Source organism: Lontra canadensis, unplaced genomic scaffold (genome assembly GCF_010015895.1).
Source record: "Lontra canadensis isolate GAN:19392208 unplaced genomic scaffold, GSC_riverotter_1.0 scaffold44, whole genome shotgun sequence".
NCBI lineage: Eukaryota > Metazoa > Chordata > Mammalia > Carnivora > Mustelidae > Lontra > Lontra canadensis.
Window position 1 is genome coordinate 15366450 of NW_022631038.1, and position 144179 is coordinate 15510628.

Below are 144179 nucleotides of genomic sequence, written 5' to 3' on the forward strand. Positions count from 1 at the left end.
GAATGTATATTTTCTTCTCTGCCCTGTGGAAGATCATGGGAATTTGTGAAAATCAGGTTCACATGGACATCAGACAGACATAACCAAGAGAAGCTGTGATAAACCAGCAGAAAACAGGGAAAAAAACAAACAGGAAAAAACAAAAAATATTAGTTTCAAGGCCACAGAAAACAGGGAACACCAAAACAGGACAAAAACAGGGAAGAACGAAAAAATATTAGTTTCAAGGTCACAGAATGAAGTACAGTATTGAGACAAAACAAAAGGCTAAATCAAAAAGTCTGAGGTCAGGCTGGTATGAATACAAAGGTCTAGTCAGGACAAGGATAACTCTTGAGAGTTTATGAGGTGTGGTATCTCTGCTTTCTAGATCAGAACTCCTCTGAACATGGAATTATTTCAGAATAATTAATAAAATTATTATTTGTTAAGAAATAGGAAATAGACTGTATCAACCCATAAGCTCTTAGGTCTTTAAATGTTGAATTTTACACCTAATCACAGGCTCATTACTGCCTATATTGTCATTACTTCAGTGTTGACTATAGAAATCCAGAAAGTCTCTTATAATCTAATGCTCTTAGTGTCTTGGAAATTTTCTTATGAATTCCAGATAATTCCATGATAATATTTCAGATACCATAGCTTTTGCTATGTACACTTTGCAAGGCACACACGTATCTAAGTATAATTTCCCTCCATAGCCCCTGGAAATCTATCAGAAAATAACCAGCAAGGACACATGGTCTACAAGCCACTTCTAATATACCCATCCACCATATCTTTTTGCATGCTTTTTGATGGGTATGCAGAAAGTGCAATATTATGAATGTCTGTTCAATAAGTCATGTATTGACTATAAGTCAAAGCAAGCAAGTGCTAAATCCATCCCAATATTTTTTCTGCTCAAATCAATGTGCATTGGCCATTTAAAACAGGAATCAATAATAGTGACAGATTTCAATGCTATTGCTAAGAATTTATATTAATACAAACAGCATCCACATTATACTTGACCCTGTGACACAGAAGACAGAAAATCAATACCCTTATATCCCTGCTTGGATTAAATTCTCTTCTTGGAATATGCTAATTAAAAGTCAACCACGGTGCTAACGTTTTCTGCATAATTAAGATAACTTCATAGAAGGTAAAATAAATTATAACATAGCAAGCACTTTTGTTGGAAAATTAGTACCAAATTAAATAACACTCAAAAAACCCAGTGGCAATAACATCCCCGGTCACAAGCATTACTTATTATAACCCAAGATGCTGAAACTATAAGTCAAGTTGTTCTCTACTTTGTGTTGCTATTATCTATTAATAATGAAGTGGTATCAGTGTGTGTGTGTGTGTGTGTATTTAAAGCACGCAAGCTCAAATAGTGGAAGACTGTGAGGTGTTTTTGTACCTGGATAATGTGTAGATAGGAAAGCAATTTAAAGCAATAGAATGCATTATTTAATGTCAGTACAACTTTCAGTGTGACTCAAACGTAATGATTTTTGGAGCTCCATCAGATGTCTACTCAATTTCACACTGCAGATAGTGTTTTAAAAGAAAATTTACTATGAAAGTTGGAAAAGTAATTACTCTTCAACTACAGAGATATTGTCTTTTAAAAGATGCATGTATAATTTGGCCTTGGCCTCAGAAAAGAGCAGTCACAATGTTCAGAGAAAGATCCACTAGTACAAAAATATCTAGAAGAAATGGAGAAAGCAGACATTTAAGATATACTGAATGAAGTACAAAATACTGTCATAGGTGATTTAAGAAATCCATGGTTAGGGGGCTGGTCCCTGGGTATCTCAGTAGGTTAAACACCCAACTCTTGGTTTAGGCTCAGGTTATGATCTCAAGGTCATGAGATGGAGCTTCACTTTGGGCTCCATGCCCAGCACAGAGTCTACATAAGTTTCTCTCTCCCTCTCCTTTTCCCCTTCCCCCTGCTCTCTCTCAAATAAATAAACAAATCAAATAGAAAGAAAGAAAGAAAGAAAGAAAGAAAGAAAGAAAGAAAGAGAAAAAGAAAGAAAGAAAAGGAAGGAAAGTAGGAAGGTAGGAAGGCAGGAAGGGAGGGAGGGAGGAAGGAAGGAACCCAAGGAAGTTAAATTAGAAATACAAACATTCCATCCCATTCTTTCTTAACTGATTTCCTTGATGGAAAATCAGGAAAAACCAATTAACTGATTTCCTTGATGGGCCCTTTATGATTTAAAAAATGTGCTCACAGACAAACCAAACCTCCTCCTCCCCCTTTCATTTCTTCTCTTGCCACTTAGCCAGTGACTTTCAAACTATGGAGTCAATCATTTGTTTGGGGGATAGAGTCTTCCATTACTCTTCAGTATAAGATTTGTAAGATAAGGGCCATCTACTTGCAATATATGTGCAACCTCTCAAGCATTCACCTTTGACCTCCTTTTAAACTCATTATTGTTGTGTATGTCTCACATACTGTGCACACTGTTCCAGGCACTGGGGAAACAAAAATAAACCAGACATTCAAGTGCTTTTAAAGAAACTTAATGTTCAACTGTTATAGCAGATCTGGATCTAATCTAAGTTCTAATCTTTTATCAAATTTTGCACCAGCTCAACCATCTTTATTAGAGCTGACCATATCTGAGAATCACTCTTCTCTTATACTTCAGCTTCCAATGTCTATAGTTTTCACTCTCTACACACTATTTTTTAAAAGATTTATTTATTTATTTGAAAGAGAGAGAGAGAATGGGGGTTGTGCTGAGGGAGAGAATTCTCCCACAGGCTCTCTGCTGAGGGAAGGGCCCCCCATGGGCCTGGATCTTAGGACCCATAAGATCACAACCTGAGCTGAAACCAAGAGTCAGATTCTTAACCAACTGAGCCACCCAGGCGCCCCTCCATGTACTACTTTTTTATGTAATTTGAAGCTATATACATTTTCCTCTTGAGAATTTCCTGTGATCGACTTTTTTTTTTTTCTGCCTTCAAAACAGCAATCTATAGACAAATGAACTTGGTCTAATGCACTCAATGAAATAAATGTATTGATGATCTAACAGGGCCATTCACAATTCTGAACAGTGCAGATAAGAAATGAACAAAATAAACAAACATCCTTGCCTCAAAAAGCTTACATAGTGTTCATTAGGTATACAGGATTCTCTTTGTCATTTGAGTAACTACAACTGCAGCAAGATGGTGTGTCTCTGTGTAGAAACTCTACCACGCTCATTACGAATTAAGAAAGGACCAGGTAACTAAACATAAAAGGCAAAATAAAGATCTTAACCAGAACCAACATCGATAAATACAATCATGGTGAACTATTTTAAATGACTTTAAAATTTCACTATTTAACTGCAAATTGTGAGACGTGATTAAAAAGTGAAGGTGGGGAAATATAGAAATAAAGTAGAAGCCTATGCTTAAAATTAAATATGCAAAAAGATGATGTCATTGCATTCTTTTCTACATATCCTTTACATTTTTTCTTCTTCCTGGAGTTCTGGGCACTCCAATACGGTTTCTCCTATGCTTATCTCATACAAGACAATTATTTATACTTTATTCTTGGTGCAATGCTTTTACTAGTCTCAAAATTAAATAGATAGAACTTCTACTTTGTTTCATATTTGTATCTATCTATTCTCAGTTTTTCTTCCCCAGAGATCATTCTATTCCCAACTAAAAATTGGCTGTGAAACTCTAGGACATGACAATGATCAGGGTCCTTTTCTTTTTTCAGTGATCATTCAATGTTGGTATTTTACCCACTTCCTATTTCTTTACCTAAAAAATCAAAATCCATATGTTATTTTATTCCTTCAACCTATGTTAATGACCCATTTTATGCCATGTAATATCCCAGGTCTTGGGAAATATGAAATAATGAACATTTTCGTTTTAGGAGTTGGTAGCCTGGTGGAGATCATTGTTATAAAGACACATATTTACAATAAAATGTAATAACTTTTAATAGAGGTAAATAAGGAGGTAGAGAGTTGTGGACGAATGGGTTTTAGAGTCTAAATGAAGAACAGGAGAGGTACTAACAGAATGAGGGCTGCAGAAACTATTTTGTTTACCTCTGTCTGAAAGCTCGAGGGGCTCACACAAATCTGTGTGATTTATCCCCAAATCAGTTATTCTACTTATAAAACATGAGATGTTTAATTTAGAGAAACATGAATTCTGATTTCACCTCTGTCCCAAACTCATTAAAAAGGAAGGAATCTGAATGTTATTGTAACACTAAAAAGCTGGGCATTTTGTATATTTTAAGACGCTTCCACTTGTTTCTAGTTACCTTCTCTCCTGAAATGGGCCATCCAGTCGTTCTACTTGGGGCTGTTTTCCTGCTTCCAGATGGACTGCCTTCTCTTTTGTAAGCTGCAGTAGTGCCAACTTTGTCTCCTCCTTTCTCCCAGAACAATACTGTCTTAAAATGCACTTGACTCTTGAACAACGCAGGTGTGGACTGCACAGGTCCAATTGTACATGGATTTTTTTTTTAATAAAGTGAGTACAGTACTCTAAATGTATTTTCTTTTCTCTATGATTTTCTTGGTATCATTTTCTTCTTCTTAACTTACTTTATGGTAAGAATACAGTATATAATACACTTAACATATAAAATACGTGTGTTCATTGACTGTTCGTGTTATCGGTGGGGCTTCTGGTCAGCAGTCGGCTATTAGTAGCTCAGTTTTGGGGAAGTCAAAAGTTATACTTGGATTTTCAAATGCATGGGCGTCCGGGACCCCAACCCTCACATTGTTCAGAAGTCAACCTTATGCTGTTTCTTGTCTTTCTTTTTATCTCATATTAAATGGGCTGTTCTGTCTACTCATAGGCTTCAGGCAAATCCCTGAGCAGTATTCCTGTGAGCTGCTGTAGGAAGGGCTTGTCTGGTCAGAATCTCTGAGAGACCTTGCTTGGCCTGATTCTCAGATGGGTATAAATTTGAACGCTCCCCCTCAACCCCTCTTCACCATGACAGTGACAGTTGGAGTGGAGGGCCTTTGGAAGGGGCCTTCTTGACAGGAGATTATTTACTTTTGCGTGAGGAAGGGCTGGGGGTTGTTAAAAACTTGAGCATCTACCTCTCGGTTTTCGATGTTTATATTTTAATATCTATGCCCCCTTTGCCTGAAATTACACTTTCCATATGAATTGTGTGCCGCCCCCCACACTTTTTAATCATTTTGCTACTGGGATCAATAATTTTGCTTTTTATTATGTAAAGTGGTTATTTTATTGACTTCCACTAACCATAAAGTGTGTGGTTTTCCCCACCATTGTTTCAGGCCCTTCTTTAAAGTCCTGTGTATCAAACTAACTAAATGCCTTTGCTATTCAATTCAACTTTTTAAATTTTAGACACAAGGAATATAAGACATAAGCAAATAGAGACATAAGTAAATGTAAGACATAAGTAAATACTCACATTAAATGGGTCCAAAGGCAATCAGTCCCAAGCAGTGGAAACTCCCAGGCTTACTTCTCCTAGTCCCACTCTGCCGCTGAACAGAGGGGCTACCCAGAATTCCTCAGGAATTTAGGAATAAATCAAGAGTCTCGAGTTTTAACAAGATAGAAAGTTCTGAATGACTATCAACTATATGAAGTATTAACAGACTTGCCACAAAAATTTAAAGGATACTTCTATTGTGTGTATTTGTGTGTGTGTGGCCTTGACCCCGGTTTGAGAGCAGCTAACAGGTCGGTCAGTACTCCTTCTGGACCATTAGATTCTGTCATACCCCCAATGACCTCTCCTATGACCCCAGGTCCAGGTGCCAGGCAACCAGGGACAACCCCAAGCCCCAGAACTACTGATATTATTCAAATGAGCCAATCCCAAGCATGTTTACCCAGCCTCCCCTTTCTTTTCCACAGAAACTACAATCAAATTGCTTGTTCATGGCTCACTTCCCACCCTCTGTCTGCTGACCCACCCCGAGCTTGGTGCTTCCCCTGAGTGGCCCTGTCCTGGGGCTCTGTGTCCGCCCCGGGATGCTGGGAGTAACCAAACTGTACAACTCTTTCCGGTCTCATCATACGACCATCACAAAGTAACTAAAACAGCTTTAATTTAACATGTTGGATTTCTCGGGCACCTGAGTGGCTCAGTCGGTGAAGTGGCCGCCTTTGGCTCAGATCATGAACCTGGGGTCCTGGGACTGAGTTCTCGCTCTCCTCCCCACTCCCATACTCGTGCTCTCTGTCGCTATCTCTGTCTCTGTCTCTTTCTCAAATAAACAAGCAAACATGTTGGATTTCTCGGCGATGTTTCATTTGAGAATGGTAAACAGAATCCCAGCACGTGTGGGAACAAACACAGTCAAAGCACCGGTTTGCTTAACACGAACAAGTAAAGGATGTAGGTTTTACAAGTACTTTTACAGGCCTCTGACTGCCTGTGGACTGATAATGCCACCTGGTGGACAAATGAAATAAATGCAAAGAAGCGTTCTAGGTAGGCGTGTGTGTGTGTGTGTGTGTGTGTGTGTGTGAGAGAGAGAGAGAGAGAGAGAGAGAGAGAGACAGAGAGAGAGAGAGAATTAGGGTAAGGGATTTTAGTAAATGTTCTTGTGTGAAGTCACAGTAAATCATATTCGATTGAACCTATAAAAAGACCAGTTCCTGCGAGCTGTGATACTCAGTTTCTTCCCATATATATTTAACAAGGTTTACTAGTGATTAGTACCAGATCCCTCATCTGTCATTTATGCAGAGTAAACTTAAGCAAATTGTTTAATTTCTCTGAGTCTCAGATAATTTACATCCATAATATCGGTTAATTCTCACAAGAGAACACCGCGTGGAGGATATTAATATTCTCATTTCTTTAAATGAGAAATCAAATTCTGCAGCTTGGAACAAATTAGGCCTTCTACCCAGGTAATCCTCCCAGCTGATCAACCCTTTGAATATTATTTCATTTATTAGAACTTTGATTAAACGGCACACAAAACCCCGCAGTCTTCTGTTTCCTTAGAAGTTTTTGCAAATAGAAAACGATTTCTGTTTCATTTGATTTGACATATACAAAACTTGTGCCAACAAAGATAGCACATCAGCTGTGACTTCCAGTGGACAGAGATTAGACTATGAAGGGGTATGGCAGTATCTAGAGAGAAGATGGCATCTTGTTAAAAAAGAAGAAGGGAGGGGCGCCTGGGTGGCTCAGTGGGTTAAGCCTCTGCCTTCGTCTCAGGTCATGATCTCAGGGTCTTCGGATCGAGCCCAGCATCGGGCTCTCTGCTCAGCAGGGAGTCTGCTTCCCCACTCCCCTCTCTGCCTGCCTCTCTGCCTACTTGTGATCTCTGTCTGTCAAATAAATAAATAAAATCTTTAGAAGGAGGAGAAGGAGGAGAAGGAGGAGGAGGAGAAGGAGGAGGAGGAGGAGGAGGAGGAGGAGAAGAAGAAAGAAGAGAAGGAGAAGACGAAGAAGGGAGAGTGGGAAATTGCTATTTGCTCTGGCTTGCCCAAGCTGTTGAGAGCCTTGAAGGCATTGGAACCTGCACTGTGGACTCTCCCCTGGTGCCTCAGAGCGGGGATCTCACTGTGAGAACAGCAAAGGCGCGGCCCAGCCTCGCTGCCAGGTGCCACCTTCCAACCGGACATGAAGTCTCAGCGCTGGGGGAGGGCTGCGCCCTACTCTGCCTTAGCATTTTTATTGTTTCCTTAAATCAGGTTTTTGGAGCACAACTTACATATTTAGGTATATATTTCTAACAACTTACATTTTTAGGTATATATTTCTATCAGTTGTGTTTTTTTGTTAAAGATTTTAATTTTTTTTTTTTTTTTTTTTTTTTTTTGAGAGAGAGAAAGGGAGCAAGTGGGGAGCAGCAAAGGGAGAGGGAGAGGGAGTCTCAAGGAGATTCTGGGCTGAGCTGGGGCTTGATCTCCTGACTCTGAGATCTTGACCTGAGCTGAAACCAAGAGTCTGCACACTGAACCAACGGAGCCACCCCGGTGCCCGTATTTCTATCCGTTCTAACAAATATATGCAACCACGTAGCCACCATCACAACTGAGAATAGCGGAGGATTTCCATTACCGCAGACTTTCCTCATCCCACTGGGAGTTAGTGTCCTCTGCACAGCCCCCAGCCCTAGCCCCTCCTGCTGTACCTTTCCTTCGTTCCTTTTGTCTTTTCTAAAATATCACACAAATAGAATCAAACAGCATGTAGCCTTTTGTGTCTGGCTTCTTTCACTTTCGATAATGCTCAGGAGGCTCGTTCAGATTGCCACGTGTGTCAGGGGTTTTGTGTTTATTGGCGGATAGCGTTCCACTGTACGGATGCATATTCCCATTTATTTATGGAGCCATCACTTGGTGAGTCGCTCATTGGGGCTATTAGGAATAAAGCTGCTATCAACATTTGCAAAGATGCTTTCTGTGGACATACATTTTTGTTTGATTTGGGTAGAAATCTAGCCGTGGAATTGCTTTGTCATATTAAATGTATAAAAATATAAAAATCTGGGATGTCCGGGTGGCTCAGTCGGTTAAGTGTTCTGTCTTGGGCAGGGTCATGGTCTCAGGGTCCTGGGATCGAGTCCTGCATTGGGGGGGGCGGGGATCCCCACTCAGTATGGAGTCTGCTTCTCCCTCGCCCTCTGCCCCTCCCCCTGCTCATGCTCTCTCACTCTCTCTCTCTCAAAGAAATGAATAAAATCTTTAAAATATATACATAAATCTGCCAGACTGCTTGCCACAGTGATCATTCAACTTTGCATGCTCACTAGCAATTTTGAGAGTTCCTATTCCTTGACATTTTTATGTGCACTTGGCATTATTGTCAATTTCTGTGTGTGTTATTCTAATTTGTAGTTGTTTTCCCGCTATGGTTTGATTTGCATTTTCCTAAGGACTAAAGATGGTGATAAGCTTTTCATGTGTATATTTGCCATTCCTCTATCTTCTTTTGTCGCGAAGGGCTCCTTTAATGTCAATTAGATCAAATTGGTTATATTGTTTTTAGGCTTTCTTTACTTTGATCATCTATTTGTGGTATAAATAGATAGGAAATTACTGAGAGAAAATTAAAGTCTTTAAACTCTAATTGTACACAGGTTTAATTCTTCCTTAAATTTTATCATTTTTATTATATTTTGAGGCTCCAAATATTAGGTTTATATACATAGAGGAAAGTATTTTCTTGGGAAACTGACACCTTTTATCATTTCTTTACTCCTTCCCCCTCACTTAAAAGCTTTCAACCCGTGTCTTTATACTTAACTGGCACACGTCTTTAAGCCAGTATCAAAGCTCTGTCTTGTAGCTGAGGCATTGAGCATGCTGACATTTACTGTAATTATTTATGTGGTTGGGTTTAAAACTGCCATCTTGCTAGTTATTTTTCTATTTTCTCCATTTGCTGCCTCTTTCTTTTGAGCTAAGAATTGTGGATTGTTTTAAAAATTCCATTTATCTCCACCAATAGTTAATTAGTTCTATGTCTTTTATTTTTTTAGTAGTTGCATCGAGGTTTGCAACATAAATCTTTTATTCTAGTGACTATCCTCCCACATTGTACTTCTTCAGTAATGTGTTGACCCCTCTGTGGCTATTGTCTTTCCATGTATGTGTTAGAATCAGTTTTCTTGATATCTGCAAGGTAAATTCCTGCAATTTGGGTTGGACTTGCACTTAATACGTAGATCGCATTAGAGAGAGCGGCCATCTGTGTCACGTGGTGGCAGTCATACAGAATGTAGCCTTTTGGATTGACGTCTTTCACCTATTAGCATGTATTTAAGGTTCCTTCCTATCTTTTCATGGATTGTTAGCTCATTTCCTGTTAGCACTGAATGATTTCTGTTCTTTGGATGGACCATGGTTTATTTATCATTCACCTACTGAACAACATCTTGATTGCTTCCAAATTTGGGCAATCATAAAGCCGCTGTAAATATCTGTGTGCAGGACCTGGGGTGGACGTAAGTCTTCAACTCATCTGAGTATCAGTGAGTATGACTGCTGGATCATAGGACAAGAATATGTTTACTTTCGTAAGAAACCAACAAACTATCTATCTTCCGCAGTAGCTGGGCCGTTTTGCGTTCCCACTGGCAGTGAATGAGGACCCCTGCTGATCCACATCTTCACCAGCATTTGGTATTACCAGGATTTTTTTTTTTTATTTCTGGATTTTGTCCATTCTGATAGATGTGTGCTCATTGTTGTCTTAATTTGCATTTCCCTAACGACATAGGATGTCAAGAATCTTTTCATATGCTTAATTGCCATTTGTGTCTCTTTCTTCATGAGATGTCTGTTCCACTCTTTTGGTCATTTTTTTTTTTTTAAAGATTTTATTTATTTGTTTGACAGACAGAGATCACAAGTAGGCAGAGAGGCAGGCAGAGAGAGAGGAAGGAGGCTCCCGGCTGAGCAGAGAGCCTGAATGCGGGGCTCGATCCCAGGACCCTGAGACCATGACCTGAGCTGAAGGCAGAGGCTTTAGCCCACTGAGCCACCCAGGCGCCCCTCTTTTGGTCGTTTTTAAATTGGATTGTTCATTTTCCTGTTGTTGAGATTAAAGCGTTCTTTGTATATCTTAGATAATAGTCCTTTATCAAATACGTTTTCTTTAAACATTGATTTCCCAGTCTGTGGCTTGTCTACTCCTTCTGTTAAGCTATTGGTTTTTGTAAAAGTTCTTATCAAGTTGTGAAATTTCCCCTCTATTCATAGTTTGCTAAATGTTTCTATGCTGAAAAAATGTTGGCTTTTATTGAATGTTCTTTCTATATCTATTGATATGGTCATATGATTTTTCTTCTCTAGTCTGCTGATATGACGGATTACATTAATTGGTTTTCAGATGTTGAATCAGCCAAATGATCTAGAGCTTTAAAAATAAATATATTTTGTGTTTTTGTAGATTAAAGAACAAATTTAAGCAGTAAGATGGGAAGATTAAATTTTAAAAAATAAGCCTTCCTGGGGTACTAAAGTACATTGTGGATATTGCTAATTAGATTGTATATGGTCAGAGAATAAACCCAAGGTTAAAAGAATTTTAAGAAGAAACACCATAAATACATAAATTTAAATATTGCTGATTTTAACTTGACTTGACACTCCCACTTTGCCACTTACTTATACTTGAAAGTTAAATTATAAGTAATTTAATTAACAGAAAATTGCCTGCCTTAAAAAAAATATTGCCTTTACCCAGACATTTTCTTTTATGTTTAAAGTGTTTTCTTTTTGTATTTTTTACAAGTAGAAATATACTCCATATTTTCAATATGCCAATTCATACTTTTCCCAATCCACACTAGAAAATAAGTTAGTATAAATTAGATAATAAATTGAATATAAATTATCTCTTTCCTCAAAACAAAATATTCTGTTTGTAATTAGGAATCAACCCCAGGAAAATTTTATTGGAATTATAACCTGTTTCAAAATGTCTATAAAACTTCTAAGATGTTTATGTGCACACATACTACTCCTTAAAATGCTTCTTAATGATATATGATATGATATCTAATAGCTACAGTATGTACATAGAGAGGAATAGAGAAACACTGAGTTTTAAAATGCAGTCAAAACTACAGTACATTTAATGAGAGTTATGAAAATTGCGTATTTAGATAGGCAAGAATTAGATAAATATTTTTCAGTCAATCCAAACATATCCTTTGTATTTCATGTTTTTCCATGCCCCCCCCCCAAATTTCTAGTTGTATTTATAAATTCCTAAAAAATACAGTACCCTTGTCACATAATTCACTTCCAACGGGACCGCTTTCTCGGATAGCCCTTGGGTGTGACTCCTAGAGCCACAATCACAGAAGTGCCTCAGGTTTGGAGGCACTTGGGTTGCTCAGTCGGTTAAGCCTCTGACTCTTGGTTTCAGTTCAGGTCATAATCTCCTGGGTCATGGGATAGAACGCAGAGTCGGGCTTCACGCTCAGTGGGGAATCTGCTTGGGATTCTCTCCCTCTGCCTCTCTTCCCACTCATGCACTCTCTCTCTCTTTCTCTCAAATAAATAAATCTTTAGAAAAGAAGAAGAAAGGCCTCAATTTTGAAATTCTTTTGTTCATAAAATTTCATACCTATTCTGCACTTCTTCCTTTTTCTGTTATCATGGAATATCATTTCACCTTCAAAATCACTAATTCAAGAAACAGCACTTGGACGTAAACTTCTTCCTATCCATCCGGTCCCTGGATACCTCTCTTTCATCATATCCTTCAGACAACTCCTCTGTACACTGCACTGCCCCATTGTCTGAGATTTAATGCCCCTGATCTAAGAAACTCTTGTTGACAATAGCCTTCTTTGCTCTTCTGTCTTCTTTTGTATTCATGGCACAACTTTAACCAAGGATGAGAACAACTACCCATTTTTAATTTGAATGGAACTAGGAAGTTGCTGATAAAGTAATCCTATGTGTCAGCAGAATTTGTAGGGTCTCCATCTCTGGGCTTTTTCAATTCTGTACTTCTCTGTGGGGACACCAGTTTCCCTGGTCTTCAGTTACCTTTGTGTCTGTTCCACACTTCCATCTTGACGTTATTCCCATTCTTTAAAACTAAATTCACTGTGAGTATCTCACTTTTTTCTTTCAAACTAGAAATTCAGTTTTGAGCTGGATGTTATGAGCAGTGACCACCATATTACTTAATCCAAGGCCTGTTCCTCTCCGCAGGTCTTTTATGATCTCTTCGGAGCTTTGAACTCTTGTACTGCTTCCTTATTCTAGATAGTCTTCTCTCTTAGCAACGATGGCACCATATTCTTCGGCTTTCCTCTCTACCTTCCAAGCTATTTCTCGTTTTCTGCTGGATCAGGCTTGATCTGGTCTTTGATGTTGGAGGTCACCAGCAAATAGTCCAAGATTCTTTTCTCCCCACTCATTTTTATTTTGAAAAATTTCAAACCTATAGTCAAGAAGAAAGTATAGTATTATGAACACAGAACACTCTTACCTAGAATGACCAACTGTTATCATTATGCCATATTTCCTTTATCTGTCTATCTATCTATACACACACACACACACACACACACACACACACACACACACAGTTTTTATGGAAAAGTCATTAAACATTTAGTCCCAAATATTTTAGCATGTACATCTCTTAATGATAAAACATTTTCTTACATAACTACAATACTCTTACTACACCTAATAAAATTGATCTTAGTTCAGTGATACCATGTAATCACGAGGCCATATTTAAAATGCCCTAATTGCCCCCAAAATGTCTTTTTTAGTTGGTTTCATTTCTTTAAAGATCCAATTAAGATCTGCACAATGCATTTAGTTATTATGTTTGTAAATCTAGGACACAGCCATTTACAGCACTTCATTTATTTAGTTGGTCTTTCATGCCGTTGAAACATGGTATATCCCTGCATTATCCTGAGTCATCCTAACCTAATAGAATTTTACCTTGATACCTTAGCTGGGAAATTGTACTTGGTCCTCACTTAATGCCAGTCACTGAGAAATGACCACTCATTTTTTTCAGGGAAATGACAGGAAACGTTTTTTCTTGCGCATGTCAAACAGGTATCCTATTTTGAAAATGGACATGTCACAGTGTTCGGAAATTTGCTCAGGGTATTGTTCTCAATGTCTCAGTCACTTGCTCTCATAATTGCTCCGTCCCACAGACCTTGTAAAATCCTTTGCCAGCATAACTGCCTCAAAGCAGTGCTTCTGGTGTTTGCCTCCTGAGCAAGAATGGTAAAGAGATGTCCTCCATTCCTTCTAACCGCCTTTCTTATTTTAGCAATGCTGACGTTTTAAAATACTCTAGGCCAGTTGTTTTATAAAATATTTGACATTCTGTTATGAAGTCGTATTTTCCTAGGAGTCTGCAAACCCCAAAAAGTGGGATGTCCCTTCAGCAGAATCTCTTACTGAAAGGAAGTTTATTGGTCTCCTGTCCACTCCTGAGAGGACGCATGGCGTAAACACACTGGCTACTAAATATTGCCTGCTGCACTGCTGCTCTTTGGTAAAGCTCTGTGATGATTGTCTCTTCATGTCCCAGACTCCACCAGCCAAAGCTTTTGTTTCTACCAAGTTTTTACTGAAAGTGTGTGGAGTCTGAGAGAATAATTACATCACAAATTAGGAAAAATTTTAATTGCATGTAAAATATCGCTAGTAGTGATATTTTGGTTAGTATCTCCCATAAGGAACTTCTAGACTATGGTTAGTGTCCACCTTAAGGAACTTCTGGACTATGGTTAGTGTCCACCATAAGGAACTTCTGGACTATGGCTAGTGTCCACCATAAGGAACTTGTGGACTATGGCTAGTGTCCACCATAAGGAACTTCTGGACTATGGTTAGTGTCCACCATAAGAACTTGTGGACTATGGCTAGTGTCCACCATAAGGAACTTCTGGACTATGGTTAGTGTCCACCATAAGGAACTTCTGGACTATGGTTAGTGTCCACCATAAGGAACTTCTGGGTGGAATATGCACTTCATGAGGCTCCAGGCTGCTGTTAAGTTACTGGTCCCCCCATCCCCTTGGATCCTTCTCTCTTCTCTCTTTGCTCTTCTGTCCTCCCTTCTCCTCTCTTGTCTTCTAGAGGCATGAAAACAACACAGCTCCAAATCCTCTTTTGCTTTATTTCAGGGGAAAACTTATTCTTTACCTAAAACTCTCTTATCTAAGTTAAATATCATAGAGCCCTACCTTCAGTAGTCAAACAGGGCTACTAAGTTCTTTTCTTTTCTTTTTTTTAAAGGTGTGTTGATTTTGGTGAGAGAGAGAGCATGCGGTGGGAGGGACAGAGGGAGAGAAAGGGAGAATCCCAAGCAGACTCCACACCGAGCATGGAACCCAATGTGGGGTTCAATCTCATGACCCTGAGATCATGACCTGAGCTGAAATCAAGAGTCAGATGCTTAACAGTCTGAGCCACCCAAGTGCCCCTATTAAGTTGTCTTCTAAACCAAAGAAGGAATTCTCCATTCTACTATCCTTCTAGGTCTATGGTCCAAACTGAGTTAGCCTTTACTGTGTTTTCCTCCTGGTATACTCACAGGTTGAATACGGTGAAGAAATAAACTGGACTCAGACAGCGACAGCATCAAAACAAACTGTGCTCTACCAAGTCACTAACAACAACAGACACTGATGAGCTCCAGCGGGCAGGATGTGTACATTCAGGCAGACCCCAGCTTGGTGACTGTGCTGCCGGAGATCACAGCTACCAGCTCTCAGATCTCTATAAGAAGTGATCTCTGCAGGACAGCTCTGAAGGAACCCTCAGCATTTTGCTACCCTAAATGCATTGCCTCCTACTTAACTTGGGCCATCCTTCCCAGCAAAAAAGTACTTTCCCATCCAAGGAAAGATATAATGAAGCTTTGGAGATGAGCTGTTAGAAGTGAAGCAACATCATGTCCATTGGAACATGTGTCTCTTTGCTGCGATGTGATCAACTCTTTCAATAATTAATTACATGAACTAAAAAGAAGAAGAAGGGGAGTGGACAGAAGAGGAGAAAGCAGGGGAGGAGGAGGAGGGAGAGGAAGAGGGAGAAGAAATAAAAATATTCTATTAGGGACGCCCGGGTGGCTCAGTGGGTTAAGCCTCTGCCTTCGGCTCAGGTCATGATCAAAGGGTCTTGGGATCGAGCCCCGCATCGGGCTCTCTGCTCGGCGGGGAGCCTGCTTCCCCATTCTCTCTGTCTACATCTCTGCCTACTTGTGCTCTCTGTCAAATAAATAAATAAAATCTTTATAAAAAATATTTTATTAAACAAACTGCTCTTTGCCCTGCCCAAAAGAGCAAAAGAGTAGGAAAAACAACACCGAAAATTTCCTAAGCATCAAAGGCTGACACAGGCTCATCAGTTAAATAGACTACAGTAGATGTTGTCAGTGTCCAACTCAGCCTCCCTCAAATGCTCGCATGAGCAAGCCCTCGGCCCGTCTCCTTGCTGCCAGCACCTGCATCTCTTTGCCTGTGGGCTTTATCCTGCTGTTGGAGCCTGGCTTATTGTACCGACAGCAAGCCACAGTGCTGGGGGATTACCATGCCTCAAAGCAAACCCCAACCAATAATGTTCACTTGCATAGCATCCCAGTGGGATTAGAATCCGTTCCCTCGGTGGTGGCCGGGCCTGGGGAGGCCAATTACTGGCTCGCATTCCTTCAGGTGCTTCTCTTCATCTCCCTTATCAATTCAGTACACCTCGGGATCTGTTTCCGGACCTGGATAAATCATATGCTGTATGGTACTGCCTGACGGCTTTAAAAATATCTGTGCTTGTATAGTTACAACACGGGTCTTCTCAGATCTTTATATCTTGCTTCAAAACTGTTAAAATATAAATTAAATATCCTTATTATAGTACCCTTAGAGGCTCTAAAGAAATCCTCTTCTGTAAATAATTGATACATTTTTATTCTCATTTTCTTGGAAGGAAAAGCAACATAAACTAAATTAATGTTTTTGTTATTATAATATTAAAATGTAATAAAATGTGTCATACTTTATACTTTTCCAAGGGTAAACAAGCATAATCCAATTTATGTCTCATACTATAATTTAATTGACTACGAAAGAACATAAGGGATTACAATATTCGGCACTTATAATTTAAAAAAGGTAAATAGGGTATAAAGTAGCATAATATAAAGTAGGAAACTGATGGGAAAGAATAGAGAATTCATTATTTAAGTACATTAAAGTACATATCAAATTTCTCATGTTACATTTAAAATCAGTAATCACAGCACTCTATTATTAATGAGTGTCCTTGGGTTTAGGAGAAGAAATGTTCATACCACATTGAGATAACTCTGATAAACTATTAATCAAATGACATATCCTGATCTTAGTCAAGAAAAGAGGTTTGTTGACTATGACCCCTGGACCAAATCCAGATTACTACCTGTTTTTATAAATAAGGATTGACGGGAACATAGCTATGCCCATTTGTTTATGACTATTTTCTTTTTCTTTTTTTAAAAGATTTTATTTATTTATTTGACAGAGAAAGTGCACACAAGCATAGGGAGAAGCAGGCAAAGGGAGAGGGAGAAATTGGCTCCCCACGGAGTGGGGAGACTGATGCAGGGCTCGATCCCAGCACCCCAGGAGCCGAAGGCAGACACTTAACTGACTGAGCCACCCAGGCGCCCCATGACTATTTCACATTACAACACCACATTACAACAAAGTGGAGTTTTGGGGACAGAGACCACATGGTCTTCAAAGCCTGAGATATTCGCCAGGGAGCCCTTTACAAAAAAGGTCGACTGACCTCTGGTTTAGAGCACTAGAACATAAGATGTTTCTAAACATAAGCATCAAAAATCTCATTCATTAATTACTTGAGGATATATCTGTGACATCATGTTTTTTAATTTTTATCTAGAAAAAGTTTTATACTTACAGAAAGTTTGCAAAAATGGGACAGCGTTCTCCTGTTTCCCCAAGCTTTTCCAATGTTAATATCTTACACAGACATAGTATAATTATCAAAACCACAAAATTAACTTTGGTGGAGAACTATTAACTAACCTACAGATCTTAGTAGAACTTTTTCCACTTTTTCAGTAATGTCCAGGATCCCTCATTGCCTTTGGGTGTCACGCTTCCTTGGTTTCCTTCAATATCAGGCATGCAGTGCTTCATCGTTTTTCATCTCCTGGGGGCATCTGAAGAATGTGTGATGTGCCTTTTCAGGGCATCGATGTTACTGGTATATCTGATGACTGGCTGATGTTCTCTCTGATCACATGATTAAGGTGGTATCTGCCGGGTTACTTCACACGTTTTTCTCTGTAGTTAATATGTATATGGGGAAAATATTTCAAGACTATGGAAATGCTCTGTTTTTTCATCGTCATTTTGTCCACTCATTTCAGCATCCTTTGACGTCTGCAAGAACGATTATTGGGGCGTTTGTGTACTCATGATGGTCTATTTTCTCCATTTTGTTCTAATGAAAGGAAAGTCATTTCTTTCCCCCTTCAATTTCCATTCAGTTATCCATTGGTATCAGAAGAGGTTCATGCAGATCAATTTTATTTGATAGGCTAAAATTTAATACTATCATTGTTTATTTTGTTGTTCAGATTCCCTCAGCTTTGGCCTTTCAAGCGAGTTACTGTGTTTCTGTGCCCTTTCTACAGAATCCCTGCTTCCTTTTATTGGAGAATGATAATTAGACATCAAGATCTGGTTACTAGGTGTATCTGGTGCTACTGGGTTATTATTTTTCTAGACCTCAGCAGACAGAGCTAAGAATACAAGTATGTATCCTGCTGACTCCCCACTGTCTGCTTGGTTTTTTAACCTGTTGTCTGAGGAACAGCTGCCCCAGGGAAAAACCTCCAAGTGTCTGGGGCACATCTTTGTGCCTCCTTCTTCTCTGGAAGCTTGACTCCTCTGATAGGGACATTAAGCCATGACAGTCCTGAACTCCAGCTTCTGCGTGTTAGCTCAGCGTGATCGCTCCAAACTCCTCTGATGACTCCTTAGCTTCCCCAACCTGTTCAAGAGTCATGGAATGCCACTCGGACAGAAATGGAATCCTAATTTTACTCTCACATCAGGGAGATTCCTCAAGCCTTGGTGGCTCTGGAATGCCTCCAAAGAGATGTTTGGTTGTATTTTACCCACGGTTTTTAATTTTTTTTTTTTTTTGGTAGGTGCACGGGAGTGTAAGTCTGGTATAAACTACCACATAGTAGCTTAAAGTGGTGGTATTTTTCTTTAACCTTTTAAAAATAGAGGTAAACAGTCATACAAAAAAATACACACAGTGTAAGCATGTAGTTCAAGGAATTACTACAAATGGAACACAAGTTTCTATCTGTCCTCCATATCAAGAAATAGATCTTGTGACATTTTAACAGTTTGTTCTTGGATACTTTAAATGAAATGCCTAAGCAACATACACCATTTGTGTAGGAAAAGCAAAAATAAAAAATTAAAAAAGCAAATCATAGGGGCGCCTGGGTGGCTCAGTCAGTTAAAACTCGGCCTCCGGCTCAGGTCATGAGCCCAGGGTCCTGGGATGGAGCCCATGTCAGTCTCCCTGCTTCTACCTCTCCCTCTGCCGCTTCCCCTGCTTGTGTTCTCTCTCTCTCTCAAATAAATAAATAAAATCTTTAAAAGTAAGTAATTAATTAATAACTAACAAGTCATAGCCCTTTGTGGGGGGAGGTCAGCTAAGGCTGAAATGTCAAATGTTGTTGCTTAAGGTCATTATCCTTGGCTTTACTAGAGACGTCAGAGAAATTTAGGCGACATGACATACAGTGAACATGTTTAGTATGAATTAAACTGGATCCTTTGTTGAGTGGGTGTCCATCTCCATGCCACCAATGAATTTCACAAAGTTTCTTTAAACATCACAGGCATTGTGAGGATTCTCATCAATGATGACCTTTTCATTAACTGAGAGGCAGAAAAATACTCTGAGAACAGTTCAGTTTGTTTTCTTTGTGGGACCTAACCCTAACCCTAACCTATCTAACATACACAAAAGTTTGCCAAAAACAAACAAACAAACAAACAAAAACCAAAATCAGTAATGGAGTCAGAGGTTGCCATTTTTCTCATTGAGAAATTTGGAAAGCAAATTGTACCTCATTTAAAGCTTTGTCCTAGGGGCAAAGCCTGGGTGGCTCAGGTGGTTAAGTGTCTGTCTTTGGTTCAGATCACGATCTCTGGGTCTTGGGATTGACTCTCCCCCTCCCTCCACCATGCTTGCTCTCTTTTTCTCAAATAAATGAATAAAAATCTTTAAATAAACAAAGCAAGCTTTGCCCTATGTGTGTTCATATAATGAATGGAAGTGTTGATGTTGATGCTGGTGAATGCCAGAGAAGAAAATGTGTTTCAGATGGAAGAACGGTGAGAGCTTTGAGGGTCTGATCATCCAAAAATCCAAGAAACAAAATCGAAGGCTCCCCACACTGATCAATGAAAATGAATGAGCAAATGAAGAATAACCAAAGAATAAAATAATATATGGGCTCTTCAAACAAACCAGTGATACTACCAAAGGCAGAGTCCGTGGTCGCCAGGAATCTCCAGATGCTGATTGGCTTTGATCAAAACTGGATGTTAGCATGTGGTAAAAGATAAACTGAGGCACGGTAAAAATTTTTAAGAGTTTATTTCAGCAAAATTCCATTAAAATTGGGCACAGTGCCAAGCCGGAAGTGGCTAGGGGTGCTCCGTGCACAGGACAATGGCCTCTTCACCCTACACCCCTACACCCCTGCTCGAAGAAAATTAGCCACAGGTGGAGTGGATAGATGTAGGCAATGGACATGTTTGACTCAGCCGTGACTTTGATGCTTAAATATTGGACCTTCCGATACAAAGTCCATGCATCCCCGCCTCGCCTTTAGCCGGTGTCTGCGAGCCCTTCCATAAAAATATACTGATTTTGGCTGTTTTTTAAGGTCACCCCAGAAAAAAGGCGGGCATCTATTGTCAGGCCTGACTGGGTAACTGGTACCGAGCTGGCCCTAAGGTCATATTTAACTATAAAACGGGACAGCGCCACTCGGGGCAGTTCCCTGGCCCCGAAACGAGAAAGGCAGAGCCGGACTGGTTCCCCTGGAGGAAAGAACCGGGAACCTTCCCGTGCGGAGCACGTGGCTGCCGCCGTGGCACAGGCGGAGGCCACAGGGTCTCGGTGACCTGAGGCGGACAGCTGAAGTTCCGGAGGTGCCCGGAGTCCTCGGGCAGGGTGTCCGGGAAGAGGCTGCCCTGCAGAAAGGTCTGGAAGGCTGCGTGTGGATTCGCCTGCGCTCTGGCCTGCTCCAGGCAGAGGGAAGGGCCTTGCTGAGGCCCGCGGGCGTGAGAAAGGCCAGAGGGGGTTAAAAACGGACAGTTACCGTGATACAGAGGAAAACCAAGCCTGACAAGACCAAGCCAACCCAACTCCAGTAACTCCAGCGTCTGCCGGAACAGAACGCTTTCAAGGAGGACGACCTAATCCCATCCCCTCACTCCTCCAAGGCCGGGAGGAATTCGCAGTCACGGATGCGCACCCACGTTGGAACGCGACATGGGACTGCGGCCGAGGTCACCCTCTCGGTGCGAGCGCAGCATCGGCTCGCCGAGCCCCAGGCCGGGAACGCAGGCCTCGGGGAGCACCGGCGGCCAAGCTGGCGCGGGATCCCTGCCTTGTGGGGTGCGCGGCTCAAGGTAGAGTCCTTTGTGGGACAGAGACGCCGAGCGCCGGCGCGGCTGTGGACATTGCACGGTGCGGAGGATGTTAGGGTGTGGGGCGGAAAGTGTGTCTGGAAAGATTATTCCGAGGTCCCAAGGCCTTTTCCCCGAATGCCTCAGTGCGAAGGCTCTAGAAGAGAATGGTCACGTGGTCCTTTTCCTTTCCGTGGAGATCGTGTCCGCATGTACTCGGCGCCCGGTGTTTCCGGGCCCTGCTAAGGGACGGCTCTTAGAACTGCCTGGAGAGGTCGCAGAGGGTCGCTACTCGGATTAAGAAAGTCACTGCGGGTATAGTTTTGCTTCGGACCAAAGGCCCCCCTAGCCGTCCTGCCTTGGAGTAAGTGGAGCGAACCCTCCGGAGGGGATTTCGGACCGCGGTCGGGGGCTGCGTCTTCCGAATAAGGAACCAGCGGTCCACGCGGTGGGGCCGATCCGCAGGAGCCCCGTGCGGCCTGGGAAACCTCACTCGGGTCTTTTCAGCTCAAAACCGGGGTGTGTCCAGGCCCAGCGTGCCTTCTGTCGGATGGAAGCCTGGGTACACGGACTGCGCTCGCACAGGGGCTTTGAATGTATGGGCATTTACCGTAAGCGAGTGAGGTCGGATTGGAAAGGACGGACGTGAAGAGCCAGTTCGCACGGTACAGCGGGTGACACCGTCGTGACTGCCTCCTCCTGGGGACGCAGGAGGGGAAGAGCCGTAGTCGCCTAGGTGACCAAGGCTGGCTGGCGGATAAATGCAGCCACAATGTAAAGCACATTGAAATTTGCTGGGAATTACCCGGGTTGGAGCAGCCAGGGCATTTCCCCTCGGGCCAGGGAAGGGCACGGACTCGGGATCTGCAACCGCATATCTATCCTGGAGGCTTTATAAATGAGAAGCCTGATATTTAGACAGTAAAAGTTGTTAGTAACAGACCATTAGAGGCCGAGGAGCTTCCTGAGCCAGGTTTTGTCAGCTTAATGTTGTCAGCTACACCAAAGTGAATTTTTAATTCATGAAATATTTCAGTCGTAGAGATAATTTAACAAATACCCTTTCACCGATCATGGAGATAAACTTAACTTTTTGTCCTTATTTGGTTAAGAATACTTAAAGAAATTTAAGTGTCTGTATCTTGTTGAACTGCTGTTTGAACTCTTTTCCCTCTCGAGAAGGAAATTATTGTGAAATTGGTGCACATTCCCCTTGCCCACATTTTTTCCTTTTTTTTTTTATTACATTATGTATGAACTCTCACTTTCAGTTCTAGTCCCCTAGTGATTTATTGATCTATGCCTGTGCCAGACCCCCAGTGTCTGAATTCCTCCGGTTTTGCACAAAGTTTTGTAGGGCAAGTTCTTCCTTGTACTTCAAACTGACTTCGATTATTCTTGGCTCTTTATTTCTGTAAGAAATTTGATATCAGGCTGTGATGTTTTGAGAAGTACACAAAAACACCTGTCGAGAAGTTGATCAAAATGGCTTTGAATTTACAGATTAAGAGCATTCTATTTTAAGATATGGAGTATTCTCTTAGATGTACATACTTGACTAAGTGTGATTTAACGGCATTTTGTTTGAGATACCCACGTCAGTGTTCACAAAGAAGTTTGGTATAAAATGTGACTTTATTATACTGCTTCTTTCTGGTTTTATTAAAATAATTAAAATATACGTGTAGATTAGATCGAGGATAGCCCTCTTTCTTATTCTATGATAAAGTAGTCTTATAAAGTCAGAATTCTCTGTTCCTTGAAGGTGTAAAACCCATCCATGAAACCAGCAGGGCCTGATGTATCTCTGTTCATAGTGCAGCACAATTATTAAATCAAGTCCTTAATATTTTCATTTCTTCTATTATTCTATTTCTTCTTGAGAAAATTATGGTAATATATCTTTCAAAATTGCTAGCACAGGTTTTTTTCTTTGAATTTTATTATTTTTTTAAAATCTCTGTAGAATCTATATTTGAGGCTCTGTTTCATGCCCAGTGTTAACTTGTTATTTGATGTTTATATTGAACATTTGGCTAGAGATTTGTTTTACTTATTTAGTCTGGAGGATACATTTGACAAGAGAATTTCATTTTTTAAAATAAGTATTAAATGTGTCAGCAACATAGAAGTTGAGTAGTTTTAGAGGTCAAAATTGTCACATAAATATTCTATCAAAGTCTGATACTAGAGTTTTGACCTTTCGATAGAGACAGATGACACACATTTCAGATTTCTCCAATTTAGACTCATTTTTTTTATGCCTTGAAAACAGAAGGATGTTCTTCTAACAGGATCCTCTAACTGTATTTAGTTGAAATCAAAGAGTGGATTAAAGTAGTTTCTGGTCAATTCTTTCAACTGGTCAAAATGGTTCAGGAGAAAGAGATTAAAGGGACAGCTGTCCCATGGAACACTGAACAGCTCTCAGGGACCCACAACTAAGCCAAAAGAGAGACAGAGACCCCTATTGGGGGGATGGGGAAAGAGGAGGTACTGAGGTGAGAACTTGGAGAAATATATCAATTCTAAGCTACAAGTCTGGAGAAGATCTGCGGATGAAGCTATTCACATAGTGGACTGTTGGAATCAAATATATAAGGAGCCGACTAAGTTTCTGAGAGAAAGAGATCCTAACAAAGGAAGAGCCAACTTGGAGTGTAGACAAAGTATGACTACCTGGCAATTAAACTAGCCTTGGATCCTCCAGCATCTATACGAAGGAGGTGGGCTGAGAAGACTGCTCTTCTGCAAGGAGGTCAGATTCTGCAATTTGCAGTTCAGCTGTGGCAAAAAATGGAAAAATAAAAGCCTCCAAATGGCAGAGCTGGGGGTTCTTGAGAAGAGTGGGTTGGAGTTGGAGTGATGAATCGAATGGAGCTACTCCAAGGCTATTCCCTGTCCTCGTGGTAGAAGGTGCTCCTGACATTCTCACAGTGATATTTTAGAATTGCTATGTACTAATAACAGCTCAGGGTCTCCTTGTCCTCTTTCTGAAAGAGAAGATCCCAGTGGTAATTCTGTCTAGTCGTCATTGTGCATTGGGTTTGTACAGGACACTTGTCTGGTCTTTCAATTGTATTGGTCTTTGAATTAAGACATGCCACATCTGGTTCTTGGTTACAGACTACGGCTTACCACTCCTTCGAGGAGAAATTACCACACTTTACCCAACAATCCTGAACTTTGATCTTGATCCGGGAATGAAACTGGATTTTGTGGTGGTGGTGGTTGTTTGAGTTAACTTCTTGGAGATAGGCTGAGCATATCTTGTTCAAAGAAATGAGATAGAGTCCAATGGGCTGAGTGGTCAGTTGTGGTAATAATCAGTGCCATTGACCAAATACTTCCATGTCTTTGCTTTCAGGACACATGTTAGTTTTGTATTTAGCTGTCCTTTTTGAGATGTGGCATGGCCTCATAACTTGTTATGGCCCACACATATGATCGGAAGTGATGTAGGACTCCTCCAGGGAACTTTAAGAACCCATGCGTGATTTAGCTCTTTTCTGCTACCACTGACGTTAGAGACAATTGTTCTGTCAGCCTAGGGCCGAGAATAAGACACTGGAAATGAGGCACCCTGATAATCTGCAATGGACATGGGGCAGGAACAAGAAATAAAGCTTTGTTTTTAAAAGCCACTAAGGTTTTATGGTTGTTTGCTACCTATCCCCAACGAATATAATGGAGAATTTGGCAAGATATAGAGCTCTAAGAATTGAAGATATAAAACTCCAAGGATCAGCACTTTCTGAGAAGAAAGTTAAGAGAAGGACACACTGACATTCTTAATAACCATGTTAAAATGTTACATATTCTTTAATACACATCCAAAATTTGAGTTTACAGAAATTAAATTACTTGCTTATTAACATATGTATTGGGACACTGCAAAGCCTCCTGCCATGGAAGATGGAAGGACAGCTCTTTAGCATCCATGAAGGAAACTTCCAGATTAAGGGTAAAGGCAAGTAGTTCAAAATGAGTAAGATAGAAATATTTACATTAAGATATTAAGTATATTTTTATTCACTTAGACACATTAATTTATGTTGGCAGAATGAAAAACCCACAAAAATTGTGTTCTTTTAAGTTACACTGTTATTTTTCTAAATGCAATGAAGCTCTTGATCCCAAAGTAATCCAGGCACCGCCCCCCCCCCCCCCCCCCCCCGCCCCGGCAGTCACTCCCACCAGGCCACAGGTAACCAGCGCCATCTAATGGATAAGATGAATTCAGGGGTAACAAGCGGCTGCTGTTGTTTCTAAGAGGAGCAATGAATGGTTTTTAAACCATTTTTTAAATGTTTTCAGTTGCAGCCAGCACCAAGTGCTATGAGCAATGATGCCATATTTTCAGCTGGATCCTCCCAGGAGACCCCACACCATTCCTTCAGCTCTCCCCAGCCTAGAAAGTTCATCCCCCTTGTAGCTGAGCTGTAGACTAGCGGGAGTCATTAGCTCCTCCTCTGTAGCTTGCTCTCCTCTGAAGGGAGAGAGAAAACAACCCTGAGGAAACCTTACCCGTTGAGCAGAGTCACAGAGAGGACCAGGAGTGTTGCCACTTTCTCATTCTATTCCTGCACTTAAATAAATCAATCTCTTTTTATTCCTTGTAAGTAACTGGCTTTAAGTCTTCTCCGTTTAGCTGATACACATGAGGAGGTTATGAAAGAAACAAAATAGGCTCTTTGTAATCCCTCTTATGGACCTAGAAGTCATTAACATGAGACCTTTAAGTATCCTTAAAATAAGTCTTGCTTTAATTCTATAGTTTTACAAAAGACATGCTTCTTTTTGACTTAGGGAGAGACAAGATCGAAATAGATTCAGCTACTTGCATTCCAGAATGAATAACTGCTTCTCTCAGTATCATAAGACCTCCTTGACCAATCAGGTATTTTTCTACTTAGAACCTATATCCAAATGCCATAGATCATAGTATTAACATATTAAATGCTTAGATGAATGAGCTCTTTTGGTTAATTGGATACTTTATTTAGGCTCAAAGTAAATATTTGATCTTTCATCAAATGTTGTAGTACAGCAAGATACTGGGTACGAAAAATGTGTAAATTCATTCTCTTAAACAACTAGTCAATTTCTTGGTGGCTATTCTGGGGATAGAACCCACTGAGGTCACACTTTTCTATTGAACTTTATTGGCTTATAAACCAGTGATTCAACTTTAACTGCATTTTAGAATCACTAGGAATGCTTTAAAACAACATCAGCAACCACCACCAATATTCTGATCACAACTTCAGAAATTCTGATTTATTTATCTGGGGTAAATCCATGCATTTTTATTATTTTAAAAAGCTCCCCTGGAGAATCGCATGGATTGGACCAACATGCAGGGTTCATGATGTGGAGTAAAAGAACTATAAAAACAATACAAGGTTCAAACACCCGAAACACTGAATTCCAGCCTAGTAATCCTTCTCTAATAGTGCACTGTAGAAACCTGCTTAAGGATTGGGAGAATGCCATAACAATCATGGCATGATAATGTGTGGCAAATAATAAAATCATTATATTTACAAATTCTGATTCTGCTTCCCTGTGATACACACACTGGAAGCCTTGGAATTCGAGATATTACATGACTTATTTAGTGCCACCTCCGTTAATGAAAGAATTAACTCCTGATTTTATGTAGTTTTATATATCCATAGTTGATGTCATATATGCCTTATGCATTAAATTATTCTACACACCTCTATCATTTCTCTACTGTGAACAGGGAATGAGAAATGATACATGTTGTAGAAAAAAATATAGAAAATAATTCCAAATTCCACCATCCTCTAGTATTATCAAAATCCTGAAGCACTTCCTATGTCCATCTGAGTGCATGACACCCATTGATACACTAGGCATCAGTGTATTCCCATTATTTCCCAGGACTAGAATAGGACATCATCCCTGACCTAGAAGACATTGCTGTCCAGTGAGAGAGCTGGTTTGCCAAGCATATCATTTCAATGTAACATACTCAGTGTTAGTAGTCGGTTACCATATATTAATTGTGTTCTTCCATTTATGTCATTAGCACTGGTTACAAAATAGGATTCAAGAGACAGTCCCTGTCCTTGTAGAGCTAATCATCTAACTGAATAGAAGATGTATCTATTATTAAATGAGATATTATTGGGGGAAAATTTCCTGTGAGTCACCAACACCTGCAGTGGGGAGATATCTGTAAAGCCGGAGTTAGAAGTCATACATAACTCTGTAGATTGTCTCCACAGGTCAGTTGAGCAGCGACTTTCTCTTCTGCTGCCAGTGAGCGAGCTTCAGGAAAATTATCAAGCTAGTAAACATTGTGCACTGGGCACAAGAGTACCTTCTTCAGCTGAGGAGACTGTGGGAATCGATGTGGTCTGATGACACCACAGCCTGTGGGGATCATTGGGTCAAGGGCAAATTCACCAGGCTTTGTGATCATAAAAATTGATGGGATGGTTAGAAAGACAACTTGCACCAGAAGAGAACCAGACTGAGCCTTCGGAGTGGTATGTTGAGCTATCATTTTTTATGAGTTACATCATCTTATCAGGCATATAATTTCTGAAGAGCCATAGTTAGTGGCTCTTTTACCATAGCTCATTGTCATGGCAACAAATGTAAAAGACCCACTGAGGGTTCAGGGATCAGTCATTTGAAATTAAGGAGAGAAACTTGAACAAACTTCTCTGTTTTCCTTTGGGCAAGCAGAATCACTCAGAAGCCCAGTATTCGGGATCCTGTTCAGCTCCGACCTCTCCCAAATTCTTGTGACTCACGGTTATTTTCATACTTCAGATCATCTGTCGAAGTAGATGTTCAGATCTTCTGCCAAAGTAGGAGTTTGTCATATGGCTCGAGTTGTGAAATATAGGCTTTTTCAAAGTCTACTTTTTGTGGTCCACAGTTCTTTGGGTTGTGACAAAGGCACGGAGTAATGTGTCCACCGCCATCATCATGACACAGAAGAGTTTCGTCGCCAAATTCCCTCATGCTGCCCCTTTAGAGACAACCTCTCCCCCAGCCTTCAGCTTCTGGGAACCACTCATCTGATCTCTCATCTCCATAATTCTGCCTTTTTTTTTTTTTAAAACAATTCATATATATCTTCTTTCACTTGGCAAAATGGATTTGAGAGTCATCTGTGTTGTTAACGGATTCAAGAGTTTGTTCCTCTTTCTTGCTGAGAGAGTACAAATGGGGTATGTTCCACAGTTTGTCCATCTACTGGTGGAAGGGAATTTGGGTGGTTTCTAGCTTTTTTGGTGAAATAAATAAAGCTGTTATAAATAAACATTTGCAGGATTTATAAGAATGTGTTTGTTTTTTTTTAAATCTTAATTTTATTTTTTTTCAGTGTTCCAAGATTCATTGTTTATGCACTACACTCAGTGCTCCCTGCAATACATGCCCTCCTTAATACCCACCACCAGGCTCACCCTTATCCCCACCCTACTCCCCTCCAAAACCCTCAGTTTGTTTCTGAGTCCACAGTCTCTCATGCTTCATCTCCCCCTCCGATTTCCCTGAATTCACTCTTCCTTTCCTTCTCCTAATGTCCTCCATGTTATTCTTTATGCTCCACAACTAAGTGAAACCATATAATTGACCTTTCTGCTTGACTTATTTCACTCAGCATAATCTCCTCAGTCCCGCCCATGTTGATAACAAAAGTTGGGTATTCATCCTTTCTGATGGCTGCGTGATGTTCCATTGTATATATGGATCACATCTTCTTTATCCATTTGTCTGTTGAAGGGCATCTTGGCTCTTTCCACAGTTTGATGACTGTGGATATTGCCGCTATGAACATTGGGGTACAGGTGGCCTTTCTTCTCACTATGTCTGTATCTTTGGGATAAATACCCAGTAGTACAATTGCAGGGTCACAGGGTAGCTCTATTTTTAATTTCTTAAGGAATCTCCACACAGTTTTCCAAAGTGGCTGCACCAACTTGCATTCCCACCAACACTGTAAGAAAGTTCCCCTTTCTCCACATCCTCTCCAACACTTGTTGTTTCCCATCCTGTTGATTTTGGACATTCTGACTGGTGTAAGGTGGTATCTCAATGTGGTTTTGATTTGAATCTCCCTGATGGCTAGTGATGGTGAACATTTTTTCATGTGTCTGTTAGCCACTTGTATGTCTTCTTTGTAGAAGTGTCTGTTCATGTCATGTCTTCTGCCCATTTTTTGACAGATTACCTTTTTTTTGGGTGTTGAGTTTGAGTTCTTTATAGATCTTGGATGTCAGACCTTTGTCTGTAGTGTCATTTGCGAATATCTTCTCCCATTCCTTGGGTTTCCTCTGTTTTGTTGACTGTTTCCTTTGCTGTACAGAAGCTTTTATAAATGGTGCTGGGAAAATTGAACAGCTATGTATAGAAGAATGAAACTCAACCATTCTCTCACACCATATGCAAAGATAAACTTGAAATGGATGAAAGTCCTCAACATGAGGCAGGAATCTATCAAAATCCTAGAGGAGAACATGGACAGTAACCTCTTCGATGTCGGCCACAACAACTTCTTTCAAGACACATCTCTAAAGGCAAAGGAAACAGAAACAAAAATGAACTTTTGGAGCATCATCAAGAATGTAAGTTTTTAGCTAGTAAGATAAATACTTAGGAGTGAAATTTGCTGGGTCTTTTGCTGAGTCTGTGTTTCTCTTTATACAAAAAAAAGTCCATGTTTTCCAACATGACTGCTCTATTTTGCATTCCCAGAACAAACTCTGAGAGTTATAGTCTGTCTACATTCTTGTCTTGCACAAGTAGGATGGCAATGTAGAGAGCAGAAAAATCCCAAACAGGTTTAGGGAAAGGGCCCAAAAAAAAGTTGTGACATATCTTGTTATGTTTCAATTCTCCTAGAGAGTCCAACATCCCTAATGTGGTGTGGGAAAAGCAGTGGATTTTTCCAAGTCCCAAGAGATCTGTGTGTGCTGAATGGATACAAAAGTACAGAATTATGGAGCTACCAATAGCCGAAGTCATGTCATGGTGAGGGCATTAACCTAACTTGCCAATGCAAGACAGAGGAAGCCAGATGGAATGGAATGAGCAGTAGAGTACAGCATATCAATCATTCCCCAGAGTAGCATAATACAGTATTTCTACCTCTAACTAAGACCACCCCCAGAACAAATTAAAGCAGAAGGAAAATTTGTCCTAGCCTGAGCCCTGTCTCACAATATTCAACCAGGAAGTCTCCATGTTTCATGGTCTTGGAGTTAGGAGGTGAGCGGTAAGCATAAAATGAAAAGAAAAATGATACAAAATTATACTTCTCACCTAAGAGAAAAACAAAACCATAGAAATGTTCTTCACTTTGGAAATCAAGGAAGAAGTAGAGACCAAATTTGATGAAGCTATAAAATAATTCTATATAGTTGGCATTTTCACATTTTTGTCATCCTACTTCCTGGGGGCATTTAACTTTTCAATACAGTTATTGTAGCAAAAATCTGGAACTGTTGAATTATCATAATAAGTCATCTGTTCCAAGGAAATTTTAATTTATCACACAGCTACTGAAAGCTTTTGCTCTAATTCTACAAAAATCAATCCATAGGATTTGAGAGGGCTGAGTAATGTTGATTTTCAAAATTAACCATAAATCACTGAAATAGAGTGCACATTCTAAAGTTAACATGGTGAATGTGGTTGTTGCACTTTTAATTATGCCAATTATTTCCTGAGATATGTGGTCTGGGAAAAGGGAATTAACATAAACTATGAATTGTGTCATACCTCTAGCTCTTGACTAAGCCAAGGATAATTTGGGTATGGCTTCATTCCTATTTCTATTTACTTTTAAATGATTTGATGAATGGGAATAAGGGTGCTGAGACTTGAAAATACTGTGTTTACTATCTGTGAAAAATTAGCCGTGGCATGAAATATTCCCAAAGGACTGCAGAGGTAAAATGCTCCCAGACAGGACAGCAGGGTTGCCAAGAGAAAATCTGAAATCATGGGTCAGTTCCAAGTACAAGCTCCAAATACATTTGAGGTCTCTGTAGCCAAGATTATATGGTCTGCCTGGGAATACAAGACCAACCTCCACAAATGTAACATTGATTGTTTTGATCCTAGTGTGTTTCTTGCTGTCTCAAAAATCCCTGGGGCTCACGTGAAAAGATGCTCAACATCACTCATCATTGGGGAAATAAAAATCAAAACTATGATGAGATACCACCTTACACGTGTCAGAATGGCTAAAATTAACAACACAAAAAACAACAGGTGTTGGCAAGGATTCAGAGAAAGGGGAACACTTGCACACTGTTGGTGGGAATGCAAACTGGTGCAGCCACTCTGGAAAAGAGTATGGCATTTTTCTCAGAAACTTAAAAATAAAACTATCTTATGATCCAGCAATTACACCCTAGATATTTACCCAAAGAATACAAAAATTCATATTTGAAAGTGTATGTGCATGCCGATGTTTATAGCAACAATGTCCACAATAGCCAGACTATGGAAAGAGCCCAAATATCAATTGACTGATAAATGGATAAAGAAGATGAGTTATATTTAAGAAACAAAATAGATAAACATATGGGAAGGGGAAAAAGAAAAGAGGGAAAGGGAAGCAAACCATAAGAGACTCTCAGTGATAGAGAACAACTGAGGGTTAATGGAGGGGGATAAATGGGGGATGGGCTAGATGGGTGATTGGGATTAAGGAGGGCATCTGCTGTGATGAGCACTGGGTGTTGTTGGAAGTGATGAACCACTGAGTTCTACTCCTGAAAGCAATATTGCACTGTATGTTAACTAACTAGAATTTAAACAGAAATTTTTAAAAAGAAATAAAATTTTTTAAATTGGTAAGTAAGGAAAAAAAAAATCCCTGAGTCTCTCATAAATATCTCATATATCTCTTTATATTGGTAACATTGGGAGTAGGATTCTCAAAAATAGCCTTTATTCTTGCTGTTGTCTCAGACAGGTGGACACTAAGCTCACAGATCATCCGAAAGTAATCGGCAAACTCACCATGGATCAAGAATAACTTGGGGAAAGAAATTTTACCAGAATTTCAACCCTCATACTTATTCTTTCTAGAGGAAGGTTACATCTTCTGATAAAGCCTGGTCATTTTATCAGAAAAGTGGTATTCTTGGCACCTAGGAAATAAAATCATAGAATCAGAGTACAGTTGAAAAGTGTTTCCATTTTGGGGATGTTGTTGAATTATTTGAGATACCTCTCACTTAACTAACAGATTCCTAATCTTTATGTCTTTCCATCTTCCCTCTTTCAGATCATACCTTTCCTGACACTGCAATTTGCCAAATTCCTACTGAGGCTTCCAGGCCCAAGTACAGACTGTTCCATATCATGCCTTTCACCCAAGTTTTTGCACATGGAATGGCAGCACAGCAAACTAGAAAGAATTTGAATTTTGAAAGAGAATAGTGAGTTTGAAACCTACCTGAAAGAAAAAACAAATAAACAAGAACACTTATAAAGCATGTGTTTCTTGTATTAACATGTATTGAAGGCTAATTACATACCAGGCTGTTTAAAGTATATAACATATGGAAAGTAATTCATGTAATTCTTATACAACCTGTGAGGAAGTACTACTATACTTAGTAGAGAGATGGGGAAAGTGAATACAGACAGAGCAGGGAACTAGCCTGATTTGCCTTGCTCGTAAGGGACGGAGCTAGGATTTGATCCCAGGAAGCCTGGTTCCAGCATCCATGCTCTTAACCTCTTTGTTATACTCTTTATTTTCACAGAGTTTGTGACCATGCCTTCCTCAGAAAACACACTCAGCTAAAATAAAATATGTAATGCCAATGTGATTTTAAACTGGAAAATGGCTATCAAAGATTAGGTATTATTTTGCCACCTATCATCACATTTTCAACAAACGTTCACATTTGTTGCTTTTTATTTGTATAGAGTTGAATCGCAATGCTACATTAATGTCAGATGTACAGCTTAGTGATTACATACATTCATGTTATGCTCTGTTCACAAGTGTAGCTACCATCTGTCCCCACATGTCCTATCTCGCTATTATATTACTGACTGTATTCCTTATGCTGTGCTTTTTATTCCCATGACTTACTCATTACCTAACTAGAAGCCTGTATCTCTGACTCCCCTTCATGAATTTTGCCCAACCCTTAGCCCCATTCTCTCTGACAACTACCAGTTTATCCTCTCTATTTACAGGTCTGATTCTGCTTTTTGTTTTATCTATTTAGTGTTTTGTGCTGTTTAGATTCCACATATTAATGAAATCACATGGTATTTGCCTTTCTGAATTTGACTTATTTCACTTAGCATAGTACCCTCCGGGTCCATCCATGTTGTCTCAAATGGCACAATTTCATCTTTTTTATGGCTACATACTATTCTACTGTGATTACAGACCACCTCTTCCTTATCCATTCACCCATTGGTGGACCCTTACATTGCTTTCAGATCTTGGCTCTTGTAAATATGCTGCAGTAAATATAGGGGTGCATATATCTTTTTGAAATTCATGTTTTCTTTGAGTTTCTTTGGGTAAATACCCAATAATGGAATTACTAGATCATATGATATTTCTATTTTTACTTTTTTAAGGTAACCTCCATACTGCTTTCCATAATGGCTGTACCAATTTACATCCCCACCCACAGTGTACAAGGGTCCTTTTCCTCCACATCCTTGCCAACACTTATTGCTTATCTTTTGTATTTAAGCTATGAATGTGATATTTTGTTATGGTTTTGATGTGCATTTCTCTGACAATGAATGATGTTGAGCATCTTTTTTTTTCTGCTCGCCATCTGTATGTCTTCTTTGGGAAAATGTCCATTCAGGTCCTCTGTCCATTTTTTTTCATTGGACTGTTTGGTTTTTTGGTGTTGAGTTATGTAAGTTCTTAGTATGTTGTGAATAGTACCTCCTTATCAGATATATCATTTGCAAATATATTCTCCCATTTAGTAGGTTGTCTTTTTGTTTCATTGATGGTTCTCTTTGTTGTACAAAAACTTATTTATTTTGATGTAGTGCCATTGGACTTTCATAACACAATTTACAAGTGATTTGAATTTAGGCAGTTACAGAACCTGGTTAGATTATTTGTTTTTACTGAAGTAAGAATAGCAAAATAATCATGCCTTCCAAAGAACCATAGTCTTCAGTTCTGTTAGAATTTATTGACAAAAGCTAATTATTTTATAATTAAAAACATGGTAAGATTTGCAACTAGATGTACCAAAATTACTTTTTCAAGGAAATTAAAAGTTGTATTTAACAGGAAATTTCAGAATGCTGGGTGGAAGTTGGGAGATGATAAAACTGAGATATGCAGTGCAGTGTGGAATTGAAGGCATATCCATGTTCCTTATAAATAGCTCAATAATTTGAGAGTATATAGATATGGCTGAATGGGGTACCTATTATTTCTATATAGAGTTTGATTAACATTGGCACACCTGCTATCATTGCTGTATCAAGAAAGCTTTTTGCAAAATTTTTACCTAGGTAAGAGGACATTCCATGTGGGAGTGAAGATCAGAAAGATTTAATGTCCACCAACTACTGTATTTGTGAAAAAGGAAAACCATAATGGGGACCTAGAGATAAGACATCTCACGTGAGACTGGAAGAATAAATTCCAATATTCTTATAAAATACTTGTTGAATTTGTACTCACATTCCATACTGGAGGGTCTGTACTAGGAAAAAGACTCAGGAGGAGATACCTTCGGCTGAACCTTGCAGGAGAGGTACCTTTACAATGAAAGTGAACGAGGAAAGTGCCAAGTGAGGCACAGACACTGGTCGGGATTGGTATTCCTGAGCCTTGATGTGGGTGGGAGTTAAGGGTCTGATAAACAGCTCATGAAGAAAAACAGCCTATTCTGAGTGGTTGACCTAGACAAAGGATTAATGTCAAAGTCAGACATTTGAAAGGGGGAGGGAGGAAAAAACCCCAAACCTGACCCTTCAATCCAAGGAAGTTAAAAGACTGACTGAACTGAAACAAAAGCCAGACAGAAAACTGAAGAATGCAAAGATACAGAGTAACATGATTCAGCAAGAGAGAGATTCTAGGACCTCAGTGGCTTTTTACTGTCCCAGGCCCAAACCTTTATGGCTACACTGGAAATGCTTAAGAGTTAACTAGACCAGGATCTTCAAATATTCCTTCTCATTCTCCTGGCTCAGATAATCACTGAGATAATACAAGGGATCTAACTGTCAAATCAGACTCAAACGAACCAGAGATCTTGTCCATATGAAACCTTACTAAGACTCTCTAGGACAGAGGTAATTATGAAGCACAAAGTAGGAAGAGGTATGGAATTATCCAGTGGTTTCCCAGATTCTTTCGTGCTGGTTCAGGATGCTATGTGACCTGCATTAACATATAAAGACTTGAAGTAATGTATGATTCTACATTAATTACACAAAGTTTATGTGATATTTTCTAGAGAGCTAAACCCTCTAAATTCACAAATTCCAGTTTATTTACTGTATGCAAGCTAAACAGACCAATGATGTGCTGATAAGGCTCTCCTTTTTGGATTTCTGTGCTACTAAGATCTAAGCTCTCAATCTAGAAACTAAACTACAGGCTCTTTGAACTTTTCTCTTCCCGACGCATTTTGGTAATTTTACTTCCTAAATGGCTCTCAAGTCCCTATTGGTTGGCACTGATAGACTCTTATCCTTCCTTGGCTTATTGCAATAGCCTCTAAAACTAGGGTTCTGAGCTCAAGGCTTGTACCTCCTCTAATGCATCCTTGAAACTGCCATCAGAATAAATGCCTATTTGTTGTACATGATCCTATAGCGGCACTTTGAATCGAATGTAATTTTAAGAAACACATTAACTACTTTATTCAGTCTACAACACTGACCCTAAATTCCAAAGATACAGTCTCTCTGGTAGTCATCTCTGTTGGTTAAATGAATGACATTCATTGTTTAAAAACATATTGTATATGTTTGGTAAAAGCTCAAAGAAATAAACTTGGTAATACTCTTCTAAGAATTTCATGTTAAACTAAATCTCTTAGCAGCAAGAAAGGGGCCTTTCTACAGAATTTCTGTAAGGTATGGAAGGTAATTTCATGTAATTCAAGGCTAATGCCAGACACTTGCTTGAGAGAACATTGCCATGGGAAAAGTGGTTAAGTGTTCTGTGGCTAAGATAATTTTGATTGACCCATAAATAAACAATAATCCAAGGTCAAGGTAAGGGGTGACATATGTTAATGAATATTATCCTTTAATTTAAATGTTACAAATTTTCAACACTGTATAAAAGAGGTACTCAGATAATTGAAAATGTTGCGTACCTCAAAATAACAATGATTCTTATTAGGTTCGTTGTTATCAACTACTAGTAGTTCAGTAGGGAACTACTGAAAAACTCAGATTGTAGATTTTTAGAAATGTTACAAAAATATTTACTTAATTCAAGTTGTTTTTTATAACCAACACGATATGCACATTACATTGAAGTAATATTATGATTTACTATGTTCTTATTTCCAAATGTTTATTAAGAAATAATACCAGTACCTACAATTATGAATATAGGGACAAAGAAACTTGAGGTGCACTTTTGAAAAGGAAATGTTTAATCTCTCTTTGATAACCTCTATGTAATGATAGGCAATCATGCATAATGCATGGGGAAGAAACAGATTTATGTTCCTAAGCCTGACAAACCCGATCACATTTGGAACAAACCCTCCTGTCTAGAGCAGTAATTCTTATCAGTGGATACATTGCATTTAGATAATTAAACTGCCATTTCCTATATCTCACAAAGACACAGCCTATCAAAGTCTGTAGCATAATCAATTTAATGTTTCCTCTGAGGAAAACTTTGGATCTGAAATGTCTTATTTATTTGGTAGAAAAACAATTGGAAAAAAATCTCTATCCCAATTCATGTGTTTTTCTTTCTAAAGATTTTATTTATTTATTTGACAGACAGAAATCACAAGCAGGCAGAGAGGCAGGCAGAGAGAGAGGAGGAAGCAGGCTCCCTACCGAGCAGAGAGCCGGATGCGGGACTCGATCCCAGGACCCTGAGATCATGACCTGAGCCGAAAGCAGAGGCTTAACCCACTGAGCCACCCAGGTGTCCCGTGTTTTTCTTTCTAAAATATAGAAGTTCTTACACATTTAACTTGAATGAATGCAACACAGCTTGGAAAACAGACGGGTACAACGTCCTCTGTAGTAAAGAAATTTGACAGTATTTGATTATAAACCTGAATGATTAATAAAGATAAAATTAATGTTGTGGAACTTTATTTTTATGGTAATTTATTTTTACTTAGTATATATTTTTTAGTCTCTGGTTCTATTTGACATACTAAAAAATGAAATATGCAATACTAACATTAATTATGTGCCGAGCCTATACACAGCCAACACTATAGGTCTCTTCCAGCTCCTTTGTCTATTGGGGGAAAGTAAATTTGTCAACAGGCTACAAAGAAGAAGTTACATATACACTATGTTAAATTTTTTCCCTCTTTATATTTTCTCTAGATTTAACCCTATATTTCCGTCCACTTTTCCCAGTACGTGATATTAAGTTTTAAGTTTTCAGCTTCCTTTGAAGTTACAGAATCATTTGATTTTTTTCTATATCCAGAAAATATCTTTTTTATTTTTCCAACTCAATTGTGATATAATTGACAAAACTGTAAGATATTTAAAGTGTATATCATGATGTCTTGATATACATATGCATTGTAAAAGAAAAAAACTGACACAGTTTAAAAAAAATATTTAACATACCTACTTTATTCTAACAAAAACCTGTAGCTTGGGCATCATTATTATTCCTATCTCAGAGATGAGCAGAGATCTGCTTGAGTCAGGTGATCTGACAAACGGCTCAACTGCTGGGTAAGGAATGTTAATTGCCACAAGGTACTTGACAGATTCTTCGTCATGCACACTTGAGAAGAAACCTACCTCGCTTCAAATTTTGGTTTCATTACTTACCAGCAGCATGATGTTAAACACATTATTTAAACTCTTTAAATCTTCATCTTCTCATTCGTGAAATGGAGATAATAAATCACTTAAATCACAGCATTAAAGAGAACTGAACGAGACTGTGCAAGCTGAAATGCTTAGCATACCATCTGATATACAGTAAGTGCTCAATTAATGTTAGCTATTATTATCTCCAAAGTGGAGTTGGAAAACGCTAATGATATCATCAATATGGAGCCGCCTGATTCCATTGTAGAAAATATGGCTGAGATGATTTGGAGAACTGTAAAAGATGTTACTGCCATTGATCATTAAAGACATTAAAAATGGTGTTGCAGACAGAAAATGAATTAAATTATTGCATAGAAACATGGTAGACTTACAGTCCCTTCTAAATACAAAGGCAAGGATCGAAAGAGAGAGATGTCAGCTGCTGTCATTCCTGACTCTCGACTCCAAAATCCAGAATACCTTATTCATCTGATCTGTTTGAAAAAGAGAAACGTGCTGTGTATGGTTTCATTTTTTATGGAGACAGAATACTATCAAGTGATATTGAAAATGATTTCAATTCAAGAAGTCTTTATTCAGTAAATTCCAACATGTAAATACATGCCAAGTTACTGAATGCCCACAATGGAATTTCCTTTACAAAAATCTTCTAATGGAGGGATTTTTGTCTTTCTCACCCACTAGTGTACTCTGAACACACCAAGAAAAGTAACTGACATTTAACAGATTTTCAATACTTCCAATCACATTCATGAAAATAACAAATACATGAATGAACTTGAACTTACTTATCTTCAGTGAACCGGCTTCCCTTTCATCATCTTAGATAGCAAAGGATAAAAGAGAATCTTGAGTTCTAAAAGAGGATATACCACTTACAGGATTCCTCTCTTGTTATCTTTAGCAGCAGATTTTTTTTAAAGTTGCTGTTCACACTTGTATCCAAGCTCATATTGAAGTCTCATAAATCCTTTCCAAGTCTTTCAATTTCATCAATAAGATAGTCAACATCTGCTCGTATCGTGGCATGGTTAGAAAAAACCATTCGAAAAAAATTTACTTTGTCCCCACATGGCTGGTAGTTTATCATAGCTGTGCCGGCCTCTACCATCTGTGCTTTAATCTTTGGAGCAATCTGTGTGTAAATGTAAATATTATTAGAAGGTAATTTTACAAGTACATGCTCTCCCACATTCTAGATGGCTTACGTAACTATAATTAGTTCAGAGTAAATAGCAGGCAATTTAAAACTATCAGGGATTTTTTTTTTAAGATTTTATTTATTTATTTGACAGACAGATATCACAAGTGGGCAGAGAGGCAGGCAGAGAGAGAGAGGAGGGGAAGCAGGCTCCCTGCTAAGCAGAGAGCCCGATGTGGGACTTCATCCCAGGACCTTGGGATCATGACCTGAGCCGAAGGCAGAGGCTTTAACCACTGAGCCACCCAGGCACCCCAATCAGGGATAATTTTTAAGAAGAGTCTTAGTATAGGGAAACAAATACACCCAGCATGTTCTATATTCATACTGTAGCTCTCGTTACTTCACGATTCACAATGACCAAACACTTAAAATAATATAAATGTGCTAGAATGCATTAAAGAAGGTTGTGTGACATTTTGCTTGTATTTATATGGCAATTCAAATAGAAGGATCTGAGAAAGATGTGAGAAGAAACAGGAAATGGGAAAAAATAGTGTATTTTGGTATTGTCACTTTCATTATTTGAGTTATTGTATTACATGTTGAGTTTTTCTACAAGGTCACTATTTTGCAGCAAAAACATAGTTACTTTGTAAATTTCACAGAAACAAATTCCGTCTGTGTAACTGTCCTGTACGGCTCTTCCAACGACAGCACACGCATGAGACTGGATTGCATTAGTGATCTCGGGTTATTATTAGAGGGCAAAGTGGCACTAGTGCTTGGGAGAGCCAGAGGAGGGCATTCTAGAACTCTCCAACCTGCTCCTCTTCTCAAAACTTCAGCTTCTACACACAGTTCACTTTTAAAATGCCGCAGATGCTATTCATGACTTAACTTCCCCATAAGTCTGACGTAATGGCTGTGTAGAAGCAAATATATATACTTATCACCCTTATAGTTGGACATTTATGTAGTCAGGACCAAATAATGTAGTCAGGACAAATGTAGTGTCCTTCCCTACTGAATATTATAGTTAACCAAGATGATCATAAAATAATAGATATTAGTATTGCTTGCAATGTAGTATGGAATTGTGTCACGGTCTTCCCCTTGCCTTCCATCCAGGAACATGCCCCGAAGAGAGACGTTCTCTGGCAAGTAAGTGGTGAGCACCTCGGGGGCCAGCTTGCTAGTCTGTATACACGGGCTCTCAGCCGGTGGTCACTGCCCTCACAGAAGATCACGCGTACAAATTTAGAAAACTGTGAAGGGTTTCACTTAAAACTTTCCTCAAACCGTAAAATAATTAAACAGGTGGTATCAGGAGATGCAAACAGCCAAACAAAACAATCTTTATTTTCACTTAGAACTTCCAAGCCCAGTGCAATTTTGATGACAGAAAAAGCAGAAGGTCTTAAACACCCAAATCAGATAGTTTGTGTTTGGTGTATGGGGGTCGCTCACATTACCCAACGTAAGTGGTCATGACGTTGGCATAACTGAAAGTAAAATGTCTATCTGTGGTGCATGCTTAAGGTTGGTTAAGAACTTACAATAAATATATGTGATAATTACATACACTGGTGGTGATCCTCTTTATTTTAACATATATCATTAAGGTAAAAATGAAATATCCCCCTTGCTATGATATTCATTTGGATTTTTTTTAGTATTGTTGTTCATTGTTCTCTAATAAAATCTCACATTCTTGCTCAGATGGTCTTTTGATGAGTATTTCAAATTTTGTAACACTTCTCCAACTACCTCTTCTATTGCTGTTCAGAATTATGATTATTTATATTCTTGCCTTCTCTCCTACTAAGCTTTCTTGGCCAACCAATAACTGGGATTCTGTCTAATTCATTTCATACCTCTAACTCCTACTGGAACATTTGATATATATTAATTGATGAATAGATTAAGCAAAGAGTAGGAAACACAGCATATTGCATATCAAGCACTCAGTAAGTATTTTTCAATTATATAAGTTATGACTGGATTAATTTGCAAAATGACTGACATGTTGAGATCGAGCCCATCTCTATACAAGTATTAAATTAATGGCCTGGGACCACATGAACACCATGTACTAGCCAATCAAACTAACATATAGACATGTTATTTAAAAGGCAATATTAAAATTAAAAACAACACACACACACACGCACACACACATACTTTTACCTTTTGGAGTTCTTGATCTCTTTCAAAATCTTTTGGGATATGTTTAAGTCTTGGTGGAAAATACCAGAAGCAGACATTGGTGAGCGCAGGCTAAATCAAACATAAAAATTATATAAATATCCTTAAAACCATACCTAATTCCTTAAGTATTTCAGTGGTATTTTAATGAATTAATTATTAATATATTTAAAAATAGTTTTTAAGGACCTAATACATGTTGGACTTTAGACACAGAGACAACAAAAATGGTCACTGTCTTCATAGAGTGCTCAGTCTGTCACAGGCTCTTGATGTCTTTCTTGCAAACCTCTCCTACCACAATTCTTGATGATTTTCCTCTCCAGCCAGGTCATCCTCGGTGTGCTCTGGTCTATCAGTTTCCTCAGAGATTGTCAACCACCCACTCCATGACCATTCCTCAAAATATTTTACACAATAATGCTAGTTCCAGTTTCACATTTGAGAAAGGTCCTTTGGATTGAAATATGGATAATGGATTAGAGAAGAGAACAAGTAAAGAGGGAAGAATATTAGATATTAGAATATTAGGCTCTGATTGTAAGTCAGGAGGGAATGGAGAACACTTCATTCACTAAAGCAGTGGCTGTGGGTACAGATAGGAGGGTTTACATTTTCAAAATCTTCGACAGAAATAATTAAGCTCTCTCTGTTAGCTTTTCAAGATGAATTCAAATTTTCTGGTTTCAGTGACTGGGTGTCTTTCACATAGATTAAAAAATGTAAGAGAACTTTACTTAAATTTAAGCTCATTCCAGAGAGGAAAACAAACTAGTAGAGGATGTATAGTATTAAAAAAACAAAACAAAACAAAAATCAGCGTTTGGGTACCTGAGTGGCTCAAATGGTTAAGCATCTGATCCTTGACTTCAACTCAGGTCTTGATCTCAGGGTCATGAGATCCAGCCCCAAGTGGGGTCCCACTGGAGCCTGCTTAAGATTTTTTCTCTCTCTTTCTCTCTCTGACCCTTCCCTTCCTCTCTCTCTCTCTTTAGAAAAGTTTTAAAATTAAATTAAATTTTAAAAAACAGACTTCTTTACCTCTAGTTTCCACTTAAGACTGCAAGAGCGTCACAAAAATTTAGATAATAATATAGTCAGAGGAAGACAATTTCAAAGACAGACAAAGCACATTTTTTCCCTAACAGTTGTTCTTACTAAAATGGTTTTATGCCATTGGATGGTCGAGTGGGCCTTGGAGAGGAAAATGGACATAATTCTGGCAAAAAAAAATCTCAATTTTTTCATTAATATCTACTTAGTGGCTTAATAATGATCTACCAAAGATTATCATAATTCAAAGTCCACTTTCTCCTATGACCAACTGTCCAGAAACCCAGCTGCATATTATAACATATGAGAAAAAAAAGCCAGAAACAATTAAATTACTCTTATTCTGTGCCAGAGATATCAGAAAAAGCAATTATAACCAAACAGTTTAAATTGTCTTAAAAATGAAAATATTGAATATAATTATCAAATAAAAGTCTTTTGGACCCTTGACTTATAAGACATAAAACTTAAATGAAACAGATTTTAAAACCTAAATGGTTTGCATTTAGATAAGATAAGATAAAATATTTATGATAATTGCTAAGTATACTTTTAAAATTATCTCAGGTAAAAATCAGGTAAGAATACTTAGAAAACAAAGTATAAATCCAGTAAATTGTTAAAAAAAAAAAGACATCCTTACCTCTGCATCAAACACAAGCTTAAAGTTATCTTTTTTCTTCAAAACCTTATAGAAATATTTTGCAAGTTCCATATATCTGTTGATCTGTGCCTCAAAGCCACGGGTTCCCTATAAGAAAAACAAAATCAAAGTTTCCATTTAAAAGTAAGTCCCTTTAAATTACATTGAAAAAGTTCCTGAAATTGATTACAGTTATTTAAACGTACGTTTCAATAAATAAATAAATAAATGTACTTGATTCATAATGTGATTATTATCCTACCTGGTAGGTGTTCTCCATTATCACTTCATTTTTATCTCTAGCTCCTCATCCCACTTTGATTCCTACTGTCTGGGAACTTCAGGCCAGTTACTTAGCCTTCCATGCCCCAGTGTCTAGATCTACACGTTTGCTAAATATTTTGACATGTAATTTTCATCTGTCTAGTATGTAGAGGAAATTTTTAAAAATTACATATACTGTTACAACAGTGGAGGAAATACTACAAAGAAAGCCCTTTGCATACTTGCCAGCAGAACATATTTCAAAATTAATGACTGTTGAGCTTCTGCTACCTCACAGGCATGTAGTTCAGCGCTTGACACACTTGGTTAAATTTACTCTTAGAAGAATCCTATGAGGTGAGCAACTGAGACACAGAATGGTCCGGTATGTCTCCATCCACCTTTCTTGTGATTTCTGCTTGTCTCATGGTACTAAGCACTACAAAAGGGGTGACTTTCCCCTAGGTTTTCCTCTGAGACCTTCTCTCTGAATCTCAGACTTTAATATTCAACTGCTTATTCAAATCCCCACTGAAATGACTAATGAACACCTCAAAATGACATGCCCAAGACTCAACTCCTGATCTGTCTACACAAACTTGTTTCTCCCACAGTTTTTCCAATGTCAATAATGTATTAAGTTGATCCTCTAGTTGCTAAAGCCCAAAACTTTAAAGCTCTTGTATCCTTGATCTGCTTTTTCTCCTAGTCCACATCTAATATTTTGGTAAATTTCATCAGGTTTACCTTCAAAATGTAATTAGAATCTTATATACCTTAACCTGTCCGCTGCCGACCCAGTCGGTCTCTCCCCCATTATTGAAATTGCTTCCCAACTGATTTCTTTGTGTCTGTCCACACACCTATGGCCCAAGCTGAGGATATGCATTCATGGTTATTCTAGGCTTTACAATCATATGAAGTGGGAGAATATGTAAGCCTTTGTCGTCAGGGCTGGCTTCATGGGTATACAACCTGCACAGTCACACAGGCCATATACTCAGAACGGTTTTCTGCTTAATTTAATTCTCTGCCACTGCTGTTCTGAAATTCTTTAAAATTTTGCCTTGGGCTTGTGTTTGTAGGTAGAGTAAGGAAAATGTCCTTAATGAGACCATGGACCATGCATGTGAGCTGAGGAGATACATGCAACTTCCATGTCCTGCCACCCTAGTCACACACAGCATTTGCCATGTTCAATGAGCAGGGAATTAATTCCACCAGCCCAGTGCTATATGGAGCTCCGTGACTCTCAGTGCAAGTACAGGTGAACACAACTGAGCCATCAGGGATGCTAAGAGCCCTAAGCAACCACACTTCAGGGGCGCCTGGGTGGCTCAGTCGGTTGGGCAGCTAGCTGCCTTCGTCTCAGGTCATGGTCCCAGGGTCTTGGGATCAAGCCCCACGTCGGGCTCTCTGCTCGGTGGTGAGCCTGTTTCTCCCTCTCCCTCTGCCTGCCTCTCTGCCTACTTGTGTTCTCTCTGTCAAATAAATAAATAAAATCTAAAAAAAAAAAAAAGAAAGAAAGAAAGAAAGACCACACTTCATGCTCAAACCAGACCTTGTTTCCAACAGACTTTGCTCCCTTCACTCCTTATCCTTTTCAATGCCTTCAGTGTCTTTCTCTACAGGAAATATACATGTATAGTTTGTATAACATTTATATTAGGTATATTTTATATATACATATGTAATACATGTAAAAAATGTAATTATATGAATATGTAGTTAGAACCAACTCTCAAAATTTTGCAGAAACATTTGGAAAAGGCATTGTTAGATCTTAAATGCTTAAGAATAGGAATGATTCACTATCACTGGACTCATTTCTTGTGATAACCACGTTTTCATCTGATATGCCAGAAATTCTTGAGGGCAATCTGGTTTTCTGGGGAAGCTATAAACAGTTAAGAAGGGAAGGAGAAAAGTTAACAGAAATTTATTGATGAAGAATGTTCCTACTTTTGATTCTAAATAAATGAGACCAAAGATCACTGAAGTGATCACTGTACGGTTTACTTCTCTCCAGGAATTGTGCATATAGAGCTTTCAGTGGCATTCATGCATACTGAGCTGCCATTGAAAATATCAAGGAATGTGTCCATATTACGAATGCATTTTTAAGCTCTGTGGAAAAAAAATCTATAAAAGCTGAATATTAAAGGCAATGGCACTTGTAATTTAAGCTTTATTGGTCTCTGTTAGCCCATGTTCTCCAAAAAGCAGACATCATGACGAGATTAAAGGTACCAGAGTTTTATTAGTGGCAGTAGCTGGGAGGAAGACAGTAGGAGGAGCTAGTTAGGTTCTGAAGAAGTCGGGCCCTAAGTGAAGGATAAAGGGAGGCTAAGTGGGAGGAGCTCACTAGACTACCATGAAGTCTGAGGAAAATTCAGAAAGGCCACTGGGGAGGCCTCACAGCACGTCAGCTGTCAGCAGAGCCTTATGCCTCTCGGGAAGGGGAATGCCTTAGCATCCCTGACAAGCCCAGTCACTGGCTGGGAGAAAACTCCAGGAAACAGCTCCTGGGCAAACATAATTATGAGTTTAAGAGAAGCAGATGGGGCTTTTGGACAATTAAACTCCTTGTAGCATTCTCATGGCCAAAACAGATTCATTTTATGAATCCAAAACCAGTCCAACTCATGTAGAAAAATTGATGTAAAAGGAAGCTTTTGTGTTATATTTGCTTTTGCAAATATAGTCAATGTTTGTAGCATCTTATATTATTATATGATTTTCTCCTTATTTTTATAACCTATCAGAGTATGTTATAGGAAATATGAATTTCATTAGCTATGGCTCCTCTTTCTACCATCAATGAAGTATTCATTGCATAATTAGAGCAAAGGAGGACAAAACAGAATTTTTCAAACTTGCAAGTCAACTCTCTTTCCAACTTGCCATGGATATTTCCTGAAGTTGATTTCCAGGGTGAGAAGTGGTTTTTTCATGGGAAAAGCATTTTCATTCCAGTGTATACTGAGTTTTTATGTAATCATCTGAGCCCACTGAAAGGGTAATAAAATCTTTATCTCCCCAGGAGTCAAATACTTTTCATGCTGGGGTAGAATGGGATAGAGACTTCCTTTTCTCCACCAAAAGAAGATTCCTTAGCATTCAGGACGCTAACATGAGCTCTCTCTCCTTCCCTTCCTCTCTCTCAGCGTGGGTGTGCCAGCTCATGTATAAGATTCCAGTTTCCTAATTGCAGGTCTCTGTCCTATGGTAGAAATCTCCTTTGCACACTTAGATGTGCCACAGCCTTGCCGTGTTGCTGAGATATTCTCTAAGTAAATAGTTGATCTTCCTCTGATTCAGAAACCTGTGTTTACAGGAAGGATGAAGTACATAAATATAGAAACTAAATATTCATTGGTCATATCTGCTTTGTAGAAGGCCAGACAAGGTGGCCCAAGTACACAATTCTCTGATGGTCTGGCTTAATCCAGGCCAAATGTGCTCATCTGTACCTTTTGAACCGCAGGTCACAGGCCATTAGCAGGTAATAGAACTAGTTAAGTGGGTCATACCAGCTTTTCTTTCAAAGAGAAAGAGTAGGATAAAAAATATTAGAGAATTTCATATTATAAGGTATTTTCTTGAAACTTCTGTTTTAATTATGTGTGTGTATGTAATTATTGGGCCACAACATAAAATGTATTTCTTACTGTGGATTGCATTAACAAGGTTAAATGCCACTCCTTTATTGTATAAAGGTATAGATGAACTATATGATCCTTTTCATAATCCCTTATATACATAATTTCCTTTTTAAATGTTTTGGTACATATTGAGCAGTTGCTAGTTCAAGGATAAACCTGTTGGCCAGTATCTAGGGGTATATACTTGTTTAAGGTAAGTCAAGGTATATGCCGTGGCTGACAGCTAAGCTTTGGCAGAACCAGCAACATCTTATAGAATTCAGGAGGCCCAGGAGAATATTTACATGAATAAAATCTCTACAGAGTCAGACTGAGGGGTATTTGGATTTTCCAGTGTCTGAGAGAGCTACACAAAATTTTGGGCTTCATGTTTGCAAAAATTAGAACTTAGAATAAAGGAAGTCTAACAAAATTTCCGAAGTGGATATCTAAAAATCTTCAGAAAAAGAACCTAGAGAATGCCTATCTTCAAATATTGAAAATTATCAGTGAACCTCCAAGACGAACTGATGCCTGATTGTCTTCCCGAGTAACTAATGATCTTGTATGAGAGTGTGGACTCTACATTAGGTTACTGCTGGGTGACTTCTGTGAAAAGAGGTGTCTCTGGTTTTGTGCTAATAGATTTCTAACAACAACAACAACAACTACTACAAAAAAGACTTCAACTTAAACAGCAGCATTGGTAATACATTATAGATGGCGTTAGCTCATGTCAGAACTTTCTGCACAGAACCCAGTGTCCATCTTTCTATGGAGGACTGGGAATGGAGTGATAGAAAGAGCTTCTCAAAGCATGCCAATTATTTCAGTGAAAACTTACAAATAAGGGGCAGGCGAAGGGTACAGAACATGTCCTGCTATGGTCATAATCTTCGGAGAGACCATCTGCTGACCTTGACTCCAAGGCAGACTGCACACCCATGTAATAAGTAAGGGTTCACGTCTGAGAATCTATGTTGACTTCAAGTCTACCTGACTATTAACAATTCCGATGAGTAGGAGGGAAAAAATCATTTTTTAAAAAAGTTACAGACAAGTTTATATTCTTTTTTTTTTAATTTTTATAATTTTATTTTTTATAAACATATATATATATATATATTTTTTTTTTTCCCCCCCCCAGGGGTACAGGTCTGTGAATCTCCACGTTTACAAACTTCACAGCACTCACCATACAAGTTTATATTCTTAACAGATTTTTATTCCTACAGTTAGGTAAAGTATATAGTGACAGTGCAATATGCCAAATTTTTTTTCCACCTCAGTTAGAATTTAGACCTGAGAAGCCAACTTGTCATCTGTAATTAGAAATACAGAGGTTTCCTTGAGAAATGTTTAGGAAAATAAGGAGGCTAAAGCTTTGGAAAAGATGCCCAAACAGAACTCTAAAAAGAATGGAATAGTCTATACTCTTTACCCAAATGAAGAGGACCTAATAAAAGGGATGACAAATTCCTACCTTTGCTTTCCACATTAACCACAGCTTAAAGACATCAACATGTCAGCCACGCTGAATAGTTTTATCCCCAGTGTCAAAGTCCACATTGTAGAGTTTATCTGGCTGGAAAAGATAGCCAGCTCGCATCTGGTTGCATGCTTCCAGAAGACCCTAAAGAAGGAATAATATATCTATATGCAGGTTATATACATTTCAATAAGAAACCACCACTATTTATTTCAATTAACTTAGCATTTCTACTCTACCTGCACTTTTTGGGGGGTTACCTTCATTTATTTTACTTTTTAAAATTTAGGAACTTTTGTATTTTAATTCCAGTAAAGTTAACATACGGTGTTATATTCGTTTCAGTAGTGCAATGTAGTGATTCGACAATTCTGTATGTTACTCAGTACATGCACTTTTAAAGAGAATTTTGTTTATTTTATATTAAAAAAAATGCTACTTTTCTAGGATTTTAGTGCATCTAGTTGTTCTTTGGGTTTATCCGGAACAACAGATTGTGTAATTGGAGTAACACGATTTCTCTATTTCTCTCTAACTTTTCTCAGAGTCCTTGAGGTTTTGCTGCTCTTTTTGAAACTACTTGCTACTGTGTATTGAAGTTAATGAGAACTGAGGGCCTTGTTCACTTGCACTAAACTATCCCATGAATCAGCCGTTTGGGTTCCTGTCAGCAAAGTGCTCTGAGAGTCACAGTCGGTGGAGAATAAAGTAATCCATTCATTTAATTTTGTGCTTCTCTCGTAAAAGATGTTGAAAGAATGGAGAAACATTCGCTTTGGATGGTTAAGAAGTAATCACTAGAGGGGCGCCTGGGTGGCTCAGTGGGTTAAGCCTCTGCTTTCGGCTCAGGTCATGATCTCAGGGTCCTGGGATCAAGCCCCGCATCAGGATCTCTGCTCAGCAGGGAGCCTGCTTCCCCCTCTCTCTCTGCCTGCCTCTCTGCCTACTTGTGATCTCTGTCTGTCAAAGGAATAAATAAATTCTTCAAAACAACAACCAAAAAAAAAAAAAAAGAAGAAGAAGTAATCAATAGAGAAAAGGTATGCTTCCCGTCCCCCAGTTGAAGAGAGGCTTTTCTCAAAGGGTGTGTCCAGAGAGAGCACGACCCAGGCCAATGCACATGCGCAGACGGGGTACTGTTTAAGTAGACATGAAGTGCAACTTTTGTACAAGAAGCAAATAACAATATATTTATTATGTGTTTATTATAACTGTCCTCTTCACAAATAGTACATCATTTGAGCCTCACAGAAAACTCACAGCTGAGGTACTATTGTGTATCATTTTTGCAGACTGAGGAAACGGATATGTCAACATATTGAGCAATTTTCAAAGTCACATAACCTAACAGTGATCCATCTGGGATCTTTCTTGGAGTCTGTGGAAGGCTAACTTCAAAGGAAAAATCTCACACTCCTTTGTTTAGGATAGGCTTGTGGATCTAGGCAAAGGAGCACAATATGGTGGCAAGAACTGAATTAGTTAGGGGAAAAGGAATAGAAATGATACCTTGAAAAGACTCCCTTAGTGTCTACATGTTGGGAATCCTTCTTACACATGAAAATATTTTCTCTTTAGTCTATTTCAAACTCCCTTTTTAATGTTATGTTAGCAAGAGCTGGAGACTATTTAAAATACTTTAAAACATATAATCAGTATAGCTTTTATCTACTCTCCTGATGTGATGAGTAAGCTACAGTTAGTCATAGTTACCCCCAACTGTCTCACGTTGTGCAGGGCCATGGAGTTGTGGCAAGCAAGGGTGGAAATGCCCTGCCCCACTGACTTACAAGCTGGGCTGCTGGAGGGTGGGTGGGTTGGACACAAAACCAAATGTGGCATGTGTGGATGTGAAATTGTACCCAGGATAAGTGTTAGGAAGGAATTTCATAGTATTGGAATATTCTTCTCTAAGGATCAAGGATTTTACTTCGTCAGAAGGTCTAGGAAAGCTTCCAGTGAAAAGTCATTTTCGAGTTCAGTAGGAGCTAAACTAAGAAGATGCTGGGGGAAGGTGTGGGAGACAAAGTGGAGCCACACCCTGATAGGTATGAGGAGAAACTCCTGCCAAGGTCACAGGGGATGAGCTGCATGGCTCCTTCATGGAAGTGAGGGCAGGTCAAGGGATATCAAGGGCAAAAAGCAAAGGAAACACAAGATGAATGGGAGAGCGGAAAAGGGCATGGGCTGTACCTCCCAGGCCTTGTAGGCCGCGTCAGGGATTTCAATCCCCATCCTAAAAGCAATGAGGAGCCACTGAATGGGTTTCAGTTTTGCATTATGAAAAAGTCCTTCTGGATCAAAGAGATTGACATGATTAGCACTTCATTTCAAGAACACATGGCACTTCATTTCCCTTACACAATTAAATAAAAGAAATGTAAAATTAGTTTTAATTGTATTTTATGTAGAGTTACAGCAAAATATATATACTTATAGTGCCTTTTCAGCATCAGAAAATATACTAATATTGAATATACTTGGTTTAAATGGCTCATTAAGGCATGAATCAAAATGGTCTAATGTGAAACCTTAGGGGCACTCAGATGGTTTAATAGATAAGAATCAAATGCTCCTCTTACTTTAAGGATACACCACAATAGGCTTATTTTCCAGAGATTACCTTAAAAACAGTGAAAGCTTTAGTAGTTTGGGGGTTCTGTTCTCCCTCCAATGACAATCTATCTGTCTTTAGGAAAAGATAAAAAGAAGTATAAAACAAGAAAAGAGAAACTGAACTTCTTTGAAGAACACATGATATGTGGTAAGAGAATAAAATGTACTATTTCAATATATTCATTATGGATGAAGAAATCAGGGAAGATGGCAAAACATTTGTTTTTGAGTCCTAAACATAAAGGTATCAGAAATCTGAACGTTGAGGACAGACCTGGCAGCAACAGGAAGAGGGAGCAAACTCCGAAGCTTCTTAAAGAAAACAAATGTAGTCAAACTGTCATTTCTGGGTATGGGACACACAGGAACAGACAGGAAAGAGTAGCTTATTAGCCTGCAGGCTTCAAACACAAGGCAGCCACCCTTTTGTTGATGGGATATGGAAAGAATATGATTGCCGTGTGGCCAACTTCACAGTCTGAAGCAGAACTCAAAGTTCCAGCCTGCACTTCTGAGAAAGAACAAAGACTCTCTCAGAAGAGGCAAAGTGATTGGGACGCCTGGGTGACTCATTTGGTTAAGCTGCTGCCATCGGCTCAGGTCATGACCTCAGGGTTCTGGGATCAAGTCCCGCATGGGGCTCCTTACTCAGCAGGGAGCCCGCTTCTCCCTCTACCTGCTCTGCCTGCTGCTCCCCCAGCTTGTGCTCTCTCTCGGACAAATAAATAAAATCTTAAAAAAAAAAAAAAAAAGAGACAAAGTGGGCACTGAGTACTCAAGAGTGAGTTTCTTAAATTCCACACAGAAGTGAGATCATATGGTATTTATCTTTCTCTCACTGCCTTACTTTGCTTAAGCAAGATGCCATCTAGCTCCATTCACGTTGTTGCAAAAGGCAAAATTTCATTCTTTTTTATGGCTGAGAGAGAGAAGTAAATCAAGAAACACACTCTTAACTACAGAGGACAAACTGATGGTCCTCCTAGGGGAGTAGTGTGACAGATGGGCAACATAGGTGATGGGGATGAAGGAGGGCACTTGGGATGAGCACCGGGTGTTGCATAAACATATTGAATCTCTATATTGTACACTGTATGTTAACTAACTGGAATTTAAATACTACTTAAAAATAAATTAATTTTTTTTTAAAAGACTGAGGACTGCCTTAAAGTTAATGCAGTTTGTTTTAAGAACACAGACACTTTATTTTTACATCCAAAGTCTTTGGATTGCTGGTGAGTAGGAAAGAAAACAAAGCTATAAATGATACTACACAAGATGAATTTGCATTTCTGACAATGACATGGAGATAAGAATTCCTAAGCTGCATTTTATCACTGCATCCCTCCTTGGAGGAGATCATGGGCTTATCTCTTTGTGTAACATTGGGTTTACTACTGATGGAGATAAAACACAAAAACGTATAAGGAGGTAATAATTTCATACAACCCATAAATTTGTGCTATGCTAAATATACGGCAGTTACTCATACTTATCTGCATTTAAAATGAGCAACATTTTTGGCCCTACACTCTGAAATAACAAATGGCTCCAGTGGGCCAAACGTGATCTCTAAGAGACATTTTGTTTGTTTGTAGTGTTTTTAATAAGTGGGGCATGAGGGATCAGGTTTTCTGTAGACCCTATCGCCACCCATTGTGTGATCCCAGATCTTATCCACACATGGAGTTAACACCTGTCCTTACACTCATTGGGTCTTGTGGCACCTAAATGGCCCAGTGACTGCTACTTAAAGATCAAGGGGGAAGGATCAGTTTAGGAGGGCAAATTGTGCTGCACTGTGCTAATTCATAGAGGCCATAATTATTTTGGTTTTAAACATTCACAGTGAAGCTAGACAAGACATCCATCACCACACTAATTAAAAACAGAAATCATTGGGTGCTTCGGTGGCTTAGTTGTTAAGCATTTGCCTTCAGCTCAGGTCATGATCCTGTTCCTGGGATTGAGCCTCACATCAGGCTCCCTGCTCCGTGGGAAGCCTGCTTCTTCCTCTCCCACTCCCCCTGCTTATATTCCCTCTTTCACTGTCTCTCCCTCTCAAATAAAATCTTAAAAAAAAAAAAGTGGGGTGCCTGGGTGGTTCAGTGGGTTAGGGCCTCTGCCTTTGGCTCGGGTCTTGATCCCGGGGTCATGGGATCATGGGATCGAGCCCCGCATAGGGCTCTCTGCTCGGTGGGGAGCCTGTTTCCCCCTCTCTCTGCCTGCCTCTCTGCCTACTTGTGATCTCTCTCTGTCAAATAAACAATATAATATTAAAAAAAGAAAGAAAGAAATAATTTACTTTTTCCGGGATCAGGACAGCAGAGCACTGAAGGGGGACACCCATGAGTTTATGTGGATTCCAGCTCACAGAGTTGGCCCTAGGTGATAAAACAGCTTCAATCAGCGCTCAAGGTCTAATGAAAGAGAATAGAAGCCTAAACATGTTATTTTGCTTTCACAAGTAATGGCGCAGGTCTTACCTTTCAATGCCACTGAGTTTATGGGCATGGTTTCTGGACAGCAACAGTCCACCTCCCCAGGCTGCCTACAGGTATAAAAGATATTCATTGTTCTATTAATTCTTTCTTTTTAAATAGCATTCATGACTTTTTCCCATGTTAAATTGATTTCAAAAGTTGATGAAGCTTTAATTGCTGTGCTAGATAATTATAAACTTGGCTATCGTTACACTCCTTATAAGAACAATGCATTTTAAAATTTCCTCCTATGAATTCTCATTGCCTATTCGTGTCATGGTAAAGCTTTATAAAGGTTTCTAATTAATTCAAACACCTTCTGTATAATTTCCAGAGACAGATAAAAAGGTTGGCATCAAATTTGGCAATACCACAGAAAAATTAACATCTCTACCAGATTGTATAACTTTAAATTTGTCTAACTCTTACCAAAGCTGAAGAAAGTTTTGTCCAAAGTCACTGTACTAAATTAATAGCATCAAAAATTATTTCTTTAATAGGTATTAATTTTAAAATGTTTATTAGAGTAATGGACTAAATCTTTTGATTTAAAGTCAGGTTTAAGGGGCACCAGGGTGGCTCAGTTGGTTAAGCACCTGACTCTTGATTTTGGCTCAGGTCATGATCTCAGGGTCCGGAGATTGAGCCCCACATCAGGTTCTACTCCCAGTGTGGAGTCAGCTTGAGATTCTCTTCCTCTCCCTCTGCTCCTTCCCCTACTTACACATGAGCACTCTCTCTCTCAAATAAAAATAAATAAATAAATAAAATCAGGTTTAACTATTTCTTCAAATTGATCTTCTAAATTGTTGGTTGAAGAGAGGTTTGGGCTCTTTAAAAACATTGATACATTTGTAGCTCTTTCTGGGCTAATATACTAAGTCTATTTTATTCATTAGAAAAATGAGTTTCCAGAGAAAACTTCATCCGGGCTGCAATGCCAATGAAGTGATTCTAAGGACTGCTCATAGGACACATTTTTTAAAGCAGTAGTTTTGAGTCAGACTAAAGGAGGGGACTCACATCCACGTGCATCCAGAGTCCGTGCATCTCACAAATATCGGCCATGTCGTGGAGAGGGTTGAAGGCCCCAAACACTGTGGGGCCAGCTGTGGCTGTGACACAGAAAGGAGTCTGGCCCTGGTGACGACACAAGCTGTATTGTGGGTGCGGCCTTGGGAGGCACAGGAATAGTCCTGTCACTTCACCACTGCACTCCTGGCATCAGGAAGCTAGAAGACTTGAACATGAACCCTAAGTACCTAACAATTTCAAATATTCTGAGGTATCTCCAGGATTGGAGGAAGTAGTGTAACCATAAAAGGAACTCATATCACTGCCTCTAAGTTTTAGTTATTATATTTCTCTCCAAATTTATTTTTGTAAAATAATACCATGAAAATGGAGATGACCAAATTCCTTTGTGTAGTCCTTGTCCTGATAACTTTTCATTGGATATCTGACAGAAAATTATGGAGAGAAATACCGCAATCTTAACTTAATTATTTCACTTTAATTTTATAAGGAATTTCCTACATTTAGGGATTATCTTATTTCTCCTGGTAATTACCTTACCAGTTGTTTTCCACCAATGAAAATAGGTAAAGAAAATAAAAATGAATTTACATGTTAAGTATGGAGCTATAGAACATACCTTTGTTTTAGCTTGTAATATATTTTTCTCTAACTCAGCTGGAATCATCTTTCCCCTTAAAAATACAAATACACACTGATTTATTATGAGTATTTGAATACGCATACCAATTCTACCAATGAGAAGAATAAATGATACACAAGACTAAAAACAATTAGTTTTTAGTGTCTCCCTAAGGCATTTATATGTCCATAAACAGATATTGGGTAAATGTTCAGTTCCCAAAAACTAACAGTAAATATCATGTTGAATTAAAGAATGTTTAGTGTGCTATTCAGTCATCTTAAAATTTGCATTACTTAAGCTTTCTAAGAAAGATGTAGAATGATAATCTTTCAAGTGATTAAATTTCAACTTATTATATTTTATGTCTAAAGACTTATTTATTTATTTATTTATTTATCAGAGAGAGAGAGAGAGAGAGAGAGCGCAAACATACAAGCAGGGGGAGGGACAGAGGGAGAAAGAGAAGCAGCTTCCCTACTTAGCAATTTAAAGTAAAAACCTCTTCTCTGGCACATACCCTCACCCTTACCCTGGCTGTAACCCTAACCTAACCCACAATCTGAGGGTGGGATGGAAGATACGGTATATATACACACAATGGACTATTACGCAGCCATAAAAAAGAATGAAATTCTGCCATTTGCAACGATGTGGATGGAGCTAGAGGGTATTACGCTAAGCAAAGTAAGTCAGCCAGAGAAAGACAAATACCATATGATTTCACTCATATGCAGAATTTAGGAAAAAAACAAATGAGCAAATGGGGAGAGAGGCAAACCATGAAATAGACTTTCAGCTCTAGAGAACAAACCGATGGTCACCAGATGGGAGGTGTGTGGGGGATGGATGAAACAAGTGATGGGGATGAAGGAGGGCTCTAGTTGTGAAGAGTGCTGGTGTTGCACGGTAGTGTTGAATCACTATATTGCACACCAGTACCTAATATTACACTGTATGTTAAGTAACTGGAATTTAAATAAAAACTTAAAAAAAAAAGTAAAAGCCTCTTGACATCAAGGTATAAAAATCAGGTATCCAATTGGGGAGGGAGGAAAAAGGGTGGCAAATTTCAGATGGCCTTCATGTTTCTTCACAGCAAATACCTGAGGGAAACAAGTCAAGACTCATCTACTCAATCTGGGTATCACACTGAAACCCAGCATGCCTACTGGTGATTCACTAGAAGCATTCCCGCTAACATCAGGATGCTTACTACCATCAGTATTATAGCTTTTTCTCTGAAGAAATTATCTGTTATTTAAATGTATGATGAAAGAAAATGAAAGAAAGGAAAAAGAAAGGAAGGAAAGAGGGAAGGAAGGAAGGAAGGAAGGAAGGAAGGAAGGAAGGAAGGAAGGAAGGAAGGAAAAGAGAAGAACAAAGAAAAGAGAAGAAAAAAGGAAAGAGGAAAAAAAACCCTAATGGGAGTACATACGGCAGTATACCAGGAATACCTAAAATTATGTATTAAAAAGCTTATGAAAATAGTAAGAATGTTGAGCAACTGGGTGCTTACAGGAGTAAATCATATTCCTATTTATATAAACAAATTGTTGTGAATAAATAATAGAATATCCCGTTCATAATAATAAAAAAGATGTAAAGTATCTTGGGCAGGGGTGATTCTCAGGAAATGTACCCAGAATACATAAAGAAAATCCAACAACTTATGACAAAGTACTGAATAATAAACTTATAAAACACATCTGCAAGATACTTTATATTCATTTATTTTATGTTTCAGATTTTCTAAATACATGAAGACTCCTTACGAGCCAATAACAAATAATAAACAACCAATGAAAAATGGGCAAAGCACATGAATAGACAAATCACGGTTATACACAATTTCTGGTCAGAATTTTCAATAATAAAAGTATTGTTAATATTCAGGGTTGGCACTGTAGATAAGAGCATCAATTAACTTAAAAATGTTTGAAGGGTAAAAAAAATCTTTATGAGATTGTAAATCCAGACATCCTTTGAATCAATAATTCAGTTTCTAGGAATTCATGTGAGACATTCAAACACAGACTCTCAAATAATTTTATACGATGATATTCATTTAATCACTGTTCTTAAACACTAACATCTAGGGGGAGACACTTAAGTGTCTTTTAAAATAAGATTTCTGAATTCTGTAACATTTTTAAAGGGCAAAACTCTGAAGTAATTAAAAAAGAATAAGGTCTGCATGAATTCATGGGGTAAGATTTATAAAACATATTCTAAAACCAAAAAAAATCTATGAAAGCAAGTTATAGAATACACACAGAATTGATGTATGAGTACATCTGATATGCATAAAATGATCTTCAGAATATATGTTATAGTTGTCATATTATTTATTTCTGAAACATGGTATTCAAGGAAAACAGAAATACATTTTTACTTTGTAGATTGCTGAAGCAGTTGAATTTTAACTACAAATATTATTATATTTTTATGTGTATTTATATTGCATATAATTCAATACACTTAAAATGGGAAGATAGACAGTTCCACTTATATAAGACTATATTTAGTAAAGAAATGTTAAGAATAGGATAGGATGACTTTGATGCTCTTTCATACTAATGGCAGTTAAAATTTTTGAAACTGGGAGAGTATTCTTGCTAAAAATTAGAAAAGGAAATAGGATTTTAATCTATGAAGCATAATGATAATAACGATTTTTGAGACTGTGTTAGAAACATACCTTTCATCGCATTTTACTTCAATTACATTGTCAGTTCCAATACCAAGGATTGCTGCAGCTTTTTTAATTGAATAATGACCCTTGGGCAAAAATGAAAATAGAAAAGGCATTCATTTCTCTGCATTCCATGATGATTCACACTAGTGCATTTGGGAGCATAAACACGTAGCTTTGAATGGGTTTGCGCATGTATACTTCTATATGCACATGTATGGGTCTCAAGGCATATTTCCAGACCCTCATCATGACATTTGTTCAGATGAAGGAGGTTGTGACACCCCTTTTAGAAGGCACCATCACACATCTCTTCACATGCAGTGGGAGTTTGAGTATTCTAGTTCTCCATAAACATAGAATGTCATGTCACTTATAAATCTAGTAATAATATTCTCTAGAGATAAAATCCTCATATTTTCCAGACAGTTGAAACTCTTGCATTACAGATATATATACCATATATATATATATATATATATATGGTATGTGTGTGTGTGTGTGTGTGTGTGTGTGTGTGTATAATATATAATATATGCATTAGGCTTGGAGAAATCCATTGATTCTTCTGATACCTGCAATTCTTAACTTTGACTTTGACACCAATTTTGACTTCTTGCCTTCTAAATAACTATTTCTTTGTATCATTCTGCCTGGTGTAAATAATATCAGTAAGATGGAGGTATTAGCAGCTCAAGATCTAAACTTGGACCCGGTTATTTTTAGTTGCCAGGAAAAGACCAGATATATGAAAGAAAAAAAAATGCAGAAATTTAAAACCCTAACAATGCTTCATTTCCATGGAGAATGCACCAATTAAATAGGAAACGACTTTTTAAATCTACATTATGGGAATTCAGCATATTTACTCCTTCTATGCAAAAACAAAAAACAAAAAACAAAAAAACCAAAAAACAAAAACATGTCAAATGATGAAAATGACATTTGTAAGCCAACATCTTGTATTTTACAGTAAATGACATTAATCATGCAGCAGTGGTCTCCAACTTGATAATATGCCTCTATATATGTCAGTTTGAGTTTGGTCATAGATGCATATTGCAAACACAGAGACATTTCAAAGAAAACCCTGTGTTTCCAGGCACTTTTACGTGGAATTCTCAAATTGGGACAACTATTATATTTTAATGTCACAAATATTGCTGAGCTGGAAAAGAAAAATGTGACCAGATTTATTAAAAGGATGAATTGATTTTTTTAAAAAGAAGCGTTGATGTTGTGCACAAGATTGGAACACAAACAAAAGGAGACATCAGTGGATACACTATCAATATCAGAAACATTTGGCTGAGGACCTAGTCTATAAAAATAAGCCTTTCTCTTTAACTGATTCCTTTGATCCTCACTGGAAAAATAAAACATTAATCACATTTTTCTCTACATTCAATGATAAAGAGAATCATTAAGTCTTTAAAATTTTTATAGCTTGATTTTTTTTGTAAAGAGCACAATGCTTTATATTTATAATCACATTTTTGTCAGTTTCTCATATTTTGAAATTAAATTTTAATCCTGAATTATCTGTATTGCTAATCTTTAGAGCCTATATTGAATGGAAAGTGTTTTTTTTCTAATATCAATATGCAGACCCAGACACAGAGATTACTGAATCTATATATTGTTAGAGTGAAGCTAATATTCTCTGACTTCCAATTACTTTACAGTTTATCCCAGAAGACTCTTAAACGTTGGAAAAACCTAGACTTGATACTTACTTGTTCAGAAACCAATAACACGATGCATGGGAGTGCGGTCATGCCTTGTCTTTTTATCTCTGGATATTGCTTATAACGGGCTACTAACAGACCGTAGAGGTTGGCTATACTTCCACCTATGTGAGAGAAATAGTAATGTTAACCTAATTTCAAATATGAGAAATGTTTATTGAAATCATAATTTGAGAGCTTTCTGAAACTAAAATGGTGCCAAATCACCAACATTATTGTATCTTATTTTTTATTTAAAGACTTTATTTATTTATTAGAGAGAGAGAGAGCATGCACAAGTTGGGGGAGTGGCAGACAAAAGGAGAAGCAGACTCCCCACGGAGCAAGGAGCCCTTGCTCGATCCCAGAACCATGGGATCATGACCTGAGGAGAAGGCAGACCCTTAACAGACGAAGCCACCTAGGCATCCTGCACCAACATTATTTTAAAAATGTCTTTCCTTGGAAGTGTGGAGAGAAATGTCAAATACCACAATTCATAACTTTTAGATTTATGGAAATTTTGTTCATAATTTTTAACTAACACAATGATGCATGAACATTTATCTCTCAAAAATAATAGTATTTGTTGAAATATGTGAGTGTCATATTTGTCATAGTGAAAAATGTGAGTGTCTCCTAGTAGGTATTTTATTTAGTTTAGAGAAATGATTTCTTGCTTTCTCTTACCAGGTGCAAATACTCCGTCTGCTTCTGTTTCTTGCCAGCCAATAATTTCATACATTTTCTTAAGAAGAATCATTTCCATGACAGTAAATACTGGAGCTATTTCATAGGTAAACCTATATTACACACATAGATTTCTACTGTGAATCATATAAAAGGGAAAAGGATAGATAAAAATCATGTGCTAGATAAGGTTATATACCTTTTTTGGTATTCTATAGAAGACTATAAAAGAAATAGTTAAAACTTATATGCTCTCAACCCCCATTCCAGATTAAGAGTATATTAGTTCTACAAAGTTCTACAAAGACAGTATCGTGGACTCCATTGTTTTGTGTAGTGACTGGGAATTTTGATAGTAATCCCTACATACACAATACTGTTACATCCAGAAAATGCCCGGTTTTATACATATATGGCAAGTTAGAAAGAGATCCAGAGCTACAGACAATACTGTGCAGAACATGAAATAGGTAGAAAAGCCTTTTCTCAAAATCGATTGATAACGATTTTCTACCTAAATATTGTACTTTGGATGAGCACACCAAAAAAGGGCGAAATGCTATTATGTTTTCAGTAATAGCTCGAAGCAAGCAGATAGTACAAGGCAAGAACAGTATGAGATTCATGAACAAGAATTCAGAAAACATGGCAATGGGGACTCTCTGCGGAGTCACACCGTGAGATTAGAGTCCCTTCCACAAAAAGAAGGAGCTAAGATAAAAAAGAAGGCTATAAGCTTTTGTCTTTACACACCATATACAGTCAGCAATGAAGTACGTACCATGCATTCAGAAATCAAAGAGTTGGTTCAGTTATTTTCAAGGAATTCTTTTGTTTGTCCTCAAAACCCTTTTAAAGACCACTGTAACTGTTCTTCTATAGAGATACCAGTATTGGACACCATTTATGTGCGACTTGAGATGCTCTCAGCTCGCTCTGTCTCTAAAGCTTCCCGACATTATTCAGGCCCAGCCACTGCTGTGACCACTTCCACTCAGACACACTCACAACCCAACAGAGATTTGCCTCCCACCTACAAGACAGGCACTGACCTCCAGCCCAGGGATCACCTTTTGTATTCAGGCATGACAAGTCATGGAATCTTCTGGGAGTCCCAGGAATGTCCAACCATGGGGGAGTTAACATCCCACAGTGAAGTCCTTTGGCCATAAGAGACCCGGCTGAAAGTCAGTTCTTTCCCCCTTGTTCCCTACAGATGGGCTGATCTTTGAAGCAGCTGTTGACAGGAGGGCATTGTATCCCAGACGATGGAACATTCGCTTCTGTTTATACTAATGGTATAAGCAGGTCTATCATCGCCCTCAAGGAGCTCTTCTGCCCCGTCCCAACTCCCTTCGTCTTTCCTCAACCCTGTTCTTCAGGATAGCGTGGCCTGATAAAGTAGTCGGGCAAAAACTCTTGCCCAGGGGCCCCGCACAAAGACCCAGTAGGGAAACTCATTGCCTCTGAGAATTAAGACTCTTGTTCCATGAGACACCATGTAAGAAGCAAGATTTATACACTGGCATTTCAACCGGCTCGTTTTCTGCCAGCACATGCCAAGCCAGTTTCAACATCTACACACACCACCCTTCGGCTCCTATTGCCGTGCCATGGAGTAGGCATTATTTTCAGAGACTCGATAAACTTCCCAGCACTGGAGAGGGTGGTAGGACTGGAATTTGGTTCTCCTTGTTCCTACTGTCTCAGACTATGCTAAGAGATCTCCCTTCGTTAAAAAGGAGCTCTTCTTCTGTATTTTCCTCAGTAGAGAATGATTAAGTCTCCTAACAATGGAGTAAGATTTATAAATTGAGTTTTATGTCATCATTTATAGAGCAAAGAAACATATTCTCTCTGAAGATAAAGTTCTTTTAGGTAACATATTACTCTGTGCATGTTTCAAAGGCCATAATCAAGCAATGAAAATTAAAAATAGCAGTAGCTTGTGTAAGCCATTTATGTTTGCATTCCATACCTACAAAATGCTGATTACTACCATGAGCCATGCATCATTAAAACCCCAACGATAATAAACAGTTAAAATAAACCTTACTTTTTCTACATCACAAAGCAGTCTCTCCTCATAAACATTTAGTTCTTGGTTTTAAAGTTTAAATTCCTACCAGCTCTCTCTTTTGATTGCTAGTTAAATTATATTAACATTTGACACAGTCTGTTCCTTTCAATTTCATACCCAATCATTTTCCTGTCCTTTTAACCTTGAAAAATATTGCCCTAAAATTAACTTTGCTTCAAAACACTGTGGCAGTAGATCTAATTTATATAGGACCAACAGGTTTGCTGTGGCAAAGGTCAAATTTTTAAAGAATCACACTGGAGTTGGATTTTGATTTCCTTTAGAAGTTTACTTTCTTCACCTTTGATCAGATTCAGGTTCTAATTTATATTCAGGTGACTTCCCATAAGCTTGTGTGTGTCTTTTAGACTGTTGTACACTGTGGGTTCTTTGCGAGGAGTGTTTAAATGATACCAACGCTAGAACCAAACTCAGAGTTGGCACACCAGTAACCCAGACTCGTCAAGTAACCTTTACTCCTTACCAAGGCATTAAGATCCTGGAAGTTTCTAGAGCCTATCCAGAGGACTGGATAAACCTTGAACAGTTTACCCAGGGAACATGGAGCAGCTTCTTTGCATTTCTCTCAGGGTATGGACTATTTGGTTTTGACATGGCAAGCATCATATCCAGCAAAAATATACAATCTACATCTTCGCTCTTATTTATGCGTGTCTCTGAGCCCAGAAGGATACTCACATGTTGGTATTGGCAGTGGCAGTCAACCATTCCCCAGTAAGTCCAACCACATCTAGGCCACTGGAGAGCTGGTTAAAATAGCGAGGATGTCCTAGACAACAGACAAAACTACAAATGAGCCACAATAAAAACGCGGGGCTAAAAAGCAGTTCAATTTCTAGTAGTTTCTCAGTGAACAGGTATTCAGGGATCCAACACACATAAACGAGTTATTTCATTCAATAACTACCGAGAGCCATCATAGGCAGCAACAGCGCTCAGCACTGGGAACACGGTAGCAAACAGGTGGACAGAGGCACTACTGTGCAGATCCCACTGACCAGTGGAAGAAAACACCCATGTGTTTCACTGCAATTGTGAAAAGCACCACAAAGGAAAAGATTGGGTCGTTGTAAGACCATAAGACCATTCCTCAGGGGCTTAAGGCCGTCAGGGGAGCAGGAGAGACAATCTTTAGAGAGGCCTTCATGGAGGAAGTGACCTTTCTGGTGTAAGAGCTAAAGTTAGCTTCCAGACAGAGAGCAGAGGAGATGCATCATGGGTAGGAGAAGCAGCTTCAAGAAGTCACTGGGTTGAGGAAGATCTCCTAAGGCTGAGAAGGAGGAAGCCATCCTGGATCTAAAATAGAAAGACCCAGGCTGGGATGCGTGAAACCACTCAGTGAGTGGGGAAGGAACCACCTAAATCAAATTAAATAAATTTTTTTTTTTTCCTCAAAAGCTGCTTCCACGTTTTTTGGACAGATATTAGAATGATATTTTGAGGATTTATATTAATAAAGAATCACCAAGCATTGTTGCCACATTGAATATTCTATAGTCAACTCCGTTTAAATTAATTTCCTCCTTAGCGTCTTTGCACTTCTTCTTGGACGACCTATCCTGAGGATGAAGTCCATCGCGGCTCTCCGCAAACCTCTTTTCCCTCTGGTCGCTTTCCCTCACCTGCAGCTCTCCTCCTCCATAGCACCTGCATCCTTTGTAACCTGTAGGTGCTCAGTAAATGTTCATTAAGGTGGAAGGAATGGAATGTCTGGCTTAGTTACCAACTGTTTCTTTCTCTTATTTACTCTTTGCTTTCTCAGATCTTTGACTTTTCCCTAGGTGCTTGATGCACGGAAATGCAAAGGCAGGGAATGAGCCCCTAGAGATTCTTCCGCATTTGCAATGCCAAAGGAGAGAAGGAAATAGAACTTGATTTACATCTGTCAGAGTGCTTTCCAATTGCCCTGCTGTTTTTCAGAACTTCTTTTGCTATTTTTATTTCTAACGAAAACTTATTTCAACTTCACATTTTCTTTATATGGTTGAACTTAGTCTTAAAACATGCCTTTTATTTCGGAATCCTATGAGGCTTTCTTTTGCCTTATTCAATCATTTTTTTTTTTTAGTTGTAAATACACTACACGTTATAGAAGTGCACAGAATAGAAAATGATAGTAATTTTTATGCATAGATGTAGAGAAATTATCTACATAGCTATCCAAGTATTTATAATAAATACATTTGGAAGGTATAACTTAAAAATGTATTTTTATAAATAGGTAGTTTTATGTGTGTATATATATATATATATATATATATACACTTTCAAAGAGTTTAAAATATAAACATAATTGAAATCATATTGAGAATATTACTTTGTGGTATTTTTCTTATAATAATTAAAATTCTGTGAGAAATTCCCCATGACTTTCCTAGGACTTCAAATGGTAATATTGTATAGTATCCTCTCAAAGGATATCCAGTTTATATAAAATAAATGTCAAAATGAGTATACTTTTTTGGGGTTTTGTTATTAAAATTAATGTAGAAATGAGCACTCTTAAATATAAGTCATTTTCCCTTGGTGGCATTGTTGATCAGTTTGCTCTGAAGGTAAAATATTTGTGATGGGTAAAGTTTCTGGGATGTCAAAAATACATTATTTTAAGTGTCTATTTGATGTCTATCAAATACAAAGCAAATCATCATATACAAATGATTTCGAGTTATTAAAATATCCATGAAATATTTCACAGATCACATAATAAGAAATAAATAATAAACCCACGGATATAGGTTGTATTTGGACCCTTTTTGTGTGTGCCTCCTTCCAAAGTTTGTGTTATTTCCAATACATTATTTAGTATACAGTTAAGACTTTTAGAAAAAGAGGGCCATACAGCCTATTCAAACAGTGTTAGCTCCTGGAAGTACCATTGCTTTAAGTGGTTAAGAATAAAGTTACAATAAAGTTAATCGGAAAACAATTTCTAAAATATAGGATGTATATATACATAATTATACATACATAATTTTCTCTATATATAGTTTATTGATGTAAAAGGATAACCAATTGAGCATCAATAATGAATTTGACCAAATGAAATAGATAAGTGAAAAGAAGTTAAGATGGTACATTTAGTTGCCCTTGGGATGAAACTCCCCAAACCTAAACTATTTCTACTTTTCTTTCTTAATTAATAAACAATTCATATGGGATAACACCAATTTGAAAGTAAACTAGACAAATGTTTTAAATAAAAACGAACAAAACTGGACCATCTTCAACATACACATAACTTAAGACTATTCAACCTGTCTCCAGCTCAAGCGCGTCAATCTGAAAATCACCTATTTTAACACCGTATTTCAAGGTATCTGTACAGTCAATAAGCAACTGCTCCAAAGATTCAGGGTGGTCAGTTCCAAGTTAAACCCATCCAACCTTCAAGAAGTTGATGAGGATGATGGAAGTCCAGTCTTTGACTCTTAACATCAAAACATTTTTTGCTGTAATGCAGAAGAATGTTTACCACTTGTAGCAAAAAACATTTTGTTAAATCTTCACCATCCTTGGATGGCAACAAATCTAGAGAGAAAAAAAGAGAGAAACAGCCAGGTCAGTGACTAGAGCACCAAAGAAAATCACCATGGGGAGAGAGGTTTGATAATTGGCAATTAAAGATACTAAAAGTCTATGTCAAATAACAAGTAACATTTGTCCAAATCTTACTTATAATCTTCATTCAAAGTCCCACTGGATAACAATTTTCACACACACACACACACACACACACACACACACACACAGCCATTTTAGATTAATGCCATTGGAGTAACTGAACCTTCTAGATCCCCTGGGTGGACCTTATTATATTGTGTTGTCAAAAAATGAGCTGGTCACTGTACGTTTAGAAGTAAATTAAAGCATCGAGGGGCACCTAGGTGGCTCAGTAGGTTAAGCAGCCGATTCTTGATTTCAGCTCTTGTCATGATCTCAGGGTTGTGAGATCGAGCCTGGTGTCGGGCTCTGTGCTGGGCGTGGAGCCTGTGTGAGATTCCTCTCTCTCTCCATCTGTCCCTCCCTGCACCTGCTCTTTCTCTCTCTCAAAAAAAAAAAAAAAAAAAAAAAAAGTCATAGCATCAAAACTTAAGGAAATTACAATTGCTTCAATTAATATGTAGATGACAAAAAAAGAATGAAACAAATAGCATTTGTTATGGACACCCATACCTGAAGCATAAGCATTTGATAAAATTAGTCATTACATTCTTAGTCTGAGCATCTTCTGTCACATTTTTCTCAGTTGATTGAAAGGTAGGACCAGATTTTTTTCTCATCTGTTCCTTATCTAAGTTAGAAAAGGAAGTGTTTTGTGATTATTAAAGCATGCTCATAATATGTATTTAGTGCTTTTATCTGTAAATAGATGCTTTCAAGAAATTTATAATCACCGAATTTTTATTTATATCCACATGTGATCTCTGGTGGGTAGGTATAAACTGAAGAGAAGCATTAATACTACCAAAATTATGTAAGGCTCTTTTATAACCATATAGAGAACAGATGATACAATTTGTGGTTGTTAATTTCATATCAGTCTTGTGTACAAAATTAGAAATTTAGTAATTAAGACCTACCATGTTTAATTATAAATAACAATGACTACTTCATGATAAGATCCTGCTGTTAACATTTAACTATATGTGATAATGTCTACCATATATTAAGAGCTCTAAGTGCTTTGCACACATTTTAATCCACACAATAATCCTACAACATAATCCCATTTTTCCCAGTATGCAGATAAAGAAACAAATTTAAAGAAGTAATAGTAATAACCCTAAATCTAAATAATTCTAAATAATTCTAAAATCTCACATGTATTGTACTATTTAATCCTCATAACACAGGGTTATGATATAGATGCTATTATTAACAAAAATAGCTTATATGATACAGTTAGGAATTATCAACAGATGTTTGAATCCAAAGACCATCTTTTAAAAATCAGTATTTAAAAACAGTAAGTCCTGTGGTCCTCTTCAATAAAAATATTAAACCAAACATTCAATTCAGCAAGTAAGTCATTCTTAAGTATCTTTTAATGTTCTGGGCATTGTGGGGAGGTTGGAATTTATAACATCAAGGTGTTTGCCTACAGCTAGGCAGAAAGAAAATATGAAGTAATCAGAAAATAGTTTCTAGCCAAATTTTGTAGTTTTGGCTTTATAATAAGCTTAGTGGTATTAAATGCTTCCAGTTCTAACAGATTTTTCTTAAAATAAAATAAGCCATTCCCTATATATTTCAGATCGCATTTTTAGACTATAGCAAAATCACTTTTAAATTGTTTTGATCAATGCTTAAGCATTTTAAAGTGTTTATGTATGACAGATAAAAATGTTCTTTTAGAGCTTTTTCTCATAGAGACTAAAAACCTGATACATGAAAAAACTGTACAAGACAGAAATTACAGAAATGTGGAATGATTTATAAAGCATACAGTGTACTTAAAAACAAATTTCCATATTACATGTTGACCCTGTAGACAGAAATATATTAGGTTAATTCTTTGTAAAATTTTTTTCTAGAGGAAAAATGCTTTTTAAAGTTTCCCTGCTATACCAAGTGAATAATAATTAATAACATAAGTTCTAAAGTAACTAAAGTTTTAGAGGCATACCTCCTTTTAAATGATTAGTGGAAACAACAATTACAAGAAAAAATGAAAATTTTAAAAATCTACACATGGAATGATATTACAAATGTTTATAGAGAAATTATGTAAAAACCAAAAGATCTCATATATTTGCCTAAGAATTATCCTCCATTATTAGTTCAACTACACATTGAATCTACAACCTAAAACTATGTTAAATTTATATTTAATAACAAAATGACCATTTTAAATATGTAAGACAAAGATTGCTAATAAGTTTTTGTCAAAATAAGTGATATATGGTTAATGTGATTAATAACCATATAAAATAAGACTTTTTTTGACAGTCTGCACTTTTTGACAAGTAATACTCAAAATCCTACTCTTTCAGTTAATAATAATTGCCATTGAATTCCCACTTTGCACAAAATTTCAACTTACTTGTCAGGCTACATCCACACTTCTTGATATCATGTTCTGTGAGAAAATCGTACCTGCTTTCAAAGACTCCCTGGAGCCAGAGTGTGCTTTTTATGTGATAGGAAAGAACCTGACCATGAAATGTGTGTTGACTGCTCTAACTTATAACATAGACTCTCTTAAAGTCCTTTTTATTGATGGCACAGAAATCTGAAGCAATTTCATTATTTGTAAAAAGGTCAGGATACAATGCTTTTATTTGTTTAGTGAATTAAACAAAAGATGATTGCAGTGTATTTGTGTTTAAACATAGCTTTTTAAAATTATGATTTCATGTCAAAAAAGGAATGGGTTTCAACTTCCCTTTATTTTTAATTTTATTTTTTCTTCCAGTGTTCCAAGATTCATTGTTTATGCACCATACCCAGTGCTCCATGAAATATGTGCCCTCCTTAATACCCACCACCAAGCTAACCCTGCTCCCCACCCACCTCCCCTCCTAAACCCTCAGTTTGTTTTTCAGAGTCCACAGTCTCTCATGTTTCATCTCCCCCTCCGATTTCTCCCAACTCACTTATCCTAAAGACATGTGAAAAAATGTTCATCATCATTAGTCATCAGGGAGAGTCAAATCAAAACCACATTGAGATGTGCACCTGGGTGGCTCACTGGGTTAAGCCTCGGCCTTCGGATCAGGTCATGATCCCAAGGTCCGGGGATCGAGCCCCACATTGGGCTCTCTGCTCAGCAGAGAGCCTGCTTCCCCCTCTTCTCCCTCTGCCTGCCTCTCTGCCTACTTGTGATCCCTGTCTGTCAAATAAATAAATAAAATCTTAAAAAAAAAAAAAACCACATTGAGATGCCACCTTGCACCAGTTAGAATGGCCAAAATTAACAAGACAGTAAATACCAAGTGTTGGAGAGGATGTGGAGAAAGGGGAACCCTCTTACACTGTTGGTGAGAATGCAAGTTGGTGCAGCCACTTTGGAAAACATTGTGAAAATTCCTTAAGAAATCAACTTCCCTTATGGACATTGGGGAGGGTATGTGGTATAGTAAGTACTGAGAAGTGTGTAAACCTGGTGATTCACAGACCTATACCCCTGGGGCTAATAATACATTATATGTTAATTAAAAATTTAAAAAAAAGAAAGCAACTTCCCTTTGACAATTACTTCTATCTGCAGAGTGAGGCATTAGGTACCTAACATTCTAGGGTAGAAATGAAAAAAATGGATGGGTATGTTAACGATACAATTCACACTCTTGTAACACGGGTATTACTTTTTGCCTTTGGTTTGAAAAACCTTTTTATTTCATTTAATTAATTAATGAATTAAAATTTTTATTTTATTTATTTATTTGAGAGAGAGAGAGAAAGAGTGCACAAGCAGAGGAGAGAGGCAGAGGAAGAGGGAGAAGCAGACACCCCGCCGAGCAGGGAGTCCAATGTGGGACTTGATCCAGGACCCTGAGATCATGACCTGAGCTGAAGGCAGCTGCTTAACCTTAACTGAGCCACCCAGGTGCCTGACAACTTTTACATTTTAAATAATCCAAAAATACATAATGGTCATCACTTCTGAGCCTCATTTCCAAGTATATATTTTCTCCAGAATTAATCAAATGTCCACTTATCCTTCGGGATTTAAAACGATTGAATAACGTGCTGGTCAACATTATTTTTCTTTATCAAACAAGTGTAAGCATGTTAATAAAAGAGCAGGAAAACACTGATGATTCACATAAGAAAATCACCTGGAATACATTATTCTCTATCCTAGGCATTTGGGTGCAATTTATAAAATGATGAAGTAACTCTTAATTTATTCTAATAATGATGGAAAAAAACACTGTGGTTTGTCAAAAGCCATTTACAACTTCCAAAGCAATTTGAGATAGTTACTGCAACTTTTTCCTCATTACGGAGTGCATTTAGAGCTTGTAACAAACAAAAATATATATATTTGATGATTTGAAAACCACTTCCCCCTTTCATTGCTTTCCAGTGGAACTGACAATGGCAGAAGTGGCATCAATGTGGGAAAATTGAAAAAATAAACTCCAAGGAGCCCATGGCCGTCTTTCCACTTCTTTCAATGATCTGCAGAGCTTCTTTGCGCTAATAGTTTGGTGACATCCATTAAAGAAGATTATCCCATTATCTTCATTCTACAAAGATGAACCCTTCTCAGCACTCCTCGACTCGCCCCCATTTCTGTCAATAAGGCCACCCACGATTGCCCACTCCTGTGAAGTCAGTCATCCCTCATATCCCAAGTTCATCCCCAAAGCTCCTCACCTGCCCCTTCCTTTCTCACACATGAAAACCACCAGCAATCTATGATCAAGACTCAAACAATCCCAATTCTGAGGAAATGGGTTTTGAGCCATAAATTACTCTCTCGCTACCACTCATTTCTTCCCTTTCCTGTCCTCGCTGTTGACAAATAGACTCTTGTCTGTAGACATGCTGAAATAGAACCCTCCCCAGCCCAAGGGGAAATTAATGCTGTGTTTGTTTCCTCTTACCCTAATTTTATACATTTGTAAACACAGATAAATGAAATTAAAACCCACAATTTGTCTCTACAAAGCAAGTGAAAGCTTTCTTATATTACACGGCATTATATAGGACTACAAAGGGGGAAAAAGAGGACAGACAATACTCTCCCTTCTGAATTGACAGTAATATCAATATTAACGCCTATAGATTTCTTTCACTGGATCCCCGGTGTATTTTGTACAGTGCTAAATATTTTTCATATGTTGAATCTTCAAAGGAGTTCTATGATTTTGGTATTATTATTATCTAGTTCTGTTTCACATGTCTCCTTACCTCACTTGAGTCATCAAAGTGGACATGATACTAATACCCGCTCATGGCTTTGTGGTATCAAGAGATAATGCCTCTTAAGGTCTTCTAACATTAATTCCTCATGTCACTCTTTTCTCTGGCAATCCTGACAGACAAAAACAAACAAAAAGTAATTTTGAGAATGCCACTTGCTCTGACCAGAAGTGTGTACTGACTTCCCAACCACTACATGGTAGAGACCTTTCCTGACATTTTCCTTCTGCTACCACTTACTACTCATTTACAGAAATTTTCTGCATCTCAAAAGTAAGTTCATTCACTTTTTCTTACTTCCCCTCATTATAGTTTGTGAAGTTTCTTCTGTTTTAAATGCCTTCCTTCTTCCTTTCTTCTAATCCAAAGGTCACATTTAACACATACTTATCAAGCATTACTTATATGCCATTCTTCTAAGCTAAATTTGTATTAACTCATTTAATTCTCTCTGAAACCTTATAAGAAACCCTGCTGTTTACTTTCTCCATTTTACAGATGAAGAAACTAAAGCACTGAGAATTCATGTTATTTGCTAAGAATTACATTGTTAATACCAGGTATTCTGGTTCTAGAACCCACTCTCTTAACCCTATCCTGAATTCTATCTTAGAAGGTCCAACTCACATCTTAGTAGCACCACAAATATTTTCTTATCTCCATCACTGAGCTGAAGTGACCTTTATTTTTCTCTGTATTATCACGCCAAATATTGGTCAATTTTTATATAGTTTATTTGGCAGTTTAATGCATTTATTAGAAGTTGTGTCTTGGGGCACCCAGCTGCCTCAGCCAGTAGAGCACGAGATTCTTAAACTCAGGGTTATGAGTTCAAACCCCACGTCGGGTGTAGAGCTTACATTAAAGAAAAACAAAAGAAGTTCTGTCTTGATGTGGAGGGGAAGTCCAAAATGTACATTAAATATTGCCCTTATGGAAGTTACAACTTAGCAGAAAAGTGAGTAAAGAACAGGAAAGTGTCGTATCTTACTAATGGGAATATATTATTAAAAATGTATTATAAATACACTTATAATAAGAATGATAGATTCTAGAAGAGATGGGACAGAGTGGTACAGGAAGGTTCCATCAAGGTGCTCTGTGAAAATTTAGCAGGAGATGAACATGGAAGACGTTTCTACAGAGGACAACATGTGCCCTTACACATGAAGGTTAAGCATCATCTAACTATGTGTTGAGGGATGAGAACATATTCAAGGAAGAATCAAACAAATGCATAAGAATTTAAAATGTCGTGGGGGCACCTGGGTGGCTCAGTGGGTTAAAGCCTCTGCCTTCGGCTCAGGTCATGATCTCAGGGTCCTGGGATCGAGCCCCACATCGGGCTCTCTGCTCGGTGGGGAGCCTGCTTCCCCCTCTCTCTCTGCCTGCCTCTCTGCCTACTTGTGATCTCTCCCTCTGTCAAATAAATAAATAAAATCTTAAAAAAAAAAGAGTTTGAGATGTCAGTTGAAGAAATAAGAGAAAATCAGAGGAGGGGACACCCCGAAAACCAACAGGGAAAATTAGTCCTGGGCAGGTGGGAAGGACATGTGAATGTGTTTGGTGCTTATCCTTAGAGCAACAGAAAACCAGAGAAGGTTTGAGATGTGCAGTGACATGACTGTAGTTTCCTTATGGTTGTAGAAACAGTGGTGAGGGGATGGTGACTGAACATAATAAGTATATTAGTAAAACTCTGAGCAAGAGCTGTCTATCATCTTTGAGATTAATAGATAATAGAACAGGAACTTCTGAGAAATTTTCCAAAGTGAATTCTAATTTAAAACATGAAATTGAGGGGCACCTGGGTGGCTTAGTTGGTTAAGGTCTGCCTTCCGCTCACGCCATGATCCTGGAGTCCTGGGTTAGAGCCCATATTGGGCTCCCTGCTCAGTGGGAGTCTGCTTCTCCCTCTTTCTGCCTCTCCCTCTTTCTGCCTCTCCCTCTGCTCCTTCTCTCTCTCACTTACTCTCTCTCAAATAAGTACATAAAATCTTTTAAAAATGCATGAAATTGATAGTGATGATGGTACTATATAATATAAAATGATATGAGGGGTAGAAAATTTCATTGAAACTCAGAGATATAATAATGATGATAACAATTTATAGGCATTGAGCCTTTAGTCTGAGGCACAATCTGTTCTAAACATTAATAAGCATTAACTCATTTAGTTCTTCCCAAACTCTATGAAGTAGTTTATTAGTTGAAACAGTATATGGCTGCTTTAACAGAAACTAAAATAAATAGTGATGTAAGACAATTACAAGATTTATTGCTCTCCTACATAGAAGTATAAACTGGTAAATGGCCCAGGGCTGCTGTATCAGTCTGTCCATGAGATCATCCAAAGACAAGGGCTCCTTCTGTCTTGTGACTTTCCCTAAACCTACCTCCTAGACCAGAAAAATATATGTAAAGCACATGTGTAATTTTTAATTTTTTATTACTCACATTTAAAAAAATAAAAAGAAACAGGTAAAATTCACTTTAAAAATTCACTGTTTAACCGACTATATCCAAAATATTATAATTCAAACATGCATTGTATCTCAATTAGATGTTAAGTGCATGTTTAATTACATGTTAGTTGAGAAATACTTGGTCCACATTTAGGGTTCATAAAAGCTACAGTTTAAAAAAAAATAGATTAAGGGGTGCCTGGGTGGCTCAGTGGGTTTAAGCCTCTGCCTTCGGCTCAGGTCATGATCTCAGGGTCCTGGGATCGAACCCCGCAATGGGCTCTCTGATTAGCAGGAAGCCTGCTTCCCCCTCTCTCTGCCTGCCTCTCTGCCTATGTTTGATCTCTGTCTGTCAAATAAATAAATAAAATCTTTAAAAAAATAGATTAAAAAAAGATTAATTTATGTGTGTTTCAAAATACTTTAAAAAGTTCTTCAAGGGGTCCCTGGATGGCTCAGTCATTTAAGCGGCTGCCTTTGGCTCAGGTCGTGCGTGATCTCAGGGTCCTGGAATCAAGCCCCAGGTTGGGCTGCCTACTCAGTGGGGAGTCTGCTTCTCCCTCTCCTTTTTGCTCCTGCCCAAGCTTGTGCTCTCTCTCCCTCTTTCAAGTAAATAAATAAATAAATAATTTTTAAAACGTTCTTTGATAACTAGAGTTGTCAATTTTTAAAATTCATTAAAGCCAATAAAATAAAAAAATTTATTTCTTCAGTCACACTGACCACATTTTAAATGCTGAACAGCTGCATGAGGCTGAAAACCACTGAACTGGACAGCGCAGGTCAAATCTGTTGTTTTCATACACTTTTCAACCACAAAGCTAGCTTGTTAGCACTGTATCTGAATTCTAAACCAAGGAACGGGGGAAAGGGAGGTAGGAGAAATCAGACCATCACCTGAGGTGTAATCTAGAACTTAGGCACGTCTTATTGGCCAGAACTTAGTCACATGACCAGAGAGCTGACAGGGCCACACAGAGCTGCTAGGAGGTTAAGATACAAATTAGTCACCTGCTGGATGGACAACTTCCCTGCTAACACTTTGTATATAAGGGAGGAAAGAAGTGAGCCAAAAAGAGATTTACCATTACTAATACAAAGATGAGATGGATATTGGGAGGCATTAAGAATCTACGCCATGTGCAGACAATGTGGCACTAACTTTCAGATAAGGAGAGGGAAGCACAAAAAGGTTATGTGCCTTGCCCACATTTGTGCATTTATTAGCTATTAAAGTTGAAAAAGTTACATTTGGACCATGATATAAAAAATGTTTGGAATTTCAACATGTTAAACATGTAAGATTTTAACAATTGTTACCTAATATTTTCTTATTTCTTAACTTACCTACGTTGATACTTCAGATACTTCAGATTATATAAACTTTGAAGATGAGAAAAAGTATAATTCAATTCCTTCTACACTTTCACAGTGCTTAATATCATGTAATGTTTTAAACATTTCTATGATGTGTAGTCACAGTGTAATATCCAAAGGAGAGTTACATCATTCCTTTCACCTAGGTCATATTCATTAGCCTTTTTTTCCACATAATTTCTGATTATATGGGTTCAAAGAGAAAGATAAATTTGAAGATAGAGTAAACAGCTAAAGCTGTGGGACAGAAAGACATAATAACTCGATAAACACCCAGAGACATATTGATTCGTGTTTACTTTGTAAGGTTTGACTTCATCTGGTTTTGTAAGTCACTGATATCTTCTGGGAAAATTTCTTTTCATCTCTGAGAAATTGTTTTCAACAATACCATGAAGCATGATATTCTAAATACACAAAGTACAGAGCAAATCACTTGAGCTTTTATCTGGTCTTTTACATTCATGTGATTCTTTCATCTTTCATTTCACCTTCATTTTCCCATAAGCACTTGCAAATTTATTGTTCATACCCATTGAAAGGAGAAAAGATCACAATCATATAATATACTTGAAACCATATATTGTTCTTTGTAGTTACTGTGGATAATTACAGGATATTTTTGTTTTATTAGCTTGATCTTTAAAGTTGAAAAAAAGAGTTTTGTTTTATTTTTGTATATCATCATTTGCATTATACAGATATATAATTTAACAAAATACCTACCATGGAGAAATCTACCAAAAACTTAAGAGAGTTTGCTCAACAAAGTTCAAGTAGCAATTGTCAGGGCAGAATTTTGACCCCAGACCAAAAACTAGATCTTCCAACCTTAATCTCTTTGTTTTGCTAAAACAACATAACATACTAACTATTCCTGTCCACCTAGTGACTTAGTAAATAGACCCTGTGATGTTAACAAAATTTGAAATTGCTTTCAGGTAATGCATGTTTTTACTTGAAAATAAAATATTAATACGTAAAACAATACCAGTTTTTTGCTTTCAACATTAACTTTTTCAATTATCTGAGTTCGTTGAGGCCTTTCTAAATGGCTCTCTACATTGAGGGAATTGAATTGCCATTTTATCTCCACATTCTATTTGTTGACACATGTAATTTATATATTGTTGCCAAAGGTGAAGTGCTTTTGGGATTTTCAACTGTTTTACCCATTTCCATATTACTGGATCCTGGCACATAGTAGGTCTTCAAGGAATATAAACACAAGACAGTGACTCTTTCTGTGATACACTCTTCCTAAAAAACATTTTAATGCTCACATTTCATTCATTTTCCATTGGAATAAATGTAATACGATATCTCTTGTACATAAAGATTATTTTTTGTACCCCATTATTTCAAAACCATCATCCAAGTTGCAATAGAATGTGACAGCTATGTTCCTGAATGAGGCAGTTTCAGAATCATTGTAATATGTGGCAAGTTGACAGAATAAAAAAAAAAAAAAGTCCCCACATTTTTCTCAAGGCCTGCAATATGAAGAATGATTTTTTTTTTTTAATTTGCTTATTTATTTTAGAGAGAGAACATGGGAGCAGGAGAGGGACAAAGAGAGAGGGAGAGAAGCAGACTCCTTGCTGAGTGTGGAGCCCAACATGGAGCTCAACTCCATGAAGCTGAGATCGTGACCTGAGCTGAAACCAAGATTCAGACACTTAGCCAACTGAACCAGCCACGTGCCCCAAAGAATGATTTTAGCATATGGACTAATAGGGACAAATAATTCCAAGTTGAAATTCACAGGTTTTTAGTATAACCTGGCCTGAGCCAGATCTATAACATCTGGAAAATCTTGGAAAATCAAGGCATACCTCAAGTTATCCCAGTTATGTAACCATAAAACAGCTACACAGTATCATCTTCATTATGAATAGTTGTTATTCAGAGACAAATAAATCCAGTAACTGAATGAAATATATATGGAACAAATGGCAATTAAACTAACAAACTTTCTGGTATTTTTAAGAACTAAGGGTATCAGTATTTACTAGGTTATATAACCTGGAATTGATCAGTCCTTTCCAGACTGGAACAAAAAATTCACAATGTCCAGCATCCAATAAAAATTATAAAATATACAAAGAAGTAGAGGAAAAAAATGTGACTTGCAATCAGGAAAAAAATCATTAATAGAAACAGAACCAGAAACAACAGAGATGATGAAATTAGCAGGTAAGGACTTTAAAGAACATCTGCTACAAATATATTCAAGGATTTAACAAAGACATGCATATAATGAAAAGATAAATGGAAACAGTAAAACTAAAATAGAGTTTCCGGGACTGGAAAAAAAGAACTGAAATGAAAAATTCACTAGCTCAGCCTAACAGAAGAAAAAAGATAAGACTAATGAATTTTAAGAAGGGACAATAAAAACTATCCAAACTGAAGTATAGGCATAAAAAATGCTGAAAAAATATGACAAGAATCTAGTGATATGTGCAGCATATCAATATAATATATCCTTAACTGAAGTTCCAGAAAGAGAATAGATGCAGAAAAATATCTGAAGAAATAATGGCTAAAAAATTTTCTAAATTTGATCAACATAATAAACACACAGATCCCAGAATACTCTACAAATCCGAAGGTGAATAAACAGGAAAAAAAAAATCATATCAGAATACATACATCAAATTGCTGAAAGTAGTTGTTTTAAAAAATTTACAATAGCCAAGAAAAGATTCCTTATGTACAAGGAACTAATGTTAACAATGACCAGACTTCTCATTAGAAATAATGTAAGTCAGAAAGCAAAGGGTGCCTGGGTGGCTCAGTCAGTACTCTTGGTTTCAGCTTAGGTCATGATCTCAGGTTCCTGAGATCGAGCCCTGTGTTGGGCTCTGCACTCAGAGAGGAGTCTGCTTGAGATTCTCTCACTCTCCCTCTGCCCCTCCCTTCACTTGAGCTATGAACAAATAAATAAATAAATACATACATACATACATACATACAAACTTTTTTAAAAAATTTATTTTTTTTTCAGTGTTCCAAAATTCATTGTTTGTGCACCATATCCAGTGCTCCATGCAATACGTGCCCTCTCTAATAACCACTACCTGGTTCCCCCAACCTCCCACCCCCCCCACCTTTCAAACCCTTCAGATTGTTTTTCAGAGTCCATAGTCTCTCATTGTTCACCTCCCCTTTCAATTTCCCCCAACTCACTTCTCTTCTCCATCTCCCAGTGTCTTCTGTGTTATTCTTTATGGTCCACAAGTAAGTGAAACCATATGATAATTGACTCTCTCTGCTTGACTTATTTCACTGAGCATAATCTCTTCCAGTCCCATCCATGTTGATACATACAAAAGTTGGGTATTCATCCTTTCTGATGGAGGCATAATACTCCATTGTATATATGGACCATATCTTCTTTATCCATTCGTCTGTTGGAGGGCATCTTGGTTCTTTCCACAGTTTGGCGACTATGGCCACTGCTGCTATGAACATTGGGGTACAGATGGCCTTTCTTTTCACTACATCTGTATCTTTGGGGTAAATACCCAGTAGTGCAATTGCAGGGTCATAGGGTAACCCTATTTTTAATTTCTTAAGGAATCTCCACACTGTTTTCCAAAGTGGCTGCACCAACTTGCATTCCCACCAAAAGTATATGAGGGTTCCCCTTTCTCCACATCCTCTCCAACAATTGTTTACTGTCTTGTTAATTTTGGAGAAGTGTCTGTTCATGTCTTGTGCCCATTTTTTGACGTGATTATTTGTTTTATGTGTGTTGAGTTTGAGGAGTTCTTTATAGATCTTGGATATCAGACCTTTGTCTGTAGTGTCATTTGCGAATATCTTCTCCCATTCTGTGGGTTGCCTCTTTGTTTTGTTGACTGTTCCCTTTGCTGTGCAGAAGATTTTTATCCTGATGAAGTCCCAAAAGTTCATTTTCACTTTTGTTTCCTTTGCCTTTGGCAACATATCTTGAAAGAAGTTGATGTGGCCAATGTCGAAAAGGTTACTACCTATGTTCTCCTCTAGGATTTTGATAGATTCCTGACTCACATTGAGGTCTTTTGTCTGTACTCAAAGAACTACAGAACACTCATGAAAGAAATTGAAGAAGACACAAAAAGATGTAAGAGCATTCCATGATCATGGATTGGAAGAATAAACATTGTTTAAAAATGTCTATACTGCCTAGAGCCATCTATACTTTCAATGCCATCCCAATCAAAATTCCACTGGCATTTTCCAAGGAGCTGGAACAAACAATCCTAAATTTGTATGGAACCAGAAGAGACCCTGAATTGCTAAGGAAATGTTGAAAAAGAAAAACAAAACTGGAGGCATCACGTTGCCTGATTTCAAGCTTTACTACAAAGCTGTGATCACCAAGACAGCATGGTACTGGCACAAAAGCAGACACATAGACCAGTGTAACAGAGTAGAGAGCTCAGATATGGACCCTCAACTTTATGGTCAAATAATCTTCGACATAGCAGGAAAAAATACACAGTGGAAAAAAGACAGTCTCTTCAATAAATGGTGCTGGGAAAAGACAGTTATGGGTAGAAGAATGAAACTTGACCATTCTCTTAACACCATACACAAAGATAAACTCAAAATAAGACTTTTTTAAAGTACTGAAAGAAAACAAGCAGTCACTAACTAGAATTTCGTGTCACATTGTCCATCACAAAGGGGACTTTGATGACGGTACTACAAGATAAATTAAGGATGTTCTTCAGGCTAAAAAAAAAATGATAAAAAGATTTTTTAAAAACTTGGCTCTATACAGAGGAATGAAGACTGTTGGGAATGATAACCATGTGAGGTATAGACACACACACATACAACTGTTTTCCCCAGATGCAACAGAGAAAACCAGTAATAGAAGAATGAAAGGGTGAGGAAAACTTGCTGGATTTGGAAGTATAGAGAATATTGGTTGTCGTTGACAAAACAAGTCACAGTGAAATATTAACAACAGAAGCCAGTCTGGTGGATGGACAAGTGGATGGTGGTACAATTTTTATTTTGGTTTTGAAACATAAGATTAATTTTATAAAACAATGTTATTAACGTTAATATGTATGATTGTTAATATATGACCTATTTTAAAATAAATTGATAGTTTTCTTTAAGTTTACCAATTTTAATTTATAATATTTCTAATACAGTCAAAGTTACTAGTTATATCCCAGATAAAACAAATTCTTTGGGTTTTCTTTGAGGTTTTCAATAATTCTTAAACATATAAAGGGCTTCTGAGACCAAAAGTTTTAAAACCACCATGTTATAAAATGCTGCCTTCATAAGCATAGATGTTGTAGATACCAAATTATTCTGACGTAGAAAATAAGATTCCCAGTGGTATTGTCTTATTGAAAAGAAAGCAGTAAGTAAAATGCTTTTTCTTATGGTGCCTCATTATTCATTTTTAATGATATATAGGTATGACAACTATGCCTAGTGTTTGCATTTGAATCTCAAATGATCATTACTGAATACAAAGAGGGAAAAAAAACCAACATCTGGATATCACAAAATAAACCAATAATACAAACTGGCTCATGAATATTTAATTTGTACATTAATTCACCTACCAAGAAAGACAGCTTGCAAAACAAATGAATAAATTCATAAATATTCTTTGAATTATTTATCTGATTTTTTGTAGGTGTATTATGCAAAACATTTGCTTCTTAAATAAATGACATCTGAATAGTTGAAAAAATGATCTCTCATTATAATCACTGGACACTGCTATGCTAATAAAAACAAAGATAAAAGATAGAGATTTACATAATTGAACACCATTTGAAAATGAAATATTAGTTTGAGTCTACTTTTATATATTAGAAAACTTGAAAACTGATAGAGATGGTGATGATTAACTAGGAAAGAGCAGAGCATAGTACATTTATCTCTCCTCTCTCTAGTTTTTTTGGGGGTGAGGTAGAGTTCTCTCTACCCATTCACACTCATTCACATACCCTCCTGTGTGATCTATATATACCAGATGATAGAGTCTGGTGTATATGTCCAAAATATATTTATGCCTGGGAAAAGTTTACCTGCATGAATTAAAGGTTAAGCTCTCCTAAAACTGCTAACTCAGTTTTATATGCCTTTCCCAAATTTCCTTTATTATTTGAGTCCCATTTATTGCTACAGGACTCCTTGATGTCCTTCTTAAAACCTTTAAGAAGAAATAATTTTGTTTCCTCAGTATTAACATTGAGTATTTTAAGTTTTATTCTGTTTTAAAGTGCTTATCAAATATCTTGGGCTGTAATTATTTCTATGCATTTTACATAATTGACTACATTATCAGTTCTTGGAAGTAAATTAGCATTGTGTCTTATTCACCTTTGTGTCTTATTCAGCTCTATTTTGATCTGGTGCACAGCAAAGAACTTAGTACATGGCTGTTTTGTGTTAAGTAAAGTGAATTAAATAACCTCAGCAAGTTCTATCAGCTCAGCTCAAATCTCCTGCTGTGAGGACCATAAAATAAACTTGACCCAGGGAAAGTCAAGTGCCAAGAGTACCATCTTTTGTATTAATACTAAATAAGACTGAAAGAATACCTTATTTCCTATTGCAAAAGAAAAAAAAAAACATAAAAGCTATGTTCTTAAATTGGGATAAATACTAAATATAGTCTTTTATTTTTTCCCTCTAAATTATGTCAAAGTCCTAACTATTAAATATTAGGTTACATGGAGAAATGAAGTGTTAGAGTTGTGACCTAGAGTTGAGACACCTACAGCATGGGCCACATCAAGGTTCACTTTGAGGAGTCAACTTTTAATCACATCTTTGTCTCATTCATCTTCTAAGTGGCCAACAATATCTCAGTAGCTTCCTAACTGAATCTCTTCTCTATGCTCTTGTTTTTTTTTCTAATCCTATAAACTATAGCCAAGTGAGTGTTACTTATATTCCTTCAGTGATTTAGTCAAAGGACCTGCACTGATGTGTAGGTCAGGGAGGAAAAATAATAATTTTCCCTCTACCCTTCTAGGTTTGTGGCTGAGAGCCCTAAAATAAAAGACAGAGTAACAACAGAACAATGAAAAGAAGTTTAATAACATGCATACCTCCTGTATACAATGGGAGATATCCAAGAGAGACTGAGTAATTTCCCCAAATGGCCCATGCCACCACTTCAAATACCACCTCTAGCTAAAGTCAGAAGACAATGTTGGGGGGGAACAGGGAGTAGAGACAATTTGTGGGGGGTTGCCAGTGAAGCACAATAAACAAAGGTATGGTTGTTATGCAGATTAAGTCACTGCCTTCTTTATTGATAAGAGTTTCTAAAGATTTAATCACCTGCCTTTTCTGGTACAAAGATGGAGACAACTTTATAAATGGAGATAACCTTTTATACGTGTAAGTGTCTCTTACAAAAGAGTAACTTCTACCCGGTTTTCTAAGCTTCTTCTAGATCTGCTCTTTCTTAAAAATAATCAACCTCAAAACGTCAGTATACCAAGGAGGCATATTTGTGGGTAGGATATTTTGTTCCACTTCGTGTCAAACACATAGGTCCTGAAGGGCCAATCATACACCCTAAAACCTGATCAATCTCACAACCTATGACCATTGTCATTCATCTGGGGTTGAGCATATAACCCAAGCTAGAACAATCAGAGCCCTTTCCCAAGAATTTTTTAATTGAACCAGATGCTAAAGACCTCTTTACCTCACTAACATATTTGTGTCTGACCCTAGACTGCTGGTAACTGTGTTTTCTGCCACATGAATCGGCCAGAGTGAATGAAGCTGATTATCAGAGGATATAAAAAACAGAGGCTGAAAAAGAAAATTCTGGATCTAACCAACTTCTGGTTCAGTTTCTTGAGGGACTCTAGAGTTGTCAGAGTAAGCAATTAGGCTCTAACAGGAGACTCTGAGGTCAGCAACAAGGAAGTCATGGCCAGCTACTGGAAAATCCAAAACCTATACTGGCAGCATTCCACATGAAACCAGATCAAACCAGACAGGCCCAGGATGGTGGGCCTCATGACAGGAAACCCCTGACCAAATTGGTTAGAAAAAGCCAGAAACTAGATCCCCACCCCATGTAATCAATATCCCACTCCCTACTCACTGCTGTCAATAAAAGATAGAAACCCAGCTTCCAGGGCACGCGGCTCGCTGGCTCTCTTGAGCTCACCTGCTGTCATATTTCAAGAGTATAATTTTCACTTTAATAAACATTTCCACTTCTGTTATTCATCCACTATACTGCATGTCTGTCCTTTTATTCCTTCTCATGGCAAGACCAAGAACCTTTGGTGACTCCTTTGGGTATGGCTGGGTCCAGGCTCCAGGGCCCCAGTGTCTCCCTGCTTCGCCCAGCAACAGAGTGGCTCTATTTTCTAAAATGCTTCCTCTGTGAACTATTCCAATATTCTTAATCTTCTTCCAACACCCCCTCCTTCCTTTTATTTTTATTACTAAGCTAGTTTAAATAACACTACTATGCTAAAGAATTTTAAATTATCTTGAAGGTCTTTATTCTAACAGCTACAAAGCTAAAAGAGGATAAAATAAAATCTTGGTATTTGAAAGGAGCATTTTGTCACACATATCTTCCTTTATCATGAATGTTACTCAACTTGGGTAATAAAGATTAATACAATATTGCAATATAAAATCTAAAAATCAAAATTAAACTGAAATGAAAATAGTATGTCAACTTCCAATTCAATTTTCTAAAACTAATAGGCAAAATTTGCCAGCGTTGCATCCATGAATCAATGAGATGATGGTTAAGTTTTCTCCTTATACTATATAATTATAAATAAAATATTATTTTAAAATAAGCATATTATGTATAGAGTATAAATCTGCTGGCATATTTATATCAAAGTAGAAGATTTAAGTACTTTCACAGTCTTCAAAGATCATTCAAACCTTGGTTATCATACCCTTCATTGTATCCTTTACTCACTGAGGGACTTTGGTGGAAAAGCTTGAGAAGAGTGTTCTCAGATACAAGAAGCCATTGGGGAGTGCATCGTTGAAATGCCGTTATCAGGTTTGTGTTTCAGAATTCTCAGAGTTGCAAATGTGTATGATAATAAGCACTTAATAATTGCTATTATTAGAGAGGGTACTAGATTCCACTGCAGTTTCCCTTAAGAGTGATAAGTCCTTATGCCTGCAGTAATGTTGTGCAAAACTTGAGAATTAATCTAAATTTCTATTATGTTGCATAGCTGTAACTTGCTCTTCTTTGTTACTGCTGCAGAGTATTGTACCTAAAATATTAAATGTTTTAACTGTGTATTATCTCTCTCCCCCAAAGAAGTGTAAGTTCTTTGAAATCTGAGCCTTCCTTTATTTGTTGCTATAGTCTTATCACTCAAAATCTCTGCTTGAAATATTCCAGATTATATGTATATATGAATACACAATGCATAGAAGAGATAATGAATCAATGAGCACCAGAAAAAAATTCCTGATAAATTATAAAGAAAATAATTTTGAATATGTATAAAGTGAGCTCAAAGCACACTTAACATCTTACTTAAATTAATCAATTGTGGGAAAGTTTTATTTAAAAACCTGATTTAGAAAACAATTCTATATTATTTTCTTTTATTTTTCTGGATAAAAGGTAATCAAGTTAATTATAATTTCCCCTCAGGGAAAATGCCACTGCCCCAATGAGAGAGAGCCTTGAGCATGTTGCAGTAATTTTAAAGCTTAGTCATGCATAGAAAATTAAAATGAACTACATAGAATATACATGAGAACAAAAGATATAAAAGAAAGCTAAAGAGTGGAAGAGTGGTCAAATGCAGTATTTTACCAATCTTACATCCCAGCATGCTACTTTGATGTGAAAAAAATAAACTCCAACTTTCTGTTTAAAGAGAAAAGAAGAAGAAAGGGTGGGGGAGGGAGGCAGGCAGGAAGGCAGGAAGGAAGGCAGGAAGAAGAAGGAAGAGAGGAGGAAAGGAAGGAAGGAAGGAAGGAAGGACAGACGGACGGCCAGACAGACGGACGGGAGCGGGGAGGAAGGGAGGAAGGGGAGTTATAACACTACACCACTGACCGAAAGTTCTGAAACATGTTACTTCAACCTTTTGAGGTCTTTGAGGTCTGTGAAATGGGGTGATTTCCTCCTCCACTGGGTGATTGTGAGTCTCAGGCATGACTGAAAGTTTAGGAAAAATGTTGCCACTCATTCCCCCTTCTCATTTTTAGGTGCACAATGCCAGGTATAAAAATCAGTTTCTTGGGAAGATAAAAGAAGTTTTATTATTCTTTTGGAGGAGATCAACTAACTAAACAAGTAACTATCTCAAGTCACAAGTGAACTTTCTACCTGCTTTGCCATATAAATTGTGTAGAATTTTATCCTGGCTCTATAGTCTTTATGGCCGACCTACATTCATGTTCTCTATTATGCTTATTCAACAAGAAATCAGTTTTATTTCCATATTTATGTGGAGGGATCTCTCTGTTAGTAGAATTTTTAATTCCAACAAGATAAACGACTGAAGAAAAACATTTGTTTCATACAGGAAAAGAACAGATCAAAATATGCTCGTTGCTTTCACTGAAACTTTAATTTTTAAATTCCCTGTTATTAAGTGTGCTCAATGAATCAAATATCAGCAGTGGTGGCCTATGACGGCAAGAGAATGCTGGGGCACCAAAGGAGCTATTCTGGTTACAAGGACCCTCTCCCCCAACAGGAAAAAAAAAAGGAAACAGGCATAATTGAGATAAGTTCTGCTAACAGGAAGTTGAATAAAATGGATGAAATAAGATGGCAAACATTTTTGTTATGCAATCCAGCCAGTGGCCTCAAGGATAAGAAACAGGATCTAGGAACCTTAGAGAGAAGATCAGACACACAATAAAAAGTGCAGATTCAGGGGTGACTGGCTGGCTCTGTCAGTAGAGCATGCAACTCTTGATCTCAGGATTGTGAGTTCGAGCCCCATATTGGGTGTAGAGATTACTTAAAAATAAAATCTTTAAAAAAATTGTGCAGGTTCAGAAAAAGGTTGTAGCCCACTGGGATTATAGTAAGTCCAATGAATTGTGGTCACTCCCATTGTTAAAAATAATGGAGGACTATTGATTTAAGTAACATTAAGACAACTTGGAAAGTCCCCTATTAAAAATCACCTACAAATTCTGTATAAAATACAACAGTCATACCTTTAATTGTATAACTGAGCTCATATGAAAGTAAGAGTAACTTCCAGGAACCAAAGGAAAGAGAGACCTTGTGGAAATCAAGTTGATTTTCAGTTGGAATGGAAAAGCTCTGCACTTATCTCAAGAGAAGTGTGCTTGTCTGGTTTTTACTCTGAGCCAAGATCAGGGCAGTGGAATTTAAGGTGTACTATTTAGGATGTCCAAGTTTACGTTCCCTGGTAGCTTCCAGAGTCAGCTTCTTTACCTAGCTTTTGTATGTGGCCTACCTGCTTTGACAAGCTTGGTCTCATCACTTAAGTCCCCTTGAAAGGCTTCTTTTTGAATGCTCACAAAGCCATGATTTCTCATATTGATATTGGCTTCAACCTGGAGACACAGTGCAGTCCCTGTAGGAGTGAATAGGACCCTTGGACATCTTGCCCTTGAGATGTCTAGGACTTCAGATGTTTGCTGAATTCTCTTTCTCTTATAATACCGCATCTTCTGCCTTTAAGTAAAAGCCTTACATAGATATATGCCTTTTGGAGTCTCATGAGCCCTTTCAAAGAACCAGGGAAATCTTTGCAGTTCTGGAAAGAATAGTGACAAGCACCTGAGCTGACACCATCTTACCACTAAGAAGGAAGTCTATTAGGGGAGGTGGCCTGTGCTCATCTCAGGAACCAAGAGCTCAGATGTCCACATCCTGGCAGGGATAGAGTCTTCGTAAGGTTGCAAGTTAAAACCGAGACCATCATCGACACCTGAGAGCCTTAGAAACCTTCACCCTCAGTGAAAGATGAACTAGAAACTCTCTGTCTATCAGGTTCCGAAGACAAAATGTCCTTTGCATCCTGGGCTGCTTGTTGGAGGGAGGGGGGGTGGGGGCGGGGGGAAAGAAAGTCTCCTTTGAGAATTCGGAATCACTGTCCTGACTATGTTTGAGTTTGGGTTTTAAAGTCATTTGACAGCAGTAACAATGCAAAAAATATACACAATAGTAATCCCTGGATAAGGATTTGACTGGAGAGGACTTGGCAGAAGCAAAGGCAAAACTCCTAAGGATGAAAACAGCCTCCCTCAGAGCCACACAGTAACCCCAAGTGAAGTCCTCATTCCAGCTATGCAGTATTTCCAAATTAAGTCCTAGAGAAGATGATCCCTAGTTTCAAACTGCCCACCATAAGAGACAAGCTATAGACACAACATATAAAAAGATTATATTTTGAGAATTTAAGTAATTAAATTTTTAAGGTTTTTTTTTTTTTTAAATCACTCAATTGAAGTTTTGTTTTTTTTTAGTGGGCAAAAGAGACCACTACCAAAACAACCAGATTTTCGTAAGAACCTAATAATCTACAGTCACTAAAAATCAAGTGGAACAATTAAACAACATATTTGATACAGCTCCACTCATGATGAATTATTCTCACCACACACACACACATGAAAGGTAACTGTGAGGTGATGGATGGATTAGCTTGATTGTGGTCATTCTTTCACAAGGTACATGTATATCAAGCCATCCCACATATGACTTAAATATACACTTTAAAAATTTTTTTAATTTAATTACATCTCAACAAAGAGATGATGAAATGATGAAAAAACAAATGATAAGTTAACAAATTTCAAAACAGACATGAAGAAATCACTCCAGATATATTACAGAGACCCGGAAGGGAAAACTACAGCAGAGATAAAGAGGTACAGAAGACAGCACATGAGGGTTTAAATATGTCTAGTAAACAGGCCAGAAGACTAAAACAGGGCCAAAGGGGAAGGCACTGCCAGAAGAGATCATGGCTGTTGTTCCAGAAAGGGAAGAAATCTCTGGCCCCTCACACCAAAGAACATGTTGTCTTGAGCAGGACTCAAACAAAGAAGCACATAAAGCCCACTCTGCACCTCACATGAGTCAGGGCAGCAATTCCCATCCCCTGGCCTCAGTCCCTGCAGTGTTACAAGTCACTGCGGAAAACAAAACAAAGCCTCTTCCATGTTAACATGAACACTGATATGAAAAATGTATTTTCCAAAACTACTAAGGGTACCATTGTTTCATATTTTTGCAAATATCTTTAAATATGACTTAAGAGAAGAGAAATGGATCCTCACATCTTGTTATGCCTTCAGTATCAGTCATGTGGTCTGTGAAAAACCAGCGTTGCCCACTTGGGAAAGAACAAGAGGGAAGAGGATAATAGTATTATCCTTTATGTTATTGTTCTCTTATAATATTATGAACATCCTTCCAACTCATGAATTCTCTCACTGCTGACAAGGTGACATTAAAGAACAAAAAAGGTAAAGGACAGATGTAAAGACTAATCTGACAGGAAAAGGCCAAGAACAGATGGTCTATAGTCATCAGCCAAAGAGACTGATTGGAAAACAAAGGACCTTCTGGGACCTTCTGTGTGACCTTCGGTTAGGCAAAGAGCTCTTGAATATATAACATCAAAAGTACAATAGTCTGCAAAAGGCACCATTAAGATGGAAAAAAAGCCACCTACTCTGAGGATATATTTGCAAATCATATCATTTACAAAAGACTTATTTTAAAACATAGAACACTAACAACTCAGTGATAAGACAATGACCCAATTTTTTAAATGGGAATATTTTGAATAGACATTTCACCAAAGCTATATGAATGGTGAATAAACACATGAAAAGATGTTCAGTATCATGAGTCATCTGAGATATTCCAGTTAAAACCACAAGGAGATATTATTTCACAAACATGTGAATGGCTATATCTGAAAAGACAGACCTAACAACTGTTGGAGAATGTGGAGAAATGAGACCCCCGCCTATGTTGCTGATGGGAATGTAACACAGTGCAGTCACTTCATAAAACAATTTGCAGTTTCTCAAAAAAGTGAAACACAAGCTTGCCATCAAACCCAACAACTGTACCACTTGGCATTTTCCTAAAGAAATGAAAGCTATGTCCACCCAAGCTTTGTATGTGAATGTACATTGCAGCACTGCCCACAACAGCTGAAGGGGATCTTTTAGGGGAAAAGAATAGGCTCTAAAACTAGATTTTGGCGATGCGTACACAATTCATACTGTATTTCTATTGACATGTTGCATTAATAATTTGTAGGAGGCTTTAATTCAATACCTTTGAGTAACCAAGTTCAAAATACTCTCCATATTACTATTAACCATAAAGTGGCTCGTAGTCAGTTTGGTTTAGGAGTGGAACAGTAATCCTTACACATTTCCCTCCAAACCAAGAATACTAAACCTTTTGGGAGACTAATCTTGTCTCCACTGTTAAGGGATGTGAGTCAGGAGGGAATGAACTGAGGACATTCCTGAGAGGTGGAAAATGATCAAACAGTCCTCTATTCAATTCTATAATTCTTGTTCTATATTCTCCTGAGTTCTGGAAACTCTATCCTAACTAAGGTGATTCATGAGAGATGGGATTAAATTTACAGATATGATATTAAAAGTTATGATGGAACATTTTCCTAATTACTGTGAATGGCACCCAATGAAACCGAGCTGGAGGCTGCAACGGGATAATTAAATGGAAACGTATCTTCAATTTATCAGAGGTATTAGAGAATGAGATGAAGAGAAATTAAGAGGGAAAATACTCTGCTCTCAAAAGTAGGTCAAAGGAGGCTCAGTAGGTTAAGCCTCTGACTCTTGATTTTGACTTCAGATCATAATCTCAGGGTCCTGGGATGAGCCCTACATCAGGTTCTGTGCTCAGTGGGAATTCTGCTTGCGATTCTCTCTCTCCCTCTCCCTTTGCCTCTCTTAAATAATAAATCAATCTTAAAACAAAACAAAACAAAACCAGGTTAAAGGAAATAGTCTGTTATTACAATGCAAATCAATGGATTCTTCTTTAATTATTGAAGAATTACATCATTATCCTTTAAAAAAAATTTAAGGTGAACTTGTCTTCCTGTTTCATTCCATATTGGAGTTCTTAGGCTCTGAGAGCACAGACTGTAAAATTGCGTCCAATCTCTTCCCATGATTTTTATTATGATTATCCCTTTGCCACCAAAAATACAGGGTTTCTGTTTGTTTTTACTTTTTTCATCCTGCTTATGATTCTTCTGTTTCATTGTCCACATCCTGCCACTGGAAAGATCTCCTCTTCTGATACTATCCCGGTGACAAACTTCCTGAGGAAATTCTCACTTTCACAGAAAGCAGCAATGAGCATTTCAGATGAGAAATCAACCTGGAGTTTATGCAAAGTGGAGCAGCTGTTTTCCTCCTGACAAGCTCTAGATTTGCAAAAACATTGATTTGCTCTTTGATTTTTCAAAATCTTGAAATAGATAACATAAGATACGTAGAATTCCTTGCTGCTACTATAAGCCAGAGACACTCTAATCAGTGAAATAGTGAAATTTACATTTACACTGATTTTCTTTGATTGCCTACCTCACGCAATCATGGAATCTAGATTTCCCCACCCATATTGCTTTTAGATTAATTGTAGCTTTTATTGACAGCCAAGTTTAATTATGAAACATACCAAATAATTGTAATAAATATGATTTAAGTGATTGGGCTATAAATGCACTAATGACCATTTTTTCCTTATATTTAGGAGAGATTTCCATACATGGATATTATTTTATATATTTATAGGATAAAATCATAATTTATTCTAGAAAAGGACTCTTCAGCTTGATTTTATTCTAAATTAATTTCTACTAGTCTGCTATAGTGTCCCCATCATCCCTTCCTGCTAGATTTAGTTCTTTAAAATCAAATTATCTTATAGATTTTTAAAATGTCTCTAAACAGCCACATAAGGATTAGTTGTTCCTTTCTGGAGAAAATCATAGGAAAAAAAAAATCTTACCTATTTAGAGCAGATGTAAATTGTGTTTAAGCAGTTTAACGTTTTCTTGTGTGTTTTTATTCATATTATTCCCTCTGCCTGGAATACTTTTTCCCTTTTCTATATCAAACCAAGCTGCAAAAACTTCAAAATCATAATCTTATCATATTTGTGAAAACTCCCTACCTCTCCTACAGTTACTTGCACTTTACCCACGTCTCCCAAGAGACCTTTGACCCACAACAATTGCACAACTGTTTGAGTCATGCAACCAGTAAAGCACAAACCTAATAAAGGCTCCAACTAGAATATGATCTTTTCAGGGTTATGAATGGTGCTCATTTTCTTCTGCATTTCTGGCCTCTAGCATATGCCTAGCACATAATATGTATGCCATTTAGACTCTTTCAAAGTGAATAAAAAATTATCTGAGCCTCAGAACTGAATCTCTGACATTAAGAATCTGTTCCCTCCAAAGAAGCTGTTAGGAGGATCCCTTTGTCATCCTACTTTTACTAGATGAGTTTTGGCTGTCTTTCTCCATCTTTCCCCAGGCAAATTGCCCACCCAGCCCAAACCAGCCACCGAAATGCAAATGTGGTTGTGTCCAGATTGAACTGGGCCTAAAACCTAAACCCATTTTTTAAAACAAACATTGGCCCTCCCAAATTATTTAACTCGGAGGCTCAAATTCCACCTGTGCCCATGTCCACAGATTTATGGTACTGTCGTATCTAAGGAAGGCTGAAGAAGGGTGTCAAAGAAAAGGAGGAGGAAGGGATTTGAAAGAAGGTGGAAAACATAAGAGTGACGCTCTTTGAGAATGATCAGAGCTATAGGCTGCTTGGTTTTTACTGTGTAAAAGCCAATAGTGTAGTTCACCATCTATTTAAAAAAAAAAAAAGTGACACTCCTTGAGATAGAAAGACTCTGGAATGAGTATGAATGTGTATGATTTATTTATTGCATTTTTAAATCATCAGAATAATTTATTTCCTCTTTTTTAGCCATAGAACAGCTGAAGCAGGAGTGGAGCTGCGAAGTCAACAGACTGAAGAAGGTTTCATATTTCATTACAGAGTTTTGTGAATTTATATCACATGTAAGGCAGTGGTGAGCAATAGAGGAAGGTGGTAGGAGTGATGAATAATAGGGTGATTTTTTTGTATCTCATGACACATTAGCTACTTTTGGAAAATAAAGGCTTTTTTTTTTAACAGAATGCATCTTTTGACACTTAAATATTTAATACATTCACCTGTTACTTTTCTTGCTTTAAAGGATATTAATTTTAACAGACCTTAATAACAGTGCAGTACTAATTTATGATATAGGGAACGGGTGAACATTTTAAACTACAGACAGCGAACTTAAAATAGACCCTTTTTAACTCAAACATAATTGTGATCACTCATCAGTTCTCATTTGATTTAATCTGGGGCCCTTGCAAGTGAGATTGACCCCCCACACACACACACCATTCTTTTCTTTTCCAGACATTTCTTTCAAAATTATTTTTCTGCCCTCCATTTGTAGGTGCCCTCTGCAATCTATGGCAACAATTCTCATTTTATTAGTCATGAACACTTCAACCCTCAGTTCTGTTCCTTCAAAACAACTATTATATTCTTTTACCCAAGGGCAGCATCTTTCAAAACATCATAAGATAGTGATAAACATGCCTAATATTCATTTATATTTATAGCTGGTATCAAAGGATGTACTGAGTGACCATATTAACCTCTACAAAAGAACAGGCAACTTTCTTACATAAGAAAGTTTAATGATGTTTGGAGAAGATAAAACACAGATAGATTTAGCTAATAATGAAAGTTAGAAAAAACATAACATCGTCCTTTAGTTTATTTTTCAAATTAATCCAAAATCCTGAGATCTCTAGGCCCTCAACACCCTTGTCAATACCTTCCCATTAACGTCTCTGACCTTCCGTCCCTCCCCTGCCAGCATCGGCCCCATGGCTCCTGGTTTTACTTCCTGCCAATAGTCTCAACCTCTAGTTACTGTTTTCTGGCCTCTCCCTCTCAGCAAATCTTCCTTAAAACTCTACCTCAACTATCACCATACTTCCTCTCCCTACATAGAGAAAAGCCATCAGACTCCGATTTCTCCATAAGCTTAAATTAATCTGTATCTATCCACTTTCCAACCTCTGTTATCTAAAGCAATGTCTGTCCTCTACAGCTGATCCTCGTCTGTATCTTGTTCTAGTCTATGTCCTGCAAGGACTTCATTCTCTCATGAATCCCCTCTCTTACGACGCCCATGTCTTCCCTTGTACCGGAAACAGGCCTCCAACAAAATGTGTTGTGAGTTGGACTGTGTCCCCATAACACTCATGTTGAGGTCCTAACCCCTGTTAGAACTAAATTTGGAAATAGGTGGGGTTTTTTGTTTGTTTGTTTTTACTTAATCACCTCTTTAAAGACCTATTTCCATAAGACAAGGTCTTAAAAGAGGTGATTAAGTTAAAAGGGATCCTTAGGATGGGTCCCAATTCAATATGATTGGTGTCTTTGTAAGAAGAGTATCAGGAAACAAGAACATATAGGAAAACAGCAAAGTAAGGACAGAGAAATAAAGTCCTATCACAAGCCAAGGAGAGGGATCTCAGAAGAAACCAATTTCACTCATATCTTGACCTCAGACTTCTATCTTCTAGGACTGATAAAAAATAAATTCCTGCTCTTTAGGCCCCTCAATCTATGGTAATTTGTTATGGCAGCCCTACCAAACTGATACAGATTTCACTGGACCTTAGAGAAATTCAAAATTTCTCCAAAAAATTTCAAAAGCCTTTCCAACTTCAAAAACTCTTCCATTTTTGAATCCACACGTCTCTCTTTTATCATCTAATACCTTTCTTCCCCTTAAGAGTGATTCTCCTTGAACTGTAGACCATTCTACTTGTGTTTTCAAATAATCTGGATCCACTATTCAAAGTAGAATAGAGGCATATCTCATTTTATTGCACTTCACTTTACTGCACTGCACAGACACCGCATTTTTTTTTTTTAACAAATTGGAGGCTCAAGACTTAAATGAGGAAAGGATCGCAGATGTAGTGGGAACAGCAAGAGAACTAGAAATGGAAAGGAAGCCTGAAGATGTGGCTGAATTGCTAGGATTTCATGACAAACGTTGGACAGATGAGGAATTGCTCTTTATGGATGGGGATAAAAAGTGGTTTCTTGAAATGGAATGTTCTCTTGGTGAAGATGCTATGAAGATTGTCGAAATGACCACAAAGGATTTAGAATACGAGGTCATCTTAGCTGATAAGGCAATGGCAGGGATTGAGAGGACTGGCTCCACTGTGGGTAAAATGCTATCAAACATCATTACACGAGACAGAGAAATCATTCCTGAAAGGAAGAGTCAATCAATGTAGCAAACCTCACTGCTGCCTTATTTTAAGACATTGCCACAGCCAACCCAGCCTTCAGCAACCACCACCCTGACTAGCAGCCATCCACCACCACCAGCAACAACATTTGGACTCACTGAAAGCACAGACGATGGTCAGTATTTTTTAGCAATAAAGCTTTCTGCAATAAGCTATATATTTTTTTTATATAATGCTTTGCAGACTTAATAGACTACAGTATAACATAAATATAAACTACAGTATAGTGTAAATATAATTTTTTAAAAGATTTTATTTATTTATTTATTTGACAGAGAAAGGGAGAGAAAGAGCGCTCAAGTAGGCAAAGTGGCAGGCAGGAGGAGAGGAAGAAGTAGGCTCTCTACTGAGCAGGGAGCCCAATGTGGGGCTCCATCCCAGGACTCTGGGATCATGACCCGAGCTGAAGGCAGATGCTTAATCCACTGAGCCACCCAGGTGCCCCTAAACATAATTTTCATATGCATTGGGAAACCAACAAGTTCACGTGACATGCTTTATTGCGGTGTTTACTTTATTGTATGGTCTGAACCAAATCCACAGTAACTCTGAAGGATGCCTGGAGACAGAAAAGAGATCATCTATTAAGGATAAGGAAGCAGAGAGAAAGGATGGCCAGCTCTGCTTGAGAGAACTGGAAAAGCTCTTACAGGTAAGGGTAACAACTAGATTTTGAAGTTAACGTGTAAAGCAGGATAGAAGAGCATTTCAAGCAAAGGAGGCTGGATCTAAATGTAAAGAGGTTTGAAGGCTCTGGTGACTTCTTGGAATCTCTAGTGTAATCTTGGAGACTCCAGTGTGATGAGTGCACCTCATTGGAGATGGAGAAGTGCGAATGGGAATTGAGCTATTTGCATTCACTGGGCTCCAAGACACACCTTACCCCGTGTCTTATGAGTATTCAGTCACAGAAACTTTGGATGGGGAAAGGGCATTTTCGGTACCCCTTTGTCATTTAAACTGTTTTACCTGTCGGAGCCGGCCTATAAATTCCAGTTAGCGTCCCCCAGTTGGGGAGCCTTCATTTCCCTCTGACCTTGACTGTTCCCTCCCTGCTCTACAGTGGGATATCCAGCAGGCTCTTTGTAAGAGCGAAGATAGTCATTTTTCTCTTTTCTTTTCTCTTTTTTTTCAAAGATTTTATCTATTTATTTGACAGAGAGAGGGAGAGAAAGAGAGAGCATGCATGGCGGGAGGGGCAGGCGGAGGAGAGAGAAGCAGGCTCCCTGCAGAACAAGGAGCCCAATGTGGGGGGCTCAATCCCAGGACCCTGGAATCATGACCTGAGCTGAAGGCAGACGCTTAACTGACTGAGCCACCCAGGCATCCCAGTAATCATTTTTCTTATCATGAGAACCAAGAAATAGACCAAAGCTGAAGGGACCTCTAACACACACACAGTGGGGAGAGAGAGAGAGAGCGAGAGAGCGAGTAAGCACTAGAGGGTGCCTGGAAGGTCAGAGAGTTAGAGCATAAACTATTTTATCTTCAAGTTACAGATAATGCAGAAAATACACAGGTATTTATCTTAACTTTTTCAGTGTCAGAAGGATGAATGTTGGGGTGGAGTTTAATCCTACCAAAGGCTACTGTTAGATGAAACATCAGAAGGCTTGCTGTGTTCTAAAAGGCAATTGTCCTTATGCAGTTTCTCAAAGCTCAGAAGGTTAGCATCGCTAAAGGACATTGTTCTATGTTGAATATAATGAAATCCATGCTTTGTGCTCTGGGACAATAATTGGGAATATCCTTAAATTTGACTGGCTGATGGAGCATGAAATTCAATTACTGTTCATTCAAGTATCGTTTGAGCTATACAAGTTTGTTCTTTTGTAAAATTTAACAAATGAAAAGGAAATAGAGTGTCTTCCAGTTGAGAGATATAATTGGCATTGTTATTCTGTAATTATAATTAGCCTTATATTCCATTATTTTTTGAAGCCTGGTCTCAGAGGGAAAAAAAAGAGAGAAAGAGAAAAAGAGAGAATAATAGAATAGAATAAACTTGAACAGTTTGATTAGGTCACCTATATCGACTTAGGAAGTTTTTCAGCTTAAAATTTTACAGCAAATATCTTTCGTATAAATAAGTTAGCAATACATTTTGTCATGAGATCAAGTCTCATTGAATTATTCTGTCGAAGACACAGCGTCTCCTCTGAAATACTGATGTCAAATGACACATGGTCTCTTATACCAGAATCTGCCTTCTTGTTAGTTTCTCTGGTATCCAAGTCACTTCTTCCTCTCTGCAGCAGTGAGAATACTGGATCAATCTTCTTGAAACTTTCAGTTGCCACGTAGTGGATTATGGTTATTTTGGAGAATAGCTGTAATTTTTTTATCAGCCGGGAAAAAATATAGAATAAATGATTGGTTTTCATGAAAGGACTGTAGTTTGGTTTTTACAAACCTTCAATTTCAACGTGTATTAAAAATGCTGAGGCTAAATTTAGGCTTCTTTTGCTTTTTAATGTAAACCGTGCATCTTGTAGATTTGTGTTTGTAAATAGCCCTTTGTTTTACTTAGAAACTTCGCTGACATCAAGCACAATGTCTACAGGTGAACGATAGAGCTTTCCTTACAACCTTATTCAGTGAGTAGGTGTGGTTATCAGCAAATAATTTCCATTTGGTTTTTACATTCGAACATTATTTTTTAAAAGTAAAAGACCATTTTGAAGCTAAGCATAAATATGAGATAATTAAAGCAAGAATAAATATTAGATATTTGATTGTTTACTTGGATGATCTAAATTTACCTAGCTTTACCTATGTTATGGTATTGGACTTTAGTTAAAACACACAAATTTAATACAAATCAAAGACCTTAGTCAAACCATTTACATGTGGTTTTAACAATCTAGTTAAGAATTATTCACACTCCCAAAAAGGATAACTGAATGATTACTAAAATATTTGAACTCCAAACTTTTACAAAAGCCATGGGAGAGATTCAAATTCTTTATGGATTCTGTCCTCCTATCTTGATTTGGTTACCTTTCAGATAAATCACAATTAGAAATTTTAATATCTCAAAACTTGTCACGATTCAAATAAAATTTGAACAAATGGCATTTTAGCAATTCAGAACCTTCATTATTTTAAACCAACCACTTTGGTTGTCATACCATAAGCCTCAAACAAAATATCTTGTTGAATCAAACCAGTGTCCTTGCTACTGTCAGTCAAAACAAAGTTGTTACAATTGGAAGACAGCTTTACAAATGTGTCTGCAGCCTCTACATGCCTGTCATCTCCTTCCCACCCAACAACACAGAGACTTGTCAACTGAAAGGCTAAAAACAGGGTTTTTGTTTTGTTTTGTTTTTTTAACTAGTAAATTATGAGATCAAAAATTAAAGTCACTTTCCCCTCAATCCACCGAAGGTTAGAACTAAACCGTAAGTTGAAATACTACACCTAGGAAAAGAGTCTGAGCTGATACCTTTTGTTGTTTACATTCTGATCCATTTTACAAACTTCTGAAAGTCTGGTTCTATTAGTTCTTAGCAGTGACAAAATTCATAATTTTTTAATTTGAGTATAGTTGACAGACAATGTAATATTAGTTTCAGGTGTACAACGTAGTGATTCATCTTCTCTGTACTGCGCTGTGTAGCTACCAGCTGTCGCCTACAGTGTTACCCCAGTACCATGAACTGTATTCCTTATGTGTGCCTTTGTTTCCCAAGACTTATTCATTCCATTGCCCTGACAAATTTTAGAGATCACATTTTTAAAGAAAGAAATTCCAAAATTCGCCATAGTTCAAAAACAGCTTTGAAAATATAAGTAATATATAAATTAAAAATATAAGCTATACCTGGCATCTGTCTTCTTAGGAAACCAGAAGATATTGCTATTTTAAAAGAAAATTGTTGAGAATATGTATTTTGGATTAAAGATTTCATGACTCAAATTTTCTTATTATTTCTTATTACAGAACACATAAATTATAAATGTGAGATTAGGGTTTTTGTCTCTTTGATCCTTATATGTTGTTTTCAAACACTAGAATTCTGTACAGAGAATGGGATATAGAGGGCACTGTTGTACTTCCAATCAGATGCAAGAAGCCCATGCATAATAAAATTCAAGGAATTAATTCAACAGAACCAGTCTCTATCACTTTGTTTACCAGAACAAAAAGCAAAGTATTTTTTAACTATTTGATAGTCAAATTATACTTATACCTCTTAGAGTATTCAGAAAACCAGATTGCTGTATTATTAATACAGGAATTTTCTTACAACATAGTGAAATTATTAATGAAATTATAAATAAAATGGGTGGTGAGGGGTGGCTCAGTGGATTAAGTATCTGATTCTTGATCTCAGTCAGGTCTTGATCTTAGGGTTGTGAGGTCAAGCCCCATACCGGGCTCCATGCTGGGTGTGGAGCCTACTTAAAAAATAAGTAAAATAATAAAATAAAATAAGGTAGTAAGATTTATAGTGAGTCAAGTGGTAATGTTTTTCAATCCAGATAAGATATGTGTTGGCTTGGAGAAGTCAAATTTAGGGGGAAGCAATATGATTCACCCAGGATTCCCACAATAAGATAAATCCTTTTTTAATCCACACCCAGCAAAATCTTCAGTTTGTTCATAACACTCATTTTTTGATGCAGGTGTTAGAAATATAATGGGTGCCTGGGTGGCTCAGTGGGTTAAATCCTCTGCTTTCAGCTCAGGTCATGATCTCAGAGTCTTGGGATCCAGCACCGCATCGGGCTCTCTGCTCAGCGGGGAGGCTGATTCCCTCTCTCTCTCTGCCTGCCTCTCTGCCTACCTGTGATCTCTGTCAAATAAATAAATAAAATATTTAAAAACATATATATATAAAATTGTCCCCTTTGATGGAGATAAGTGTTCTTTATCCCATTCTTTCTCATTATTTCAAAATCCTGCCTATTAATATTCACCAAAAATTCCATCTTAATTCCCAAGTCTTTTGGTACCTATGACTTACAAAGTCTCTTTCTTCACAGCAATTCACTTCCTCCTTCCTTTACTTCTCTCACAAAGCATGTCTGCTGTTGTTTACCATCATCTGTGAACATGTCAGCCTCTCGCTAGACTCCTGAGAAGCCCCTCACAAAGCCTCACTCCAGAGACTCCAGAACCAACATCAGCAATTTGTCCTTCCTGGGCTTAGCTAAGATAGCCCTTCCTCACGAGAGGCCCAGGCAAAGTCCACATCGGCTAAAGTGAAACAGAGTCTGTCCATCTTCCATTTTTATCACCCCTTATTCTCCCACTGGGATCCTATCCAGAGGCTTCTCTCCCCTCTCCTTTGAGGTGAGTGGCCTACCTCTCACTTTGGTGTTTTACCTTGGATGGTCCTCCTTACTTAAGGCAAATAGATCATTTTTCATTTAGACACTGTCAGAATGGGAAGGATATTATTAAAAATTATGATAGGTGTAAATCAGGACTGACCTGGGCAGTGGGATGGGTGTTTATTCCATCTTAATGTGAAATTACAAACTGTAAATAGGGCCTTATCAGCCTTTACAAATGATGTCTTGGAATCCGCAGAAGAGGAAGGCTCAGGAGTCCGAGAGAACCGGGTTCTTACCTTACCTCTATTACTCACAGTTCGTGTGATAACCGGAAACTGTCCTCAAGGAGTTTTCCCATCTCCAAAAGGTGGACTATACCATCCTCTCTAGGTCACCATGAAGTCTAATTTCTGTTTTTGTGCATGTCTGTTCTGACATTAATAATTGAAAGCAAGCTTTTCTGTTCTTTCACTCTTTTTACTAAGGAATGTTTTAGTTAAGAATATCTAGAGACTCAATGCCTTTCCTCTCTGCCCAGTTTATAAAGGTATTTATTAGAAGATTTTCTAGTAGAAGGAAATGAGAAACAGACCAATTTTGTATCAGTTTGGCAATGGTTAAATAATTAGTGGTAGCTACATATTATTGAATATTACACAGTTTTTAAAAGGCATGACTTGAAAAAACTCATCAAGTACATCATTCTAGTTATTACCTACACATCTCTGAAAGGATGAAATAAAGTTCAGGTTAAATATTTCCAATAAAATATATTTTGGGGAACAGAAAGGAAAGAGAAGAAAATGAGTACATTTTAACAAAGGTAGAGGAAAATCTTATAAATAGAAAAGAATTAGCTCCAATGAGATAGAATTAGAGATTACTATTTTTATATATTTCCATATTTGTCAAGAATGGAATTTTGAATTATAAAAACAAGCATGAGTTACTTGTATAATTTTAAAATTAAACGAAGAAAAAGTCCAAATGAAAAACTATAATATTTTATTTATAAAGTTCGCTTTTTGATATAAAATCCTATAAATGTAGTGTTATCTGATTTTTACATTTTCAAGTATTTTCATTTTATTTCATCCATGTTGAATTGAACAACAAACAAAAAATATGGCAACTTAGCTTAACTCTTCAAATTTTGCCATTTAAAGGTAAATTTATGCATTCCCAAAATCATACATAACCCTAAAGCATTGATCTTGTATTAGCTGAAATCCTACATTTCATTTTTCCTCCATACTTTCTGTTTAAATATATTATTTAAGTAAACATATGTAATACATTATTATTCTAACAGAAATAATAAATGAATTTTTAAAATATTTTTAAGTTTTTATTTAAATTCCAGCTAGCTAACAATCAGTGTAGCATTAGTTTCAGGTGTACAATATAGTGATTGACACTTCCATACAACACCCGGGGCTCCTCCCAAGAACTGCTCTACAACTCAGCAATTGCACTACGAGGCATTTACATGAAGAATACAAAAATACTAATTCAAAGTGATGCATGCACCCCGATGTTTACAGCTGCCAAAAATTATGGAAAGAGCCCAAGTGTCCATCGATTGATGAATGGATAAATCAATTTTTTAATAAGACAAAAATGTGCATATCTCATTCAAAATAAGAAGCTGAAAAAAATTGATATCTATTTTTGCTTTGTTCTTGGTCCTTTTCTTGTTTTTTATTTTTTATTTTTTGAAGATCTTATTTATTTACTTGACAGGGAGAGACATAACAAGAGAGGGAACACAAGCAGGGGGAGTGGGAGAGGGAGAAGCAGGCTTTCCGAGGAGCAGGGAGCCCAATGTGGGGCTCGATCCCAGGACCCTGGACTCATGACCTGAACTGAAGGCAGATACTTAATGAATGAGCCACCCAGGTGCCCCAGTCCTTTTCTTGTTTTTTTATATTTATTTTATATATTTCTTAGATTTTTCTGGAGATATAATTATACTTTTGTGAGGTGGATACTCATGATAACATATTGTACTCAGCACCTAAAATTACTATATAATCTTAAAAATTCCAGTTCAGACAAAAAGAAAACAAAAACTTAAGTTCAAAACTAAATTTAAGATAAAATGATTTTGTCAACACAGAATATAATCCTGAGTCAAAAAGAAATAAATGTTTATTTCAATAAGCTTGACTTTTCTTGGCCCTTTTTCATTACCAGCTTCCCTCAAACCATATTTCCAAGCTTAAGAATGTATTATTTTCAATTTGGGGAAATATCCCCTTTGTTAATGGATCTACTCAATACAGGATTTGTTGACAGAATCCATCACAGCGAAAGCCAAGAAAATGGAGACTGGTTTGTTTGGGGCATCAGCTACTTGCCAGGTACTGAGTTAAGAATGTTTACCTTCAAAAAAAAAAAAAAGAATGTTTACCTTCTAGAACCTTCAGTACTGATGAATACCCAAAGTCAGGTATGAAAATGTAAGCGACTTCATCTTCCCAACAAAAATGTTCATTCCATCAAGAGTACTGACTGGGGTGCCTGGGTGATTCAGTCGGTTGAGTGTCTGACTGGATTCCGGCTCAGGTCATGATCTCAGGGTCGGGGGATTGAGCCCCACCTCAGGCTCTGCACTCAGCAGAGAATCTGATTGAGATTCTCTCTCTCTCTCCCTCTGCCCCTCCCCCGCCACGCTCTTCCTCTCTCTCTCCAAAATAAATAAATAAATCTTTTAAATGAAAACAGAGTACTGACCAAATAAAGTTCCCATGTCATAAACCTCCACTTCTCTGAATCTTCAAACCTAAGTGATTAATTCTTTCTTACATGAACTTAGTTCATCAATCACCCATGTCTCATACTGTATGATTTTCATGACCATCTCCCTCCTTATATTCCCAAAACTTTCAGAGATTTTTAAAAATCTTTATGGTGGTAGATCAGTTTGGACCTCTTCAAGCCTCAAAGGGGCAGGGATTTTTTTTGTTTGGGAGAGACACATATTACAGGGTTTCCTTCTTGGTCACAGGGACTCCATCAGCCCTACTGTTTAAGTGCTTTCACTGTTGACATGGGGTTCCTTATAACATCTCATCAGACCCAAGAACCCTCTTTATGTATCAAAGGAGGGGCAGCAGTAACACATCACCAGGGGATCTTCCTCTCTTATCATATACTGCGTTAGCCATAGCTTCTAGCCTGAGAGAGCTAGGAACAATCTATTGAAGGTCCAGCTGAGGGGTTGCTAGGAGATTATACCCTGTGAGGATAAAGTGTCCTCCTTTGGGAGAACGTGTGCACCGTAAGTCAACAACCCTTTTATGAAATGATGTCACCTGTCAGTAGAACACATAAGTTCTGAAATAGGCAGAAGTGGCCAGACTATCATTGCTCCCAGCGAGCCATTTGGAGACTTTATGCATCCTCCCTTGGAACTCGGATCTGTGCTGGGTCAGGAGTTGTATCTCCCAGAGAGAGAATACTTAACCAAGGAGCACAGCAAGAGGCCGTGAAGCTACAGCTGCTGTCTGGCTACTACAGGTTTCTTGTGGCAAGAAAGGAGTCACTACCCTGGCCGTGGTAACTGACCCTGACCATCAGGGTGAGGTAGGTCTGCTGTCCCACATGGTGGGGGAGGGAATCAGTTTAACATCTAGGTATGGACTGTGTCATCTTTCTACTCCCTTGCTCAAGTTGGAGGTAAATAAACATACGCCACAACCACAGTCTGCTAAGAGCGTTGAGATCAGAGCCGTTCAGGTGTGAGGACCTGGGCCACTATATCAGGTAGGAAGAGGTGCCTGCTATGGGCAGAAAGAATGTAGAGTGAAAGATGGGGAGAAGTGACAGGGGCAGTCCTCAGACCCGTTACAGTGCTTAGAGTCACAAAACATTCCATGACTTTTGCAGGATTCCCAGAGATGAAACCAACTAGAATTCTGAAGAAGCTCTTTCCAGACGGCACAGACTTATTATATAAAGCCATCTGAGTGGTGCAAGAGATCAACTGGCAAGGACACGGTGGCAAGCCACCCCCATCGGAAACACTCATTACTCCGGCTGCCAGCAGCCTTGACAGCTGTTGGCTTAGAGCTCAGTCACTTGCCTTAGTCCAGAGAAAGCTGTCTTACTTAATGTCACAGACTTCCCAAGGGGAGGGGTGCAGGAAACCCGTATCTCATGACTGTAGGTGCAGGGGTTCAAAGTCCTGATCTGGGAACATCTCAGAGTCTCCTGAGTATCTGCTAAAGCCTTTGTTGTGACTGCACCACCATTAATCTCTTTCCACCCAACTTTCCTCCCTTCACTCCACAGATGCCCTCCCACCCCAAGTGCTCCCCAATAAACCTTCCATACTCAGATTTCTGTCTCATGACCTGTTTCATAGGGACCTCAACCTCGGCCAGCGTCTTATCAATGTGCATAGACTAAACACTCTACCATATGGGTTACAGAGAAGAAATACATGCTTTTTCTTCTCAAGGATGTATAAACCAACTACATAGATAAACGGTAAACACTGCAGTGCTCTCTGAATAATTTCATGTCTTCCTTTGCGAAGTGGGGGGCGCGGATCACACTGATCTTCCAGTCCTGAATCAGGATAGTTCTAGTTAGGTGGCTTGAATTCCAATTTAAATTCCACCATTTAGTAGATGTATAAAATGAGTGACCTCTTTGTGGTTGTGATTCTTTGGTTGTGAGTTGGGGATGATAACACCGCCTACCTCTAAGGACTGTTGTGAGGAACAATCAAGTTAAAATACGTAAAGCAGTTAGAATAGTGTCTGGCATTGCACGGTCAGGGCTATAGTAAATGGTCCAGAGTGTTCATCATTACTGCCATGGGAGTGACCTAAAACAAATGAAAAAACTACCCAGACAAGGAGGGTTTGTGCTGATCTGAATAACAGCCAATAACTATAACTTCCAGTTCAAGAGTGCTTTACTGTGTATCAGGCGCTCACATCCACACTGCCTTATTTGATCTTCCTAACAACTTGGAAAGGTTGATTTCAATTTCATTTTGTGAACTGTAAAATTAAAATTGAAAGGCATTGAGACTTCTAGTCCAATGTTATTTTTTAATGCTGTGGTGGAGGGGAGAAAAGGTAAAAGAACCAAAGAGAATAGCATTTAGGGAAGCAATATTATGTGAAGTGTATGGAACACAAACAGGCCAGAAATTGCTTACTGAGACATTAGTTTCATTACACAAGTTGTGGTCAGGTTATAGACAGCCTTGACTTTAGACAGGCTTGACTTGAGTGCTGAGGGAAAAAAAAAAAAAAGTAGAGCATTGGATGTTTTTTAGCAGGAGAAAGATAATAAAATCGGTATTTTACAATAAATTTGTCAGGACTCAGATAACAGGAAGTTTAAAAGTGAAAAAATTTAATGAGAATCCCAATTGGAATAAAGGAGTATGAGGTTTTAGTTTAGACTTCTCCCTTAAATTACTCTGACATATAAAAAGGTATTCAGACACGCTGAGTCTATTTCTTCCTCAGGCAGAGCAAAAACAATGTTCACAGTGGCCTGGAGCTCTTTTGTGAATGGTGGATGATACAAAACCTCACATTACTGCTCAACCCATCCCTAGCTTGGTTAAAATGATGGGACGTGGCAAAATCCATTGCATGAGCTTGTAGAAACTTTTGTCTTTTGTTTTACAGAAATTCCGATTTATGTCTTTTGGCATAGCATGAAATATTCCTGTTTGCCAATTTAAAACAACTTGGTTCAGTAAGATTAAATGGCTTCACAAATTTGTTCTTCCCCCTGAGATGAACCACGAACAAAGTGAAATCCATGACTTTCACTTTGCACACATGACACGAGATATGGATAAGAAGAACAATTGCCTAACCTAATTAAATTCCCTAAAAGTAAACATGCTTGGAAGTTGCATTAATTAATTGAATTTCATTTAATTGAATAACATTTTCAGTTAACCTGAGATTCATCCATGAGCTTGAGAGAGGTCCTTGACCCCAACCGCAGGGCCTCGCTGGCTCCCCACGCACACACATAGCATGTGTCCTTGAGGGATACACATGCCTGTGAAACAATAGCAAAAGGAAGCCAAGTAACTTTGCATTTTTTCTGTTAACTGAGAAGAAAATCGGAAATGAGTAACAGACTCTTTAAGGAGAAAATCAGTTACCTGCCAGTAACTCACAGGAATGTACCAGAACCTACTTCCAGAAACCTGTGGAGGTACAGTGTCTCCGCCTACTAGAGAAACAGCGCCATCAGGGATTGTACTGCTGACCCAACCACAGCAACCAACCCTGTTCCTTGGGGAGGGGAGCCCTTGTTCATACGTTGGAGGATGGTTCAATCAGCAACTGCCAGAAAACTGACTTGCAGGGTGAATTTGGGTCAGTTAGAAAACTTCATTCACATCAGAGAGTTGAATTTATTCCTTAACCATATTCTGAAGATCTAATGAAATAATACTGCCACCTTCACTCATTCATTTGATAAAAAATTAATGAGTAATTAATTATTTTGTGCTATTTACTATTCTAATTGCTGGGTTTTTTTTTCAAAAATCCTTAGCATTAGTATATCGGCAACTGAATTTCTAATAATAGTACTCATTCCGTATATAGCAGTGACAACTATAAAACTATTTATAACTGCCAGTTTATTTCCCTATAATGCCTCCATAGGCATTCTTAAGACATACACATTTTCTAGTAGATTCAAAGCATAAAATGATGGTCTTGACTTTACAAACTGAGAGCCACAGATTTAGTAAAGGCGTAAATCTGAAATTAAATCTCACATACAAGAAAAAAGAGATAAATATTATTTTAGATGTTGCTATTTTATTAAAAAAAATTTTTTTAAGTAGACCCCTTACCCAAAGTGGGGCTTGAACTCATGAACCTGAGACCGAGAGTCACACACGCCACCAACTGAGCCAGCCAGGCAACCCCACACCTTGTTATTTTAAAGATATTTTGTTTTCCAGCATTTTAGGTGAATTTTAAGACAATAAGAACTTATTATTAATCAATTCATTTAATTATTAAACTGATTCCTTAAAGATAAAAAAAAAAAAACCCACACTTCTTCTAATTATATGCCATTTTTCCACTTTAAAGATGAGGTCCCAAGATGTAGCTATTTACATAAGTAAGTGGTGGAACTTGGATTAAAATCCCTGTCTGCTTAATTCTTAATTAAAGGGGAATATATTTCCAATGTCCTTGTCCAACAGTAGGTCATGGGAAAGAAAAGGCTGCATACATAAGAATGGGTGATCAGGGTTCTGACTTGGGAAGTCAGTCAGTCACTTATTCTTTTAAGCCACTGTGAATGCCTCAATTATTTACCCTTAAGGTAGGAGCACCCTGAAAGTTTAAAGAAATTGACAACCCCATGACAGTGCCAGTAATAACAAAAAGGCTTGCCTCTATAAACTTCACAATTTTTTTTTTTTTAATAAGGAAAAGAATCTGATGTTTGCAGGGACCTAAAAATCCATGAAGTGCATGAATGGGACGACACTAAGATTCTAACCATTTTTTCTCTATGGCTAATGGTTTATATAAGTGGATATATTCATAAATAGAGCACATCACCCTTTAGTAATGCACTTGGATAAAACAGTAGGATGGGAAGTAACAAAGAATATTTTACCACTCTAATGTGGTGAAACTGATGGCTGGCTCTAAGATTGAATTTCAGGAACACCATGTGATGACACTTCACAAAGCCACATTCACAAGGCAACAAATATATAGCATTTACACAATTCTGAGAAGTAGTGTGTGTGAGTTAATAGTGCAGAGCAGGAGGGTAATATTCTGCTCCGAAAACAAGCCCATTTGCTGACTGCCTGCTGACATTTTCCTCTACTGCTAAGAATCTTGATTTCTGACACACTGTGTGTGATAGATAACATTATTTGAAATGTACCCTTTATGTCTAGGTACATGATATATCGGTTGCTTTATGTCAGTGACAAAATGGCCTTTAGTTCACCTCCATTGAAGTGTATAGTGGAAACCTCATAAGTGGAATAAGTTTGCTTATTTTTTTTTATGAACTTACAAGAACCTTCAGTTCTGTCAAAGGGGAATATCTGAATATTAGAAGTGGGGAAGCTGATGCTTTTCCCTGGTTAGAGAGATTTGTGTTATTTAAGGGTTATTTCCTATAAATCAGCTTTCTGACTCCTAGTAATCTGTTCTGAAGATATAAAAATGGGTGAATGTTGGGGTGCCTGGGTGGCTCAGTCAGTTAAGCATCTGCCTTCAGCTCAGGTCATGATCCCAGGGTCCCACATAGGCTCCTTATTCAGCGGGAAGCCTGCTTCTCCCTCTCCCACTCCCCCTGCCTGTGTTCCCTCTCCCACTCCCCCTGCCTGTGTCTTTCTCTGTCAAATAAATAAATAAAATCTTTAAACAAAAAAAAAGGGTGACTGTAAATCTTATTCTTGATAATGCCATCAATGGGTATTAAGGAGGGCATGTGTTGTGGTGAGTTCTGTTGTACACAACTAATGAATCACTGAACACTACATCAAAAACTAATGATGTATTATATACTAGCTAACTGAACTTAGTAAAAAAAAGACACATTTTTGAATTAATGATAGCAAATCACCAGTAATTTTCTTCTTATGAGGACAAATTTTTTCTTCTAGTTAACACAGCTTTTCCTTTTTTTAATTGCCTGAGTTCTGTACGCTAAGCGTTTTGTCATTTTGGATTCCAAAAGGACAAAGAGGATGATGGCATAGCTTAGGGTGTTCTGTAGTCTTGTGTGATAGATAAAAAAGCTTCTACTGAAAAACGTGTGTGGGCTTCTCAGAAAGTTTATAAAACCTAAATTTTAGAAAACATAAATATGTCTTGTAATTTTCAAATGGCAATCAGAGGAGATTTTTTTCATCTGAACAGATACTTTATTTTCCTTCATTTGGGGCTCATGTGGCTCTCTTGTATATTACTTAACCATATATTTGAGGTTTGTTTGGACAAATTTAAACCTCATTGTCTTTCCTGCTGCTTGTTCCAAATTCATATATTTCCCTAAGGGAAACAGTTAATAACAGGGCTTATATTCAATCAGTCCTGAAATATTAAACAGGTTATGAAAATATTGAAATGTTTCAATATTCTACTACTAGAAAAGAGTAGAAGCCCTACTCCCACAATTACACACTCCACCCCTCTCCCAGGGACACTGAAAAACAATATTTGGGGTTGGAAATACTGGGATTTTGTGATTGAGTTTCCTGCCAAGTGAGAAAGGTATAGAATTGGAGCTGATTGAAATTTGAGGGATAGAAGGAAATAACCTTCAAGAGTTAATTATTCAAAATGTATCTTGTGACAATTTATGTTCTACTGTGGTCATTTCTATTCCTAACTTTAAAAAGCATGATCTTACTTATACATGAAATAAAAAATAGTCAAGCTTATGGAAGCAGAGAATAGAAGAGTGGTTACCAGGAACTTGGAGGAAGGGGAGAGAGGGTGAGGTTGGTCAAAGGTCAAAGGTTACAAATTTCCAATGTAGAGGTAAGTCCTTGGGATCTAATGCACAGCATGGTGACAATGGTTGATAATACTGTATTGCAAACTTCGAATTTGCTAAGAGGGTAGATCTTAAGTGAGGTCTTCTCATCACAAACTAGGAATGGTAACTACATGGACGGGATGGATATAATAATCAGCTTGATACAGTGAACATTTCAGGAGACAGAAACCACACAGTGATTTAAACAGGGCAGGTTATTAAATATAAAGAATTACTCAACTATGATAAAAGAGTGACAGCTAAATGCAAGAGAACTTTGTAGAGTGTGTGCAAGAGCTGAGGGAATGTACCTAAGAAAGGAAAAATCTTCAAAGAACCTCTGCCCAATGTTAGGAATGAGACTTCACTGGAAAAAGTGTGGTTGCAGCCTCTGGCTGGCATAGGGCTTCGCTGGGAGGCCAGAATTTGAGCAGATCTTGGTAGCTTTCCAGCTATAGGTGAGTCTCGGCCCATGGTTGCATACATGGGTGTGCAAGGGGACCAGTGGTGGGGTGCCAGGGCATGTGGGGAGCCTGCAGCATATACCAGGCTGGGGCAGGGCTACGAGGTCACAAAGTGACCACACATCTGGGGCGTATGGCTCAGGCAGAGCTGGACCAGTTACCTTTCCACCCACACCGAAGGCAAGTGTGTAGCTATTGGTATCAGCAAAAGAAACTCTGTCCTCCTGCAAAGTCCATCCAGCACCCTTGACTAAGAAAGCTTACCGTGGTTCTCACTGTAAAAGTAGACTACTTAAAGGGGGTCTAGCCTTTATCACAGACCAAGTATAACAAGGCATATTTGAAGCTAGGAGTCAATACCTTGATATGTGGTAAACAGACCCCAAAATATTTCTGTCCTGGAGATGGCTTCACACAGATGCTTTAAAACAGATAATCTGTTTATGATTCCTTTAAAAACTTCTGAACCCACTCAGACACAAACAGCACTAATTACAGAGGATAGGAAAACAGCTGAAGTGCTACTATTGTTGTGGTGAAGTCTGGCCTCTACGATTTCAGCTTTTCAAGATTTTATAAATGTTTTATATATGTGGCTTAATAGGTCATCAAATGTAATGAATGTTCTTCACACTTTTTTTAAAGATTGCTGCCCTATGTATTTATTAAATAAAATAAATGAAATACATTTTCCAGCTCCTCCATGTCCTTTTTGTTTGCCAAGCATGCTATGTGGAGACACACGGAGTTCATTAGAAAACCAAGCAATTGACTACTTTAGATCCCCTTCCTAATAGCTTCCGTTTAATGCATTTGATGTAATGTTATATGAGACTCAAGCACTTACCTATTTTACTTTTTCAAAATAAAACCATCATTTTAAAATTTTTTATTTTTTTAATTTCTTTTCAGTGTTCCAGAATTCATTGTTTATGCACCACACCCAGTGGTCCGTGCAATACGTGCCATCCATAATACCCACCACCAGGCTCACCCAACCTCCCACCCCCCGCCCCATCAAAACCCTCAGATTCAGACTATGGACTCTGTAAAACCATTTTTATCATATATTTCCTCTCATCAACAATGTAACTCCTATTTATGTATGTTTGTAAGAAAGAGTTTATCCTGAATTCTTTTGATGGTAAAAAATAATGCACCAAAACTGGGAAACTACATAAAATTATATACATGAAAATAAACATTACTTTCACTTTTCCATCCATTAATAACTGTGTGTGCCATTTGGAGGCACGTCCTTCCAAACTATCTGAGCACAAAAGGCTTGTGCTCATCACAACATTGCTTCAAGTATACAAGATTCAAGAAAGGGTGTTGTAATAGATGTTGTTATAGAGTAAGGATTTACTCTGCAAGTATTACAAATGATAGCACAACTCTGTAAGTGTTAATAACAGGAAAACATTCTACAACGTATCGTTATGGCAAATTGTAGTGGATTATATGGAACAGAATTCCATTTTTTAAATAAACCTTTAATTTTAGATCAATTTTGGATCTACAGAGAAACTGTAACCCTAAAACCAAGAGTTCCCAGCTGCTCCCATTATTGACGTTACATTCCAGAGACATGCTTCATGCCAAGTTTCTGCAGCATTTTATCGAAAGAATGCTTCTTGGCAAACATTCAAATCTGCATTTTGTTATTTGACACGAGAAACATTTATCTTTCAACATGTTAGGGTTATCTTTTTCCACTTAGGTTTTAAAGGGATATATTTGGTTTTACTTCTCTCATTTCATTGTTTTATGCTTTGTTCTATGTTTTGGTTTCTCATGCTTCCTTATTTTCTCTTCTTCCTGTCTTTACTGTATGAACTATGCATGCATTTGAGCGCGTACGCACGTGCTTTACGCGTGGGCAGCATCAAGCTTTTATGTCTCGGGTAGCTACTATACGTTTCTGGCTCTATACACACCCTCGTACTTCTGCCTGTGCCAAGAGCTATACCTACGTCCTGTCTTCTTTGTGTCTCTGCCTGCATTTGCATTTTCTTTGTGTCCATCTTTCCTGGAGCTCAGTGTCCTGTTTGGTGTTGTGGCTGCTGTCGTTTTCAGGAAGATAATAGGAGTAATACATTATCTAAGTTTTGAATAAGCGAAAATGTCTTTGTATTAGATCACACAATAATTCCAACCTGATGAGCTGGAGATGTTTTGAATCACATTATGTCCTGTGAAAACTATCTACTGCATCTTTATATTTATTTGTTAGTTTTGTAATTTAATCATCTGAGAAAGCCTGGTATTTTCTTCCGTTGCAACCCGTGTGTGTTTGTGAGCGCCTTTCTGTTTCTGTCCGTTTTCCTTCTGGTAGTTCCTTTTTTATGCTAAAAGAAAGAAAGAGAGAGGAAGAAAGGAAGGAAGGCAGGAAGGAAGAAAAAAAGGAAGGAGGGAAGGAAAGAAGAAAGAAAGAGGAAGGAAGGAAGGAAGGAAAGAAGGAAGGAAGGAAGAAAAACATCTCCCATATACATCTGGGAATAGGTCTTTGAATCTTCTGTATAGAGAAATGTATTAATTTTAGAGTTTTTGCTTCTGTTTATTTGCTGTTTTTGTCATAGAAGTGTTGTGTTTTTACAGGGCAACCATCTGCACTAACTGAGTGATATGTTCCAGATCTTTCCGAGAAACTGCCGTGGCTGCCTCAGAAGGGCCTAACCTTGGAGGCTGCGGCTAGGCAGATGGCTCACTACTCATGGTCAAGCCCCTACGAAAAGCTGTGTCGGCGTCTGTCCTCCTCTGATGTGAAGCAGACGGAGCTTAACATGTAAAACACAAAAGTGAAGCTGGGAGAGAAGATGCTAAGCTTCCCAGTGAAATGGATGAATGAGCCACTGTTGAAATCCATCTTGCTGGTGAGGAGGGAAACCTCAGTGCTGCAGAAAACAGACAGGATCAATCTGGAGATCTCAGAACAAGGCAGGACTTCTGCTTTGCTTACAAAGTGGGCATGAAGAAAGCTGACCACAGGGTCTATGCTGAGGGGGCACCAAGCTTGCTTTACCTGTAACACCTGCTGAGAACTATACATTGTCATGATTAGGTTGTGAGTATCAAAAACATACGGTGTGGGAGACAACACTGAGATGGTGAGAAACTTCCGAGTACTGGCCAAAGACCACACCTGGCATGGGAAATACTTTAACTGCTTTGCTTGTGACTATGATGGCTCAAGAAACCCCAACTAGTGGTCAATGACAAATCTATTTATGAGACTTGCTATGAAAAATGACACTGTAAGGGGTTAAGCGTGCCATATTGTTCTAAATCCAGAAGGGTGTTGGGTGACCTATATAGTAGGAGCCCCTGGTTCCTAGATGGGCTCTCTGTGTTGCCCTTGCACCGGGGTCTTCCTGGCCAAAGTTCATGATCATAGAAGGACAGATCCTCTCTCTTCAGAGAATTATAAGAAACAGTAATAACTTAAGAAGAGAGTAATATTCAGCCATGTTGTCCATAGTCATCTGTATTTTCGTTGCTTAATTGTATTATTGGGAACATATTAAAAAAAGAGAGAGAAAAGAAGAAAAAAAACCTAAGAAAACCAAGAAATCTTAGTCAATACTCTTCTTTGCTCTTTTTTTTCCTTTGAAATCAAAATTTATTTTAAGCCTTTCATTTACAAATGTAGAAGTGTACTCAGCTTTAGCCTTCCAGGCTTAAACTTTTAATGTGAGAATTTGGGGCCAATAATTATTAGTATTTCCCATTAGTCAAATAAAGTGCAGAGTTAGCACTGGACAGCATTAGGATAGGATATGAAGAACTAACAAGTTCAGTTCTGAACACTTTTCATGTGTAAAAGGAAAACAAAATAAAATACATACTTTATTGAACCTTCTCATTTGTTCAAATTTGTAGTGAAATACAGTGAAATCTTTCAGTGAAACATAAAACTAGGATATGTTATCATTTTTTGTGTGTTCATCTGATTTAACCAGAGGTAGGTTGTTTTAATCTTCTTTCTTAATAACTTTGGTACTTTTTTTTTTCCCCTCTTGAGCCCTCTCATTGTATATTTTTATCTTTTTTAAGAACTTGGGTGGGGTGCCTGGGTGGCTCAGTGGGTTAAAGCCTCTGCCTTCGGCTCAGGTCATGATCTCAGGGTCCTGGGATCCAGCCCCACATTGGGCTTTCTGCTCAGCAGGGAGCCTGCTTCCCCCCCACTTCTCTCTGCCTGCCTCTCTGCCTACTTGTGATCCCAGTCTGTCAAATAAATAAATAAAATCTTAAAAAAAAAAAAAAAGAACTTGGATATGCTTTATTTGATGTCTCACAAACATATTTACATGATTTCCATAGATGGTTCTGAACTTGGATATAAGTTTTGAGTTTGTCATTCATAAAAGTAAATGGTGTCAATTCAAAAAATCCACTTACAAGAAGTTCTCAAAAGTTTTGGTCTCTACAACCTTTTATAACCTTTAAAAATCTTGAGGATCCCAAAATTTCTGCTTATGTGAGTTTTATTTATTGCTATTTACTGTACTAGAAGTTAAAGCTAAGAATTTAATATTGTTAAAATGTCCATTTTCCCCCCAAAGCAATCTACAGATTTAATGTAATTTCCATCAAAATATCAATACTATTTTTCACAGAACTAGAGCAAATAATTCTAAAATTCGCATAGAACAACTAAGACCCTGAACAGCCAAAGCAATCTTGACAAAGAAGAACAAAGCTAGAGGTATCACAATCCCAGATTCAACGTATACTACAAAGCTCTAGTGATCAAAACAGTATGGTACTGGGGTGGTTGGGGTGGGGGGGAATGGGTGATGTAGGCGATGGGAATTAAGGAGTGCACTTGTCATGTTGAACATTGAGTGATGTATTGAATAGCTGAATCACTGTATTGTACACATGAAACTAATATAACACTGTATGTCAAGTATACTGGGATTAAAATTAAATTAAATTAAAAAAAAACAGCATATACTGGCAAAAAAATTAGACACAGATCAATGGAACACAATAAAGAGCCCAGAAATAAACCTATGATTATTTGATCCACTAATCTATAGCAAAGAAGGCAATATTACACAAAGATCCAAGGACAGTGTCTGCCATAAATGATGCTAGGAATGGCCACAGTCACCAAACTGTGGAAAGAACCAAGATGCCCTTCAATGGATGGATGGATAAAGAAGATATGGTCCATTTATATAATGGAGTATCATGCCTCCATCAGAAAGGATGAATACCCAACTTTTGTATCAGCATGGACGAGACTGGAAGAGATTATGCTGAGTGAAATAAGTCAAGCAGAAAGAGTCAATTATCATATGGTTTCACTTACTTGTGGAGCATAAGGAATAATATGGAAGACATTGGGAGATGGAGAGGAGAAGTGAGTTGCAGGAATTCGGAGAGGGAGACAAACCATGAGAGACTGTGGATGAAACAAACTAAGGATTTTGGAGGGGCGGAAGGTGGGAGGTTGGATGAGCCTGGTGGTGGGTAGTATGGAGGGCACGTATTGCATGAAGTACTGGGTGTTATGCATAAACAATGAATTTTGGAACACTGAAAATAAGATAAAATAAAATAAAACAGGGAAAAAAGAAAAATAAATGATGCTGGGAAAGCTGGACAGCTATGTGAGAAAGAATGAAACTAGACCAACTTCTTATATCATACAAAAAAAAAAAAAAAACACCCTCTAAACTGATTAAAGACATATGTGTAAGCCCTGGAACCATAAGACTTCAAAAAGAAAGCATAGGCAGTACTTGGCCTTAGCAATATTTTTCTGGTTATGTCTTCCCAGGCAAGGGAAACAAAAGCAAAAATGAACAATTAGGACTCCATCAAAATTAAAGGCTTTTGCACAGTGAAGGAAACCATCAATAAAACGAAAAGGCAATCTACTGAATGCGGGAAGATATTTGCAAATGACATATCAATAATGGATTAATATTCAAAATATATTAAAAACACATACAACTCACCACCAACAAAACAAATAATACAATTAAAAAATGGACCAGAGATCTAAATAGACATTTTTCCAAGGAAGATAGATACATGAAAAGATGCTCAACATCACTCACCATCAGGGAAATGCAAGTAAAAACCACGAGATATCACCTCACACATCAGTATCACTAGTATCAAAACAAAATAAAAAACAAAAACCCAACCAAACAACCAAGCAAACAAACAAACAAAAAAAAACAAGAAATAACAAGTGTTAATGAGGATGTAAAGAAAAAGGAGTCCTCATGCACTGTTGGTGGGAATACAAATTGGTGCAGCCACTATGGAAAACAGTATGGGGGTTCCTCAAATTATAAAAAACAGAAATACCACAGGACACAGTAATCCCATGGCTAGGCATTTACCCAAAGAAAATAAAAGTACTAATTCAAAAAGCTATATGCACTTATTATTATTACTTATTATTACTTATTACTTATTGCAACATTATTTACAATGGCCAAGATATGGAAGATAGATGAATGGATAAAGATGTGGTACACATACACGTACACACACATGCGCGCGCGCGCGCACACACACACACACACACACACCGGAATATTACTCAGCCATAAAAGAGCATGAAATCTTGTTCTTTGCAAGATGGATTTATAAAGTATAATGCTAAGTGAAATAAGTCAGACAGAGAAAGACAAAAACAACAGAATTTCATTTAAATGTGGAATATAAAAAACAAAACCATAAACAGACTCATTAATACACAGAACAAACTTGTGGTTGCCAGGGAGTCACAGAGAGGAGGATAGCTGGAATAGGTAAAGGGGATTAAGAAGTACAAACCAACAGTTATAAAATAAATAAAGCATAGGGATGAAAAGTACGGTGTAGAGAATATAGTCAATAACGCTACTGTAATTTTGTAGGATGACTGATGATGACAATGTTTATCATGGTGAGCGCTAAGCTCTGTGTAATGTGCAGAACTGTCAGATCACTTTGTTGTACATCTGCAAGTAATCCAGCATTGTTGTCAACTACACTTCACTAATAAAACTTTAAAAAGTAATAATAAAAAAATCTTTCCTAGACTGTATTTAATTTAGAAAAAAATTTCTTAGTCCTTAAATATGTAAAATTCAGGTATAGGATACAGTAGATGCTGCATCGGTCCTCCTTACTTTACTATCTCACAAAATTTTAGCTGATGATGATGAATATAATTTTCCACTTAATCATATCTTCTCAACGATTATACTTTTATATTTAAGTTGCAATTGTTTACATATTCCTCCAAGTACTTTCAGTACTTCAAATTGATGTATTGCTGCAACAGTGGTTTTTATTTATTCTCAGAAGTCTGTCTTTTCCCCCACACAAAAGTATCAATCATCTGACAACCAACCTAGATCATAAACCCTTCAAATTCTTCATAGTTCAACACTAAACACATCCATAAATGTATGATTTCTTGAAGCAACATTTATTTACTAAAAGCTTCTTGATGAATGCATTATGTTGATTCTATGGGCAAAATTACCATAAATACTTCAAAATGACAACAGTGAGGTACGTAGAAAAGTGAAAAGGAAACTTCTGGTTTTTTGGAAGTTTGGTGTTTCTTTTCCTATTGAAGTATATAAAGTTCAATTTGTGACTCTGATCCAAACTTTTTTCCAAAGAATCGTTGAGTTTACAAACCTCTGCTGCCCAGAAAAATGGAAAATGACACATTTAGGGTCTTCTAAACATGATCCCTGCTCAAAATACACTATGCAGCTTTACAGTTATTTGCCCCTTTTTTGTTTTCTGGACATTTCCAAGACCACTTGTTATCATAGCTTTCTAGCTATGTTAGTGTGATTTCATGTGGTTCTTCAAATCTTTAGTTGATGACATTAGTCAATTTTGTTTAAAAATAATTACTGAGCACCTACCACATTTCTAGTAATGTTCTGGGCATATTTTTAAAAATATTTAATTAGAAAGTTTAATTCAACCAATTGAGGATTGGGGTAAGGATAACTCCTGGAGTGGAGGTGGGTCTCTGAGAGTCAGGAGAGGGAAGCTGGTGGCCCAGCCTACCAGGGACAAGACTCAATGCCATTTTCAGCTGAGAGGTCCTTCTATGGGCTCAGGCAGAGCTTATCGGCACAGAGCTGTTGGTTTAGAGCATGGGCCAAGCTCCAGGTGATCTGGCTCCAAGGATGGAGAAGCAGATTACAACTTTGCCATGGGGCATAGTGCAATGACCAAAATATGTCAAGTTCCTGTTGTCACGAAGCCTTCATGCTAGCTGGAAAAAAACGGACAATAAATAAATAAATAAAATAAACTGGTCAGGTGATGGCAGGATATGAAAGTTTGGTGAGATAAGGAAGACTGTAATATGGGAGAGTGTTGCCATCTTCTAGAGGATGGTCAAGAGAGTCTCTTGTAATAAGATGCTATTAGAGCAGAGACCTGAATGAAGTAAGGAATGATGTAGCTGTTGGGAAAGAGTGGGGTGAGATAATTCTAGGGGAATTCTAGGGGAATGAATACCCAAAGCCCTGATGTCTGAGGACCTGCAAGGAGGCCAGCATGAACAGAGTGGAGGGGGCCAGGGGGAGAGTGGGAGGAGATGAGGTCAACAAGGTTAACAGGTATTTAGACTGTATAGAACCCTACAGGCCACTTTAAAGATTTTGTCTTTTACCTTGAGTAAGATGGGAGCCATGGGAGCCATTGAGTAAGTCATGGGAGCCATTCAGGTGGAGAAGAGAGATGGTTGGCATGCATTTTAAAAGGATCAACTGGTTGCTGTGTTAAGAGATGATTATAGGCAAAGGCAGAAGCAAAACACCGGTTAGGCTTCTATTGTAGTGATCCAGTAGAGAGATGGTGGCACCTACATTTGGGCAGTGACAGTGGCGGTAGGAGGAAGATGCTAGATTAGAGAAACATATTTTGGGTACAGCTAATAGGAACTCCTTCTGGATTTGATGTGAGAGAAAGTGAGGAGTCAAATATGATTGATTTTTTTTTTTAAGCTGGAACAACAGATGATTTGGAATTTCCACTTACTAGATTGCATGAGGACAAGGTGTGGAATGTGTGTATTGGGGTTGGGTGAGGTGATGAAAATTCTAACGAGGGATGGGTTTTAGAAACATCCAATTTGATGTGTCTACAGGTACTCAAACGGGAAGCAAGACATCTTAGCCTGGAGTTAAGTAAGAAGGTGAGGAGGAGGGAGCTACTTTGAATATATATATTTATATATAGTCACACAAAACAAAACTTATTGATAAAATTAAGTATCATATGAGATCACCTAAGAGTAACTACAGCAAGAGATGAGAAGAAAGATGAGTACTGATCCTTGTAGAATCACAAAATGTAAAGGGTAGGGAGATGAGGAAGATCCAGTAAGAGTGATGAAGGGGCTGTCCGTGAAATTGGAGGGAGCCTGAAAAGATAACAGCATACAGGAGGCCAAATGAAGAAAGTGTTTGAAGAAAATGGTGACAATCTATGTATCAAATACTGCTAAAAGAGAAAGTAAGATGGGGACTGAGAAATGGCCATGGACCAGGGCAGTCATTGGTGGTCTTGGTAAGAATGGCTGTGGGGATAAAAGCCTGATTTAAAGAGGACTCCATACCCTATGACCCAGCAATTGCATTACTGGGTGTTTACCCTAAAGATACAAATGCAATGATCTGAAAGGGCACATGCATCCAAATGTTTGTAGCAGCAATAGCCAAACTATGGAAAGAGCCTAGATGCCCATCAACAGATGAATGGATAAAGAAGATGTGGTATATATGTGTGTGTGTATGTCCACACACACACACACACACACACACACACACTGGAATACTATGCAGTCATTAAAAACCCACAAAATCTTGCCATTTGCAATGACATGGATGAAACTAGAGGGTATTATGCTAAGTGAAATAAATCAACCAGAGAAAGACAGTTATCATATTATCTCACTGATACGAGGAATTTGAGAATCAGGGCGGGGGGGGGGGGGGTGGTGGGGGAAGGGAAGGAAAAATAAACAAGATGGGATCAGGGAGAGAGATAAACCATGAGAGACTCTTAATCTCAGGAAACAAACTGAGGGTTGCTGGAGAGGAGGGGGGTGGGAGGGATAGGGTGCCTGGGGATAGACACTGGGGAAGGCATGTGCTATGGTGAGTGCTGTGAATTGTGTAAGACTGATGATTCACAGACCTGTACCCCTGAAACAAATAATACATTATATATTAATAATAAATGATAATAAAAAAATAAATAAAGAGGGCTCCAGAGAATAGAGAAGAGGGAACAAGAGTACAGATGATCACTTGAAGAAATTTCACTGTAAAGAGTGTCCCAGAAGTGCATGGTAGCTGTAGAGTGAAGTGTGATCAATGAACGATTACAGCATGTTGAAATCCTAATGGGACATTTGACATGGGAGAGAAAAAGAGAAGAGAGCTATAAAACAGACCCCCAAAAGTTGCTTTGGATGGCAGCACACACAGCGTATCTACAGAATTAGGAGGCAAGGCAGAACAGGTAGGTACAGATCCAGGCAGGGAAAGTAGATCTGGAAGAAGGAGCAGAAGTTGTTTCCTAGTTGCTTACAACTTCTAGCAAACTGAGAAAGGTAATCAGCAGACAATGGCAGAAAGGAAAGAGGAACTATTGAAGGTTGGGTACAGATAGTCTGTAGGGAAGTTGCAGAGTGAAATGACTGAGAAACTCAAGTAGAACTACAGGGCATATTTGAGGAGATTATGAATTTAAAGTGAGACCAATCATGAGTGATAGAGATGTATATTGTCCAATACAAGGATTGTCCAACAGCGTACATCTATGTCATACTTCAGATGGCCAGTAGTGTTTCCTTGACTTATTCTATTACACTTCATTTAAGCATTCCAATATTTTTGCATCTTTTCTAAAATTTGGTTAATGAATTACTGGGATTAACCATCTGGATCATTATCTTAATATTATTATAGGCAGTCAATTGTCCATAAATGATACCATTTAATTTAAAGAGATTCCCAACTTTACAGAAATGATTTTATTTCATAAAATAGTAATTTGAGAAGTGGACTAACAAGGTGATGGTTTTTATCGTGGTGGGCTTAAACAGAAATGAATGCTGACTTTTTTCATGGTTCTTTACCTCCTAATATCACAGTAATCACAGCACTACTTAGGAAAAAACAGTAAGTTAACAAACGCACTATATGAAAGCATGGTCTGTTTTGTTGTGAATGGCTGAGTTTGTTAAACTGTAATAACAAATTTTAAAAGGCCAAGGAGGTAAGAGTTGTGTTGTAAAATTTGCTCATTTTCTCGGTCTTTATAAATTTGTAAAGTTACAATTTATAACCTGACCATTTTTAGAATCAAACTAACTTGTAAATCTCTAACCCCAGGCTTTGTTTCAGATGCCTTCCTGGCGATCCTGGGGATGGAATTTCTAAGGTGGGAGAGAACCAACTAGCGATGATGATTAACTCTGCCGGATGTCACGCTCAGATTACTGCCGCACAGCAGGTCAGACTCGTTCTCATAACACAGGATAATTAGACTGAGTTTTCCATGTAAAGGAGTACCACAGTCAGAATTTCTATGAATAAAATAATATTAAGTACCACTTGCAAAAGCCCCAAAAGATTGTAGATGCTGTATTTTATCTTTTTATCACACACAGCAGGTCAATGATAGGTAAGCCACATCATCCCTGTTTCTCTCACTAGAGAGCTAGAACTCAGAGAAGTCAAGCAGGGTTCCCAAAGGCACATGGTAAGTAGAGGCGGCAGAATTCACACCCATGTGTTCAATGGCTGAGCCCAGACACTGTATTATTGTGCAGGTGCCTTGGAATGGAGGGATCCTATATTCACAGTCAGGAGCCTGGGGAGAGCCTTGCATGGCCGGAAGCCACCAAGGCTTCCTGAGACAAGCTCAGCAGGGACCCAGAGCAGCAATGGAATTCTAAACGGGAGAGTCAAGTCCTCCCCTTGGAAAGCGTGCTTTATTGTTTCAAATTGTTCTGAAGTCAAAACATGTGTATCTGTTCCACAGTCCAATCCACAGTCAGATAGGCAAACTGGAGTCTAATGGGAACTGCCCAAATGACTTTAATACCTGTAATGCCACTGGACGGTGGTGCACCTGGAAAGTCCTAACAAATCTCAAACTCCTCATGCACACTGCTTCCGGGGATCCTCTCAGAACAGGAAGTTGTGAGTCGCACGGATCAGAATAATGATCTGTATTGCCAAAGTGTTTCGTTGCCCTTGAAAAGCAAAACTTGGCTCTTTTCCTTAGCTTTAAATTTTACAGAAAGACCTTATCAAAAACTGAGGTCAAGGATTAATTTTTCTCGGGGCACCTGAGTGGCTCAGTGGGTTAAAGCCTCTGCCTTCGGCTCAGATCATGATCCCAGGGTCCTGGGATTGAGCCCCACATCGGGCTCTCTGCTCAGCGGGGAGCCTGCTTCCCCCTTCACTCTCTGCCTGCCTCTCTGCCTACTTGTGATCTCTCTCTCTGTCAAATAAATAAATAAAATCTTTTAAAAAAAGGATTAATTTTTCTCTAGGGGGCTTAAATAATTATGAAAATAATTATTAAATCATAATGTTATTTCATTAATTTTATGAAAACATTATTAAATTATCCATTAATGATGAAAAATAATGGTGATAAATCTTAAGCTGAATCTGTTACATTCAATCAATAATCCCAATGTACCAATAATGATGGACTAATAGCAAATAAATATACATAAAATCTCAGTGGTTTATCAAGAATGGTCAGTTTTAAAAATTGCTCCCAATGAGAGTTTATTTAATCACATCAAGTTTTTCCCCTTGCTAGGCTTTCTCTCTAGATCAATGAAAGACGAAAAGAATATTAGACAAGGTTAGTTCCTGTACAAACCCCTTTAAAACCATCTGCTTTAAAGCCAAGGCTGAGTAAAATTCAGCCACCAAAACAACCAAGGTTGTTTCATATTTCCAAGCAGGACATTTAATGGAATATTTCAGGAATGGTAATTGTGCAGAAAAAGAAAAACACTGGTTCCCTGCAATGACTGCCTGTATAAATGATTTTTTTTTTTTAGTGAGCAAAGCAGGCTATCACGTATATAATATTACTCAAAATTTTATCCAATCAAGGTTTATTAACCCCTCCAAGGTTTAGTTAGATCCATTCCTCCAGCAAACAGTTAATACAGTCACCCTTCCTAACGTGGGCTCCAGCTGACTCCAGGACTGGAAATCTGAGCCAGGAGGCAAGAAAAAATAATTTTTTTTTAATGGACAGGAGTGGGGGAGGAGAACAATTCCAGAAGGAAACCCAAAGCCAGGTGTCTCTCAAAGGCAGAATGGAACATCAGAAATGAAATCAAAGATTGAGGCCACGTAGCAAGTGGAAGCAGAGCTATCAGCAGGCAAGTGGCCTTCAGAGCGAGAGTAAGCCTCATCTCAGCAGGGAAGCTTCGTATACTCGGTCTTATAAAAAAGGAGCCAACTTTATTTATTTATCTGTTCATTCATTCAGTTTCTTTAAACCAAGCCTGAGGTCCAGACTTGTGATGCTTAGATTCCGAGCCACAAATCAAAAGAACTAAGGTAACTTAGAGATCCCAGTCAGAATAACTAGTTCGCCAAAGGAGAGCCCTCATGGCTTGAGAAGGAAGTTGCTCACAGTCACGCACTTAAGAGCAGATCTGGTACCAGAGTCCAGATCTGTTTGTTCAAAATCCAACTTTCCTTACACCATAGCACATAGATGGAAGATACTGACCCTGAGAAAATGCAAGTGCTGATAAGCATAAAGGATGGGCCTATATTTGGATGAAGGACAAGCCCCTGATTAAAGGTAGCCCTTTTAGGGTGACAAAGTAAAGAGAGACAGCATAAAAGTGAGGGGGGAAACTGCTCAAGAGGATATCCGTGGGTCAAAGGGCCCCAGAGATGGAACATGGAGGAAGGGTAAAGATGTCTTCCTCCTCCTTCTCTGGTTTACTGAGATTGGACCTAGAGATATCGTCTAAACCCCACAACCAAATAAAGCTGAATTCTCATTGCCACTCTTCCAGTTGGGATCATTTATATGTGAGAACAAAGGGGATGACACAGCAGTCAAAGACAATACCAGAAGGAATTTCTTGCCTGTTCTGTCCACCAATATTCCACAAGGCCATTCAGGTCAGCTGCATCTATCCAGTAGAGTGTGCCAAAAGGAAAGTGTTTCCAGGGGTATTTTATTTCCCTTCACATCACCTTTGCTTGAAGGAAAAAGGACTGTTTATCCAAGGGAAGGCCACTTGGCAATTTATCTTCACTTACAAAAATGTGGAATAAAATGTCAATTTTTTGATAATATTTTATATCTTCATGCGTGGTATAAGGCTTAATATTAAGTGCTGCCTTGTTATTTGGTGAAATCGGAGGGGCCTCAAATGGCCTTAAACCACACGTTCCCCTCCCCACTCTGCTCCAGAGCTCCCCTGGCTAAACCACTGTCTTTACCAAAAAGACCTGGAGCAATTCTTGATGAATCCTGGAGTAATGGGTTTCAGTTTTCAACTGAGCGGTAGGATTATTCAAACAAGCCAATCACCTCCTCCTGCAGGAACCCAGGGTTATCCCACCTTCTTGATGCTTCAAAGCCTGCCTCTCAAAGCACCTGGTTATTTGCCCTGTTCCTGAGGGCAACCCCAGCATGGTCCTGCAAGGCATGGCATGTCCTCCTCCCCACGCTGTCCATCTCATCTGTTCAGTGACTTTGAAGTCTTTTGGTGAGTCCCTGTTTTCAGGTGTCATGTGTTCAGCCATCCCCAGAACTCTAGTCCAGGATCTGTTCCCCACCAATGGGGTGAAGAGGCGGTGATTAAAAGCCATCACATGTTCACCAACTTTCCGAACGTTCCCTCCCACTTTGGTAGAAGTCATTACAGTCAGAGAATCCAACAGCATCATCATTTTCAAGGCTCTCGTGAGCAGAAATGAAAAGGTAGCTTTTCAGCAACACAGAAACCGATCACTCTCCTCTCAGTAACAGCCCTGCATGTTTAAAGTGTGAGATGCTTCACCTTCAAGCTTGCCAAACACATCCAATTCCTTTAAAGTCCCTGCTTTCTATCTTCATATTTTTTTCAATTGTCCCACATGAATAATTCCTAATTTTTCCCATGTCTATTACATCATGAAGACCCAAATAGTATTATGTTAATAGTATGGCCTTGTAGAGAAGATCTGGAAATCACACATCTGAATCACACCCATAAAATAATTAATCCAGCACTCAAAACATATTTATCAAGCATCTTCTATAGGCTAATGGTTTCTTGATAGTCCCTGATTCACTGGTTGGGATGGATCCTCTACAAATGTGTTAATACCTGCTTTATAACTTGTCTTATACTGATACATTTGTTCATCAGGGCACTTATTTCAATCTATTAAATATTAAAGGTTATTTCAATACCAATTTGGGCCATTTTGAGTGATTAAATTAGTTCTCCCTTTTTAGGACAGTCAAAATAAAAGGATTAGATTCTAATGATCATATGTCTTATGTATTCTAAATTGTCCTATTTTCATCCCAAGGGCATTTATATATATATACATACATATATATATATATATATATACACATATATATATACATATATATATATATTTTTTTTTTTACAAAAACAAACTGTGCACGCACATGCATAATGCATGAGGGGGAGCAAGGGTAGGGGGAGGGACAGAGGGAGAAAGAGAATCCTAAGCAAGCTCCGTGCCCAGCCCACTGGGGCTCGGGGTTTCACGTAATGATCCTAAGATCATGACCTGAGCCGAATCAAGAGTTGGATGCTTATCTGACTGAGCCATCCAGATGCCCAAAGGCATTTATATTTTTAAGAACAAAAGCCAAAAGAAAATTAATTTTAAGTGTATTTTGAAGAAACTCGACATGACAAGGTTTTCAGGACTAGAAGTTCTGTCTATTTCTCCAAAGTGCTAAAAAAATTTAAAAAGCCAGTTAAGTAATAAGCAACATTTGATAAAGTATTGGAATTCTCCATATTACATAGATTTTGCAGAACTATCTTTAAAAAAAAAATACAACAAATCCTTCGAAGCCATTATTGCAATTGTATAAAGTATTATTTTGGCGTACCTATAATGCTGTAGGCATATTCATTTATATTTTTCAATCACAGCAGTAATAAAAGGGTTCATTTTGGGTATTTATATTTCCCCCATTAGTCAATCTAAGAGTTTTTAAGTCACTGCAAAAGTTCAAATCCCACCTGTGACTTATAGTTAGCTTCTAGAAAGGTAAACTTCCTTATCATTAAAGCACAAGAATTATAGCATATCCATGTCATAGGGTCATTATGGGTATTAAAGACAGAATATAGAATGAAAATTCAGTACAGTGTTTATCAGAAGACTTTAACATATGTTAACCATTATTATTATTGATAATATATTACTTCAGTATTTGTCCTAGCTTTTCAGGTAATTCATCATAGGCCATAAATATGCAATCACTGGGCTCTTTGGAGGTAGCAGGTGGCATTCCTCAATTTTGATTTCCTACACGATTCCATAAAACAATATGCATCTGCCCCATCTATATTTGCTTCTCACAGCAGAAGCTCACATCTGCCACCCGTATCCATTTTTGGAATGTTGGCTACTGATACTAACTCACTGACTGATTAGAGTCGGTTCGAGTTTGTCAAGAGCAGAAGTGTTTTGCCAATGCATTTTAAATATTTACTCAGGATTCTCAGTTACGCAGACGGAGGGCAAACATTATATACTGTTTCCTTGACAACATTCATCTTATAGATGAAAATCCTTCTTGCGTTTACTACAACTTTACTATCTTTACTTCTTTTATTGTTATTTATGTTTCGGTCCTGACTAAGTGAAAGCCAAGGGATGTTTTGTTTTATCTCCTTAAGACACAAATAAATAACTGTATCAGGCAAATAAACAACTGTATCAAAACATTAGAACTTTACTTACTCTCCTAGATCTGTTTATTCAGGTGGCAGTTAATAGGCTTTTGCATGCATTGTACCTTTTGGGAATGATCTCTGCAGGGTGGAAAATGAATGATTTCCACCCTTAAAATTACCACCAAATACCATATTGTGATATTTGGGGAAGATACTAATACATACAATCCAGGCTCTCACCATAAGACATTAGCTTGTCTCTTTGAACCAGTGAAGGTCATACCACCAACAGTTCTTCAGAAAGAATAAATCATTAGAAATCGTCAGAAGCAGTGGGTTCCCAAGCTGAGCGAGCACAGAATCCCCTAAAGAATTTGTGTTTAGTACAGATTTCTGTGCGCTCCCCCACACTTAATATATCAGCAGGACTTTCATACTTGTGCCTCTGGAAAGAACTCCCAGTGAACAGTCAGGTTGGAGAACCACTCAAGCAAGGCACACAGAATATGTCTAATCATCCAGGCCTATGATTTGCAAAACTTATTTGTTTGTATGTTTGCTTAGCAATGAAGTATTTTTCTAATTACGCTCATACAAAAACAATATGTTAAGTCAGATTAAAAAATACTTCCTCTGGTTGAAAAATGAGTTGTGGTCTGGAGCACCCCAAGCTCCCATCTCCTCCTTACTCCTTAGTCAGTTCTCGGGCCGGCAGAACCCCAGGGTCCAGGGAACACAAGTGTAAATCCACAAAACACAATTCCCTGGGTATAGACCCTTTAGCCTTTGAATTAATGGAAATTACCAGAAGTTTACATGTGTGTGGCTCCTAGCGTACTCCTTGTAAGATCGCTATACTGTTGGGTGCTGTTAATATTAAGACTTCAAATTACATCAGTTTTCATCACAGGAAACAGACATTTGGATTTCACATCTGCATTTGCTATTAAAACATGTTGAGGACAGTGGCTGATGAGGTATCAACCAATGGACCCTTGATAAGATCCCAAGCAAGAAATTCCCCTTTAGATTTAGTAAATGGAAAATCTGTACTGCTATAAAAACTTAGATTATTTCTTTCTTTCTGGATAGCGAGTCCCAGTTTGTTGGGGGTGGGGGTGGGGGTGGAATGTAGGGGTTTTTTGAGCAGAGTCTCTGACCTCAAGGAATTCGGTCTAGTGGGAGCCACACTCTAAGAAAGTTAATTTCAAAACAATGCATAAGTTCAATCCTAGAGGTATACATAAGTTGCTATGGAAACAGGAAGATAAATTCTATAAGTAATTACATTACCATTTTTTTCCTTAGCTACAAGAGATAAGAGCTAAATTGTGTGCTCAATTATAGCAATGACATCAACTTTTACCATACTCACTGCTTCTTTCCCACCTCAATAGTACTTTATCTGTTTTATACTTTATAATTCATCATACTAAAGCATTGCATTAAAAAATATAATCTAGAAAATTTCTTATCAGATATTACTTGCCTTTGTTAAACCTCTTTTAAACTTATAGGATGAAAAAGACAAAGTCACGAGTATTTAGTGGCTATGTTATATTCCATAAACACATGCATATTCTAAATAGGAGAGTATTAAGAGATAGAAAAATGAAAGTTGACTAAATGTGAGGCATTATGTATAATTTATATAATCTATTTAGTGGCAGAGTAATAAGGAAAGTGACCCACAAGCTCATTTCTCTAAGAGCGGCAAATCTATTGACTTAATGAAACAGAAATCTTAATGCTCTTTATTATGGATCTCCCTTCATTTTAAAAAGCCACCTGGAAGTTGGTTAACAGAATGATCCTCAATATTCTATTACAAACACACTTTCTTGTCCCATTACAATTTTCATAGAGCCCACCGTCTCAGTACTGTGATAATGACTCTTGGCACGGTTGTAATGAAGGCTCACCTGTGCATGAAAGATGGGGCACTAGTACCCTCACCACAGTCACTTGTAGGAGGTGCTACCCCATTCTGGAGAAAAATGCTGCTTATTTACAGAAAGGCATGCAGTCGAGTTATTTTTTCTTTGCTGGGCACAGCCCTACATATGCTGGTATTTATTAACTCTACACAATCCCCTTCCTGGGCAGTATAGAAAATAAAACAAAGCTAACTGGTCCCAACAAGCGTGACCTCTGTTTTCCAGGTGTGGCTTTACGCAGCTGCGTTCCCTGTGCCAAAGCTCAACAACGTACTGGTTTTCCTTTCTTCCCTTGGACTTCGTTTTACGAAGTAGTAAGAAATAATGTAAACAGCAATAAACATTTTCATCTTCTCTTTCATCTCCATTCTGTAAAAGTCAAACATCTCCAGTAGATTACGGACATAATAAATATTATCTGAGATCTCAGCTCTGTCATTCACGTGTGATCACTCCTGCAAGATACTCAACCTCTCTGTGCCTCGGTTTCTTTCTACAAAATGGGGACTCTGACAATACTTACATCATAGGATTACCGAGGGAATTTAACAAATTTCAAAAATGTTTAGCGCTTAGAACAACGCATTAGAATACTAAATGCTCAAAGAGGCTACTGGTGATGGTGGTGCTATTGCTATGCTCCTTAAGAATAATACCAAAATGCATCAGTGATATTCATGAAAAATTTGTCCTGGTTTTTGTACCAGCCTAATGACAAAACCCTTAAGCTGTTAATTCCTAAGTGTTCCTGCATTGTGCGTGCTATCTTGTCAATCCTATGTTCAGCCGGAGGTTTCATGGTTTTTGTTTGTTTTTTCAATGACTTAGAGTACTTTTAAAATAATTTATAGCATCATGTGACTGGTAAGTTTCTTCCTCTATGTTAATGAGAGTGATTTAAATAAAAGTGTTTCCATTTCTTCAAAAATAAATTTGAAGTTCACTGCAGCAACCATAAGAAATCTGTGGCTGGTATGTATGCGCTTCTTTCCTAGATTATATTACCCTCAGTCTCACTCTGTATTCCTAGTTATATTTTGGTCCATGTGTTCTGGTGTATACTGCCTCTAATACTTTGTGGAAGGAAAAAAGTTATTAATAAATAATATAAAATAACTTTCTTTTTGTATTTTGCTAAAATATCCCTTGTTACATGGGAAGAAATGAAACTCATGGGTGATCATCCGTGTCAATCTCTCTGAATTAATTACACTTTCGTCCCAGGATTGGCAGTACCTATGATCTATGTTTTTTTATTTTTTACCTGTGATCTGTGTTTTAACCAATGGTCCAATGAATGGAGGAGTAGATGATAAAAACAGAGATAATAGAAATAAAAGTATGAATCATTTAAACACAGCTAAATCAGTTTTCTGATTGTATGAGTTTATTGTTACTGTTATTCCATATTGATACAAATAAAATATTAAGTCATGGAAAGAATTTCAAAATAAGAAAACAAAGACTTTCTTCTATGATCCCCCCCCAAAGACTACTGCATATTTCAATTCTGCTTATAAAAGTAAATCTGTATGTACCTCCCTCTTTACCATTCCCAAGTATTCATGCCTGCAAAAAAGATTTATGATCTCATGGCTTCCTGGGGACTCATCTCTTTATGGGCTTCCAGGCACCAAGGATTGCTTTCTCAGGAGGAGAACCTGGATGAGACAAGTACCACAAGCTCAGACTGACCATATTCATTGACAAGGGTCAAAATTCCCAAATAAAACTCCTATCCAGCTCAGCATACTGCCTATGTTATGAGAGACATTAGAAATGGAATTGTGTATCTCTAAGACCTGTTTCTATCTCCAAAGCCTATACTTATAACAACAACCCTGATTTTGTTGCTCTGCATCCCATCCCCCTGCAAACTTATCCAGATGTAGACAGCCCAAAGTGGCCAAAGTCTCTAAGGGAGTTTGATTTGCAAAGTGCACCCTCATACATACAGAAAGCCTGATAGAAAAGATAGACAGAGCCTGCAAACTGGTTGGTTTGCAAATGAAAGTTATGTCCCGGGTGTAGCCCTTTGCTTTCTCTAAGAAATGACTACCCTGGGAGGAGCAGTCTCTCCAGTCAGGGAGGCTGCAAATGCCAAATCACCAAGAATATAGAAAAGAAGAAAATACATTTAATATAATTGGCCCTGTGACAAATGGATGTCAAATACAGAAATAACAAAATCGGAGGAAACAGTTGGAACAATCTATCACTCTATCTATATTTGTACTGACAGTTAGAACTATCTATTCCCAAATAGTAACAGCGTTTGTCTATGAATGTGGAATTGGGGTGATTTTTATAAACAACTAACATTCATTGGATACTATGGTTACTATTTGGGATTTTTTTTTTTTAGAGATTTTATTTATTTATTGGACAGAGAGAGATCCCAAGCAGGCAGAGAGGCAGGCAGAGAGAAAGAGAGGGGGAAGCAGACTCCCCGCTGAGCAGAGAGCCCAATGCGGGGCTCGATCCCAGGACCCTGAGATCATGACCTGAGCCGAAGGCAGAGGCCTAACCCACTGAGCCACCCAGGCGCCCCTGGATACTATGGTTTTATGGGCAACTGAATCACCATGTCTCAATCTTTCCAACAACCATATTTGAAAGGTTCTGTTATTATTAGCATTTTAATGAGGAAATGAAAGCTCAGAGAGGTTAAGTGCTTAGTCCAAGTTACACAGCCAGTGAAGGTCAGAGCTGGGACTTTACTTGAGGTCAGCCAGACTCCAAAGAGTATTTTGTCAACTAACAAATTACATTGTTTTTGAACTGTACATTTGAACATGTTGTTATTTTTATGAATAAAATAAATGCTTTTATCCACACATTTGAAAAATTAGGTATATCTACAACATGCATGTATACATAAATCAAAAACACATTCACATATACACAAATGTGGACATGTATATAGTGTACATGTAAGTGTATATGAATTACTTGTGTGTGTGTGTGTGTATATGTGTGACAAACATTCAATAAATATCTTAAGACCAAAGTTTTCAGAAAGCAAAGCTTATGTATATTTGCAGGCAGTAGTTTAGGCTATCAGGATGATAAAATAGATGCTGTCCTCATTTTTCCTTACTTGCTTTCATTGTGCATGTGTATATGTGTGACTATATGACCTGATTTACTTTAAACAGCCCAACGTGTGATTGGAAGGTATTTAATGACACTTTAAAACCCATTTTATGGGGGCGCCTGGGTGATGCAGTGTGTTAAAGCCTCTGCCTTCGGCTCAGGTCATGATCCCAGGGTCCTGGGACAGAGCCCCGCATCGGGCTCTCTGCTCAGCAGGGAGCCTGCTTCTTCAAGGCCTCTCTCTCTGCCTGCCTCTCTGCCTCCTTGTGATCTCTGTCAAATAAATAAATAAAATCTTTTAAAAAAATTTTATATACAATGTTTTTTTGAATAATAGACAAGGAAGCGGAACTGTGTTGGATGAGTGATAACCCCCTTCTTTTAATGATCAGACAAAAGGCAAATAGAGTGCCATTTAACGGCAGCTGAGTTTAGTATCTCCCACATTAGAGAATCAAAGAAAGAGCATTTAATTACTGAAGTAGCTTGCGGATGTTAGAAAAAAAAAATATATCAAGCATTCAGTTCCTAAGCAAATGAAAGCTTTGAGAAAAACCCATTTATGTGGTGTTTCTCTGATGTAATATTCATGTTATTTGAAATAACATTGCCCCATTTCCTTCAGAAAGGCACTGTGGCAACACAGAAAACCAGAAGTACTGTATTTGGAAAGACTACACTGAGAAAGGAAGAGTTAAAAGTGTTCTTGGAAAAACTGGACTTTACATATCAGCAAAAGCCTTCGTATTTGTTAAGAGAACATACTTTTTTCCTAGGACTTCAATTATCTGAAGTTTCCAATTTAAGGTAGCCTCAAATTCCACAATGGGGACCGCAGTGATCTCAGAAGGAGATCTCTTCATGGGTTAATGTGGGCAGTTTTCATTTGCATTCAGGGACACAGGCATCGCAAGCGCAGTGATCAGAGCCAACTGCATTTTGTCACCTTCTGGACTGTGTCTGGCTCTTTGTCCCCATCTCCCTTCTGCAACCTCTCAGTCTTCATCTGAGCTCCCTTAGCTCTCTCATGCCTACCTCCTCAGAAAAAGAATTTTTTTCCTCAGTTCCCTTGTCCAGTTTTCTAAAAGCTTGGTAACCCAAATATTAGAAGTTATTTGTGTGTTTGGTGTGGTAAAGCCTATTCTGGTTAATAAGAGTCAGGTGCACAGCAACGTACCAGTGTATACTGCTCAGAGCTGTAAAGTCTTATAGGAAAATATTATAGCACTGTGGAGTAAGTGTGCTAACTAAGTCAAAATACTGAAAAGTTAAATGCCACCACTGATGACTGATGTTGTTTTTGTTTGATTACTATGCTAACAGGTTAAGATGCATGAACTCCTCTAACGAAATCCTGTGTGACGTTTCTTATATACATTGGAAGATGAGGAAACGGAGTCCGACAGGGTTAAATATCTCCCAGGGAAGACAGTGGATTTGAAATGCAATGATTCTTTGCAAGAGTATTAGAGATAGAAAGATCTTGGTGGATAAGAAAAGACCATTTCCTAACTAAATAATTCTAAGTTAGTTATTTACCTTCTATGATCTCAGTATTATCATCCGTAAATGGAGGGAAATGATAGCATCTACTTCACAGGGCTTTGTGAGAATAAAATTTGTTAATTGTGTAAAATGCTTAGCACTCAACCAGCAAAGAAGGAGCCCTTAATATATGGCAGAAATATATTTATTTCACCATCTGTAATCTATGGTGGCAAACCACGGGATTATTATAACAATTTTTAGGGAGACTGGGATTTAGAAAATTAAAGGTATAAAAACCTGTGGTAAGATAGGAAGCATGAATAGCCAATGACTATTTCACAGGATGAAGTTGATTAGTTTTGTGGGGTGTTTTTTTTTTTAACTCTATTCAGCTATAGAAAAAAGGGAAATTCAGAGACCAGAATATCTGATGGACCTGAAACTTTTGACTCTGTTACTAATCATATCACCTGTTTAGTCAAGCTGCAACCACAATTTAAAATTTCTGATGATAAATGAGAGCTAGAAGTATCGGTCAAGATGCACAAAGCATGGGGCCCATGGGCTTGCTGATATTTCATGGATTCCTCATTTGGTTGACAGAAGGGGGCAGGCTTTATATTTTGTTCCATCTTCTCTATCCAAAAGAAGTCTCTTCAAGTGTTGAGGAAAATGTTACCAGATGAAGTTAAACAGTCAATGAACACTTTATTTAAGACAACTATAATGAGTCAAGCTATTCCAACAAAGGAGAGAGACTGCACTCAACTCTGCTGAAACAAAAGGCCGGAGGATTTTTGGATGCTGAATAAGCTCATGGGGAAGTACTGAGATATTATTCAAGGTAGAGGCTATCTGCACTGGCTAATTGTCACTTACCAAAGTTAGGCTCCTACCCTCCTGAAGACTGGGAGTTAGGGATTCTATCCTTCTTGATTGTTACTTTTTTTTTTTAAGATATATTTATTTATTTGAGAGAAAGAGAGAGAGAGAGCAAGCATTAGTGGGGGGCGGGGCAAAAGGGAAGAGGAAGAGAAAGAGTCTGCCCGCTGAGCACAGAGTCCATGCAGGACTTGATCTCACGACCCTGAGATCATGACCTGACCTGAAATCAAGAATCAGATGCATAATCGACTGAACCACCCAGGCGCCCCTTGTGGTTGTTTTCCCAGGTCTCTGAGAAAAACATCACTGGGTTGTTAATGAGTAAGAATCTGGGAGAAGATTTTCACAAAAATCTATACCTGTATTCTATTGGTTTTCCATACAGGAAGAAAATGTATAGATTTATGCATCTACATTGCCAAAGAATGTTTCTATGAAACTGTAACTCTATCCATCAGTGTTATTCCATGTTATGTAATAAAATCAAAGTTGGAATAGGTGGTCTCTAAGAAAAACAGAAAATGAATTTAAATAATAGCTGTAGCACTTACTAGCTGTGTAGCTTTAGACAAGCCATTTATGGATGGTACTAAGACCTATTCACAGAGTTCCTGTGACAACACCTGGTACATAAAGAACACTGAATGAATGCTAGCTACTATTACTCCAAAAAGTTCAAAAATAATGAGAATTTACCTAATAGAATAAATGGTTAAATGATTTTCCAAGGGTTGTCATCACATTTCTGAATAACCATCTGCTTTAATGGTTAAGGGCACAGGATGTACCCTTAACATATCACAATCTTATTCTTTACAGTGTCTACTTCATCAGTAATAGAAGAGATCGTACACTTGGAAGGACTATGGAGAGGGGAGAGTGGGGGGCAAGAAGAGAAGCTGAGAGGGCATGAGCACTCGAGAGAAAGGGATACCAAACACAGCACTTTTGACATGCCTTTTTTTTGTATTGAGGTATAACTGACATATAACATGTTAGTTTCGGGTGTATAACATCATGATTTGATATTTATATGTATACTGCAGAATGATCACCACATAAGTCCAGTTACCATATGTCACCATGAAAAGTTACAACTTTTCTTTTTCTTGTGATGAGAGTTTTTAAGATTCACTCCCTTGGCAACTTTCAAGAATGCACTACGATATTATGGACTGTAGTCACCAGGGGTACCTTACATTCCCATGATATTTGCTTTATAACTGGAATTTTGTACCTCTTGGCCCCCTTCACTCATTGCCCATGCCCTCAACCCCCCTACCCTCTGGCAACCACTGGTCTGTTCTCTGTATCTATGAGTTTCTTTTTGTTTTATTTGTCCATTTGAGTGAATAAAGAAGATGTGATCTATATATACATACATATACAATAGTGGTGTGTGTATATACACACATACAAAAGATGTGGTATTCACACACACATGCACATACAGATGCACAATGGGATACAACTCAACTCAGCTATAAAAAAGAATGAAGTCTTGCGATTTACAAAAATATGGATGGGCCTTGATGGTATTATGTTAAGTAAAATAAGTCAGAAAGAGACAGACAAATACTACATGACTTCCTTGGATGTTACCTTTCACAGATGACCAGTACTGGTACACCTTTGGTGGCCACTCTGTTCCAATGTTCGGATGAAATCACACAAAATAACAGGCAACCCAGTAATTCTCTGTGTTTGTGTGTAATTTTAGTTGGTCTCCTTGCAAAGAACTACTTTATTCTTGCTCTAAGATTGGACTTTTATAGAGGGAAGTAAAATTCTCATGGTTATATAAAAGCTACTTTCGCTTTTTTGTAGTAGCAACAGCACAGACTTCAAGACCCTAAAATCTTTGCTGATTTTGCTCTAAAGAAAAGGTACTCTCATCGCAGATCATTAATTATTAGAAATATTTTTATTTTGTTTTGTCAAATATAAAGCCATGCCTACAAAGATAAAGAATGGCTTATTATTGACTTGTCAAATACAGACTTTAAAAAAGAAAAGTCAATATTCTGTGCTGAGTGACGTTTTTCTTTAAAAATATGGTTCTACTCTGAATTGTCTTCAGTAGCTACATGTGCTAAAGGATCTAAAACAAAGAGTAAAGCCTCCAGTTTTAACATTTCCATAACTATAGGACATTTAAAAATGGGTTAATTCTACAGATACCATGTTGGAGAGTAAGCATTAAGATATTTTTCAGTGAAAAACAAAAAGGCAAGTTGCTGACTAACACAGATATCATTTCTGTAAAGCATACAAAAAATACTTCTGTGTAAAAATTCATATGTATAGGGACACCTGGGTGGCCAAGTCAGTTAAGCGTCTGCCTTCGGCTCAGATCATGATCCCAGGGTCCTGGGGTCGAGCCCCGCATCAGGCTCTCTGCTCAGCAGAAAGCCTGCTTCCCCTTCTCTCTCTGCCTGCCTCTCTGCCTACTTGTGATCTCTGTCTGTCAAATAAATAAATAAAATCTTAAAAAAAAAATAAAAAGTCTTTTAAAAAAGTTCATATGTATGTAAGTGCAAAGGAACAGCTACGTAGAGTGCCATACTTAAAAACAGAAGTTATCTCTTGGAGAAAGAGAGTAGCTTTAGCTAACTGCTGTTTTTTACATTACACTTTTTATTAAAAAGTAATTTTTAGCACTTTATTAATTTAAAGTCTCAATAAATGGTTATAAATTCATGTGTCCTTGATCACTAAAATTAGCATCTCTGATAAATAGATTTTTGCATAATGATTTATAAGAAAAAAAAATGTTCGAAGTGTCTCTTCTATGTGGAGTCAAATGAATTTTTCCCAGAAATTAAAAATATCTGTTTACAAGAAAATTGGCTTAAGAATGTAAGCACAAAAAAAAAAAAAAAAAAAAAAAAAGTAAGCATGGCTGGTACCTTCTCTATCTTTCATCACTATTTTTCATCTCAGATTTAGAATCTTCTAGGGACATTTAGATCAAGTACAACACAGACTGCTTTTGTAAGGTTAAAATTTCTTTAAAAGGGTACTAAGATATTTTCCTGATATTACCTAATAGGAACTAATATCCATGCATTTATTAAAATCCTTTTAGCCATGTTGATTATTTTCAGGTTTTCAATAGCTTTTGGTATTAAAATTTCTCCTAGCTGTGCATAATTATATTTGCTTTTTTTTTTGCCCTGAGCTTGTCTCTAAAAAGGCAGGTGTTACACAGAGACAGGGATCATGTCTTTATAGGAATGTAGTACTACTATACTCATATCAGTAATGCAGTATTAATATAGCTTATATATTTAATATATAAGATATAATACGTAAGCTTTAATTAGGTTATATATTAAATATATATAATATAGCTTGTAAGTCTTCAGAATTCACTTCTAGTGTGCCAATATGTCCAGTGATGAATTCCTATTTATAATGTATTAGAGTAAGTACAGAAATAGAAGAATAGTATGTTTCTGAGGTTACTTACCAATTTGACTGTCAGCTCCCAGAAGGCAGGCATGTGGTTTTTTGTTCAGACACATTATTTAACACACACTAGATACTCAGTAATGTTCAACTCCTTTTATTTTGTCAATATCTGCTTTGGATTTTTCCCCAGATTTTTAACTAATCTCTGTACTACTCAATAATTTCTGCCCTTTATTCACTCTTGTTTTGTTGCTAAGACTCAGGTCCAACCAGCAAAATCTGTAGTAAACCGTACATTTGACACAGGTAACTACTGTTTGGATCCCTGAGCATAAAAATTATTAACAAAATGTCCTCTATTTAGAACTTTTTCTCTGTACCATGTTCTGTACTTTGAGATATTTCTACTAATTGAACTCCAAGCAGGCTAAACACACTTTTTGCAAATTTATATGTAATTATCTCATATAATCCTCTTATAACTTTGTGAATTAGGTAGTGTTATCTTCATTTTACAGATGGGGAAATTAAGATGCAGAGGCACAGAACTTAGGGAAGTAGAAGTATTCACATAGAGTCAAGAGAAAAATAGAACGTATTCTATTGTCATTACTGTTTGGCATTTTATTGGACATTTTGGCCAAGGCAAAAGAAAATGAAATTAAACAATTGAGACAGACAAAAATTTTTTATCCATTATATATGCTGTTTTCTCTGTAGAAAATACAAAAAAATCTACTGAAGCATTATTAGTACAAGTAAGATAGTTCATTAATGGGCAGTGTACAATTAAGCAACAATAATACTTACTTATATACTAGCTGAAAAGTTCAAAATATGATAGAAAAATTATTCCATCATACGAGCAACAAAATATATGAAACACTTAGAAATCAATTTAACTAGAAATGTTCAGGGCCCACATAAACTACACTGCCAAATTTTACTAAAGACATAAAAAACCTAAATAGATGGAAAACTCAATCATGTTGTTTGATGGAAAGACTTGGCAGGATAAAATTTTCCTACAAAGTTGTTTATAAATTCATTATGATTCTAATTGATACCCTCAATGGTATTTTCTCTTAGGACTTGGCAAAACCATTTTAAAGATCATTGGGTCTTTGATCATTGAGCACCTGGCGGCTCAGATGGTTAAGCATCTGCCTTCTGCTCAGGTCATGATCTCCAGGTCCTGAGATCTGGCAGTGTTGGGCTCCCTGCTAAGTAGGGAGTCTGCTTCTCCCCCTCTGTCTTTGCCTCTCCCCTCCAGTCATGCCCTCTCTCTCTCTCTCAAATAAATAAATAATACCTTAAAAAAAAAAAAAAAAAAGATCATTGGGTAGAACCAGACCAGCCACAAATGTTGTGAAGAGTAATGACAGAAAGTCATCCGCACTACTCCATGAGTCTACACAAATCAAAAGAGTATAATCCTGGCACACACACAAAAATCAATGGCACAAAACAGAAAATAAATATACAAATTGTTGTACTTATTCATAATTTAGTATACATTTGTGTTCAGAAATTGCGAGGACTGGGATAAATTGTACCCCAGTCCCAGATCTAATGAGATGGTTCTTCTGAAGGCACTGGGGCCAAGACTAGGTTGAGAAAAGAGCGAAATCCAGAGCGTAACATTTAAGGAGGCACTCACTGTTAGGGTCACACACTACTCTGAAAGTGAGTGCCTCCTTAAATTTTGTACCCTGAGTTCACCTTTTACCTAACCCTGGCCCAGGGCTGAGGTTCACTCTCTTTAAAGGGATAGTTGACTACTACACACACAGAGCCTCACTAATTTCATCAGTTAACACTTAAATGGTAACCCTTAAGGCCATTCAATCTTAGCCACACTTTTGTTCCCAATAAACTCAGTATAGTCTTGCTCCTGATTCAATCATCCCTTTGGAAAGGATTTGCCCTAGCAAATACAGTTCCATTATCAGCAAACTCCCAAAATATCCTCTGGTCTTTTAGAGGGAACTTCCTATATTGTTTGTCTTAATTGCGCCTGAGGACAGAGTAGCTCTTGAAATTTCATCAAGTCTTACACTTCTGTCTCTAGCTCAGAAGATAGGGTTTATGTTCTTTATTTTCTTTGAATCACAAGATAAATCACAGCAACACTCTTAGCAAAAAAAAAAAAAAAGCGTGTACTCAATTTGCCTTTTTCTACCATCCCCTTTGTTGGTGTCATCCTTCACTCTCATGGTCACATGTCCTTATCCAATTAAGAAGTGATGGGTGGCTTGAGACTTTCCTCCATGTTCCAAATTCTGTTATTACCTTAAGTGACTCACCAGCAATGCAGATGCCCACACAACACTCTGCCATGCAAGGTTTTCATTTTTCTCATCTCTGATGATCTTCTCCCCTCTTTCTATTGACCCTATTATGAGGATGATGCTTCCCCCACTCACTCCACATTCAGCCTCCCTAACCCCAGCATCCCAGACTCTGACCACAACTTCCTCTCCTCCTAGCTTGCTTCTTCAGCTACATACTCTGACTACTCTCTGACTTCAGGGTCTCCATGATTGGCTGACTCTTTCAGTTTCAGTAGCCCTTTACTTTCTCCTTTCTCTGCAATTCTGTGAGTCATTGCTTATTGAAATCCTTGAAACTAAATCCCTTGCCCCCTTCTGATTTTGATTATTTCCATATTATAAAACTCTATCCATAGATGATGGATTCTCCATATATGCAATTGAGAAGTTGAGCAATATTTGAAATAGTCATACCATAAGGCATTCATGATTACCTACCCATTCGGACTTACTGGCTCAGTTTCTAGAACAATACGTTTTCTAGTCAGTGCTCCCTTCATTTAAATACTTATTTAAACTCAACACTGGGTATTTAGTCGGCTAAGTGTCCAGCTCTGTATTTTGGCTCAGGTCATGAGATCAAGCCCCGCATCAGGTTCCACACTCTGCTCAGAGTCTGCTTGGGAATTTCTTCCTCCCTTTCCCTCTCCTCTCCCCCTGCTCGCTCACTCTTTCTCAAATAAATGAAAAAATAAATAATCTTTAAACTCCACACCCTTTTCTGCTCCCCAGAAAACAGAAGAAACAAAAGATGAGATCTTTCTTAACTTCCCAAATCCATATATAAACCTATATAAGCCCTAATCCCCTTGCTTTCTATTAAATCAAAGGAGAGGGGCCCTCCTAAGAGGATGTCATTCCTCAGCAAGTTTTCTGGATCTCCCTCCTGCCCCTTCTGCTTAGGAACCTTATACTGAATGCAAACCTTTCACTTTCTTGGCTATTCAACTATCCTTTCTCAACTGAATCATTATCAAAATCATCATCAAAAATTTTAAACATACACAAGTCTCTCCCATGTGAATGCTTTCAAAGATTAATTTTTAACAGCTTCATTGAGGAATAAATTAAATATTATGAAAGAGGTGATAACTTTTAGTAGCACATTTATATACATTTTTGAAAACAAAATTAAAATAATTTAAATCATTCTTACTTCTATATTGCTACATGAACAATTTAAAATACTTTAAAAGACAGATGAGAGAAAAACAGAGATATGGAATAATAAATACCTAGGCATATGGGGTGATAGAAAATTTTAAAAGAGCTTTATCTTGCAACCTAAAGACTTCAAAATTTTGCTCCATTTCAGCTACCAATAGGGATACTTATAAATGACACTTCCAGATATAGGTCCAAGATCAATACTCTCTTTTGGTCCCAGCATTATTTTCTGAATTTAAAATGATTTATTGTGTATTGTTATTTATGTTAGTAGTTCATACAGTTTTTGACACAGAATTATGAATACATATCTGCAGTTTAAGTGTCCTTTGGAACGCAATAGCAAATTTCAAACAAAAATAAAACCAAGACACACCTGGAGTTTGAGACCCTCAGCTATGGCGTAATTGATTATGAAACTTTTCTGCTCCCCATAATTAGCTTCTTCACTCTTCAGTATCAGCTTGATGAAATCCACTTTGCTAGAGAATGTGAAATTTACTGGGATCAGACGTGAGCTGGGTACCAATTTCTGTCATTCGGGAAAACAAAAACATGGATACTGTCTTCCATACATGGATATGTACTATTATATGTGAAGATGGAAACCTTGTTCAAGAATTAGAGAGCAGTTTCATCTAAAATAATTCCTTAAGCACTATGTTGTACACCTGTAACTAATATAACACTGAATGTTAACTGTACTGGCATTAAAATAAAAAACCAAAATAAAATAAGATAAAATAATTCCTTAAGTGATAACTACCTATATGTTTGAATCAATCGTTCTAGTAATTTGGCAGCAAACATAAACCCTAAATCGTCATCACAGACGATCAGTGAAATGCAGCACTGAAACAAGCAGAAATGGTGTATTCACCAACAGGTAGGTAGGTAGGTTATACTAAGTAGGTTATACTAAGCAGTCTCATATACATAGAGCAAACAAACAAAAACCCCAATAATACATTAACATGTTTGCCTTTGATGTCTCAAAAATCGAAGCCTTCATTACACTCAAGATTTTTAGCATAGATTATACCATAGTTATATTAATACCATGGAATTATCATGGATTATATATATCATATGGTGTGTAAAATATCATATAAGTAATAATATATGAGAATTCTCTAGCTGTCTTAGAAAGCTAAGGTTGGAGATACTGCATAATTATGTACCACCAGAAAAATTAAAGCTTTGATTAACTTTTAAAATTACAGGAGATAGGGGCACCTGGGTGGCTCAGACATTAAGCATCTGCCTTTGGCTCAGGTCCTGGGATAGAGTTCTGCGTTGGGCTCCCTGCTGAGCAGGAAGCCTGCTTCCCCCTCTCCCACTTCCCCTGCTTATATTCCCTCTCTCACTGTCTCTCGCTCTGTCAAATAAATAAAATCTTTAAAAAAAAATTACAGGAGATCACTAAAAGCAATCTTTGTACCTATGTACTTGCAATTTAAGAAATGGGAAGTGAAAAGATTATGTGTTCATCTTCCTGTCAATTAAATATCTTACAAAGATATTCTTGGAGAAGCAGGACATGTAAGTCTTTTGAATTGTTTTGTGAGCTTCCAGGAAAATCCTACCTATTTTCTGAATCCTGTACATCTTATTCTCCCAAGAATGTGACTTTTGATGCATTCAGTGAGAATACTAGTCATCTTCCAATTACATCAGTATCTTACCTCTGCTCAGAAAATATACATGCCTGAGGAAATTAGTGCCAGCTTTTCCCAAATCTTAAGTAGAACTATAGTGATAACAAGCTTTGGCAATGAACAAAATACTTGGAAAAATGAAATGGTAGGGTGATACTCTGTACTTTTCATTTTGATAATAATTTTAAATTCTTTGAAAACTATTTTCTTTCAGGGTTTCTAGTATGTAAGATTCTGTAATAGAATTATACTGCTCTAACACTTATAGACCAATAAAATAGCTCTGTACTGTAGAATGTATCTCTATATTGCTATTCAAAGAGAATATTTTGTCTAAATAATAAAATGGAACACAGTTGACTCATCATATCAAGGATATATGGAATGTATCAAAAATAGGAGTTTTAGGAAGTCTACTTTGAGTTTCCAGATAACAGAGAAGTGTGAGCATTATAGCTTGACATTGAAAAGAAGATAAAATGATGTAATTCTTTTGTCCTCCAATCTAAGAATACTTTGTGAAATTGTCTCAGGGCATCAAAAATAGAACTTGGATGACACTGAAAAAATGTGCAATTGATGTAATATACAGTTGCAACTTCCATAATCATCTTCACATCCTTACTATTAGTGGTCTGGAAGTGATATTCCAAGCAAAAGCAAGCCAGAAAGTAAACTGATATTATGGTTAATATCACCAGCAGTATCTCAGAGCTATCAAGATCTTATCCCACTGTCACTGCCTACAGAAAACTTCTCTATTGTCAAATCAAAGTCAAGAGAGATTTCCACATCCTCCTTTGTTCTTTTGCAAAATAAAAGAAAAAAAGGGGGGAGGGTGTAGAGAAGAAAGCTTCAAGCAAGAAAACCTTTTTTTTGTTATTCAAAAGATTAAAAATAGAAATATATAATCCACTAATTCTACTGGGTTAGAATTACATACACACATACACACACACACACACATAATGCAATATATATAATGGAATATTACTCAGTTATAAAAAAGAATGAAATCTTGCCATTTGTGAGAACATAGTTGAACCTAGAGGGCCTTATGCTAGGTGGAATAAGTCAGTCAGAGAAAGACAAATACTGTAACATTTCATTTGTATGTGGAACCCAAAAAGCAATAGAAACAGACAAAAGCAGCAGAAACAGACCCATAAACACAGAGAACAAACTGGTGGAGAGGAAAGGAATGGAGGGATGGACATCAGTGAAGGGGAGTGGGAGGTAGAGGCTTCTGGTTATGGAAT

General features: G+C 37.7%; 1 protein-coding gene across 1 annotated transcript; it reads right to left on the reverse strand.

Moving 5' to 3' along the window:
- Positions 1-39132: 39132 nt before the first annotated feature.
- LOC116876185 (glutamate decarboxylase 1-like) lies at positions 39133-86851 on the reverse strand. Its single transcript, XM_032872173.1, is given in 16 exon segments — positions 39133-39336; positions 41533-41622; positions 43247-43354; positions 48638-48787; positions 53565-53643; positions 53746-53810; positions 54766-54882; positions 55397-55451; positions 58101-58180; positions 59831-59946; positions 60512-60624; positions 63291-63381; positions 65906-65974; positions 65977-65997; positions 66000-66143; positions 86770-86851. Coding segments are annotated over 16 exon segments (1554 nt in total). The 3' UTR covers positions 39133-39162.
- Between the last annotated feature and the right edge of the window lie 57328 nt (positions 86852-144179).